Here is a 119,123-nt window from a genome sequence, read left to right on the forward strand (position 1 = left end):
ATTAAATTAAATTAATTCATAAGTCATCAAATTCCAAATGACTACTAACTCTAATAGTCCGACATATTTCCCATCTCAATCAGATAACACAAAAAACCACAAAAATATCCCAAAGCAATACGTAACCACATTACAAAAATAACAAATGCATGCTGAATTCCCTTACATCACCTTATCAAAATAAATTTTTGCAGTATCACACATCAACACACCTAGACAAAATTTTTCCTAAACATGCACGAAAATTGGATCATTTCAATTACAAAAGTCACAAGAAGCTCGCTTAATCTCTTGCTGTTAGGTGTGTTTTTGTCATTGTTATCTCGTTCAATCAATGATAATCCACATAACAAATGAGCAAAATGGAAACAAATCGCTGCTATGGTGAGTAAGTATGGCAATAATCCCGAGCTGTGTATTATTGCTGTTTCGATGGGAATTATGGAGCATCTCCTAGGTATTGTTGATTTAGGATTTGGAACGGGAAGACTTAATTGTTGTTGTTTTGATGGATCTTGATGAAAACAATGTTGTGTAACTTCCTTTAAGTGTTTTAGACAGAATTGGCATCAATTTTGTTTGGATTAGGCTATAAAGTGTTGTTCTAGGTGGATCTGTACCTAATTGGTCAAGCTTTCAGTCAATTCCAAGCTTCAGGTTGCAGTAAGTCGACTCAATCCTGTCAAAATGACCAAAACCCGTCATCAAGTTGCCTTGATGTGTTGCTTACGTTTTATGTTTACGTCGCAGTGTCAATGCTGCGCAACAGAGGTGTCTTAGTGACTAATTGTTTCGCTTCAGATAACACTTATCTAATTAAAGGTATTTTCATACAAACATTCCAAAAATTAACTTAATTCCTTCATTTACCCCCCGGAATCACAACATAATAATTATAAATCCATTCCAATTCATTATCTTATCGCTCGCATGTCAGCATATTACTCGATTGTCTATTAATTTTCACCAAGCACTAAATCATAACACTGATATGAAATACTTGATCACAGTTCCTTATCAAGTCATAGATTTATATCCAAAAAAAAAGTGACTTTTTTTCCACCTACTTACCTGGACTTTTGTTGTGATAACAAACATAATTAAACAGCGATTTTCATCTGCGCAAATCACACAAAATGACTGTGTTTCTTTCCTTTCCTGATTGTAACTTTCCAAACAGACTTTTCAGTTGGCTTTTAAGTGTCGTGTTGTTAACAATGCAATGGTCATGGCTAAAAGTCCTCATTGTGAGCTTTTTATTTTGTGAAGGAACCGCAATTGATGCAGTCAAAAATTTTGAATTCTTTTTCTTGACACTCGACAAGGATTTAACTGATTATAATCATCGTGTAGCGGAATTGGCATGGGATTCATTGTGCGTTATGTCTTTGTGGACGTAAATTAATCACTTAATCGTTTCCTTTTTAACTCAACAGAATGAATCCATCAAATATTAACAAGCAGGTTGAGCTTGAGGATGTTGCTGGTGAAAGGCTGCGATTTATAAACCGGAAATGTAAGCAGATGGCAGTTATGAATGATGAATTGCTTGATACACAACGAAGGCTTTATGAGTTGATGTGCAGTGGAGTAAAGTTTGATGATCCTCTGGAGCAAAGGTTGGGATTTAATTTTTTCATGCCTGAAGCTTTATTAAAGCTTTTGGTGATGAAAGTGATCATGCTGAAGATCTTTGTTCCTTATTGTATATCCACAGAGAACTCCTAGAAACTTCAAGTCAAATCCAATACATCTACACAAACACAAAAATCTGCATTCCGAACATCATGGATATCTGTTCAAATGCAATGGATTTGTGGAACTTTACATATGTTGAAAGTGGTAATGTCTTAAAGAAGCTTTCATTCAATCGAGCTGGACAAATTGTATTTTTGGATGCAAAAGTTAGTCAAATGGAACTAAAATGCTATTCAGGAGAGCCACAGTTGGAAAAACTTATGGAAAATGGTGAGCTATAGCAGTGTTGTCCAAATTGTTGTCCGCGACACATCAGTGTGCTGTCGAAATTTGGAAATGTCATGAACTGCATGTCGTGGCATACCACCAAGGTGTGGCGTGACACAAAAAGCTTTGGACAAGGCTGACCTAAACTAGGAACTTATGGAGAAATTATTTGAGTGAAGGTTTAAAGTTGATTAATTTGTTTGGCTTCTGAATTTACCCGAGCAGCACAATGGGACGAAATCTTCTGTCACGGTGCAGTTATGGCAGCTTCAAGACTATCCTTTTACTTTTCTGCTTTGTCACGATGTCCTGTTCGGATAACTAGCTGTTGTTTAACAGGATCTACTTAACATATTGCAAGATCATCTGCTTAAGTAGGTGATACAATCCATATGGAATCCTTACATTGTCCGACTTACAATGTATCTGTTTCCAATTAACTCAAGTCAAATTGCAGCTTTGATCCAAACTAAACCATGATTCATAGAACATCAAAAACTTCAATTTTAAAATACAAATTAATTGAATGACGTCCATTGTGTATTCAACAAGCTTGACATTGAAATTCTATTCCAAAAATTTCCATTTCCACGTCATAGACACAGGCATATGGAAAAACTCACATTAAAAACAAATTAATTATTTTTAAACCTTTTTCCCCGAGCATCTATATCAAGTCTCTTGCCATAAAACTCATCACTGTCCAATTGTTTACTTTAAAACCTTTTTATTTCACAGATTATTCAGCAGTTACCCCAAAGAATACACTCGATTGTAAGCAAAATGTTGAATTGATAAATTATTGGATTTGGGAGGTATGGAGACAGTCCATTGGACCAAACATTCGAGAGCTCTATTCAAAATTGATTAAAACAATGAACAATGGTGCACAAAAGTCTGACATCTCCAATATCGGTATGATGTGGCAACATGAAATGGAGATTGATGAAGTTGAAGATTTAATGTATGATATATGGACTGAAATACAACCATTCTACAACATGTTGCATGCCTTTGTCAAATCAATACTGGAGAAAAGTTTCAAATCAATTGACAAACGTAATCAAAACATTCCAGCACATTTTCTCGGATGGAATGCAAATTGGTATCATTTATTAAAGGATTACATAGAGCCGACAATATTCAGTGACAAATGGAACATCGATGAATCATTGAGGGATCGGAAGTGGACGTCAAGTGATGCTGTTAAAAAAATTGAAGATTTTTATACCTCACTCGGACTTAGTCGAATGTCGAGGGATTTTTGGGACAAAAGTTATATATCTAGTGACATCAACATGAGTTGTCATGGAACGGCTGCAAATATGTTTAAGGATGATGATTATCGTGTTGTTGTTTGCGGCTATGAACGTCTTTATGATTTATACGTAATAACGCATGAAATGGGACATGTTGAACAATACATGATGTCACAAAATAAACTAGCACCATTCCGGACAGGTAATACAGTCATTCAAGAGACAATTGGTGATTCCGTATTTCTCGGATTCATGACGCCCATGCATTTGAATCGACTCAAGCTGATTGATGACTCAATGCTTTTTCCAACAAATCAAATTCCATCTACCTATGACCTTCATCAATTGTTGATTATGGCACTAATGAAAGTCCCAGAAATACCATTCGGATATGTTTTCGAATCATTTCGTTATGACTTATTTGCTGAACGTATTGATATGGAAAATTCAAACGATTACTTTTGGGAATTGACGAGGAAAATTCAACGTATTGAACCGCCAAATGTTGACATTAATCGTCATCAGTTGTTTGATGTTGCTGCAAAATTTCACTTTGCTGCCAATGTGCCATATGCGAGGTATTTCTTCGCTAATATTTTGCAATATCAGATTTTCAGGGGATTGTGTGAAGTTACGGTTTACGGAAAGGTGAAGGGAAACGAGACGTTGAGCATGCCACTTCATAAATGTGATATTTATGGATCACGAAGAGCTGGAAAATTGTTAAAGTAAGTTATACAAAAGCTTTTTGATGTTAATGATGTTATATTGACAGTTCCATTAGTATTGTTTTTGTATCAGCTTAGAACGGGATCATGTCTGTTTAATGTGGTTATAGACAAGTGTAGGTCAGTCATGCTACGAACAGCACATGCACTTAAAGCTACTTTACAACACTTGATGTTGATCCGCGTCCTAGTTGTGGCTCTCAGTCACTCCTTTCTTGATATGTCTTAGTTTCTAAAGTAGGCAGACCAGTGCTGTCCATATTGTGTGCCGAGGTTCTATGGTGTATCGCAGATTTGTTTTGGAATTATCATGTACCACATGTCGTGCGGTTTCGATCGTGGCCTACCACCGAGGTGTGCCGTTGCACTGACAAGACTGAACTAGTCATTAGATTGGACATGCAACCATAACTTTAGAGAGTACGTGGGTTCGATTCCCATCAGAGCTTTTCAATCATTATTCCTTAGAGAGTTGTAGATATTAAAAGGATTCGCAACGTTTCAAGCCATTTGATGACGATAAAATAAGAACTGTCGCAGCGTATCGCTATAATTAGACCGAATATCCAATAATTTTTTAAAATTGATTTCGAGAATATTTTACGTCTATAGTCCTGGAGTAATGAAATCATGTGTGGACCAACAGTTGTTCTCGCAAATGAGAATTTAATTTAGCAACTTTGTTTTCATAACTTCCATTTTTATATGATTCAGCCGCATGGATGCATCAATTTTAATTTACAAACTCAATTGATGACCTTTATAATTTTTTACGCGAAACATCCATTTAACGTAAACGATTTAATTAATTTATTCTTTTCAACTTTTACTTTTTTTCTAGGAAAGCATTGAAAAACGGAAGTGAAGCGACATTTAAAACAATTTTAAAGGATTTAACGGGAATGGAGAAAATATCAGCAGCTGCTCTGCTTGAATTTTATGAGCCATTAATTGAGTGGCTGAAAAATTATTTGAGTGTGTATAATATCGTATATTAATTTATGAAACCTATTAAATGGTTGTGTATTTAATGAAAAATATAAAAAAATTTAATAAAATATTCTTTTACCAGCCTGAAAGGAATCGATGGTTGTTTGATATGGAATGCATCAAATTTTGTAAAAATCATAAAATCCCATTCTGATCGGCACATTGCAGCAAATTTCATTATTCTTCGTTAAAACAGTCGTCATCTTGTCTTCAAGGCCTTTGTCCTAGGTAAAACACAAATTTGACTCAAAATTCGTGAATCTGTGATTCATCAATCGCTGAATCTGTAACAGAATCTGCGATGATCAAGATTATTGCAACAAATGCGATAAAGATATATTTCTGGTTGATCCTATCAGTAATGTTCTGCAATTTTTTATCAGATTTTGACTAAGCTACATTAAAATCCTAGAAACTATAGTTAAGAATATTTTATTTTTCACTTCTTCTCAATTTTTGATACAACATTAAATTCACAGGAATTCTTCTGTTCTTTACTGTGTTTTCTGTTAAAATAGGCATTTATTTTGTCAGATAAAACAAAAGCTATTTAGAATATTTTTTTTTTTTATCAATATCCTTTGCTTCTCATAATTTGATAATGAATGAAAATTTGTTATTTTTTAGGCAAAAAAGAAATAATTATTTTTTATGTATTTTTTTTTTAATTTAAATTATGTAAATGAACTCATTGATTAACGCAGTAAAAATCTGTATTTTTTAAAAATCAGAAATTAAAAAAAATTAATGTTTTTTGTTGTAACTCCACATGTCCTAGAAAATATTCACTGTCTCATTCTCGCTCACTGCTATAATTATTATTATTTTTTTTCGTTAAAATTTAATTTATCAATTTTCATCATTTTTTATATATAAAACTTTATGGATGAATGAGCTTTAAGTTCCTTTCTCATCTTCATACTGAATACTTTTAACTGACTTTGCAAAGATGATTGACGGTAATTTTAAGCTTTATTGTAATTCATTCCAGCATTTTCGGGGTTTAAGATAATATAATCAGTCAAATCGACAGGAAATTGACAGAATCAAGTTAGTTCTATGAAGCCAGAAAGGCCAACTGAATAGGATCAACTTAAATGCTAGATTATCAATAAAAATGTGCTTTAATGACGTAGGAAATAGTTCGAAATTTTTGAAATTTCATGAACTATTTTAGGGAAGCCTTGTTGATTGGAAAAAATGAACTTTTCTGGTTGATCCTATCAGTAATGAATATTTAGTAAGACTATAAATTCAATTTAACAGCTGTGATTTCTTAGATCACATTTTAGGTGCTTGAACGATCCTGACTTGAAGATGTTTATTTTGTTTCAAAGTTGTAACTGCACTGGACTTAATATTTGGATAGTTAAGTCTTATCAGCTTAATATAGGGTCACAAAAACAGACAGTCAGAACATTAAGCCTTAAGATTATCTTTACAATAGCCACAACATTAATGATCTTCAGAATGAATCCTTATTACACTAAATATTAAAATTAATCAATCACCTTCACATCACACTTATCCTTTTCAAGCACTTCTTCGTGCCTTATCTAAACTTTTAAAGACAAAAATCTTAAATCTCACCCTTCCCTTAATAAAATTATAACAATAATCTTCATAATTCTGTGTGTGTGTTTTGTTTCTTCTCGCATTATTTAACGATGTCTAATTACTCATTTATTTCACAATTCATCATTTATTCCCCGTCAAAGTTGTCACTTCATAATCATTTTCAAAAAAAAAAAAAAAATATTAAATTGAAAACAATTTTTTATCGATTTTTTTTTTCACATATTTCTTTTTTTAAAAAAAATTCTCTACAAATCCCTAATTTGATTTCTGTTCATAATAAAAAAAAGTATAAAAAAATAATAAATTGAATAATTGATTTCATTAATAACGACGAAAAGGTAGTTAATTAGAAAAAAAGGAACCGAAATTTTGGAGGGAAGTGCATGCAAATTTTTAATTTTTTCACACGCATTAAGCAGTATTCACCATGGATAATTTACGAAATGTGAAATAATAAAAATAACGAAATTAATTTAAAAAAAAAAGATTTTTTTATAATAATATAAGAAGATGCTGCTTTTTTTTTTCATTTCGGATGGTGCTTGAATGTAAAATAATTAATCATCTCCAATCGTATCCGTTTCCTTTTTTTGTGTTTAGTTGTAAATCTTGATCGACTTTTCAAAGATATTTAATTTAGTTGTTGGATAAGCGCTCTTATTTGCATGATCTAGTCCTAAAAAGCAACGTTGACCCTCTTCAGGTCCTTGGAACTTCTCCAGTACTACCTTATCGTTATCATCAACTGGATTAGCTGATTTATTTTGAATAATTGCCAATTTATATTTCTCCCACTCGTACTGTGATATACTTAATTTCTTTTGAATTCGATTTTTTACATCTTTATATGTCTCTTGATCGCATATTTTAATCAATAACGGTACACCATATGTTGTGAAGAGGTTCTTATGGAAATGAATTACCGGAACTAATGCCTCAACTTGATCATCAAGATTCATCTCATCCATTGGAATTTCTTCAATGCGCAAAAACTTTTGCGTTGATGTTTGACTTGCTGACTCGCTATAAATTTGTAATTTATCTAACGATGTCGTATCGGGTGGACTTGGCCATAGAAGCTTTGAATTGTGTTGCTCACAAATGCGCAATTGTCGGGTACTGTTCTCACTAAATTTAACAACCTTTGCTGCTTCTTCTAATAACGTCTTTACAGTTCCATTCTTGTGTGGATATAATGTCACTTCCTTCATGTCTTTCATATTCGGCAATACAAACATGCATTTAAATGGTTTCTTATCTTCCAAATCGTTGATGTTCATTGATAGTCTTTGATAGTATAAGATTCTTTTGCTATTTTTCGATTTACCTTGATGGAATAATTCCTTAAGTTGTCCATCAAATGATCCTGGAATTGCTGGACCTGGTGTATCTTTGTAGTTAATGCTCTTGAAGAATTGAATCTCATATGGATCTACATTAATTCGCTGTCCAACGGCCTACAAAAAAGATAGAGAAAATTCTTTAATAAATCAAATTATAATATGAAGTCACAAGTCAAAATTAGATCACTGAATCCACAATTAGCACTAAAATGAGCTGAGTCCAGATGCATTTTTATCAGATCAGACTTGAACGATCGAAGAAAATTTATTTTAAGAGGATATGGTTTGGCAATGATTCAGCAATTTTTTTTTTGTTGCAGCCTCTGTGTCTGATTTGTGCATCTTATTTTGAAGACACAATGTATCAAGACAAAGAAAGGATTAAAATAAATCCTGGATTAAAGTTTTAATCTTGCTGGATTAAATATCAATCCGAGTCATTTTGCGTATGATAAAATTGAGTCATAATCAAAATTAGTGATAAATTTAGAGTACTACGTCATATATCCAACAATATTAAGAATCTCAGTACATACCTTAGCCATTTGATCATAAGTAGAATTACATGATAATTCAATAGTAAATCCATTATCATTTTGAATATTTTTATCGACGAATGTAACATCAACACGATATTGTAGATCGTTATAGTAGTCAGCATATGTCGGTAGTTCCAGATTAGGTAATTTCTCACTACGTTCAAAAATTAATATTTCACCATTTTTAGCAATTGAGGATATTTGCATGTTTTGATCAACTTTTGCTTTAATTTTATAAAAATCAAGTGACGTATCTGATGGAGTTCCAATTAACTTATTTAATTCCGGTGCCAAATCTGTCAATTTTTCATCATGTACGACAATACGTGAGCCAACATATGTTAAATTTTTATTAACTGGATCATAATATTTGAAGAATACAAGAATGTGAACATTTGGTGCATATGGTGGCAATGATACACATTCATTATCGGGCGGTGGCATTTCTAAATAAACAGTCCATGGATTATGATCACGCGACAAATATGTAATTGGATTATTTAATGCATCAGGATCAGTGATGTCAACATGGAACAATCCATTGGACAATAAATTTCCAGATGCTGAATTATGATGATACATTTGTCCACCGCCATGTCCTAAATAGGAGAATGACCATAATCGCATTTTTTGTGGTGGCACCTTAAATGTATTTTGTATCAATGAGACCAAATCGTGTAATGTTGAATTCTGTTTGACTTTAAAACATCTATAATGTGCAATTTCGGGATTAAATAAGTCATTTGCATGATGACCATCAAAATAATCTTCAAGGATCACATTAACGTTAACATAATTTGATGCTTCATTACGCTCCTTTCTCTTTGCTAATTCTAAACGCTTCTCCTCATTCAACTTTTCATTCAGTTCCGATGGTATATCCTCTTCTGTGATATCCTGAAGAATTGTCTTCATACCTGACTCGCGCACATAGACTAACATATAAGCATTTGTACAGTTTCGTACATTAAGCATAAAATCGTCTTCAGTACCACCATAATTTTGATCGATTGATGCTGTTTTTGGTACGGCCGATACAACGTCATCATCAAATTTACACCAACTACCGTCACCTCGTGGATTAATAAAGACTACATAATGACCTCCATGATTATCTCCTGAATGAACAAGTACAGCATGAAGGATATAATTTGCTGGTGTCTCTTCAGGCTTCTCAAGATACTTATCCAAATTGATTTTCTCTTGAAATTCAAAACGATCGTTAAACTTGACTGAATTATTAGTCATTGGATCGTATTGAAATCTAAGCAAGTGTAAATGCAAAACGGGAGGAAATGATGCAAAAATCACACCCTTTTCGGCTTTCTGTAATCCATATTCGCCTGCATCATATTTATTCTCATCATCAAGTATTTCCGTCGATACGTAATCTTCAAAAGACTCGTATACGTTCTTCTTTCCTTTAATATTTAATTGAATATCATAAAATGTTTCTGTTTTAGTGCTCTTATAGCTGACGTGCTTGCACTTTATATACGATATCATTTTGCCAGCAAACAACTTCGGTATTGTTCCTTCAATGGAAGTTCCTGTGAACATATTAAAAAATAAATGTTATATTGCATAATAACATAAAGTTATAAATTTTACCTTTCATTTTGATCTCAAGCTTATCAAGCAGGACACGAAGAAATTCCTGAACATCATGCTGCATAAACGAATCTAATGTCTCCCAACCGAAACTCTTTGTGAGTTTTTTAGTTCCAACTGGTTTATTGGAAAATTGAAGGTCATGAAATACCCTCTGCAGAGCAAGTGCAACAGATTTACTGCTATCATCAGCCTCTGTCGGCATTTTATAGACGGCTTTTCTGAGTTCATTTGTGAAGTAGAGTGTCTGTAACAGAGAATTCATATAACACGTTGCTCCCTGATTCTTAAGGCCAACATATCCTGTTAATTTCTTTGAGTCCCAATATGCATTGTGCGGTGCCTCAGCCTGTACATGTACCTCGAGAATGATTGTATCATTCTGTATATATCCCTTCTCTGCATCCAGAATGTCGGTAAATGATTGAAATGTTGAAAATCCCCAATCATTTTCTTTATTGTAAAATACATGTTTAATTTTACGTGAAACCGGTTGTATATCCTTCTTAAAACTCAATAGACGAAGATCAGCTGTAGCTGAACAGTTCCAGTTTGAATCACACTCAGCATTACATTGAAGAAAAAATCCTAAACTTTTGTCCTTATCATTTGATGATCTTGGCATTGCCATTATTTTCCATGGCAATCCTCTCACATAATGTGCTTCCGATAGGATAGTCTCAGACATTTTACTGAAATTTTCAATTCTTAATTGAAACGTTGCTTCGCTTCGCAATTCATCCTCCATATTTTGGTCAGAGGGAGTAATATCTAGTTAATAAATGTGTAACAAAGAAAACTTTACTTTATTTCTGTTTAATAAAGGCTTATTAACGATATTATACAGTCGTTATACATTTTGCGACAGTATTTCACGTAAAATAATTAAAAATTTTCCTACCTGGAGTTTCATTTTCTTCAGTCTCCATTTTTTCAATCATTTTTTCGAGCTTTTTCCTTCTAATTCTATAAAAATTGTATGTCTCACACTACTAATTACAAGTTAATCGGTTCCGCCGTGCACAATATAGTGAAATTTGACTGGTTAATTAATTGATTTTTGCAATGTTTAATAAATTCTTTTGTCAAAAAGAAGAGAAAAATAAAAGTTGATTTTGTATTTTACTCTGACAAAAAAGCGCTTTTTAGACGCGAAGAAAGTGATGCGAAAACTTTTAACAGCTGCTAACTTCACGTGAGATGCAAAAAATCGGTATTTATTTACTCTTTATTTACGGAATTTCTATGCTTTCCTCCTGATTAATTACACTAAGTATTGTTTATTTTAGTGTCTTTTTTGTCAGCATACACAGAATTAACGGAAATCAGGAGAAAATTTTAAATTTAGTGACTTTACAAGAAAAATTTTGAATTTTTTATGACCGTTTTCTTACGCCGGCTTACTTTGATCGAAAATTTTCACTTTAATTAATTTTTAAGTGATTTTAGTCATGTATAATAACTTTTTTTAAACTTAAATTGATGATTGAATGAATTTAACATGAATGCTGAAAAATAAATTGAAATAACGTCCAATATCACTAAGCCAACATCCAGTAGCACATCAGAAATCACATGCTGAAACATTAAGGCACAACACAAAAGATTTTAAACTAACGTATGGATTTTTTATTTACAAATAAACCGTTACAACATAAAATAATAATATATTTAGACATGAAATTTTAGAATTTCCATTAATTAAAATAGACTTGAACAAAAAAACATAGCTTTAATTATAGTATGGAATAGCATTGAATCTGATAGATTATTTAAAACTTGGATTATACATATATTTATTAAAAATGTGAGTGGTACAATTGTTTTGATTATTCTCTGTCTCTAATAACGAACATGACTCCATAAGCCTGAATTTTCATCTCTTCTGTAATACAGTGGTCGATTTTCTCTAAATACCGTGATTGCTGTGGATAAGAGAAAATGATAAGATTAAAAATATTCAGCATGTGTCAATTGTATCAAATACTTACCAGGAAACTGATTCTCTTGAATAAATTTTAATGTAGCACGAACTTGCATAACAAAATGTGGTGGTTCAACTTCAGGCGTTGTTGAGAGATGCTGTAAAATGAACTCATCTGTTTGTGAAAGCCACAAGTCAACACCTCGTAATGGCTCATAATTGAATGGCCCAATTCGAAGCATTCCTAATTGCGAGTCATAAACATCAAGAACTGTATGACCTCCTGTGAAGTGTCTTGCGGATCTGTAAGATAAGATTTAATGGATTATTAAATGGTGTGAGAACTGGCTTTCAATCTTGATGGACAAGCTCGAATTAAGTCTAATTTAATCCAGGATTTAAAATAAATCCAGGTGGATTTAAGATCGGATTAAAACTCAAAAGTCATGAAAATTACCTCAAACATAAATCTGGTCCTTTGTCTGGGAATGTAGCTGTAATTAAATTAAAGATTCAATTAAAATTTATTTAAATTACACAGTAATAAACTACATACCAGGGAAAATTTCTCCAGTTCTTGTATTCACCCCAATTCCATAAATTATAGGCCAATTAATTTCTCCACGAACTATTGTATTAACTTCACCGATGCATGCTTGTGTTAAATCAATTTCCATTGGATGTTTATGGAAGGATTCTGTAATAATATCAGATAAAAATCAATGAAAAATTGAGAATTAAATCTTTTCAAATAAATTTTCTCAATCATAGTCATCATGTCACCCTTATATGCATTGACTATAAAATTAGAAAGGGGGTAAAATATCTATAAAGGAAGCACCCTCAATTCTCTTTCCAATTTGAGAAGAAAATTTGAATTTAAAACAAATGTGCAATGATTAAACTTTTCAATGTTGGACATAACTCTTATTCCAGGTAATTTGTGGGATGTGGAACCGAGATGTGAATGGTTTATGTGGTCTGTTTGTGGAACATCTTAATATTGAGTTGCAGATTGTCTACCCGTGGAAGCACAGTGTTTGAAACCAGTCATCAGACCTAAAGATCACTAACCCGAAAACGGCAAGTCAGTTAATTGGACAAAAACCCGGCAAAAGGCCGACCTGATTCTGCTACAGTGTCTCTATCCGGATAACGGAATTCCAATGAACAATCCACAACTCAACAACCCAACTTCCCACTCAGCAAGACATCTGTTCCAACAAAGTATGACATCCAACTCAAAAGATCCACAACTCAATATACACAACTCGGTCCCAAAAGTTCAATACTTAAAGGATATACATCCATAACATCCATCTCTATTCAACTTTTGGACATTTGATTAATTTTTCAAATATCGAATTTTTTAGACAAATTACTTCCCATTCATCCCATCCAAATATCTTACGTATCCATTTGTTTTAAACTAACAAGAATGACACGATATGCAGCATGAATGAATGGAAAGATATTTTATCTCAATGAAGAAATCATTCATCAAAAGAAATCTAACGAGAATGAAATTAATTCAGTATAAAAAAATGGCAATTAATATCACTTAAAAAGATATTCTTTATTAGATTCTCAATTTTCTTGCTTTCTCTCTCCCATTGTCTCTCGTATTTATGTCCACAGTCACAATTGTTTCTTTTACAAATTGAATTAAAAATGAAGTAATTTTATTACTTCGTCATTTATATGGGGTCAATTAAATATTTTTTTTTTATTCTTCGTCTTTCTCGTCATCACATTAACTTGTGTCTTTCTTGTTCTTATTATTGCTCGTGGACTAATAGACGAGTTGAAAGGAATGATCATAAATGATGTGTTTATTGACATTTTTGGATGTACAATACGATTTGTTTATGAATACTTATGCATGACATGCAATCCTACAACAGTGATGAAGGAATGTCAGCTGAACGTGCAGACAGAATCAGATGGAAAGCATTTTGCTGTAGCCTATCATAGCCTATAAATGTAAAGTTCACGAGAATAAATTGCACTTCCCATAAGCACATGGCCCAGGTGGGAATCGAACCGAAGTTCATCGATTCAATTCAATTCATGTTCAAGTCGCATGCTCCTACCACTGAGCTACTGTAGATTCTTAAGAGAGTGTATCTCAAAGCACACTTAAACCTTCTTTGTCTAGCCAGTACTCATTGCACAGCTCTTATCGTTGTAGTTGATCACAGCGCAAATCCAACACAATAAGCTATATAAGTCGCAAGATTCAAACCCTAGTAGGCAAAGAGGCCCCGTTTAGGTATCACAGTGCTCTGTCTGAAGCATGAATGCATATTCCTTGTCAGTTAGGAAATACTTTCTTTTGTTCCAATAGGATTGAAGGCTGGATCGAAGTCAAATCTCATTTTGTATCAAAAGTCAGCTCGACTTCAAACCCAGCATTTGAGTCTTAAATTAAATACTCATGTCTCTTACATCACATCACAACCTAATAAACCCCAAAACAAACAAAATATTTATTTCATTCACAGAATCACTAATAAATCGTATGATCTATCAGCCTCACACCCAAAAAGAAAAATTTCATTTCTAATTGACCAAAATTGAATCAACACCCATTCATCCATAAGATTTTACGCGAAAATGACGGCACTTAAATTGATTTAATAATAAGTTTATGTGTTTTCGTGTTTAATGCTCATTTATTTTTATTTATTTGGTCTACTATGAAGCAGCACAACTCAACCGAATAATGTTGTTGTAAATGCTTTATGCATATTAAGTATGTGCTAATTGAAATTCAATGTTTTAATTCTCGTACCAATAAATTGGTATTTAAATGTTAAAATGAGGAGGAATTTAGGGGTTGTGAATAGAATAATGTTGAATTGTTAGGTATGGGAAGAGGGTTTGAGGATTATGATGCTCCATGGGAATAGGTATTTGGTGAGAATATCTTTTCTAAAGAAGAGAATGGACATCATTTGTGAACAAACCCATTGGGACTTAGGTACTGATAATTTTGACTGTTTGGTTAATGTGTCGAGCATGTTTATCCTCGTACGAAGTAGGTCCTTGGGTAGGATAGGCTGAAGGACATTGAACACGTGTGTTGGTGTGCCACTACCTTTTTCGAACCCGCAAGTCTATCCAAGCATCGCAATATTGTGACAAAATCGCTTGGTTAGGTTCCTTGTAATTCCTGAATAGGACGTGTTGGAAATGAAAAAGATTTCTGGATTTAAGAGCGAACTAAAGGAAGGTTTCTAAGAATGGTGACGAGTTCAGACGTTTCCTGTACCCGTCAATAGATCCACGTGTGTCAAGTAGATAGTGTCTTGATTAAAGGAATTCAAATGTATCCAAGTGGACAGGAATTCGTTATAAAGGCAAGTCTTTGTCTAGTTAATGTCTAGTAACCGCTAGTTTCAGATTATTCGGGAATAGTTCACTTCTAAATATCCTATACCATACAACACTTTTCTAAAAGATGTCATCAACCTTCAATCCTATCCAAATATTTATCCAGAACCACAAAATCCCCCAATAATCAATTTAAATTCCATTTATCCACAATTGTTATGTTCGAAATTCCAAATGCATTAATTTATTAAGATCGTAAATTGAGAGAATAGGAACCGATTCCCGATTGCATTGATTTCTTGACCCATTCTACATATATTTTCAATTTCCGCTCATCTCTCTGTGTACGAGATGAAAATTTCAATTTAATTAGAAATAGAAAGGAACTGGAAGGATATAAGGTTTCTTTCGACAATATCCGTATGTATATTTTTGTGTGTGCATTTTAATTGAACTCAACTCGGACAATGATTATATTTTTTATAGCCAGAAAGAATGGCATGAAGCTAAAGAATAGAATGAACACAAAAAAGACCATCCAGGAATTAAAGTTCATACGAGAACATGAGATTTGTTAGAAGGATGATCAATTTATATAAAAAACATACAGCAGTATGAAAAAAATAGCTTTTTGCTGTTTATAATGAAGCTAATAAGACCTTGATAATATAATACTGGACATCATTAATTTCATCTATGCACATCCTTTCCTTTCTTGTAGACCCCCCCAATATTGTACATGATTCTCTTTTATTTCTGTCTCTTTAACAACCTCATAAAATACACTCACGTTAAAATTTATATTTTTTTAAGTCTCGTACGGATAATGCAGGAATAAATTATCGACATTCATCTACGGATGGCTATTATGGATATAATTTTCGAGTGTGTAATTGGAAGACTTTGCTGATAATGATTATTTTTTAAATTTGTAATGATAATGTAGATATGACATAATTATGATAACGGGTGTCAGGCAGAGCTTGAAGTCGACATAAATTTTTGAGTGAAGTCGTAGCAGGTAAAGAATATGCTTTCATGGTACATAACCTAGAATTCACAATAACCTAAACTAGTAGAAGTTATCGAAAGATAGAGCTGCTTACAGACGTTCTCTAAACGCGGTAATGAACTCCCGTGTGACCAAGACAAGAAAGAAAGAAGTAAGTAAGGTATTTAAAAGCAGTATATTTGCCTGATAGACACTTCAGTGCTCTTATGCTAATAATATGCAATTTTAATCAAATTTATCGAGTGCCATGAAGTGTTGATGCTTTTTTGATAGACTTTATAGATTTTTGCCTTATTACCAGATGTCGAAGCTAAATTGAGTTTGCTATAGTTCACCAAGAACTGATAGAAATTCGTAGGAAATGTTATACTTCACAAGTGACAGCAGAAATAAATTCCATTCCAATTTTAATCTATTTTTAGCGAATCGAAACCAATTCAATTGGATTTCAACCTCTGAATGTAACCAGCATGTTAATTGACATAATCCAAGAACTTATTCAAGATACTCACGCATTATATTACTAAATAAATCCTCTGCATAGCCTGTTGGATCTCGAAATCCACCAATCAATTGCAATTCAATTCTACCCTCTGGATATCCTAATGCAAGCTCTTGTACACGTGATACCATTGTTGATACAGCTTCATCTGTTCCACTGCCATCTAAATGAGCTAATGCAATTGCTCCTGAACCTGTTTTTGTGAAGTAAATTGAAAAGTCTTGTTAAATGTCAAATAATTGAGTGACAAATACTAACCAGAATGTCTAACAACAACAATTATACAACTGGTAGCATCATCCGAGCCGATAATATGAACATTTTTATCATGCGGTGCAACAGCAGCCAATTCACGTTGTGCAACGTAAAGCAATCCAACAGGCCCAACCTATTTGAAATTGAGAAAATTATTAACATTTCAATTGGAACTAATCCTTTTGTCATGCATACTTACAGTTTTTGATGGAATTGACAATAATTGATTAGCCGTATCTCTATAAATCGGATGTTGCATGAATAATGAATGTGTATCGAGTGGTATGCACTCATCTTGTAAGACTCCATTTAGTACTAACACCATGTCTGTAAATAATTAAATGTTATGCAATGATTTGAGCCTTTTTATACTCAGTTCAAGTCTTGAAAGACAATGTGATTGACATATTCCGCCCAAATTAAATTCTAAAATTTAATAATATTATATGTCATGTTATCCTTTATGTATAACTAAAACAAAATTGTAGTAGTCAATGAAACAGCACGATTCAATATTGAAAAAAAGAAGAAAATAATGCAAAAAGCATAAAATGCAAAACAAATATAATGTTTAACACGCCAAAAAGAGAGAAATGAGATGAAGAAGGAGAAATAATGTGAGTAGAACTTGCAATTTGGGCTGATTTAGTGGATGATTATGACGCATTTTGGCGTTTTATTTGGGAAATTTGATTCAATGTTTGGAAATTGTGATTCAAAAAGAAGTGTTAGAGTTATTGGAATTTGTCATAATTCAGACCTGAGCTAGGTTTCTTGGGTTTGAAACTTTCTACATAAAGATATCGCGTATTCTGAAGGTATATACTTTGATCAGGCCACTGCAAATCTCATGTTTCTTTATCGTCATAAATACAATAAATCAGTGTACTAAATACAGCTATGAATTAATCCAATTCTGCAAATTAATGTGTGGCCAAAACTCGAAGGTTTTGAAGCTCTAAGAAATATTCTAAGTATTATTATGATTCTTACGATATTGTTCGACCCTTGGAAATAGCAGAAGGATGTCATTAGAACAAAATCACAAGTTTGTAACATCCCATTTGGTTCAAATCCACAAGGAAAACGGCGGCCAGGAGCTCAAAAAGCTACTTAGCTTAGAACAGTGATGAAAGAATGTCAGCCCACATTAGAGCATGTTTACAGCAAGTAAGTGCGTCGTGTATAAAGAATTGAAGAGTCTATACTTAATGACAAACAGCATGCCATTTAATCGTTTAATTTTAGCACCTACAATATTAAAAACCAATTATATATGCCGAATAATAGCATTGAGAAACTGGTTTTTTCAAGCATGAGTCATTAAATTTGGTCATAAATTCTATAGATTCCATAAAAATATAAACGCAATATAATACAATTCACAATAAGCAGTCAGTCTACATGGGAAAATACGTTGACGAAGAAGACCAAACTGATCTTGCAAGCAATTTCTATCCGAAATATGCTAAAAGTAAACCACACACTTGCTATATTGTATGTACAATATTTTGATTTATTATTTTAACACAGTATGAATCTGACGTATAGCATTGATGATCAGTGTTCTTTTTGCTCTTCTTTCATTTCTCCTTCTCTCCGGCATCCTATCTCTCAAATCAATTTGTACATAAGGCAAATAATCATTATTCCAACGAAAAGAAAATCACATCATAAATCTTTCAGAACAACATTTCAATTGGTATATGCCTGGATTACTTACCTAACAGAAAGTTTTAATGCCTTATCGTTTCCAAAAAATAGTCGATAGATTAGTTTTAAGATTTAAATGACAATTTGAACGACTAGTAAACTCTTTATGTGTCTCTTTTATGATGCGACATAAATTTTTTATATGTTGGACTTTCTTTTCAATCAATTCAGCTATTCATTCAATCACCATGTTATCTGTAAAGAGAAGTGACGAAAGAAATATTCATCAGTAACTAACAAAAATATGTAAAGAATCTTCGTTTATCAGTTAAAGCTTATTCAATACTTTTTTTCTTTTGTGTTCACAAAAAGAGAGCCTTCAATACTTCATATTTAAATAATACTTGTTATCTATATCGCTCGAAAACAAAAATAATTTTTGTATTGGTTATCATGAAAAAAAAAAAATATTAAAAAGCCGCGTCGCTGTCGTCGTCGACTATAGATGTAAATTTTATTGTGCGGTCGTTTATAAATGATGTCTTTTATGTTTTTGAATGATTTTGTGGTTTATTTGGAGTTTATAGGGTATTTTGGAATTGAGCACGAATGTTAGCAAGAGCTTAAGGTTGACTTCTATTCTAGAGACACAATAGTGAATTCTGGTGAATTCTAGTTAATTCTAGTCACTGAATATGAAGTTGAGTCTAATTTAGTAACTTAACTGTATAAAATCTAAGTCAAGTTCCAACAGAGTGAACGAGACAATATGTAGGCGCCTTTTTGGACTTTTGAAGTTTCGTGAGGTGTCTATTTAGGCATTTATCCTTGTTGATGTTCATTAGAACATTATTAGAAACATCAATATGTGGAACATTATGTTAACATGGATGAAGTCCGGTCTAACGATGTCCTACCAACTCTGACTTCGAGCTCTGATGTTAGCACCTTAGGTTCATACAAAATTAAGATATTCAGAACCAAACTTTCTTCCTCTCACTTATTGAGATAACATGTTATAGAGTGCAAATTTCAGAATCTTGTGCATTAGGTTTACAAGACTAAGAACTTAAAACCAAGAACTTAGGATGATCCACACCTGAAAGGGCAGACGACGATCAGTCGACCCTATTTCTAGCTATAGTCTTGATATTTGTGTAATTTGCCATGAAATTTCAAATCAATTCAAAATTTGGCATTTCTTGGCAAATTACACAAATGTTAAGTTAGTAGCGTCACATATCATCGATTAATCTCAGTCTATTCCATCCGGGCACAACCAATACCCCCAACCCTAGTAGACCTCAAACATCATAAACAAACAATCCCCCCCGACAATCGGCAGACAGAACTTTTTACGTAAAAACCAATTCTAGTGAATTCTGAATTATAAATTTAAATTAATTTCATTTTTTTGTAATTTTAAAAAGGAAATAGAATTTTTTTGTTTTTTGTCAGTCAAATATCGACAAAGTAAACACATATATGCATAAGCAAGGCAGTCATAAATGAAAAATGAATATATTGACAGCAGAGCAAACAAAAATTTCTATGGAACTTTCTCATTGAACATCAATAATTAACTTTTCCGTACACAAAATATAAAATAAATCATAAATATTGTGATTTATTGTAGTAGATCAACCACTGTAAAAATCCATTATAGTCGTATGACTCATAAATAACAACTTTTATAGCATTTTATGCATTTAAAGGAATGTAAATAAAGATGTGCGAACTTAAATAAAAATTAAATTCATTTCTTCTTTTTTGCAAAGATAAGAAAAAAGCCAGTAATGGTATTGTACACACTAGGCTGGGATAGTGAAGAAATTTAATTGTATACTGTTCGTTTTATACCTTTATAAAAGTGCATCATTACAAAATTATAAGCTTTAGAAAAGTAAGAGATGAAAATAAAAGAATAAAAAAAAGAGATTCAAGGTTTTGAGTTGAGGAGAAATTTTTATGAGGGTTCCAAACTATCGAGTTGAGCTTCTTTTGAGAGCATTTTATGTTTGACAGGTAGAACAGATGTTTACTCGAGTGTGACAGTGCGGTGAACAGCCCAAACCCAATCGACTTATAATGGAATGTTGCCATCACGGCGACGAGGTGACAGTAAACTTAGAATTATGTGGCAGCTTTTTGAAAAATCCGGTTGTTTTGGCCAAGTGACTGCCACTTGGTTCTATGTTCCGTCGCCTTGTCGTCATGGTAGCAACATTTCAATATGTGCCGTTCTGGAACATGTTCGCAAAAGCTCCATTGTGTCGTCGTATGAGCTATAAGATGACAAGTTGCATTGACGGCACCATGACGGCTGATTTCGACTCATTTGACGTCAGACCATTGGGTATTTGGCCATTGGCAGGCAGAAGCCGGCGATAGAATTAGTTTTAGGCGGTATATGAGGAAGGCCATGGATCACAGTTAATTTGTACAGCCATCGAAGTAAGTAAGTAAGTGACGACGGCTAACCGTATTGTGCCGCTCAGACTTACTTCCTCAAAACTATCCAACTTTCCCTATCAAAACAATCTCAAATCTCATTCCTAAATCGATTTTCTCATAATATAACATGACACAGCTTCCCTGATAGCTACCCGAGTGGCCAAAGACTTGCCATTTACTTGCCTATCAATGGCTGGTTACTTTCCAATAAACTAGCCTATGTAACTAACCGTATCTGAGACTAATGACATTTTTGGAACGTTCCATTTAACTAGACATATGTACAGTACTTATGTATAGTTAATGTCTAGTTAACCATAACCATTTAACGTACATGAAAAAATCAAAATTTGCTTAATAATTTTATATGTGGATATGAAGACATTTGTTAATTTAATTATTTTGGAAAAATCAGAATTACACGTTCGTAGCTGCCATAAAAACATTTTAGCAAGTCACTTAGTAACTAACTATTGCACTTTAGCAAAAGTCGTTAAGTGTACACCATTCATTGTATATAAATGTATTAAAAAAATTTCAGAAAAAAATTGCCTTTATAAAAGTGATTTCTGATTGCACTTGTGAAGTATATGGTTTCACACAAATTTCTATTTGTAATTTCTGCTTGCACTTGTGAAGTATATGGTTTCACAAAAATTTCTTTAGAAATCAACTTTCCACGTGTCAAGTTAAAGTCTCGTTAATGTCTTGTTACGTTGTCGTGTATATTTTTGGCAAAATAAATGGCTAGTTGAATGGTGTCTAATAGTAGACATTAACTAGCTGTGTCCACTCGGGCTACTAATGTCATGCAATTCAATGCTGCATCACAGTAGGGAATCCCTACCAGAACACACAAATCAAAACTATTCATTTTTTTTCCAACCGAAACAAAGTCGTGAAGACCAAAGTTGTGAGATAGAATGAAGCTAAAGAGTCGACTTCATGATCAATATGATCCAAAAAAGCACGTACAAAGAGTCAGATAGATATAGATGAACAATAATGCATTCGCGCGAATAAAGAAGAAAAGGAAAAATCTTTATTTTTTTTCTAATGAATTGAATTTACGTGAAAAAAGCTCAAATGTTATGGTTTAAATCTACATTCTTTTTCTCGACTTCTTCTTCATCATCTTAATTTAACATGGCATAAAACTGCATGTTTTTTTTTCTTTACATTTCTCATTTCATTGCCATTGTGGAACAACAGCAACACAACAAAAAAAGTGTAGAGAGAAAAGATCACTTCGAGTCATATCGTTCCTTTTTCATCCGCTCATAGTTACAGTTGGGTGCTGTCTATCTGCCTTTACATTTTATTCATATAGTCATAGGCACAGCCTCTGTGTTGATTTGCAGAGTTGGGATGGAGATTGATGTATCTTGTTGAGTTAATCTAGATGTTACAGCAATCGAATACTCTCTAGATGTATTCACATGAATTGCCTAAATCGGTCAATCAATCAAAAATCCAGGACTTTGCGAGTCACACCAGCCTAGTACTTAATTTTAACCGAATATGGCACCAAGTCTGAGCTAACCTGGTGCCGGATTTGGAACGAATAACCGACTTGAGCTATTTAGGACATATCATTTGGTAAAAATCAAGTCTCAGGCACTCATGAATGTTTTACAACTTTGTTCTTTCAGAAGGACGCATGCTGAGTCTTCTGACAGTATGCATGATTATTCGACAGAATATTTTGTGACATAGACAATTCACAAACTGTTTGTGTGAAGTTCATATCGATGTAGAATCAAGAATAAGAGCTCGCGATGTCGATACCGAGAATTTGGGCAACCTTAGTCAAGAATATATGCCAGATCAAGATTTCGTTTGGGATTTCAATTAGGGTTTTCAGAAGAGTAGTGTTTGACACGGAGACCGAAACTGAATCTCGAAATATCTCAATACAAGTCTTAGTCTCGGTCTCCAGAAACATTAGTTCCTATGAACATAAAGTGGTACTTTCAGGTCTGTTCTATCAATAATCAGTAAAACTTCAACTGATTTACATTCTGTATATGCTATCATCTGCAGATGACACCATTAAACACTAAAAACATATCTTTACCAACCCTGCCTGATCGTATACGGACAGACAAAAAAAAATTGTGTATTGACGTTTCTTAAACGTTCATTACCAGCATTTATCTTCTTTCTTATTCTATTTTTATTGCTATTGTTATTTATTGCTTCTTTGTTAGTCGCAATCATTCAGCACTTATGGTGATTTTTATTTGTATAATCTTCACATGTCTAATTACGGCATCTTGAAATAATTTTTTTTTCCTATCAAAAAGTTAATAAAAAAAAATTTTTTTTATTGAACATTTTTAAACATTAACCTCGTCATTACAATCAATAATCCAGCAGTTTCTACTCATATTAAGTAACTTTTATTCATTTTTAAGGAGAGAAATTCTTTATGTGTTTCATACAAATGTAATGTTGCAGCACTTGTGGCGTATGGGTCTGATTTAAAACCACAAGAAACACTTAATGTGGTAAAAAAAAAGAGAAATGATTAAAGTTACAAGCAATTTGCAACTATTTTGTTTAGCAATCAATGTTGTTCCTTTGTTATGTAGCAGATAAAATGGTAATCTTGTTGCCTCGCACGATACTTGTTTCAATTTTTTTTACTTCAGAAAATATTCTAGAAGTTGCTCAATTGAGTGCAGTTAAATTATACTGCTTGGCTATCTATCCATCAATTTCTAAAATAATTAGGCTAACAAATTTTGCAATATTGTGAAAACAGACTGTAATTGTATGTGGTTTTGAGTGATTACATTGTGAAATTGTAGACTTTGTTTCTAGTTTTTTACAGGGAAATTGTAAGATGTTCTAGGAATAAAACCAATATTTGAATTGTTTGCTAATGTATAGTTTGTTTTGTGATTTATTCTTTAGTTTTTCGATTTTCTGGTTTCTTTGGGTGCAAAAAACGATCTGTAGGATTGAGCAGGATAGATAACGATGAGAACTATTCAGACCAGAGCGCGAAGTCAAAACATTTGAAGTCGATTAGACTCGATTCTAACTAAGTCGACTTCGAACTCTGATTCAGACAATCTTTAAATTGATCTGTGTACATTAATAGTTTGAATAGACATTCTATTAAGCCTTAATTCAATGTCTCAAATTTTGAATTTTGGAAACAATTACCTCAGTACTGGTATGATCTGGTATAATAACACATACTGGAAGAGTGTAGTATCAAATAAATCAATTTCTGGATAGAAATTATTTAGGCTTTATACAAAAATGTAAGAATTTGAGACCAAATTACGATCAAAAATCCCAAATAGTTTGAAATAATTGATCAGTAAGTTGCTTAACTTATTTACTCGAAGTTGCTAAATGCACAGAGTGATTAGAAAACAAATTGTTCTCTTTTTGGGATCTTAAATGAAAATTGTATCATTTCTTTGCAAATCTTAGCTTTAATCCTGTTTGCAACACTTTGCATCACTAAGTGAAGCTGATAAAAGCTTTCTCATTAAAATCTGCGTCAGAAATTTACACAAATTAAATATTTTTTGGCTTAATTAATTAAAATTACTTTGTAATTTATGTAAATATCCCATTCTTACTCATTATTCAGAAAACATTCATAAGTTAAGTATGTAAAGTGATTTCAAATGATTTGTTAATTAATTGAGTATTAGTGACCGTTATAAGAAATGCTGTGATTAAGAATTTACATGACTTTAGCGAAATTTCCTCACATTCTAATGTTGCGGTTGAGAAAGTCTAAATAGCCTTATCATGAATCAGTCTCGTCTGTGAGTTGATTTCGCTACCTTTATCAATGTGCCGCAAACATAATTAAATACTATTACAACGGTATTTCCTAGTTCAAAATTACCAGTATATCACGGATAATTTAAGCTAGATGAACCCTCTATAATCAACAATAAACATCGTCCATCTTCATTGTTCTTACAAAAAAAAAATTTATTTTTTAGCCATAACATATTCTTCACGTAAAAGCGATAAAGTCATGCCAGTTAAAATCTCGTATATGTGTAATTTCAATCCTGTTGCATTGCACAAAAATAATAATAATAATAAGAAATGAAAAAATAAGAAGAGGAATGCTAAAAGCCACACAATTTTATTAATGCTCTCTCTCTGTGTTTTCTTTTGGGCATAATTTTAAACGCGCGAGCTCACTTATAAAACACATCTTTTCGCTCATATCTCATATGTGAATTTATCATCGATATTCAATTCTGTTATGTTGAGTTATGAACATCATCATATTGAGTTATATTTTTGCGACTAACCATTCATTTCGTTCAATACGTCCAAATAGAAGTGGGGTAGTTTGGAGATTACGTCTATTGGAATATTGACCGAGAAGCAGGATCTACTGAAGTATCTGGTGACACACAGTTTGCCCAACACTTACGAATCGTTACTTTAAGGAAACGTTACATCCTTGGTCTGATGGCAAGAGACGTGTAAGTGCCCTGGTGGAGAAAGATGGTTTGTCCCGAAAAACAAAGATAAATTGAAGTATGTTGATTAAAAAGCGCAGATTTTAACACCAAACAACCCCCTAACCCACTCCTCACCCCTCCAATTACAATATGATAGCTTTTGTAGGATTCATTTTGTGCTGTTTTAACCAAAATTAAATTTCCTGCACCGAGCGGTTCAGATTAAATCTCAGAAGATGGTTTTAACGGACACCTTAGCAATTATGACTTAAATATGCCCCAGAAGCTCTAAAAGAAAGGAGTTAAACCCTTATAATCCAAAATTTTCATACAATTAGACATCATGCAGCTGTAACCACCATAACCTCAAAAATCAGACATCATAAGTGCACATCCCCACTTAAAGAAGGCATTTTTATTGTTATCTGTCTATTATTTTCTCGCAATATGCTGATGAGAGTATAGATGACTTTGAAATAAACAAATAGTTAAAAATTAACGTGTAGCTTATGATGTACATTCCACTAGCATTATTATTATTACTATATTTCTAGTCGTATACATAATATTTATATTTATTTGATTCTTTTTTTATGATAGAAAGTTTTTTTTTGTTGTTCAAAAAATAATGAATTTTTGTGCCAACACATATTTCACTATGAAGCTCGCGCGAGCATTAAAAAAAACTACCTGCCTTCAGGGCTGAACTATCATCATTTATCATAATATGGCAAGATGATAGAAGGTAGTAAGGAAGTAATGATGTGGTATTTATGAATATATAGAACGCATCTATCTTTCCGGTTAACTGATTAATGCAAGAATTTTGATGATTCATCTATGAAACTGTATATAGTCGTTCCGATTAGTGATTACTGAATGATCTTGTTTTAATTTGCATATTCCAAATTTTTTTTGTGTATAAATTAATTTTATTAATAACAATGTACTGAATAATCTGTGTTTATTATAATCAGGTTTGCAGTAGATTATCTGCATTGAGAATAGAAACGGATGACATTTTGTTAAAGATTGTTTAATTATTTATTAGGTGAGATAGTTAAAAGATTGATGTTTGGTTTTCAACTCTAGCAGAACAACGTGTTTTTTAACGGCACCGCTATGTCGCCGTATCGACATAGCCGACTGTAAGAGTAAAAAGTGCCTTGATAGCTCACATCGCATGGTGCTGGTCATGAAAATTGGAACTCACAGGTTCAAATCCCTCATCAACCTAGTGACTTTTCGGAAGTTTAGATACTTAGAGGTTTCCTAAGTGTAGCATTTTAATGACCAAAGAAACCAAGAATTGGGCAACTTGAGATGTAACAATGAGTTATGAATGATGTGGTCTCACACCAGTGTAATTACACGATCGACACCATTATATGACTGTGAAATAGACACGAGCTTCCGATTACTGTTAGTAATGAAGCTTTGGCAGAGCCTATCAGTGATAGGGTCGGGCATCTGCTATATTTTCAACGTTACGCAACTGTACTTTTCGCCCTTGCTGCTGTGTCTAAGACAGAGCCTCAAAATATCACAATTTTTCAAAATTCCATGCAAATTTTGGTTTTTTTTTTTGAATAATGGCAAGCAACAATGAGAAATGCCATTATTTCATGTGTGGTTGCCGTGAATAACGATAAAATATAGTTCTGAATAATGTTTAGAATTTATTTAGAATTGCAAATCAAGTAAAATTCCTAATCTGAACTAGAAACCACAGATCTCCAAAGCCACAAAGGAAATAAACTAAAACATTTTTCAGCCTAAATCTAAAAACCTCCAAACAAAGGATTAGCAACAATAGAAGTGTGCAGCAAGTCAAAAAAAAATCACCCAAACTGCCAGCACATTACCACTAAAACTGAGTCACAGCTGGAAAATACATATATTTACACAGAAGACTTATGATTATTCTTAGAAATAAAATGAAATTAAACAAAACAAAATTATTGAAATCTGTTGCCTGCCAAAAAAAAAAAAGTTCGATTATTGGAGTTTCATTCACAATTCATAAAGAACCTGAAAGCTAACGATGAAGTTTGACAACGTGATGTCTTGTCTCGTTAAAAATATAATAGATATTATTTAAGTAATGTTAATGAAAGAAAACCCATCATCATATTATTTATAGTTTGTACATTATATTCCTGTACATACACATGATTTTTTTTTTTTCTATTTCTTTCGTCTTCTCTTTTTCTCAATTTTTAATAATATAATAACAATAATAAAGTAGTGCTTATCAACTTCATGACTAAATACATACACGATTTTTATTCACATTTTGTTGATGAAATGTATGATTTTAGCTCACTTCATCTCATAACGCTTAATCAGCACTTTTTTTTCCTTCTATCTAAATTATTTTCTTTCAATTACATCAATCACTTATTCAAATAGGCAATTCTTATATGCATGTGTTCGATATTAATTCTATTTCTTATAAATAAACGCTATTCTTATTAATAGAATATTTTAATTTTAAATGAAGTTCTGCGGACACAGAGTTGGAATTATTGTTGAATGCAATTGTGAAAAAGCAAAACAGGTACTGAGCAGCACACTTTATTTGCTAGAGCACCGCTATGTCGCGGCAAGTGGCAAGCAATTCATGTGTCAACGACAAGGCGTGAAGTTAGCCTGAAGGCAACATAACTATTGACTTCAAAAACGAAAAATGATATTCGATGCATCATGGCATTCGAAGATAAGTTATGCTTAGACTGTGACCAAAAAGAACTCAGCAAGAAAGTTGTTTTGTACTTTAGAACCTAATTTTTGAACAGAAAACGAGGAAATGAAGGTAGCAGCCTTATTTTTTCAAGCTACAGGCAGAAATGTCTCAACAAGATTGATTCCGATCCTGTCAAAAATTTGTAAATTTTGATCAATTGTGAACGATCTCTTATCAGTATGACACAAAAGTATTATTTTATTCAATGCTCTTCAAACTTTATATGCCAATTTAGTCAATTATGTTAGCCTTAATCTTCAAACCTTTGTAATTTCGTAAGCTTAGTGTGAATCGTTGTCATATCAACAACGCTCTATGTTATAATTGAGATATACTGACTTCTGATGGGAATTGAACCCACTTATTGATAAAGATAGAGATACAGTTATCCGTTTTGTAGCCTAACAACTTGGACAAATTCTCAGACTTACTCAAAATTTGGCAAAATTCCCAAAATATGGTTCGATACTCCCAGATTCCTCTCTACTCAGACACCACAACCATCTAATTTTCTTAGAATCAGATTTCAAAAGAATTGACATAAAACTTGAGATATTTCTAAATCTATTTTTATATTATTGACTGTTATAGACAAGATCGCTTATCAGAAATTGTGAATCATCTTTAAATAACTATGTTGAATTATTATCAGCACTTCTCACGTTTCTAACGACTGTATCTATATAAAATAATATTGATAAGGAAGGATCCTACATAGAAAAAAATGTGAAAAATTCTCAGGAATGTTTTTCTAATCTCAATAATATCATTGAGACAGTACCTGACAACCCTGCTTAACTGTCAATACTTAAATCACAACATATCATTAGCCTTATTGCATATATCGTCGCATGTATAATTCTATGTATTTATGTTCTTGTTTTATCACATTACCTGCTCTTAATGCTTAGTTCCCTAACAATAGTAATTGTATCATATCTGATAATTCAATGCAAATTGCTTATGACATCCGCCGACACTATACGAAAAATAATAAAGTAATCAATCTTATATTACATTCCGCTCCGGATGTTTTCCGCTCTTCCCTCTTTTTTTCCATCATCATACATGAACACTTTTAACTTGTAATGAAATAAAGTATGTAACTCTTTTGGACATAAATATAAAATAAAACTTTTATTTTTTTTGGCACAAGAAACAGGCAAAGAGAAATGAAAAGAGAATTCTCATCAAGTTCTCAACCATACGAAGCATTTTTTTTGTACATTATTCTTTCCTTTACGGTCATACGACTTCTTCCTTTTTTCCATAAAAAAACAGATCGCGCAAAATAAAAAAAAATAAAAACAGGCAACGAAAGGAATCTCTTTACATTACAATTCGCGTTATATGTGATATAATCTCATGTGCATCTTATGTATGTGCCGAGCATATAGTAGAAAATTTCACCAATGTCTTCTGATGACTTTACAGAAAATAATAATAATAATGCAACAATGCAAAGATGTGAAGAAAGAGGTGACTGAGATAGAGAGATGGACAGAAAAATTCCACAATTCATTATTCATTATGTGCACCGCAGCGGCGTAAGGGAAGGAAAATAAAATAAAAAAAAAAAATAACAAAATGCATTTAGTTCTTTTTTTACGAGCTATAAAAATCTCAATATTTTCTTTTGTGGTTACATTTTCCGACTGGTGGAATGTGGATGATTAAGCGGTTTGGTTGGCCGGATCGGTGATTTTGTAAAGGCTGCTTTGTGGGTTTATTTTTATCAATTATTTGGAGGATGCAAATAAGATGTGTGAATTTATTGGTTGACGTACGTATGGAATTGAGAATTAAGTATTGTAGAGTTGCGGCAATTATATGAAATTTCACACTCATTAAAATATGCAATCGGTGCATATTAAAATTTTGCCAATACAGTGACGAGGCAACAGTATACTTGGAGCCAAGTGGCGGACACTTGGTGTTTAAAACCAATTTTTGAATGAACCAATTATTTTTAATATTTTTAAAATTCAAAATGACTAAGAACCAGAGCTCAAAGTCGAATCGAATTTTTATAGAAATAGCCAGTTTATAGTCAGTGATAGAGCAGTTCGCTCAGTTTCAGGGGACCTCTGAGGGAACCATGGATCGCAATTGATCTGTTTGGTCAGCAAAGTATGTAAGTTCGAGTCAAACTTGGGATAATTTATTCTGAATTATATTTTTTCTGTAAAATCAACAAAATATTGTGAAATTTTGACTATTCCTTTGAAATTTGTTGAACAAACAAAAAGCCCACCAATCTAGGGTATATCAAATAGACAAACCGAGTTAACTAGAGACGATAGAACCAGTTATAGGCGACATATGCGAGAGGCCATGGATCACAGTTGATCTGTACGGCCAGCGAAGTAAGAGTTGACCAGAACAGCGTTTAAGCACCCAAATTAAGCCTGGGACATTAGGATCAATTTATCGACACTCTAACTAAACGCAAATGCAGCTTTTTCGCTGTTTAACAAATAAACAAGATTTGTGCTACAAATTAGAGCAATAATCAATCTTTGATTTAGTTATAATTCCTTGAAGTCGATTTAGATTTTGTATGGAAAGGTCGACTTGATTCAAGTTCTAGAATTTCGTCAATAATTTTTAAAATTTACATTTAAATGCTCAGTTTCAGAGATTTTTCAGAAAATGTCATAAGAATAATTCTCAACAAGGAACTGATCAAACTCCTTTGTAAAAATTGCGCTTAATTCACTCGATCGCATTTGCAAAAGAAATTTTCAAACTAATATATTTTTCCTCTCAAGACGACTCAAAACATCAACACACAATTTCTTTCCCCGACGAAAAGATGTAAATTCATCATCATCATACACATTTCATCCGCTTTGTCTTATCATTTAAATATTATTTCCAATATTTAAAATAATGTACAAAAAAAAAATCAAATTATAGTCATGAAGCGAAATACGTAGATTTTAAAATAATTCATTCGTCTCGATAATGTCATGTTAAACCAAAGTGAATATAAATATAAAATTTTAATTTAATTATTTCTTTTTTTTGTTCTGATTACTGAATATTTTTTGTGTTTTTTTGACGTACCTAGTTCGTTAATGCGAATTAAAAACCTTCACTCAAAAAAATTTGATTCTTTTTTTTTATATTTTTTTTGTATAAATTTTATATATTTTTTTCTATATTTTATTCAAATTCACCAAATCAAGTCAACAAAACTGAACACGAGGAAAGACGGCAAACAACTGACATAAAGTCATTTGACTAGACTTTTTATTTTTTATTTTTCTTCACTCACTTCTACTCAAATGTTGATGCGATTCACAAATACCCATATACATCGGTGTACGATGTGAGAACTTATTCTTGTGCTGGAGACGACTATGCATGTATATATAAATGAGCAAGGAAAGAACAAGAATAATAATTGAGATTGGTCATTTTAAAGTAGGGGATTTTTATGTAGGAATTAAAATAACCTTTTTTTTTCAGTATGCGAATCTTCTCTCAAAAATCTGCTTTTCCTCTCTCGAGATTCTTCTGACTGCTTACTTTTTTTTTGTTGCTGATGAAGAATATACACAGAACCACGCATTTGTGAATTCAACTCGGTCAATTTGTTAAATAAGAAGTACAAGAACAAGAGAAAAAAGAGAAGAGAAGAGCAAAAATTACACAATAAAGCACCAGCCAGTCAGCATGTATATCTTATAAGATCACACAAAAAAAAAAATTCATGAAAACCAGTTTGCAGGACGAATTGCTTCTCACAAAAAGTTAAATGAAGAAAATTGTGTGGATTATCTCTCTTTATGCCACAATATTTTGCCTTAAAACTTCAAGCTACAGAACGATAAGACCCGTAAGAAGAACAGAACTGTTAATTATATATGTTTCACTTTCGTGACTGATTTATGTTATCAGTTTTCAGATAATTTCAATTTTCTCTGCGCATCGTGTTACATATATTGGATTTACTTCGCAAGAACTTCGATCCCGAGCGACACAATTGAAGAAGAATCCGGTAAACCTAGTTATTGGTTCTAAATGGAAGCCGACTTCTTTGACGTCCATATGACTGCTTGATAATTTTCGGCAGTCATATGAATCCTAAGCCGTCAATTTATGGCAGCCTTTTGGATACCGAACCGCCTATTATTGGCAGCCTTGTGAATGTTGATCCGCCTATTGTTTGACAGCCATGTGGATGCCAATTTGCCAATTTTTGGCAGCCTTATGGACGTTAACTCGTTTATTTTTGGTTATGGTTGCCCTTCTGTTTATTTTCAGTAGCCATATTGATGCCAAGCCACCTATTCTTGGAAGCCATGTGGATACCAAGCCTCCTATTTTTGGTAGCCATGTGGATGGCATATGGCGCTTATGGACGCAAAACGGAGTCGGCTTCGATTTGGTATCAATAGGAGGTTTAGCAGAGTCTTCAAAGCTCCATGGCAGTCCCTTCTTTTTTTGTGTCACTCGGGATTCCTTTTATGGCCGAAAAAAATAAATTCTTACTGTCGATAAATTCTCATATTCTGTTCTCAACTGATCGTTTTTATTTCATCATTTGCTGCTTTCTTCTGGTGATGAATTATTGCTGTCACATACAGCATGTAATTATTATTAATATCGCTTTATTGCTGTTATTTTCGTGGGGGGAAGCTTTTAAACGAGAATATTAAATGATTAAGATTATAAAAATGATTAGTGTGATCATGTATAGATATTAATCGAAATGATCAACAAATTTACGACAGTTGAAGTGGACTTTACGCTGCTGTTGAGAAAAATTGATGTTTAAAATTATAATTTACACTCAAGTTGTCATCTGAACTATCTATCAAGTTAATACTGAAACTCATCTTAATTGCATAAATTCATTAGAGTTAATTAAAGCACCACTATGTGACAAAATGTTAAGTGAATTATTAAATAATTTTAATGCAAATCATAATTGTGGATTTAATTAACTGGAAAACCCCAAACAGCAGTGTTCTAACTTAATTTTAGCTTGATTTATGTGCTTTACTAGGTATTGTGGAGAAATTGTTGTTTTTAACAGAAAAGGTCAATTCGGGTGAAGAAGCACAAGTTGGTTTTTCCAGTCCTAGGATGGAATCTACAAGGGAAACACGTCCTGGAGCTCCAAAAGCAACATGACGTCCGACAATTCTATAAGAATTTCAGTTAGATCAGTTGTGATAAGATCTGCAACGTAGTCAGATGGAAGGCCTTTTGTAGAAACCTAGGCACCACATGGAAAAATGGTTCCCGATGGTAAGTACTACGTATCTTGTGTAGATGAAGTGTTTATATATTTGTACTAGGGTATCGCTAAGTTTCCGGAATTAACGATAAGACACCGTGCATGACATCGTCAAGGCCGTGACGGCGTGTAGTTCGCCAGATTGTGTCGATAGGACTTACTTCATTGCTAGTTGCACACGTGAGATATGAGTTCTACCTTTATCTCCTGATTTAAATACACTGCGTCACTTCCTTTGAGGCACTGATCTTTATTCGGTATTCGGACCCTTCCCAAAGAGTTTCAATCTACGCCCTTGGTATTTTGAACATAAGCAATCACCATTTTCTTGAAATTTACTGCTTTAAATCACCATTTGAAGCAATAAATCCATTCCTCAGATGACTTTGTATCAAAGTCATTTCCATCTCCTGCATTAATAACATGTTATACATTTTCCAACAAGATTCTTACAATTCATAAGCAAATAGAGCAACAAAACATAATAAGTATGTATAATACTAGATGTTTATAGCACACTTATGACTTTATTTGCATTAGCACGAACAATCATAATCGTAAAATATTACAATTACATTTAATATCATAGAATAAACTTAGAGGTGATTTGAATAAAGATTAAAGGTGAAATTTCACATATATTGCGTGTGTCTTTGTTTAATACTTTATATCAAATGACATTATTTCCCTCACAGCTTATGACTATAAAATGCAATTAAATGTAAAGCTCATGATCTAGTCGAGGTTCACCTTAAAGTCAGTTAAAGAAATCTCAGCTTTCTATGTTGTGCAATATTTTTCGCAACTATTTCATTCTTCCTCTCTTTTTTTTCATGCTTCTTATTCTTAGAATTTAGCGACAATCGTGCACAAGCACCACAAGCAAAAAAAGGCGAACAGAAGAATGAAAATTGATCTGATAAGATACAAAAGTTCTGCTGAAATGCAATCGTCGAAATGAGTAACGAAAAACTCCAATCCACAAAGAGAAGCATAGAGTGAAAAAAGAAAGAAAACTAGAAAATTCACGACTATAAAGCCATGTTAATCGGCAACAAAGGAATTTGTAATGAGTCGAGTTACAGTGAAGGGAATAGAGGGAATGGAAGCAAAATAAATAAATCATAGAGGAAGTTCTTATAGAGCACAATAAATGCTCAAAGCACAGATTTTTTTTTACTGCAAATCTTTCGTTGAAATCTCCAATTTTTTTTTTATAAAGTCATTCGTAATAATAATGTGCAGTATTATGGTCGGATATTTTTATTTTATTTGAAGCATGAACTTTTACTGTCCACATTAGCCACGGTATTAAAATTGAATCATATTATTCAGTCTATGGGATAGATGAGAATATATAAAGGCATTTCTGCATAGAATATTAATAATATTCGTCTTATTTATTAAAACGTCATGACTCTCATTGAGCTAAAATGGTAATAATACTAATAAATTGTAGTTGAGATCTTAATTTGCATTATTACAATCGTCATTTATCAGTATATTGGCACGGCATCGTACGATCTTTGGGTTGATCGCAAATTTATAAGAAAATTGTAATCCGTGAAAAATTGATAGGTTAAATAGTTCTTATGCTGTATCGAACTGGAAGAGATTCTCGTTTGCGAGAATTGGATAGGGCGCATTTTGAAATTTTGATCTCAATCCAAACCAATTAAGCTTTAATTATCTACTTACATCAAAAGAATGTCCCCATTTATAATTTTGGATGTTCGCAGATCAGTGTCAATATACTATCCTAATGATCTGATTGTTCATTGTTGATCTAATTGCAATTTTGAATCAATGAATCACCATTCATGACATTCGAAAGCTTGATTCTTGGTATAGACAATATACGTGCTTCATCACAACATCCAAGATATCAAAATTATGCAAATGGATAAACCGCATAATATTCTGTATCTTTCGTTGTGAAAATTGAGAATAATTTCATAAATATCCACTGTATCATGTTTTCTACATATCCATGATTTGATTGATATTGTTAGAAAATGCTAAATCGTGATAAACTCACCAAAGAGCATAGTGTTAACCCGTTCTTTACTAGCGTAACTTACATGTTACGCAAATATTTTCTTAGAATTCTTTTTATACATTGACTTAACTGATGATCTGGTTAATAATTAACATTTGTCACTGTTTAAACTAATAAAGTTTCTAACTTACATCTTTTAGTTATGTAAATTAGTGAAGTTAATTAAGTTTAACTTTTGAGTCGAAAAATTTGTGATTTTTAAACTCAATTTTTTCTGTTTTAGGCCACATTTTTAACCGAAAATCGAAAGATATTAAAAGTTTAACTTCAAATGTAATCAAATTTAACATAATAAGATACAAAAAGCTTAATTAAATACATTAATTGTTCGCTGATAAAAAATGTAACATATATGTTACGCTAGTATTTTGCAAGTCTTTTTTAGTTCAGACGAAAATTATTTAATTAATAATTTAAAGTGGTTCTGTGTTGATTTGAAGAGTGATACTTTGTGTATGACAAAACTATAACAAAACCAATAGCTCTGATAGCTAATATGAATGAATCAGCTTGATTTAGTGGTTTTTTTAACATCAGAATTGTGTTGTATTCAAAGTGATTTTTAGAGGATATAGATAGATTTTCATGGATTTTGTGATGGCTAAGTAGTAAAATAGAGTAAAAAAAGCTACTTAAATATATTTAAGAAGCTGTGAAGTGCTCAGTTTTTGAGTTATAGCTTGCAATGTGACCGTGTAAAAAAATATGTTTTTCATGTTTCTATGATTTTTTGAGCATATACATTATATTTTACTAATTCTAAACGACAAATAGTTAATATTTAAGATCTCCATTAGTCATTTTCTATAAAGGAATGAATTAAATATTTCAATTGAAATTTTCAAAGGGGAAAAAAAAATTGTTTGTAAAATACTAGCGTAACATATATGTTACGCATAATTTTTGTTAATTATACTAAAACTAAGCGATATTTTGAGCTGATCTCTTCGTGAAACCTATTTTTATATTGTATTTAATGAAATAAAAGTACTCTGATGTCCTAAAAAACTCCGTAATTAACGGGTTAAAGATTAGATAATACAGCGGTTCAGCGATCATTTAGTTAATACAGTTTTATGCATATGAATAATAAGGCAATGATAGGATATGTTCATTTATGGACTTTTTCTGTAAATTGATTTTTGTGGTTTATAGGCTGATTTCCTCTTGTATTTTCATTATAAATTCTCTTCTGATGTTAATTTCTTACCTTTTTTATTAAAATTATATATGCTAATATTATGCAGCCTTTATGTCCTTCGATTTTTTGATTCAATAAATTCTTTCACTTCCGGTTGGTCTTAATAAATTGATTTTAGTACGTTTCCTTTCTATACAACTCTTGTTTACAAGCTATCACACTTTATGATCACTGAATAAATTTATAAATTCTTCTAGATTACTCTATAATGCACAATAAATATCACTTTTAGTTTAATAGTACAAATCAGCTGTATTTACATGCTAACATCCAGTGGTGTAGAAATGTCAATAAGCTCCATTCAAATTTTCGCGCCTTTTTTACTTCCAACGGTTATAATATTTATTTTCGTTCTGTACAAGCATAATCCAGCATATAATAATCATTAAAATGGCTTTATGCTTTGAAAAATTCTTATCTGATAAAGCAACAAAGAGAAGAACGCGTAACTCTATCAACAAGCACAACATAGTCATTAAAGACATCAAGGAAGAAGAGATTATCTGCAATTTCAATGAAAAATCTGAAGTTGTCGTGAAAATAATAGAAAGTGAAGTATTGACAGCATCATGTAGTTCCTGTGACAAGTTTTGTGAGCATCAAGAAATAACAGTAAGATTCCTGGCCAGTCAGCCAGGATTAAAAAGGAAAATTGACGACGACGGTAATTTTGGTGACGAAGTTGACAATGTTAAAAGAATTAAATTATCAGAAAATGACGAAAACAGTCTATCTGTGGCTAATATAGTAACAAGTGAGGTCAAATACCCTGAAATTAAAATATCCAAAAAGAAGACGAAAACAAACTTGACTGAAAAGCAACTGGAAGAGATCAATAAAGTCGGTGACAAGCTGAGAATTGACAATTTGATAAAATCCTTTGGCAAAAAAGGCAGCTATGATGAGTTCTACAAATACTGTACCAAAGTCATGTCTGAAAACATGGATCTAATCAAACTAGCTAACAAGTTGACGATAGAGCAGGCTGATACAGACTTATGGCATCAATTGAGAGTTGGTCGAGTTACAGCAAGTCGACTTTACGAGACAACAAGATGTACTGTCAAGAATGGAAGTTTAGTTGATAAATATCTTGGAAAGTCATCTGGATGGTCATTTATGATGATGAGAGGAACAGTCCTGGAAGAATATGTCTTTAAGGAAGTCCAAAAGGAATATCCAACACTAAAAAGATGTGGACTGATTATGTGTCATAAAGTACATCCATTATTTGCAGCATCACCTGACGGCCTACATGATGACTTCGTGCTTGAAATAAAATGTCCAGGAACAGCAAATACATTCCAGCAGTACACAAATCTTGACAAATTGAATAAAAAGTACTTCGCGCAGATCCAGCTTCAAATGTTTGTGACCGGTAAGAGGAAGGCGCTGTTGGCTGTAGCATCACTTGATTTCGAGACAACGAGGAAGATAACAAAGCTGTGGATTGAATATGATGAAGAATATACAACACAAATGATTACGGATGCATCTGAATTTTATGAGCATGCTGTTTATCCTGCCTTAAAACGTAAATTTTTATAATAAAATTTTTTTTATACCTCAATTTGACAATTTTTGGAACTACCTAAATAAATTAATGTTTTTTATGCAAATAAACTTAATCATCCATTGATACTTCCAAAACAGCACCCGAATAGGCAAGATCCCAAAGATGCTCACAATGATGTTTCTGGAACAGTTCCCGTACTGACTTCTCCATTGGAAATTGTCTGAACTTAATCTCACCAAAGCATCGTTTTGGTGCCTTTCCTTCCCAAACTAGTTTACAGGAATTTGGTTCCTCCTTGTTATCAACTGTATCGTCATATGTTCTGACAATATCCTCTTCCCATTTTATTCTGTGCATCATTAATCGACGATACTTTTTCTGTTGCTTTGGTCCACCTTCAACGACCACGACACAGCAGTCACGAAATATGATAACAATTCCCGTCATGAATAGCTGCTTTGCATTTGTTTCAATTTTAAACTTCTTAGATTGGTTACTAAGGTCTTTAATTCTATAGACAGAGACATTAACTCCCATTGACGTGTCTTCCTTTAATTTCTTAATTTTCTTTTCACGTCGCTGCTCGTCTGTTAACTTTCGTGACTGATTGTCCTCCTCGTGGGCTTTTTGTCGTTTAAGCATTTGTTCACGGACATGAGCTTCAATTTTTGTTGGATCTTGTACAGCTTCCGTTCCTAAAACACGCATGAGATTGGAAATTTTAAGTTTTGGCTCTGGTGGATCGATAAGACCGAGACGAATTTTCTCTTGTTCCTCTTTCCATGCTTCACGTCTATTTTGTCGTCTCAACTTTTTGCGTTCTTTTGGTGTCAGGAATACTGGCAAATAAGCTGATCTTAGTGGCTCATTCATTGGTCTTATTTGTACTGGATGTTCAATAAGATTCGTGATTGCTTTTGTTCTAATCTGGATCTTATTATCAATAATCTTATTATAGTCATCAGTAATGACTGAATCCCACCATTCAATTTGAGGAACTTCATCGCTATGGACATCCGTTTTTGGTGCAATTAAAGCAAGTTTGGTGGCACTGCTTATTCCTGTTTTTCGAGCAATTTGTGAGATTTCATTTTGTAGCTTTTCCATTTGAGCTTTCATTCTCATTTGTTCAGCCATTAATTCAAACTTTCCAGGCTCGTGGAATCGAAGTGCTCGTTTTCCTCTAATTGCTGGCTTTATAGCTAGACGTTCATCAAAATATGACAATTCTGCTGTTCTGGCTTCATCTGCTACCTTTTCAGCTTGTTGATGCTTAAAATTTTCCTTCTTTTTAGCACGAATGTTGGCTTTAAGTGTTGGTGTTAATGTCTGGATGTTAATTTCTCGTCCACTTGTGTCTACTGTTCTTCCTTCAGAATCTAAAATCAATGGTCGTGGCTTATCTGATGGTTTTATAGGAATGGCACTTGGAGTTGCAATTCCACTCAGTGTTCCTGCAAGTTTGGCCTGAATCTGCTTCTGTAACTCAGCAATCCTTCGTTGTCTTTCGTCGGAATTCATGTCCAGGACATTTGATGTGTCTGTACTTTCTGATGTAATGTCACTGTTAAGTTTCATAGCTTCAAGCTTTCTTTTACGCTCCTCAATCTGCCGCTGTGCATTTTCCATCATTTGTTTGATCTGAACTGATGTCAAGTTTGCACTGATTTCACTGCCATTACTGGGCGCAGAACTTTGATGATCAGTTTTTTGTTTTTTATTATCTCTACCTTCATCATTCTCATTTGTTCTCTTTTTGGACTTGGATGAATCCCTTCCGAAATCGAAAATTGTGTCAAGTTTGTCTACAAGCTTCATTGCCTTCTTTTCCTCAGTAATCGATGCTAATTTCTTAAAGAATTTATCTTTATCATAGCCGTGATTTAGGCCTCTTTCAAATATTGCCATAATTTTGTCATCAGTTGTTCCAACTACTCGTACGACCATCTTCTCCAAACTTGGACGCAGTTCCTCAATTTCACTTTTTGATAAATTCATTTTTGCAAGGTTAAAATTTTCGTATATAAACGTTTACTAAAAAATACATAAAAATCATAGTTTAATTAAGTATTCAATATTGGATAACAGAATTTTAGTATGAAAAGAGATCAAGTAGCCATGTATTATTATTAAATAGACCGCAAATAGATAATTTGAGGAAATTTTGCTTTAAAAAATTACAATTAAACACTTGGCCTGTTTTAGGTGCTATTTCTGCTTACCTTTTATCTAAAACTATCCAACTCTGTTATATGCTTCCTTCTAGTCCAATTAATTAATTAAATTACCAGCCTTTTTGTGAAAAAATTAGAAATTACCAAATTTTGTTTTGAATGTTTACATGGATTAATCCATCGGATTTAAAATTTGATTTAAATAAATCCAACGGTTTAAATTTGAATTTCTAACGACCGTTATGAACAGTTTGGAAAATTAGACTGCTGAAGCTTAAATATGCATTGTGTATTGCTGTGTATATAATAATATTTATACAAATGTGTACCTAAATGCAATATTGTGTTTATAAATTCTCAGACATGTGATGATTGGTTCCTATTGATCCACTGTGAATCGTAGGGCCAAGGTTCCGGGCTATAACGGCTACTTCTGCTAACTTCTATTGTTGTTGTTCTGCCTCCTTCTCTACTGTTGTACGCCAAGTAATTTTCCTTCTGCCAACACTCCTTTTGCCTTTAACGTTCCAAAACAGTGCTTGTCTCGCAATATCTGTTTCGTGCTTCCTTAAAGTGTGACCGATCCATCCCCACTTTCTTCTTCCAATCTCGACAGCGATGACTTGTTGGTTTGTCATCTTATACAGTTCAGAGTTACTAATGACTTTTCATATTCAAGTTTTCGTCAACAGATGCCTTAGGAAGATTTGTGGCATTTACTATCCAAAAGTCATTAGTAACTCAGACATGTGATTATGAATAATCCATGAAGTTAATAAAGTTCAATATTAGGTAAGATAAATTTCCCTCTTAATTATCTGACTCTAATCATTAAACATTGTCAATCATCTAATTAATTATTCTCAAATGTAATTTAACACCAACAGATTTAGATAAGATGCTGTTTTCATGATATCCTTGTGAAATATCGTACTATGAGGTGTCAATATACAGTTAATCTTGAATCACAATAATTTACCTTGACTATGCGTGACATGTTACCGCCGAACAGGAAATATATTTATCCTGATTGATGAGTTTAATGTGCAACTTCACTTTCATCACCTCTTCAAAAGTCACGGAGGCAGAAATCTGTTATTGTGAGGATATATTTGTCATCTTACAATGTTGATTTGTCACGTATGGATAGAAAGATACAAACTGCTGTAATCTGATTCAGTTGGATGATGAGACAGCATTAGAACCTACCGAAAGGATATTGTAAGTGATCTATAAGATAAAGGAATGAAAAGTTTTAAGAACTAAATTGTTATCTGATGTTAATCAACAAAACTTCCAGAAACAATAACATCAATTAGTTAATTATTCCACAATCCAACCCAATCAGAACATCTATGTTCATATGCATGTAAATCAGGTAAGTGTGAACAAGTTTTAAATCAAATTAAAAATCCATTACAGAAATATTTAAATTTTACATCGGACATCCATCAAATAAACGGTAAATCTACCCGAAAATGGATTCCAAAAAGACTGATTATATCTGTCGAAAGCAATCATGTGCAATTTTACCCAAAACTTGCATCATATAAAGACACCACAAAAAAAGTCAATATATATTCATATTGTCACATAATTTCCGATCAATTGATAGCGATCGATCGTATTCTTGTAACACAATTTTTTATAAGAGAAACTTTTAATCGAGTCGACATCCAATCAACATCAAAAATATATCCCAAAAAGACATCTTTGTAGCATATCAGACCCAGCAATCGGAAAGAAAGTGAAAATAAGATGATGAAATTATGTTAATTTGCATGTCTGATGTTAATCATTAATGCTAGAGAGTTGTTCATTAATGATGTCTAATATTGAGGGATGTTTGGATGGAAGATGTAGAGATGAAGATGTTGTCTATGATTTACAATTGATGAAATGGATAAGAATGAGGTTGATCAGAATTGTCCCCCAGAACTATCAGATCTTGAAGAGGATCCGAGCAGCAGGGTTAGTCACCTCAGTGTAAGGACGTTCTTCGACCGCTTACTCGAGAAGAGATGACTATGACTATATAACTATGTGACCAAAGTTACAAAACAGCCATCTATGACAGGCAAAAACCGTACAATTTTTTGATAATTTGTATGGTTTTGTAAGAATTTGTACGTCTTTTGTCTGTCACAGGTGCCTGTTTTGCAACTCTGTATATGACAATTCTTTGAACTGAGTAAATGAATGCCAAAAGATTAAGAAATTAAGTTTATTTTTTTTATTTTTAAATAAAAAAATTATTAATAATTAAATGCCACCATTTATCAAGCTTCCAATTCCAAGAAGCACAGTCACATGATCGATAATGAACCATCGAGAGGAAAAGCAGGAAAGAGAGTAAAACAAAGTAAAAATTCTGGTTCACCGGTGATGAAATTGCGAGTAATGTAGAACCTGCAATCGTTATGAATGGATAGTAGAGTACACAAGTATTATGGTAATAAAAAGTTGCATTTTGTCTCCGACTGGAATGAAAAGAAAAGAAAAATTCCTGAAATGAGTAGCACGATCTATATATTCAATAATATGTTTTGCATAATTTTGTATCTTCCATCGAATCAGTCTCACTTTCTCAGATAGCCATGCCTCGATCGTAAGTGGTTAATGACTGTTATTTTTATTTTTATTCCTCATGGATTTTTCAATAAATATCGGGAAATATTCAGAAAACCATTTCAGTTTTTGTTCAACTGTTGAAGTGATATAAAGTGTTGACAGCTCGTGTTTAGTGAAAAATTGTGGATTAAAAGAAGAAGACTTTGAAGAAAATTGTAATTTTATTATAGAAATTCCAATAAGTGATTGAAAATTTGTGTGCTAATGCGAGAATTAGTTTAGAAAATAAAAGACATTAAGAATGGATGTAAATGAGTTTCGTGAATTTGGACATGCTGCCATAGAATTTTTGGTGGAATATTTGGAAACGATTCGTGATCGGTTAGTGAAATTTGAAATTAATTAAGATTTGTCGATTTCTTGAGATTTAGACCAAATTTAAAGTTTTGATGTCTTGAATCAATCCGAATCTATTTATGGTTGCGCTACATTACACTGACATGACAGGATTTGACGAGATCGTGAAATTGGGAATACTTATTGATAATGTTGACAATTTATGTTATCTATCCAAAATATTGGATAAGACTAGCAGATATTAAAGTGCTAAATTATTTCCTTGTGGATTCATATTTGAAATCCGAGGCATATTCTGTCTCAAATACTTAATACAGCCAATAACCTTAGAACATCTCCTAAAAGTGACTCAAATAAACCCAAATAATTTTATATCTCATTATCTAGGCCAGTGCTATCAGATGTGGAACCAGGTTATCTACAAGAACATATGCCAACAGAAATGCCAGAACAGCCCGAAAGCTGGCAACAGATTATGGAAGATTTGAAGAACTACATAATTCCAGGTCTTACACACTGGCAATCGCCACGTTTTCATGCCTTTTATCCCTCACAAACATCATTTCCTGCTATCATCGGAGAAATGCTCTCCGCAGGCATTGGTAGGTCACGAGTTTTTTTATTATGCTGTTTTTTATTGACTTTCATTCATCTTCTTTATCTTTATCTTCATTAGGTGTTGTCGGATTTAATTGGGTATGTATAATCACAAGTCGTTTAATATGTAAATTTTTATCGTCGCATTTTCTCAATGGAAAGATCATTTTGATGTCTTTATTTTACCGATCTGCTGATTTTATAAACGAACGCTTATCATAAAAGTGACATCCGAAACGGCTAATAGAGAAATTGAGCTAGATTTTTGGATTTATATTCATCCTAATGGCTTTTTAACATAATTTATTTTAATTTCCTCAGATGTGCAGTCCCGCTGCTACTGAGCTCGAAGTGATCGTCATGGATTGGCTTGGAAAGTTTTTAAATCTTCCAGAGCATTTCCTGCCAAGCGGTAAAGGAAATGGCGGTGGAATCATTCAAGGAAGTGCCAGTGAATCGATCCTTGTTGCTGTTCTTGCTGCACGCGAAGAAAAAGTCCGCGAATTAAAGATTACACGTCCCGATCTCTCAGAAGGAGAAGTGCGTTCTAAGCTTGTTGGATATGGTTCAATACACTCAAATAGTGCCATTGAAAAATCAGGATTGCTTTCAGCAACAAAGATCAGATTACTAGATGCAGATGATACGTCTATTTTACGAGGAGAAACCGTTGAAAAAGCAATTGTAGATGACATTGATAATGGTTTGATTCCATTTGTTTGCATTACAACGATTGGAACGACAGGAACGTGTGCATTTGATAACATGGAAGAAATCGGTCCCATACTTAAGAAATATAACGTTTGGATGCATATCGGTGTGTACTTTGCATAATTAAGCAATTAATTCCGCAATAATTTCATTCATTTTAATTAATTTATTTTATTTCTTCTTCTTTTTCTCCAGATGCGGCATACGCTGGAGCAGCATTTTGTTTGCCCGAGTATGCACACATAAAAAAAGGTGCAGAATATGGTGATTCAATTAATTTTAATTTACATAAATGGATGCTCGTAAATTTCGATTGTGCCGCTATGTGGATTAAAGATGCTGGTAAATTGACAAAATCATTCAATGTCGAGCGCATCTACTTGGATCATAAATATCAAGGTGAATCAAAAGCACCAGATTATCGTCATTGGCAATTGGCACTTGGTCGTCGATTCCGTTCATTGAGAGTTTGGATAACATTCAGAACATATGGTCAAGAATATATCAGAAATTATCTCCGAAAGCATATTAGCCTAGCAGGTATGCTTTTGGATTATGTGAATAAGGATGATCGTTTTGAGGAAACTGGTCAATCACTTGCTTTAGCTTACTTCCGTCTTAAAGGAGATGATAATCTTACACGTCAATTATTAGAAAGAATTGTAGCTCGTAGAAATATTTACTTGGTTCCAGCATTTTATCACAATAAAGTCATTATCAGATTTGTCATTTGTGGTTTAGATCCACAAGAAAAAGATATCGATTATGCATGGAATGAAATTAAAACTGTTACGGATGAGATGTTTGCTGAAATAGAAGCAGAAAAAAGTAAAACTCCTGCAATTGATGAAGTTGATGCTGTAATTGAGAATCTCGAAATCATCGATAAAGTCAATGTAATTACAGACAATTTTGCCAAGAGCATTACACTTTGTGAAGAGAAGACAGTGCATTAAGTGTCATAGTTTCTATAAGATATATCATGTTAAGAGCTTTTTTTTCGTACGCTTTCTTATAATATGGGGTGTAAAAGCTTCTGGTAAGCTTAAAAGCTTATGAAAGCTTCGAGAAAAAAGCTTACTTTAATTTAAATTATTTTTTGTACCGTATTTCAATAAATTTACAAGTTCTCTTTTTTTGTCGATGCTGTAAAATTTTATTATCCATTTTCTTTATAAATTCGTTTGTAAATTAATTAAAAATAAAGAATAACATCTTTAACATAAGAGATGTAATTTCTCTTAAACAAATTGGTCCCCATTATTCACATTTTAAAAAATTTTTATTTTTGTTCATTTAAAACTTCTGTTGCAGCTTCACTGACCTCATTCCATGAGATATCCATATCTTCGGGACGGGTGAATCGTGAACAAACAGCCATACGCAAAAAGTATGTGTCATTAACTTTAGAAGGAACAAGATGAATTTTACCACGTCCATTGATTCTCTTAAGGAGGGCTTCGCTAATTTCATTAGCACCTTTGAGACGGAAGCATACTAAGCCCATTTGAACTTTTGAGAAGATTTCGAAACGTTCATCCTTTCGGCAGCTTTCTTCGAATTGCTGAGCAAATCCAATGTGACGACGAATGTGTGCCTGTAAGTTTTCAACACCATAAAGTCTAAGGACGAACCACAATTTCAATGCTCTGAATCTTCTTCCCAATGGAATTTGCCAATGTCTGTAATCAGGTGCAGATCCTTGTTGGTCGTGTTTGAGATATAATGGATCAACATTGAAGGCATTAACAACCCAGTTTGGATCCTTCAACCACATAGCACTGCAGTCAAAGTTAACCAACATCCATTTATGTGGATTGAAGTTGAATGAGTCAGCGGTTTCAATTCCTTTCATGAGTGGTCTGTACTCTGGGCAGATGAATGCACTTCCGGCATAAGCAGCATCAACATGAATCCAAACATTATAACGATTTCCGACTGGTCCAATTTCATCTAAACGATCAAATGCACAGGTGTTTGTTGTTCCTAATGTAGCGACGGCATAGAATGGAATCAGACCTTCAGCCAAATCTTGCTTGATTGCTTCTTCCAATGTTTCTCCTCTCAACTGCAAATTTTCATCAGCCTTCAAACTTCTCATACGAACACCACCCAAAAGTCCGGCGCGTTCGACTGAGGAATGTGCTTGGTCTAAAATTTAAGCATGATCATTAGATAACTAGTCAAGCATTAATCAAGTTCAGAATACTCACTTGAGCTATAAGCAATCAATTTAGAAACAATTGTGTTGTCATCCCAATCAGGATGTTCTGCCTTTACTCTTTGAATTGTTTTTGCCTTAGCACCAAGTAAAGCAACAAGTGTTGCCTCAGATGCAGTTCCTTGAATTAAATAATCAAAATAAAGAATTATAGATACAATTTTAGAAAGGAATGTAGAAGTTTACCTTGAATGACTCCACCAGCTTTACCTCCTGAACATGCAAGAAATTCTTCTGGTAATCCAATCATTTTACCTAACCAATCAAGCATAACAACTTCAAGTTCTGTACATGCGGGGCTAGCAATCCATGTAAAACCAATACATGCAATTGCGCCACTCAACATATCGGCCACAATTGCTGGATAAGAATTTGCTGTTGGAAAGTAGGCGTGGAACTGGATTTGGAAAGAAAAAACAAGGCAGAAAGAATGTTAAAGAAAGAAGATATACAGGATATATTAGGTAAGAGTAATTAAAGAATATGACATACTCGGGGTGAATGCCAGTGAGTTACTCCAGGCATAATGACACGTTCAATGTCTGCCATAACATCAGTCCAATTTTCTGGTTTATCTGGTGCATTTTCTGGTATGAGTGGACGAAGATATCCAGGTGTAACTGATGGAAGTACTGGTCTGCAATAAATATGAATCATTAAAATTAAAGCTGCTTACATTATGCAGTCTTAGAGGTTGTCGACGATGTTATTTATAGTTGATTGAATTTTGAGTTCATTGAACATATGATTGTTGTAGAGGATTTGATGTAATATTGCAAGTAGTCGGAGATTTATTTAAAATTTATTCAGTCATGTTAGCATGGTTTTTACTTGCAAAACAAATTGTTTTGACCACAAAACTCAACAATGCTGTCATAACGTTCATTTGAGATTTGAATAATATTTATTGTGCATAGTTGAAAACCCCTTTTTGAACAAAAGTTCAATCTGTCATTGAACTCCAAAGAATAAACATCATTGTGAATAAATAAAATTCGTAAAAAGGCAAAAAGTTTCAATTACATTTACACTCTATTGCTGTATCTTAAGGCAGGCCTTTCTTCATAACTGTTCTTATGATCAAAGAATATGATTGAATAAGAGAATTCCAAAAAATCTAAAATCTGACATTTCTGTTCATTAAAAATAGCCTAATTTCCATACTCAACTGCAAGATTCAAGATTTGCTCATAATTCTATAGAAGGTCATTTGACCATAGATTGATCCTCGTATATTACGTAGTCGACGATACAGGTTTAATAGCCATAATTTCTAGATTCTTATTATGAATCCACACATCATTCTGTGTATAAATAATAATAGCAATTTTCTGTTTCATATAAAGACAATACTGTAGGGTACAAAAACAAATTGGAGTCATTATACTCAGTTTATTAAAATTTCAAACACTTGTTTGGTATGTATAGTTAGAGAAACGTAATGCAAACTCACAAAAAAACTAAATAAACTGGTTTATATCTGTTATTCTCTTTTAAACAGTTAAAAAAAGTTTCTTATTGCAAGAATTCATGGTGAAGGACAAGTCAGCAATAGTTGTAAAAGAAGTAAATGTATATTGAACTTAATATTGCTATAGCGAAACTATATAGCTTATGACCTTCGAGTGAATATAGAGAGCAGAACTTGTTGTGTCTAAATTTGAGTTTCTAATAAAAATCATTGAACATAAGCTGAGTTGTTCCGGTTCCGTTTTACTAAGTACATTAATTAATTTACAGTTCAATTTACACAAAATTAATTCAATGCATTTTTCATTAAGTTATTAGCAGTATTTTGCGATCATTAAAATGTCATACATTTAATAAACCGGCACATGGTTGAAAATGCAGTACCAAGGTTAAAAGCATTATTGCCTGTGCAGGCATTATTAAAGCTAAAGAAACTGCAATATATGTTGGCATAGTTCCAGTTGGACGATATTACAAGAATCATTTTTGCTTTAAATATTAATTAAGTCTCATTTTCACTTTTTAAGCAGATATGATTAAACAATCAATGATCAAAAGCTGATGACGTTTGGTAAATCCAATCGCATGAGAGACACGAGAAACTTGTTTATACGGTTTATTATCATTTCCAATAAAATCAATTCTCATATTCTTCTCAATTTTGTCGCTTGCAGGGAATAATTAATATGATGATTCAGTCTGTATTCGACTGGGATTTTTTTGTATTTTATTTCAACGAATAAGAAATTCTTTGAGGAGACTGACTCACAGAGTTGGCATGAGATTGATTTAAATGCGTTCAATTGGGGATATACCCAGTAGAAAGCTATTATGAATTAAAATGAGATTGATTATTGAAATATTTTATAGTTATGGCTTATTTAATTCTAGTATTTTGAAACTTTATGCAATAATTAATCAACCCATGCAGTTTCACCATTTTTATTGATTATTTTGTGAAGAAATTATAGCTTGTAATTAGAAAAATAAGTAGACAGATTAAAATGGAACAGTCTAACGGTAATTCTCCGTACGTCTAATTTATAGGAGGACGTTTGTACGAAATATCTCAATTTAATAGACAAAAATTAATATTATGGATACCTGAACAGCAAAATATTAACGATTAGACTCAAAGTTGCCCTTAAACTGTGTCTTTCAGAGTAATTACTTGAGAATGTGACAATTCTAACTTTTAATGCAGTATTTTAGGTTTAAATTCCTTAATTTAGAGCTAGTCTAATGTTTTTGTCGTTATTGCTTTGTATTTTATAGAGATAAATATAATACTCAGTCATATACGTAGTCTACTGTCCATTTCTAATTAAAAACATCGTCTAATGATTGTTTAACGACTGAGAGTGCGCGCCAGACCACTTAGTAGACCTACAATCTATAGTGAAATCAGAACTACTCCTTTAATGACATTCCTTCATAAATTCGTCTACAAATAAAGGGCTGTCGAGTCTCGAACCCTTGGATTCCATGGGTTGGTATTGCAATGATTAGATACCAAATTACTTAATCATTCTGCCGCGACGCACTTCGAATCACTATTTGTTTTCCCAACTATAATATTCTATATAACAATCCAGAGCGGGAGGTCTTTACCTAGCCAACCAGCTCTGTTTCATTCACAAAAAATCACAAAACCATTAAATTTCGAATTTATCGAGAGCAAGCATTATTCGGCAATCTAACTCACGACTGAATACATTTAATTTGAGATATTTTTTGCTAATTTCACAATCAATCATAAGCGCAGATAAGAACAAATAAATCACTGATTACACCTCTGATTGCTATAATATAACTTAACTGCATTACCAAAAAAAAACTTGATTCACTTCTTACCTATCACGTATATTTTCCAAATAATTTGCAATGTAATCGACCATTGACTTGGCAAAATCTTTAAATTCAGGTGCTTCCATGTCGATCTAAAAATGTTTAATTGTTAATTTTTGGGCAATTAATATGATTGTACTTGAGATTAAGATTAAAGAAATCATAAAAAAGGTTTTGCATGCAAAGTTAAACGAATACCTACTTAACAAAAAAAAGTTATATTGAATGTTAATTACTCACAGATTCTAGTGGTTTTGTGTTTTTACAATCCATGTTTAACAATCTTTTTATGTTAGTAGTGCAAGAAACAAAAATATATATTTTTAATTTTGTGAGAAAATTGCCGTCACCTTGAAATTTTTTATTTTTTAATACTGATTCTCTCGATTTTTTAAGCTGAGAACAACTCAACTGCGACACTTGATTTATTCTGTATCGAGTTTGTTAGACGAAAATTATTAAGAGTCACTTATCACATCAGTATGATCTTAATTACTGTCAGCAATTTATCTTATCGAACAATTACTTTCATTCACGTGAAAATTTGTTATACTTACTTAATTCCTTCAAAAACTAATAGGTATAATCAACAACTTAAACTAATATTTTATTAATTCAATTAATCAGCACACAATAGATGCTTATTGTTATCTAATAAATTAGGTATTAAATGATGAGTTAGCCCTTTATTGCCGTAATATAGATGATAATACTTCCACTACACAACCTTCACCAAATTTACACTAAAAAAGAATAGAACAAACTAAAATTATTGATACTAACGAAGTGAAGTATACAACATAAATGTTGAAAAGTAACTAAAGCTTTATGCTGACTGTGACTGTGTTTTTATATCAAGCACAGATTCATATTGAGTGGGAAAAGAAAATGTATATAAATGTAGCAACCAGGGGTGCTATACAAAGCTCTTCTAACTCCGTTTTCTCTGAGAGTTTGTGATTGTTCTCTTCAATAGAGTTTTTGTGGATTTTTTTTGTTTTATTTTGTGAGTAAATTTGTTATGGTATGGGCGATTTTTTGCTTATGATAAAGAATGTTTGCAGTGATGAGAATCGCAAAAGATTGGGTCTTGTTTTGAATATGAAACATTTTGATTTTAACAATCCAAATGAATTTGAATTTTTTATAACAATTTTCAAACAAATCGAAAAATTCTGGAATGCTATCGTGACTGTACTGATCTTTATCATTTCAACAACACACAGTGTTGTCAACAAATGACCGAAACCATACGAAAGATTGATACAGATTTACGGTTTGGTTCCTAACCACTCGTACACAGAGGCCTTTCTCTTGCACTGGCAGATTTGTCTCGATTAGACACTCCAAGTTCCATTCTGCTTAGATATCATATGTCTCAGTGACCAGTTCACCCTAGATCAATGGTGGGCAACCTATGTGTCGCCAAAATTTTTCAGAAATGTCATGAGCCGTGTGCGGTTCGGTGTAAGCTTATCATAATGGTGTAAAGCGAAAGAGAAAAGGTTGCCCACCACTGCCCTAGATCTTTTTTGATAAAAACTATGTGGCAAGCAAGCAAACAATAAAATTCATAAAATATCAGGTAGTGTAAATAAACCGTATCTGCATACATTGAAACGTCACATTGAATTCACCTCTTGACTCTAAGTATAGTTCAGTTTTGGCGCCGGAGTGGCAGAACATAATTATGATTAGTCTATTAAGCATTTGAGCATATTATTTGTAAAGTGACCATGGACATCCAGATATCCCGATCGGCACAAATTGAAATGTTGCCACCACGGCGACGACTCGGTCGTATACTTAAAGCCAAGTGGCTGCCACTTGGCGAAAACAACCGAATTTGCCAAGTGGCAGCCACTTGGCTTTAAGTATACGACCGAGTCGTCGCCGTGGTGGCAACATTTCAATTTGTGCCGATCGGGTATGTATTCTCTAGAGCAATGATGGAATTGCCCTGAACCATCTGTCTTGTATAGCTTTGGTAGATGCTTACAACAAAGGCTTGCCGCAAAAAAGGAGAACCAAGGTATGCCACAAAATAGTAAAGGTTGTGCACCACTAATCTAGAGCAATTAACGGATAGTCCATTTCCTATTAATATTCCAAAATGTTATCCAAAACTGCATCTCATCCACTCCAAAATCCCTTAAATACTCTTCAAAGTTCTACGCACATTCACTAACACACATCCAAACAATTACAAGTACTTCAAAGTTGAAATCTCTTGAATCTCAAACCAGCATAATGTTATGGACATATGAGGAAATGAAAAAAAGCCTCACACCACCACTGGATGTGAGTATACTTGGGATACACATCGCATATATATACGAGAACAATTCTACAAGTGGCATTATATGTCTCTCCCATATTCTCCATTCCACTATGTACTTATGTACACTAAATATGTTACTATAGAGAATAAATCAGATTTGTGATTCAAGGAGGAGAAAAAAAGCATGAATGAGAATAGAGATTTATTTATTCAGTGCGAGAGTCAATCCATTAAAAGATGGAAATTTCTTATTTTTATTAGTTCCATTTCTTGTTCTTCTTGCCTTCTTTTCTTGAGTGAATTGAAAAAAAGAAAAAAATGCTTTGTGGGGGATGAGAAGGAAAATAGAAAAACACGCTTTTAAAAAAGACTAAAAAACTTAAAAAAAATGTTCTAAAAAGTAGGAAATAAAAAAATAAAATCACGCTTCTTAAATAAAACATAAAAAATAATAAAAAAAATTTGAAATTAAGAAAAGAAGCTAAAATATTTTTCCAAAATATTCTTGTGTAGTACAAGAACAATATGACTTAAAAGCGTGGGGCGAAATTCCTATGCATTTAACACTAACTTCTTCTTTCGAACGCCCCACGCTTTTAAGTCATATTGTTCTTGTACTACACAAGAATATTTTGGAAAAATATTTTAGCTTCTTTCTTAATTTCAAATTTTTTTATTATTTTTTATGTTTTATTTAAGAAGCGTGATTTTATTTTTTATTTCCTACTTTTTAGAACATTTTTTTTAAGTTTTTAGTCTTTTTTAAAAGCGTGTTTTTTAAAAGTTTTTTTTAACGTTTTTTTTTATTTACTACTTTTTAGGACATTTTTCTTTTAAGTTTTTTAGTCTTTTTTAAAAGCGTGTTTTTTAAAAAGTTTTTTTTTAACGTTTTTTTTTAGTCTTCTTTAAAAGCGTGTTTTTTAAAAAGTTTTTTTTAACGTTTTTTTTTTATTTACTACTTTTTAGGATATTTTTTAGTCTTTTTTAAAAGCGTGTTTTTTAAAAGTTTTTTTTAACGTTTTTTTTTATTTACTACTTTTTAGTCTTGTTAATCCAAGGAAAATATTTATTAAACTATTTTTCTACAATCAACAGAAATGTACAGTTTTCTTAGATGCCTTCACTCGCTTCGCTCCGTTCAGGTCGCAAAAATTTGTGAGCTTCGCTCAACCAAGTCCGAACTGCGTTCGAACTGATTAAGTTCGAGCTTCGCTCGAACTATTTTTTTACTTACGATAATCCATGTAGTTTTCTTACGTGTTGGAAAATTTTCACGCCTTCACTCGCTTCGCTCCGTTCAGGTCGCAAAAATTTGTGAGCTTCGCTCAACCAAGTCCGAACTGCGTTCGGACTGCTTAAGTTCGAGCTTCGCTCGAACTATACGATAATCCATGTAGTTTTCTTACGTGTTGGAAAATTTTCACGATTCAAGGAGGAGAACTATTTTACTAAAAAAGCTTACGTGTTGGAAAATTTTCACGCCTTCACTCGCTTCGCTCCGTTCAGGTCGCAATAATTTGTGAGCTTCGACGTTTGAACTGATTAAGTTCGAGCTTCGCTCGAACTTTTTTTACTTACGATAATCCATGTAGTTTTCTTACGTGTTGGAAAATTTTCACGCCTTCACTCGCTTCGCTCCGTTCAGGTCGCAAAAATTTGTGAGCTTCGCTCAACCAAGTCCGAACTTCGTTCGAACTACCTAAGTCCGAGCTTCGCTCGAACTATTTTTTACTAGCGATACTACATGTAGTTTTCTTACGTGTTGGAAAATTTTTACGCCTTTACTCGCTTCGCTTCATTCGTCCGACTGTTATTAAGTCACAGTAGTGTCGGACTGCACTCAACTTCGCTTCGCTTCGTTCGTCCGACTGTTATTAGGTCACAGTAGTGTCGGACTTCACTTCGCTTCGCTTCGTTCGTCCGACTGTTATTAGGTTAGTTCGTCCGACTGTTATTAGGTCACAGTAGTGTCGGACTCCACTTCGCTTCGCTTTTCTTAGTTCTTCTTCGTCCGACTTTTAGGTTGAGTGAATTGAAGTAGTGTCGGACTCCACTTCGCTTCGCTTCGTTTCGTTCGCCCGACTATTATAAGATCATAGTTGTATACTTTTACAGTAACGACAACATATTTTCATATGTGCGCAATTCTCGAGTTTTTCATGATGTATATAATGTTAGGATCGGACTGGAATTCCGCTCGAAAGCAATATATAAAACTAAACAACTTACTGCTTTGTCTTGTGAAGTATAATTAAATTTGTATTGAAACCATACAACAGCCTATAATATTTCCATACAATTTTAAATTAACGATCAAATTGTTAGTTTTCTAATTGAGAACTGATATTTTACAGTACACTGATATTTTACAGTACAGCATGATTGTGTATTATCCATGATCATAATTATACAGAATAGTAAGATCCAGTAAGATCCAGGACCATATTTATACAGTATATCAAGATCCAGTAAGATCCAGGACCATATTTATACAGTATATCAAGATCCAGTAAGATCCAGGACCATATTTATACAGTATATCAAGATCCAGTAAGATCCAGGACCATATTTATACAGTATATCAAGATCCAGTAAGATCCAGGACCATATTTATACAGAATAGTAAGATCCAGTAAGATCCAGGACCATATTTATACAGTATATCAAGATCCAGTAAGATCCAGGACCATATTTATACAGTATATCAAGATCCAGTAAGATCCAGGACCATATTTATACAGAATAGTAAGATCCAGTAAGATCCAGGACCATATTTATACAGTATATCAAGATCCAGTAAGATCCTGGACCATATTTATACAGTATAACAAGATCCAGTAAGATCCAGGACCATATTTATACAGTATATCAAGATCCAGTAAGATCCAGGACCATATTTATACAGTATATCAAGATCCAGTAAGATCCAGGACCATATTTATACAGTATAAAAAGATCCAGTAAGATCCAGGACCATATTTATACAGTATAACAAGATCCAGTAAGATCCAGGACCATATTTATACAGTATAAAAAGATCCAGTAAGATCCAGGACCATATTTATATACAGTATAACAAGATCCAGTAACATACAGGTTATTGAAATTCAACAAAATTAACGAATTTTTGAAGATTTGAATGTAACGGTTTTTTTGGAATTCAAATTTTTGCTAAGAATATCCGCGAGAAAATCACTAGTTAAATTTTTTGGCTTACTTAAATATCCTGAACAGATTGATATTATAATTTAATTAATAATTTATATTATTAATTGATGTTTAGTTAATCATATGAATTAGATTCCAGTTCGATAAATAGTCTGGTTAATGTAAATAAAAAATATACATAATTGACAATGGATTTTTTTCAAGTTTTTTCCCATATAAAAATTTAAAATAATTAATTAAAATATAAGGAAGCGAGTTAGCGATTTAATGATGGCAAAATATCAAATTGCCCTCCAGAACACTCATGTATAAAAAAAATCAGCATGATTGGACCAGTAGAAGTGGTCGAAAAAAGGGTCACAAATTTTGAACGTGACAGACAGAAAGACAGAAAGACAGAAAGACAGAAAGACAGACAGAGCAAGTCAAATAAAAGCGTGTAAAAAAAGAAATGGAAGTAAACGATGTGTGAAAAACGAGGAAATTTTTCAAGTGCCATACAAACCATGTATCAGAATTGTTTAATGCTGTAAAAAAAATGCTATGTAATCGGAGACGAAAATCACGATTTCTATGTCAGTAGAATCTTTTTTTTTAGATACATAATGTACAGTTCGTGTAGAGAACAGAATAAATATTCAACAGTTTCTCATTCCTTTTTTTGTTATAAAAAATAGACATTTGTTCTCCTATAATGAACGTAATAAGGAAGGGAGGGAAATGGTTATTGTAGTTGCAGAATAGACACAAAAGCCCGTGACCCAATTTGATTATTTTATGATTCTTTTATGTTTAGCTACATAAAAGATAGAAGTTGATTTTTTTTTTAAATTTATGGAGTTGAAAACTTAAATTTCTTTAAATTTTAGAAACTGACCGATACTTAAGCCTTGATAAAGTTTTTAAATTGCATTCAAGATATTAGAGAACTTTAAGTCTCGGCTATTTGTCTAATCTGCTTTTCTATGAGCTTATCTATGGGGGACTCGGGTTGACCATGCGGTCGTTCACTTATTGCATATTGCTCTTAGAATTGGAATAGGTGGTGGGGTATTGAGATTATGTTACGGGATAGGAATATTTTTTTTCAATCTTATGTAGACGTGTCGTGGATACTTTCATGTACGTTCTGAATTATATTCCAATTGAAAGGCAATCTTGTAGCTCTCGTCCTTATTTCTCACCCTCCAATTCAAACTCTTGATCTGTTCCTTAACCCGACGTTACGCAGAATCCTAAATCATGACTTGTTCTTGTGCATAAACCAGACGAAATATCTAAACTTCCGAAAAAGGTCAAATTTGGATATGGCAGGATTTAACTACACAACTTCCAGATAACCATAACAAATTTGAGTCAAGCACCTTCCCTATTTGACCAGCAAGGCACTCAATTACTTCATTAGCAAATGATTCATTTAGTCGCTTACACTTTAGTTGAAGATCATTAAATTATTACGTAACACGAAAAATCGACTCCCGCTACCTCTCTAAAACAAAAAATTTGCGTTAAGCAATAAGTGAACGACCTCTTAGTAATTAGGTTTTTCCAATTTTCCAATGTTTTCACTCAATGTTTCAATGATTGTCAGCAATATCTTTTATCAGTTTTTAATAACAGAACTACTAAGTTTTTATTCATTCAGTTTTTCAAAGTCAACCAAACAGATAAGATGGAAACAATAGTTTTAGTTCTCATTTCTTTCATTGCCTTTTCAGAAGCTATTAATCCAGGTATGAACTACATCACATATGGGAAATTTAGAAATAATTGAAATAAGTTTAATAAAATCCTTTAAACTCAAATCAATAAATACAGAAGTATTAGTGGCAAGGAATGATCCATCACCAATAGGAAAAGATCCCTGCCCAGTCCGCATGAACTGTGCAGTCATCAAAATTGCTTGTGCAAATGGTACAGTGTTCGATATGAACCAAAAAGGCTGCTGTTGTAAACGTAAGATTTTATAGACATTTTATTAGGTTGTAAATTCATGTTATGTCCAATATTTAGCTATATGTACCGGACGAAACGAAATCTACACCTGTGGATGTGCTGATAAAGTTTGTAATGAGCCAGAAATTGTGTGCAAACAATGCTTGAACGGATGTTTCTGTAAACCTGGTTATATTCGTCATCGGTTCTTGAATAAGTGTATTCCTGAAAATTTATGTCCAGAATTGATTTAATATGATTGATATTGAGATTAAGATTTTTGTGGCTATAATCTAAAAACTAATTGCTAGTTAACTGAATAATGTTTTAGATAGTGATATTAATCAAATAATAAAAATAAGCTTCAGTTATAAGGTACAGAAAATATTTACTCAGTTGTTTATTTGGAATGGAACGCAATATTTCAAGAGAGAAAGAGAGGCTGTAAACGTGTTTATTACTTCTTATTTATTACTTTAACATCCATTTTGTCACCATCAAGGAAAAATTAACAATTTCATAGAAATGGGCTTTAATATATCTAGGACAGTGGTGGTCAACCCTCTATTGTTCAAGGCACACATTGGCGGTAAGCCTCGACCGAAGGCGTACACGGCATGACGGTTCATGACATTTTCATGAACACGCAGGTTTCCCACTCCTGACCTAGACCCACACATAACAGTAAGGACCATCAGTCGAATGCAAATTTATTGATTTACTTCGATAGCTGAACAGATCATTTGTGATCCACGATCCCATGGATGACATCTCAAAGTGGATCAATGTAGTTAGTTACACTTCATTGAATATGAAGATCATTTGCAATCCATGATGCACGACCACATAAATGACACTCAAATGTAGATCTACATCGCTAGTTCCCCCTTGCCATTAGCCAATAATGTCTTGGAAGAATTCAAACATGATCTTCCGAATGAAGTTTAATCAATCCTTATCAAAATTAACTATTATAACAACTAATGGAGTATAAGGAGATCATAATTGATCTCTTTTTGAGATAACCAACTTAATTGTCATACCTATTGTTTCAATGTTTTATTCCATTGTTTTAGTGATCGTCTTCTCTTATCAGCTTTTAATAAAAACAGAACTTGTCAGATGTTCACTCAGTTTTATTTGGTCAATTAAACAGACAGCATGAAAACAATAATTTTGTCATTTTTTTTGTTCGTCGCATTTTCGGAAGCGGTGATTCCAGGTAAACTTTTTAGCTGATATAAAAATATGAATCATTTTCTTGAAAAACAAACAGGAAAGCGATGTGGTGCATTAGTTGAGTCAAAATGTCCAACTCGTCAAGCATGTCCATTAAAGAATCCAATTTGTCCAGCTAAGACCGTGTTGGACACAAACGATGATGGATGCTGTTGCAAACGTAATTTTTAATTGATTTAAAGCTATAAAATTGGAATTAACAACCTTAATAATTTTACAGCATCATGCAAAGGTCAAAATGAAGAGTTCGGTTGTGGATGTGCTGACAAAGTCTGCAATGAGCCACAAATTATGTGCATTCGATGCATGGATGGATGCTTCTGTAAACCTGGATTTGTACGTGATCGTCAAAATGGAAAATGCATTCCTGAAAAGCAATGTCCAGCTGTAAATTAATATTTTGAAGCTTTTAATAAATTGATCCATAAATTTTTTATCCGTGATTTTTAAGGATCTGAATCCTTAGCTTTGTTGAAAATTTTACTTCTGTTCGATGAAAAATTACAGTTTTGATTATTTGTTCAGCTGAACGATTGTATCTTATTTGTTTATTGAAAAATGTCTCATATCTTAATGTACACGGTGTAGCAAATGGTACACATTATTTTTTAGTGAAGTTCAATGTAAATTTTTTCAAGTTCAAAATCTGAACTTTAAATTTAAATTTTATTTTTCCGTTGAAAATTTGAAAACTGAAAAACTGTTTAAGAGTATAAGGAACAAATTAAATTAATTAATAATAGACGGAACTAGATGATTTGATTATAAAATAAATTATAATTTTATTAAGCTACAGAATAATAATTAATACTTTCACTTTTTTAATGGCAGTTTTTGTTGCTTTTTCTTCTTCCTTTTTCCATCCGCCGTAAGCCACTCTTTTGGAACTTCAGCAGTTATATCAGAATTAATAGGTCGTATTGGAACTGTCGAGATGACATTCTTTGGAGTCGTATTGACTATAAATTTCTCCAGCTCATCATAACTTGAATGCTCTGAATATTGGCACTGAATAATTGAAATGCGGCCACTCGTGTATTTATTGTCACCCCATCCAGTTGCTGTTATACCTAAGAGTGTATTAAATGAATCCTGATTCTCACTGAGAAAGTCTCTGAGATTAATATAAGAAATTTGCAGCATGTTAACAACACGAATTTCAGCTTCCTGTTCATTTAACGTGACATACTTTTTATAGAACTTAAAATGTGATACTGATGCTGTACATATTTCCTTAAATGCTTTAAATCTTTCCTTTTCGAGATATACTTTAAAATTGAATTTTTCAGCTATAGCCATCCATACCTTTTCTTTGCCAATAAGGTAGGCACCAACTAGAATGATAAACTTCTCACCAATAAAATCTTCGAGATATTTTTGTACATTATCCAGGACAAAGTCAATAGACTCTTTTTGTGATGGCATTCGTCGCTTACTATGCAAATAAGTTGTGTCTAAATAAATAAGATCCAGCTGTGGACATTCAAATTTATGTAATTTTTCAATCATTTCGTCATTAGCTCTAAAATCACCAGTATGTAGCACACTACGACCATCCGGGAATTTAAACAGGAATAAAAGTCCACCTGGACAGTGATTGGCATCCAATGGAATTATACAGACATTATCAACATAAAACGGCACATCCACATAAACTATATTGAGGTATTCTTCAGCAACGCCTATAAACTGTCTGACAAGCTTTGCTGTGATTTCTGAGAGGTAAATGTTGTGGCAAAACTTCTTCCTGAGTCCAATATAGTGATCAGCATGAAAATGAGTAAGAAAATAATGCTCAACACCTGAGATCTCACCGTACCTGAAAGTCAGAATTAAGCGTTAATAATGCATTGACGTAAAGTATCGTTTAGCCATACCTGAAAGCATCTACAGCAAATAATGATCCTTCAATTATTTTATAATTTGGACATATAGGCTTCTTTCTTTTTTTGGACTTTTTGTTTTCTGTATTTTCATCCTCATCGTCACTCTCATCACTCATGACAGCCACAAGTGATTTATCCATATTAATATCCTGCTTGGCATAATCTTGATTTGCAAAGATTTTATTGACTATTTCATCAAATATTCTGCTCGGATCTACTTGATTCTGCAAATTGTCAGTTATACATTCTAATTTGATATTTGGTCCTGGCTGGATCTGTGAATCTGACAATATTCTATCCTCTTCCTCTAACTTGACTTCAAGAAGTTGTGTCATCGATAAATTTGCTTCCTTTTGAATCGGAAGTGATGATTTTTGGAAAGTCTTAAAATAAGTTTGTGCATTTGTTCGTTGGAAGTAATTTTTAATTGTGGCTTGCTTCCTGTCCTTCCTTAATGTTTGTAATTTCTTCTTCTTTTCCTTCACCTGGATCTTTTCCTCATCTGATGATATCTCTATTACTAGCTCCTCCATTTAATTTTGATCATAATAAAATAATTTGTTTTTGCAGCAACTTGACAAGTGTTTACATGTTTTGGGGATGATTCATAAGTGACGTTCACTTTTTAGCGGGAAAATGAGTTTGATGTTTTAAACAGTTTTAAACTACTTTAAATACAGAAATGTGTAGTTATTATATTACGTATTGAAAAGAAAAAGATTCTAAAATACACACAAAGTATTGAATATGTCCCCAAAAGCCTCTAAAAGCAAAAAAGAAAAGCCTTCTTATTTTAACAGTTTTCAAAAATTCAAATTTTTTGAACCGTAAAAAACTCTACGGTTTTAATTGTAAAGTTTTACTAGTTGTAAGGTTTTTATTGTTCTTTGATTTTGGACTCTAATATTTTTTTGTGAATTAAACCAGTTTAACGTTAAAATAATTGTGTCAAAACATGATATCGTCATAATTTGAGATATCTGTTATCAGAATAATATAAATTAATCAAGGAAAAGTGTAAGTAAGTGATTGAAAAATTATGTGAAAAAAACTTCAAATGTGGCTTCACTTTTTATTTTTTTGTGAAAAGTTTTGCAAATTTATGCATATTGTTAATTTAAATGCAGTCATTGTATGTGGCTTAATGTCGTGCATATTTTAAGATAAAAAAGTTGGTATGGATAATAGAGGATTTATGGATTACCGCGAGATTTTTTTTTTCTTTGGGCTAGTTCCGACTGTTCTAAAATCAGATGTTCGATATATTCACATCAATATTCAACAATTTAATTATACTTAATTTAAACTATAATATTTTTTATGTAGCAAACTATACATGCTCAGGTAGTTTAAATTAATTCTATTATTAAAAAATAATTGAAAATGTTTTGACACGAAAAATTCGGTTAATTAAATTAAGTAAATCACAGGACACATCGATAATAAAATATCTAATTAATTAATGAAAGTGTTTACGTGATAAATAATAACATCCAGTTCCAATATAAGCAATTAATCGTGTAATAAAATATTTGTCAGTAAGAAGAAAATCAAGCCACAGCTGTGAATATAAAGAGCCAATTTTTAGTTCCCCATTTTCTAAATATTTTCTTTTTCCTTCACATTATTTTTAGTACAGAAAAAAAAATCACAAGCAAAAATGCCGAATGAAAATGAGAAAAGTCCCATACAGCAAAATAAGCCGACAATCCATGCAACACAGTTGCCGATTGATTTAGCAAGTAAAGTGATTGTAAAGCCTGCAAATGACTCCAAAATGATTCAACAGCCGACATTTCGAACGATCCAACAGCCGGCACAAATGAGAGTTGTCAGAATGCCAACTCCAAGTGGAACGCAAATTATCCAGACACAGTTAGTTCCACAAACAATTTTAAAGACGCCAATGCAACAAACTGGACGTTCGACAATTACGGTATCGAAATCACCAGCAGCAACTTATTTGCCACGAGTTACGGCAACATTAAGTACAATTCCACAAAATAAAGCTGGTCAGCAAATAAGAACTCCAACGCCACCAGTTAGTGCTACAACAATGTCGCCAGCATTTGTTAGATCCATTACGCCAAGAACATCATCACCAACAGCTGTTTTATCACAAGGTGGAACTGCATGGGTTGCTGGCGGTAATGCTATGCAAGTACAAGTCCCAACACAATTAATAAGATCTACAATAACTCAAAATCGTACACACATTTTACAGCCTAGTGCCGTTACAGTCACAAATAATGCTGGAAATGCTCAAACAATAACAAATATTTTTGGTCAACAAAATCAACAGCAAAATCTTGGTGGAAATACAACAATAAGTGTTACAACAAGTGGTGGTTCTGGACAGACACAGCAGCCAACATATGTAGCAACAGTTCTTCCACAGCGTCCACAATCAGCCACAATTGTCTATACATCACAACAGCAACAGCCATTTACCGCAATTCAAGGTCAAGTCCAAAGAATGGGTATTGCCAATTCAGTAACAAATACACGTCAAGTTCGTCCAATTCAAAGAATACCAACGACTGGAATCAGAGTAAATACATCGTCATTAAGTATCAGACCAAATGTTCCTGGACTAACTCCAACGACTGTTTTAACGACACAAAATCGTGGTACATCTGGTTTAGTCGCTGGAACCAGTACAACTATATCTAATACAATTCCAGCAAGAATCTTTCAAGTCCAAACGTCACAAAATCAATCAGTTACTGGATCACAGCAAGTCATTGGACAACAAAATCAAAAGATCTTACAGGCAAATGTTATGACATTGCCAATTATTGTAAATAATCGAATTAATCCACAAGTTAAAAATACATTACAGCCTGGCATTATAGCACATGTTAGTAAATTACAGCCAGGCTCCGTATCCAGCGATGGAACCATAATAAGTAATTCAATTACGACAACAATTCCATCAAATACAATGGTCGCATCAATTCAAGCTGGACAACAGAATCAGTCCCATACAAGTCAGTTGCAAGTATCTCAAGGTGGCAGTCAAGGATCTTATTCAACGCAATCATCCCAACAAATTGGAAATTTATCAAATCAAAGTGGAAGTCAAATAATAACAGTTTCACAGCAACAAACTCCACAAATCATTCAAGGTCAAAGTAATCTTCATCAACAAGGCAGTAATGTGTCAACAGTTGTGCCATTACAAATATCAGCACGAGGTGGAAATATTCCAATTAAAACGATAACAGTGTCAACAGCAAATACAGGCGGACTAGATGCAAGTAGTCTTCATCGTAATTTATCATCAAATGCTGGCAGTATGCAAGCCACAACAATTATGCCAATAGCAAAACTTGTACAATCACAACAACAAAATCTCGGTTCTGGACAGAACTCAAATCAGCCAACATCTGTTTTTATACAAACTCGAATTCCGTCGACAATGTCAACAACAAATTCAAATCAAGTTGTTAATGTCTCGACGCCATCATCGACAATATTTTCGAGTTCTGGAACTACTGTATTTTATGAGCCAGCATCTGTATCTATTGCACCATCATCATCATCGTCTCATGGAAATATTGAGGCTAAATCTACATCAATATCCACTCCAACAAATGAATCATCGTCATTTACAGTCGTGTCAGCACCAAATATCCGTTATACAGATAAAATGATTCAATCAATTATTGCTAATAGCTACTCACAGGCTAATTCAGCGAGTAATATACAGCAACAATCATCAGTATCTCAGTCACATCCACAAACTGTAAGATATAGTCCATTAGTTGTTGAGAGTCAAAATTCATCATCACAAAATCAACAACATCAAATTATAACGATGACATCTGGAAATATTATTCAACAAGCAGCATCTCAGCAACAACAACAAAATCAACAGATTCAGAGTACTAGTATTGAAAGTAGTGTCATTACTGCTCTTCCTGCATCGCCGAGATCAACTGTTAGTGCAATTCGTAAACAGAATGAAACGACACCAATTAAAATACCTAAAAAGGCAACTAAGGTGAGCAGTCCTTGATCAAGAATAGCTTAAATTCCAACAATATGTAACGGTTTTTAAAAATTTCAAATTTTAACGGTTTTTGAGAATTTAAAATTCATCAATAATTTTTGAACTCTGCAAATTTTGAAATTTTGAAAGCCGTTATTTTGAATTTTTAAAAATATATCCATAAAAACTGTTATAAGTTAACATATCTGAAATCCGTAAAAACTTTAATAATTCTAGAAAGCCGCAAACTTAAAATCAATACTAACAAAATCTACAATTTTGCAGCCAACAACATCAACAAAACAGGAATCAAAACCGATTCCAGTAGCAGCAGCTTCGTCATCACCAAAAGGCTTAGTAATTTCGGAACGTGAAAGTAGTCCTGCTCATATTGAGGGCGATTGGTCCGATGACGGATCGACGACAGTTAGTATTCCAAACAGTCCAAGTCCCGAGGAAGATGATTTAGATGCGATGATTATGAGCAATCAATTCAATAGAAAATCACAAGATGAAACTGATTTGAGTAAATTTATTAAAACGGTCGCAAAACTTGGAAGTGCTGTGAAGCGTGAATTAAGTGATCAAGCAGTAACGCCGAAAAAGAAGCAAAAAATTTCACAGTATGTTGTTATTGAATATTCACAAAAATACAGTATGAGTAAAAATTTGTTTATTTACAGTGAACGACCATCAACAGATGTTGTCGATAAAGCAGGTCCACCGGAACCAGCTGAGAGTACTGAAAATATTGTGGTAAAGAAGCGCGATGTAATATTAAAGAAGCCAACTGTTATGCTGCTTAATGCATACAATCAAAATTGGAAGCCAGCACCAAATCATTTTATGAGATATGCAGACGTAAGAGTACGTGGTGATGATCGACGTGCAAATGTTATGGATTTAGCAAATCAACCGAAAGTATCACAACGCATCAATGGCTGGAAAACTCACTTGATAAATGCTGAAATCGATGAAGTGGTAAGTTTCGGATTTTGTTGAGTAATTTTTTTGAATCGTTACTAATTCTTTGTGCATTTTGATCAGATAAATGACGAAACGTGTGAAATGGAAACTTTAACAAGCGTACTGAAGCGTTTAGAAGCAAAAGAATCTGGTCCAGAAGCTGAAAAGATTAATGAACTTATAAAGGTAATTTATGATGTAATTTTTTATCGTTGGGTGCTGTTGATTCATATAAATTAGATACAGATATATTGCATTACAATTAACAATTGTTGTTGCCAAAAAAAGAAAAGCTTAACGAAGTGTTAAGTGCAGATTGTGGAAAATTTGCAAGTAATAGAGATAATTTTGTAACGGATTTATGTAATTTGAATTCAAAATTTCTCAAAGACTTTCTGTTGCTCAGTTTTTTGAGTTCAAAATTTGAAATTTTCAGTTAAGTTCAAAATTTGAACTAATTTAACGGACTTTTGAATTTTAAATTTTTTGTATTGACTTTCAAAATTCAAATTAATTTTGACGGTTTTTTAAACAAATTTGTAAATTTTACTGGAATTAAGAATCTCAGTACCAAATTAGTACTTTTAATCACACATAAATTTTATTAATTAACATTATCTCATTTCTCTTCCTTTTTTTCTAAATATCCAGGGCAATATGCAACGTAGTCGTTTAATCGTTGATTCATTTAATGATTCAAAAGCTCAATTAATGAAAATATTTGAGCATAAGGAGCATGCATTAGACATTGTAAATCGGTGTGTATCAAAAAGGAATTTTAAAAAAAGGTAAAAACGTTAAATTAGCAAGGTAGATGTAAACTTCATGAAAGTTGTATTGTACATCATTGTACAGAAAATATAATTAACAAAAAAAAAAAAACTTTAAACTAGAACTTCATAAATATTAAATTATTAACTATAAGTCATGATTAAATATGAAAAAAAATGAACTTTTTTCGATGAAATATCATTTTTTTTAAAAAAAAATATTTCAAATTCATTTTCTACTTTAAATGTAATTTTTAAACAAATCAAACAAGAAATGTTGAAAAAAAAATAAGTTTTTTTTTTCTAGAATTTTAAGACTTTGATTGAGATATAAGTTAAGGACTATTGATGATAATTAAAAAAAAAGAATGAAAAAAAAAAGTTTAGGGTAAAAAATATAATTTCTTGCGTTATATAATTTCTTGCGCGAACAAATTCTCCAAAAAATAATTTTTTTTCTGACGTGATTTTTTGAAATCCTTATATCTTCTAAACGATAAACTCTGCTGACACCAAAGTCGATTAAAAAAATACGAATTCAGTGAATTTTCAGATTCCGGTGGAAAAAATTTTTTAGGATGCTCCATTGCTTCAAAAATCGATCATTTATACTGAATATAATTTCTTGCGCAAAAAAATATAATTTCTTGCGCAATTTTGGACAAGTAGGCGATTAATTTTGACGGCACAAAACATCAATTTTCTGATGATTTACCCTCTTTTAATACACTGTCTTCCTTTCAAACGGTTTGAGGATTCTTCTTGATCATTTTAAAATATTTCTGAGGTTGAAAATGCGAAAAAATTATCACAACAAAATTTTTTTGTGTTAGCCTACTTGTCCAAAATTGCACACGAAAATTTGAAAATTTTGTTTTGGTAATTTTTTCGCGTTTTCAACCTCTGAAATATTTTTAAAATATTCAAAAAGCGTCCTCAAACCATTTGGAAGCAAAACAACTTCAGAAAAAAGGGTAAATCGTCCAAAAATTGAAGATTTGTGTCGCCAAAATCAATCGCCTACTTGTCCAAAATTGCGCAAGAAATTATATTTTTTTGCGCAAGAAATTATATTTTTTGCGCAAGAAATTATATACAGTATAAATGATCGATTTTTGAAGCAATGGAGAGTCCAAAAAATATTTTTCTTGCGGAATCTGAAAATTCACTGAATTCGTATTTTTTTTAAACATTGTTTGGTAAAATTCATGCTTCCGTTCAAAAGTTATGAGCATTTAAAAATTTCAACTGCATTTTGCGCAAGAAATTATATTTTTTACCCTAATTAAAATTTAAAAAAAATATATTTTATTTTCTAATAATTAATATAATAAATTAAAATATTACAGAAGTTTAAATCGGTAAGTGGATTTACCATTTGAATGTACTATTTGTGGTGGCTGTTGATGTGGATAGAATGTTGTAATGTGCTTCGTTGGATGTGTAAATGTATTTGGTGATATAAATCGACGATATTTTGGATTTTTGTTATTTTTGGGTGACTGAACGTTTATCAGTGTGGATACTAATTTAGGTGGTGTCTCAAGTTGATTGAGCTGTATGCTTGCTTTGTGCTTCTTATTGCTATTATTTCGCTTGACTTTGGGTTTTTCTACTGGTTTTATTGGTGGATCCAGCTGTTGATCTTCAAGTGATAGATTATTGTGGTTATTCCTGACTGTTGTTGCTTCCTGTTCCTTACTGCTGTCGTCTTCTTCAGAAAATTTACTAAAAGTTCCTCGAAATTTCGGTAAAAATGTGTTGATGTCGAATATTGGTAGATTAGAGATTCCAGCAACTGAGCTATAATTTGGGATCTGTGCTTGCTTAGCTCTGACTGAGACTTGCTGTGTCGATGTCGCCTCAGCTTCTCGCTTCTGTTTATAATCATTCAATATTCCCGATCGAATATTATTAATGACATCATCATAGACTGTTATTAATGGATTTGCCTGATGTGCGATGTGATTAACAGGAATTGGAATTGCTGCCTCGACATATTCATCCTCTTTAAACAGTGGATTATCGAATGGATCTTTTCCGAAATATTTTTCTCTATAGCACTGAATCTTATCGCCAAGATTGTTCAGTCTTTTTGGGGATTTATTATATTTTGTTGGCGTGTCTTCATCCTCGATGTCACTCGGAACTGGATTTATGTCATCCTCGATCTCATCGCATTCTTTGACATTCTTGGAAGCGTAAAGAGAATTTCTAAGTCTTGGATAACTTTCTGAGTACCGATCTGCTGTTAAATGAGGTCTAATTGTGCCTGGAAAAATGCTATAATTTGGATACTTAATGGACGGTCTAATAGGTCCAAATTTAATAGGTCTAACATCATCCTCGTCCGGCAAATAAATTGATGAATTTTTAATCAACTCATCTAAATGTTTGAACAGTTTCTCGCCAGTTAATTGCGGTATTTCTGATTTCTTAAAGTATGCAAGTGCAACGGGTAATTGCGAGACATCATAATCATCATTATCATCCGTTGATCGCTTACCACGTTTCTTATGCTGTTTATTTCTTTTATCATAATCAATTTTTTCCGATCCATGATCATAATTTTTATCTTCATATCCTTCCTCCTTGTAATAGACATTCTTTTTGGCCAGTGTGACTTTCTCTTTAATATTGGACTTAGTTGGCTTTTCGTGATGATCTGCCTCAACATGACGAACTTGTGCATATAATCTAAATGGTACAAAATTTTCATTGTTTCTAGACTCATCGACTTCACTCTCATCATCCTCCACAGTCTCATCGGCATAATCAGCGTAATGGCTGTCATTATAGTCGTCACTATTAGCTGCATAATCGTCATTATCAACACGATGAATATTGGAATTTTCATTATTATTTGTCATTGTTTCACTTTCATTACTACTTGACTCGACTGTATATGGAAGTTCCTCTGTATCTTCGGTTGATTGGACATTGTTGATGTAATTGACGGGAGAAAATTGAGCTTCATGTGCCAACTCTTGTTCACGTTCTTTAAAATAATCAATTTCACCTTCGTACGGTGATGATATTTGTTGTGATGACTTTAATTCCACCGGTGGTTCCTTGTCATTGTCAAAATCTGAGAAAAATTTCTGTTGTCTCATCTTAAGATATTGTACGTAATTGCGTACGGCATCAAATGATGGCGGTTGTGTTGGCATTACATTAATCGGTGATGGTTTCATGAGTGGATAAAAAGGTGAATTGTCTGGCACGTAAGGCGGTATATCCTCAACGTTGTTTGACTTTGATAAGTTGTGGGATTTCTTTTCGGGTTTGTATTTGCGTGATGGCTTTGAATAGAAGTCATTTCGTTGAGATACTTTGATTGGATTACGTTTGTGTTGGTCGGATGATGATTTTTGGGGATTTTGGGATTCTGAACTGTAGTCTGAGGATTGTGGTGGATTTTTAGGGAATTCTAGAGGATTTTGAGGATATTCTGAAGACTCTTGGCTATATTCTGATGATTTTGAACTGAATTCTGATGATTTTGGGCTGAATTCTGATGATTTGGATCCCAATTCAGTTGAATTCTGTCCGATCAAAACTTCAGCATTTGGTCGATCCCTTCCATGGAATTTTGGATGCTGAATATTAAAGATATCCTTTCTAGATTGAGCAATCAACTCTCCCTTAACATTATCTGAATTTGCACGCTTAAATTTTCGATTATTTTGATCACTGACACTTTTCACTTTCAATTTTCCATATTGATGCTGTTGCTGTCCACTAATGTATGCAACTTTCATTGGATATCTTTCAAAACTTTTCATTAACTTAGCATCTCTTTCATTTTCATAACTAAACGATATGTGACATGATAACAGCATCAACATTATGCACTTTTCATACATTTTCTTATGCTGCATCTTTTTGCTTTTTGCTTTAGTCAATCAATTCAATTTGTAATTATAATATAAAACTTGCTTTTATTTTTTTTTCATTAAGACCCGATCGCACTTACATCTTAAATAAAACTATCACTTTCGTTTGAGATCGTTACTGTATTTATAGATTTTTTGCTGCTTTCTTCTCCATCTGACTTGGCTTGCAGACAAACATTTTTCTCACTATTACTCTTATTTTTTTTCGGTGGTCGGTAAAGTGGGTAGATTATAAGGTTAGTAGAGGGGAACGATTTTTGCATTAAATAATACCTTTTTTTTTGGTCGGAAATATATTTTTGGCATGGTAGCATTTTCAGCAGGTGAAATGAACATCGAGACTGATCAATTTTTAAATGAGCCGTTAATCACAATCATAATCATAAAAGTTTAATGTTTAAACAGTATGCAGTGATGGATTGTTGTTGCTGTTGTTTGTCATGTGATGGCTATTGGTGTGGCATTTAATTATGCCAATAATTTTTGATGTTTATTAATACATTTTTCGCAACAACAAAAATGTTGAAACATTTGAGGGTTCATTTTGGTTGTTGTTGTGTTATTTTCAGATGGGAAATTGGATTTGATGTTGGAATAAGGTAAGTTGTTGAACAGATATTGGCAATATGAGGGTAAGTTAATAACATATTCATTTTTTTGGTGATACTCACCACTATACTACCGAGGAAAAGCTTATTACATTAAGTTTTATATTAATTTGTAGCCATAAGGCTATACTCACCACTATACTACCGAGGAAAAGCTTATTACATTAAGTTTTATATTAATTTGTAGCCATAAGGCTATACTCACCATTATACTACCGAGGATATATGAAATTTAACGCTATGCCACTTTTATAGTGATTTGAGGTAGGGTTTCCAGAATTCCCGTTCCCGTGAAATTTCGGGAATCGGGAACGAGAACGGGAATGGCCTTCGGGAACGGGAATATTCCCGGGTAATATTTACTCCAAATTTTTGAACATTTTGTTGGCAAAAATTGATAAAACTTGAATAAATATTCAATAAATAAGGTATATAAACACATTAGTTTTAAACAAGTTTTAAATTATTAATTAAAAGACATTTTTTCAGAAAAAAATTTAAGAATTGAAAATTTTAAGTCCAAAAAAGTTTGGTTAAAATGTTTTTTAAATGAAACGGGAATTCGGGAATATTCCCGTCAGATTTCGGGAATCGGGTACGGGAATTCCCGTTCCCGTTACCGGAATTCCCGGGAAAATTCCCGTTTTTGGAAACCCTAATTTGAGGTGAACTGGTTGTGTTAAATAAGAGGAACTGCTCAATAATAAAGGCATCACAGCGTCCTTTCTTTATTTGTGCAAATGTGTGTAAAGGGACATGGAAATGACGAGAGACAAAATAGAACTGAAATCCTTAGATTTTCACAACTTCTGGTCTAAGCTTAGAGTACCAAATGCGTCCAACACCTCCGCTCAATTATTGACAATATCTCTTACCTTATTAATTCCATCAAACCGGAAATTAATTTTTCAGTTGTAATAAAAAAGAAGCAATTACGTCTACCATCAGTCAATCGCGTGTTAATCACTTATTCATTAATATTGTCATGATTATGCTTTAATATTGTTCATGTTATTGAGAGCATGAATATTCCCATCAATATTCAATTGGGTGATAATAGGTTGGTGCACTTAACTTTATCTGTAGCCACAATTGTGTCTCAAGTCTTTAAACAAACACGAAATTATTACGCAATTGCTTAAAGCCGCAAAATGAGGAAACTTCTTTCTCTCCATTAACAAATTTTATCGATCGAATCATTAAATTGCAAATAAAATTTTTTAATTGAGTCATAAGAAATTTTTAATATAATTCTCACATAGAAGTTCCAAAATAATCAACCAATAATTTTTCGAGTAATGTAATTAAGCGGAAGCCAAGGTGAAAATTTCATAACTTTTTTTCTACATTATTTTAAAAACAAAAAATTCGATTTTCAATAAAAAGAAAAATAAATGTGAAAAATTTTGGTGATGGTTTGTTATGGGGACGTACATTGATTACGTAACGCTCTTAGGTAGGGGAGAGGGGATGTTAATGGGTCGAGGTCTCTAAAGAAGTTCCAGTTTTTCAATTAGATAAAGTAATTCAAGGAAAAAAATAACAAAAATGCCAGATCATACTGTAATATAGGAGATTCCATCATGACATCATTTATGTCCAACTCCAATTGTTATTAATATTGAGTAATTGCTACAAAAAAAACCAACTTTATTGACGATATGAGAAAAAGTGCAGTAAACTTGAAAAATTCCAATTTTTTTTCTTTATTTTCTTTTTATTTGCGATTTAATTTTTTGATTGTTTTTCTTCTGTGAAATGTAAATTAACTGAATGTTGTGAATGGTTTTATTACCGGTAATTTTTCAAACGTTTTGGAGCTTTTTCTTCGTATGCTGGCAAGTGTAAAGGTGTATAGATTTTTACTACATTTAGTTCAATATCTTTATTGTTTATCGATCACTTTATTTAATTATTTTCTTACATAATGCTTTAATTCATAAATTTGATGTAATCAACAGAACTGATCATTTTCAGCTGTTAATTCAGCAAATGTTGAAATCTATGCAAAATTGAAATAATCAAACCAATATTAGGATAGGTTAGAGGCTTAGGATTGCTCTCCCGAATAGAACAAATCGGTTAATCGATTCAAAGTCCGACACAGCAGGCCGACATGACTGACATGGTGCTAGATTTAAACCGAATCCGACACCAAGCCAGTCCAATTGAATGATTTCAAAATGGATAATTACCTAAATCCGACTTGATAGTTTCCAAGATTCAGTCCGAGATTGATAACTCGAGAAACAAATACATCTACCACTCTGATTTGCTCCTCGTTCACTACTTAAATCAAGTTTTCGAATCGCATCATAATTCTCAATAACCAAGATATTTAAAACATTAAAAGGAATGCAACCTCAAATCACGATTCTGTAAAATCCCCAATCTGGGAATTTCAAACATAGTGACGGCATTTATTCGTCAAAATAAAATGTTTACTATTTTTCAGACATGCTCAAAACACGTTAAACAGTTTCCAGACACTGTGTCGTCAATACATTACACCATAATATGAATCAAAGCCTAATAAACAATAACATTTAGATAATTTATCATTTTCTGTCTAGATAACAATCGAATTTCATAATTCTGAACAGCATAACACCATTTTTAATAATGAAGCTTGTAAGCCTGCTTGTAACAAACATCAAATTCATTATGCTGATAGTGAAATAGAAATCATTTTATCGGAATCATTGGTTCCATAAGCAAATATTGCATAATTCACAGCTAAAATTTGACATAATTCTCTATCAATATCATGATTATTACACTAGGTGCGCGCATTATTCACGCAAAAAAATGTAAACACTTGCTTTCTAATGCCAATAAATTGTTGGAAATAATATCAATAGCTTTAAAGATCAATATCGTTTTTTGGAGCTTTTTAAATAATTTATTTCCGGATTAAATTATGTTTTTATGTGAATTTAAATGGCTATTTTTCGGAAGTGCAATAATTGATTTGTAAATGTTATGAAGCAATTATTTATTTTTGTATAAGAAGTTAGCTAATTGTTGAAATGGATGTGAACTGAAGTGCAGTCTGGTCATCTGCTAAAGTTCTCAATGATATGTTTTCTATTTTCAAACAATAACAAGTCTAAAATCTGGATTTTCAAGTGTATTGATGAATACAATCGGTATTGAAGCAATTGAATTGTATCAAATATAGCTAAAATGAGTGATTTTCAATTCCTGAGCGTTAAGGGACAACATGATGCGATTTGCATCCATAAAACTAATCTTTCAAATAGTTCAGAGTTGCCCAAACAATGTGCCGTGGCGCACCAGTGTGTGATGAACCGTCTGCCGTGTGTACTTTCGGTCAAGACTTACCACCAAGGTGTGCCGTGGCACATAGAATTCGAGAGGAATGTAGATCAATGTCTTTATAAAGTAATCGCCAAAGCGCTTGGTTTAAATTATGTGTGGTAGTTCAAAAATCAACGATTCGAGTCTTGTCATCTAAGACGGTGATGTGCAACCGTTCCTTTTCTGCGGTAAACTTTAATAGTAAGCCATTACCGAAATTACGCTTCGGTATGATACGACATCCGTCTCATGACATTAGATCCAATGTCTTTATAAAGTAATCGCCAAAAAATATTGTCTGCACAAAATTGCACATGTCACTCATCACTGTCATGAGCTATGCTTTTCCAAAAGTGTACATGTTCAATTGAATAATCTACAAGATAAAGACGAAATTGAAGCTCGAGTCCTATAGAAGATCGAAACTAGATTAGATGTAGATTGATAAACAATTGTAAATTGAAAGGATTCTATTACTCCTACAGACAGTTTGATCGAATAAGCATATTAACAACATGATAGTGTCTAGGGAATGTTCCTATAAGCCATTTTGTCAATAGGACATTGATCATCAGCTTTTACACTAGAACTTCACAAAAAAGTAAATGTATACTTAAATTACACTCATAAAGCAGCTAGTTTACACCTTTTGGGACATACATATTGAGATTAGTAGAACTACTGACCTTAATGTATAGAACAAAATGTCCATAAAACTTAAAATAGAATTCAATTGTACTAAAAGAACTAAGCTCACAACTATTAACAATTTACACTTACTTTTCACTAGAAATCCATACAATTTTGAAGGAATTCGTCATAAACAACTTGAATGGAAATCAATCAAGACGTCATTAGCCTTCAGTAAAATACAGTATTAATACATTGTGAAAATTAGTCAATGAGCAATGCTAACGGAAAGTTTTGTTGACAGCTCATTCCATTATGCTATTAATCTTTTGTTGTGGTTTCTATTCTAGTTGACAAAATTTAAAGAATATCTGGATAAGAATCATGTCTTTTAATCATAATTCTGAATTTTATACATTCTTAAAAAAGTCCGATGATAAGTTTGTATTAAGTTAGCATCTCAAACAAATTATTCTCTGGGGAATACCCAATAATTCTCTTTTTAAAACTTTTCATGCTTCTCTCTCTGTCTTTCTCTTTAGACTTGTTTGTTTATTAATGTGTCTTTAAGTTGGTTTTCGCATTGAATTTTAAAATCAGTGTGTAGTGTGACTTCTCACTGGAGAGTAGTGAGGAAAGAGAAGAGAAGCCTAAAAAAATAATCATTTTTTTTCATCAATTTAAGAGAATTTTAGTAGTTTTTATCAATTAGTGGACTTTATAAGCTTAATTAACGCATTTAGCCATGAATATTTTAGTGATATTAGGTAAGTTAATCAACATTTCAAGATTTTAAGCATCATTGACTTAGAAATGGTTCAAAGAGTAGAAATGACACTTGTGACTTTTTGAATAATAATCAAATTTATGATAACGAGGCTATAGAAATACCCAGCGATGCTTAATCACAATTTCATTTCCATATTTTTTACTTATCAAAAATTATTAAAAAAAAAAAGTTTACAAAAAAACAAATATTGTAGTCACTTTATGTAAACTGAGACTTTACTCTACTCTATGTTTCATCATCAGACAGTAAAACCGGCTTTAAATGTCTTTTAACACATAGTTGTACCTATACATGTGTACATTTAAGTTCAAGGTTGACTCAACTAAAGATAAATGCAACAAAATTTGTTTAGAACTTTAAACTTAATGGACAAATATTTTTTTCATTTTTTGAAGGTCTTGCGGCATTAGTTGCCATTGTTAGTGCACAAAACGATGCCTCACATGGAGGTTTATTCTCGACACCAAAGCCTTATGTTGATCCTGATGAATATGTACAACCAGAAAATAAACAAGATCAGTTTGACTGGAAATTAACAAAGGTAAGTTGTCATTTAGTTGCAGATTCATGATTGTTGCTGTCGGATTCATATTCTGAAGTAATGGTTAGCTTGGAAGAAGCTATTGTCAGTATTTTGGATATAATTTGTAAATACGGTAGAATTAGTCATTAACTGGACATTGACTTCATATAACCAGTTATAACGTAATTTCGTCAACTCGGGAAAACTGTGACACTAATCAGACTACATACCCGAACATCATAAGTTGATTAATCAATCCAAAACCCAACGTCACACCAGAATCACGTCGGTCTGATGCTGGATTTTGAACCCATTGCCAGGCTTGTGCTACTTGGTACAAATCACTTCAAAATGATCATAAACACAGTTATAAGATTCTAAACTCTCAGAACCAAGATCTTATCAATCGACTTCTACATAAACTGGATATATTCTTCTTTGTAGTCTATTATGCAAATCAGCATTGCATTATCGACCACTAAGAAGGTCATTTACCTCAACACTAAGACACAGAATCATAATAACAAGATTTTGTTATACTTATAAAGTGTAATACATTTATTCAACCTTATCATCGAGAATATTTAAATATATTCTCGGCAGAACCGACTACTAAACGAGAATATGTCGGGGAATTCCCAATATATACTTTAATACCTAACTTGAAAACAATATTTTAAGTTCATAATTAAATTAGTTTAAAAATTGATGATTGGGGGCATGAAATGTATGGAAATTCCAAGCAGATGAGAGAATATTTATCATTCGATGTGATACTTAAGTGCTGCATATCGTAATATGTGCACAAAAGAAAGTTTGTTATTGTCAATTTTTAGGAATAAATACAAGAAACTTCACTTTTATGACCGTACTCAATTGTATTAGCAATGCTAACTCATGACTAATTCATTATAATGCATGGTCTGTGTTTATTAAGATGCATTAAAGTGGTTAAATGTCATCACAGTGCATTCGTCGTCACAAGGGAAGTAAAAATATCCTTTAGCTATTCAGATCATAGAGACCCAGAATTGTACTTGGTTGTTTCGCGGCTAATGATTGTTTAACGAGTGTCGGTGCGCCACTTAGGTTTAATTCAGTACACTCAGTAGATATACAGCTTATAGCGGGATCAGACCCACTCGAAGGGATGTAAACTTATGACTCTAATCCTGACCTAGCCGCCTGAGCGACACAACTCTGCGAACCGCAATTTTCTCCATAAAAACGGATCTAAATCCAACTCCAAGGTGCAATGAGCACAACTTTAGGCCCAGATCTTCTATCAAATACCAACTTAGAAGACTCAAAAATTCAATTAATTGATTAAGGCCATTCTCTAATTAATTAGTCATATTTATTAGCAACAGTAAGCTGATACGCGACCAAATCTACACGAGCAGCTACTCATTAGTTTGTCTTCTAAGAAAAACATATTATTGACAAATTTAAATTTTAAAAACTCGAGATTCAAAATTCCCCAAAGAGTTGCACTCTCATTTTAGTGACCAATCACTTACTTGCCTCTCTGAGAGGACAAAGAGAAACTCCGCAAAATTGTCAATACATTCATACAGGCAACCGCTAATAAGGAACAACAATAAACTTAATTTTTCCTTCTTTTATATTTTCTAGGAAGTACTAAAAGCACAACCAGGCAATGTCTTAATTTCACCGTTATCTGCAAAAATTCTCCTTACATTGCTTGCTGAAGCAGCAGGACAGACAGTTGATTCCAAAACAAGAAGGGTGAGTGACACGAATAATGTTTACGTTTTGTAGCGATGAGGATTGAGGACAGGTTGAGCTTAAAAGAGATATAACTATAAATAAATTAATTTATATTTATGAGGTGTGTATATGAATGACTATTCAATGATGATGTGCTGCATGCTAGGTACACTCCTTTTTAGAAAAAATTATAATGAACATTAGAGAAAGACATTAATGAAGATTGTGAATTTGCATGCATGAGTGCAGTATGTGGACTTTAATGTGTCTGAAGAATTGCTTATGGATATGATGCTTAATGGAATGTTCTTTGTTGGAAGTTCTGTCTTTAATAGTTGATGGATTCTATTGAATATAAAGACATTAGATTTAGATTTGTAGAATAATGATGGGAAGCTCCTTGGATTGAAGTAGGCACTGAAATGGAAGATATTTTGTGATTTGTCCTGGATGTAAACAATTTGTGGATATATCTAAAGACTACTTCCTATGTGTTTACTTCCAGAAAGCACACGATACAGAAATAACCAAGAATCCAACACCAAATCGACTTGACTCTGGTCTGAGGATGAATTTGATCGATTATGCCTTGAGTCAGGGTCACGAGGACTTGCGTCCCAATTTACGGTTACTTCAATCACGCATGCTTTCCGAGTCACAGCCACAATAACGACATTATTGGATTTAACTCAACTCTTGTATGATTTATACATTCCATTAATTTATGATAAGCAGATCTTCCCACGATAAATCTACATCGCATTTATTTCTGCAGGAATTAATGCTCAAATTTCATTTTTACTTGTCAGACAAAACCTGAACACCTGCACAATTCTCAGAAGCTACGAAAACATGAACAGAAAAAATTCTTTCATTTTATCATGTAAAAAATCCATTAGCATTAAACTCTTTTTCCTTTACATTTCAGGAACTTGAACAAGTTTTGCCATACAATAAGAATCTTTATGATGCTAAGGAATACTTTAAGAAGGTTTTGGCATCAATTGGCGTAAGTTTGATCTCTTTTGGTACTTTACAGCTCAATATTTACATATTACTATTACAGACCATCGATGAAGCCTACCGCGTCAACTTCGCTACAAGAATCTTCGTCGACGGAATTGTCAACATCAATCAAAGATTCAGTTCCATTGCTGAACATAATTATAATGCTGATGTGATTAATTTGGAATTCAATGATGCTCGCAATTCAGCTAAAACAATTAATGACTGGGTTAAGGATGTAACAAGAGGAAACATTAAGGATTTAGTGTCAGAAGATGCCATCCAAAAGTCAATTCTCGTCCTCATCAATGCTCTCTACTTTGAAGGAACATGGAGATTCCCATTCAATAAGACAATCTCAAGAGATTTCTTTACAGCACCAGGAAGAAAGACAGCAAAGAAATTCATGGAACAAACATCAAATTTCTATTACTTCTACTCACGTCACTTGAATGCCAAGATCCTCAGATTACCATATGAAGGACGTAGATTCTCAATGTTCATCGTTTTGCCATCAGAAATCAATGGAATTGATTCCGTTGTAGAGAAACTTGAATCAAATGCTCTTAAGAATGAAGTCTGGCATATGGATGAGCTTGAAACCCATGTTGTTATTCCTAAATTTAAGTTCGACACATCAGTTAATTTGAATGACATCACGAAAGCTGTAAGTTGATTGAAAATGGCTTGTGCCTTAAAGACTTGTTGATTTTTTGAGTCGCAACAGTAAGAATTTTGGCAATTTTCACTAAAAATCTATTTATTTCAGCTTGGAATCTCAGAAATCTTTGAAAATACAGCAACATTCCCATTATTGGCCAGAGGTAAGATTCAAGTTAACACTTAAACGTTCAATGTTCTAAATGTTCATTTTATTAAATTACAGGAGGTAATTCAGAAGGAAAATTGAAGGTTTCAAACATTATTCAAAAATCAGGAATATCTGTTGATGAAAAAGGCACAATTGCATACGCAGCAACAGGTATGATGACAATTTTGGATTCCTTTAACTTTATTTGACATCAATTTTACATCCACAGAAATCGAACTCGTCAACAAATTCGGCGGTGATCCAAAAGAATTCATTGCTGATCATCCATTCGTATTCTACATTGAAGATGACATTACAGGTGCAAAATTGTTCTCCGGTCGTGTATCAAACCCAGACTACTAAAATAAGTTTAATAAGAGAAGTCGTTCCATCATAAAAGTAAAAGTTTCTTTATCATAATGACTAAAGTTCCTTTTTAATTGCATTTCCTAATTGAAATAGAAGCACTTGTCTTTATTTTATGACTTTAAATTGAAATAAAAAGGTTTTTTTATAACAGATAAAACATTTGGTCTTTTATTATTTGATTAATTGATGGGACATGTTGAAGCAAAAGGATTGAGGAAGCTGAAGTTGAGTTCTGAATCTGACTGATTTTCAAGAGTTGTTTACTGTATCTAGTATCTCTTTATAATGCTGGAAATCCATCCATTCGCCGGGATACAAACTATAAAAGACATTTTAATAGTCTATTTAAATTAGCTCGTTTGAAGGATGGCAGTCCTACAATGTGGCTATAAAATCTAACCCAAAAGAAATTCGACGTGAAAAAAATGACCCCAGAGTAGCGTGGGCCAGGGGACAATCAACCCGAGTGGACAAAATCACGTTATAACTAGTCATCAATTGGACATTAGCTTGGCATCAACTAGTTAAGACGTATTTTTTTCTACTCGGACAGGTTGTGAACCCAAATGGCAAAAAATCGGCTAATTGATCCAAAATTCATCCTCATGCCAGCGTGATTCTGACTTGTTGCTATGTTAGAGTGCCATGCTAGAATCCCATGCTAGAGTCCCAGAAGCCAGTTTAATCACGCTACGGTCCCACCGGCTTGGTGTTTGATTTTGGATCGATTAATCCTCTTTTGCAATTCGGAGATTTAGTTAATTAAGGCAAACGTTGTGAAAAAGTTGACAAATAATCTCGTCATGTCAGCATAACTCTAACGTGGGACAGGATTTTGACAAATTCTCCTCGAAGCCAAAGTCACTCTGACCTGGCCATACTATTTTCCAGCTTTTCATGATGTATGCTTTTCGGGGAAGGTTGACAATACAAATGCATTTAGATTGCAACCTGTAGTCACAGAATGCAGCACATATTACAATGTAAACATATATTGCAGTGTATTCAACTCTCTAAAGTAGCAAAATTAAGCCGGTTTACTCAACACAGATTGTTTGTAGTCTCTCTTCTCTCAAAATAATCAAAATAAAGCAAAATCAGTCTTTAGTGTGACTTCTGACTGAAAAGATTAAAAATTTCAACCTGCGTAAGAATTATCAATTTTTTAACAGAATTCCTTAGAAAATTATAATCAAAGGCATTAAACTAACTAGTTCTTTTCAGTAATAATGAAACTTTTGGCAGTTTTCTGTAAGTTTACTTAAAATTCGCTAATTCTTTAAATCCACAATCTTATTAATTATTTTGCATACAACCTGAGGTTGTTTATTTAAAAATGTTCAAGCTATTATAGCTGATAATTAAATTAGATTCATAGTATGCGACTGATAATCAAAATAACCGGCTTAAAGCATAATACAATTTTAAGTAATTCCCCGAAAAGCATTAAAATTCAAGACTCTAGGATTTTCCATCAATTTATTAAAGTTGAGGACTTCTTCTTTTTTATTTGTTAATTTTCAAGGCATTTTGTCACTATTTGCGGCATCAAATTCTCAAGCAAATAGCAATTCCGATGATTATGTTCAGGTTGAAAATAAGCATGATCAGTTTGACTGGAAGCTGATTAAGGTGAGTAGATGAATCCTAACAGACAAAGATACCGATTCTGTACCATGAAAGGATGTTTGTTGGCAATTAGGGGAAGTGCCCGAGTAGACAAAAATACTTGACGACAAGTTAATGTCAAGTCAATGTCAAGTTCCAACATGTTTTTGTCCACTTGGATGATAATCCTTAACAGGCAATAAGCATGAGCCTGCTTTGTTTACATATACTAAATAGGCATGCTTGCAAGCGTGCTGTAAGCTTAGTCTAGATAGCATCCTCTTTGCCTGCTGGGATGATTTAAATAAAATTTAACAAATCCTCATTTATCTTTTGTAGCAAGCTTTAAAATCTCATCAAAGCAATGTTCTAATTTCACCATTGTCGGCTAAATTCCTGCTAACATTGCTTGCTGAAGCAGCTGGACAAACATTTAACTCAGAAACAAGAATGGTAAGGACTAACTTCTAAGTGGACAAAAATACGCTAGAACTAGTCATCACCAAGTTGCCCATAACTAGTTATAATGAATTTTTGTCCAGTCGGGACTGAAACAATCAGCTCAATACTCCACAGTAAAAAATGATTCAAATCAGTAGTCAAGGTACCGTCGATGTCACTTAAAATTTTACCGTTAATACTGCGACGTAGCAATGTTCTAGCGTACATTAGCGTACATTAGCGACACTAGATTTGCAGGTATAAAAAATAAGCAGAGCTCGAAGGTTGACAGACTTGACTCGACTCGAAGTCGATTGAGTCGACTCGACTTGACTTCGAGCTCTTGTATTAAGACAGAAATTAGCATTCTACTCCCGTCCCATGTCTCATTCCAAATACTTCGATTAATTGATCCAAATCCGGCGTATGATTCTAGTCAAATTCAAGTTGTAACAAATATCAATGATGAGTCATTCCAACTTAGATCCAGATTTTTGGCCGAATAATCGATTGGTGCTACTCATGCATCCTAGAGCTTGAAGTCGACTCGAATTTTGTATGGAAAATTCAACTCGACTTCGAACAAATCCTAGTCGACTTCAAGCTCTTATGCATCCATCAAGCTGTACCTGAAAATTGTGAAAACCAATGAAAACCTAATTACTTTATTATTTACTCTTTCCAGCAATTAGATCAAGTTTTACCAGAAAGTAAAAATCTCAATTCTGCTAAAGAATATTTCACAGCAATCTTAGAGTCAATTCAGGTTCGAAGACACCAATTATCACGTCGTCCATTAATCTAAAATTTAAATTTCATTTATAGAGCTTCAACGATGCATATCATGTTAATTTTGCCAATAGACTTTACGTCGATAAAATTGTTAGCATTAATCAAAGATTTGGTGCCACTATTGAGCATTTTTATAACTCAAAAATAGTCAGCTCTGACTTTAGTGATGTTGCTGGTTCTGCACAGTTGATCAATAATTGGATTAAAGAGTCAACAAATGGAAAGATTGGAGATGTAGTCCTAAATAGTGATATTCAAAGATCAATTTTAATCCTTATTAGTGCTTTATATTTTGAAGGAACATGGACGGTTCCATTCAACACAACAGCATCAAGAGATTTCTTTACAGCACCAGACACGAAAGTTTCTAAGACATTTATGGAAGAGACCGGAAGTTTTCATTACTGTAATTCACAAGATTTAAATGCACAGATTCTCAGAATGCCATATGAAGGCAAGAAATTCTCAATGTTTATTATCCTACCAAATGCGATTAATGGTGCTGATGCTGTGACTGAGAAACTTGATTCTAATATTCTAAGGAATGACATTTGTCGATTGGAAAAATCTGAAGTCCATGTTGTAATTCCTAAATTTAAATTTGATGCCTCAATAAGCTTGAATGATGACATAAAATCAGTAAGATTGTATTTTGATTGATTTATTTTGAGATTTTGTTGGAATTTACCAATTTTAGATCGGAATCAATGAAATCTTTGAAAGTTCAGCAACATTCCCACTATTTGCTAGAGGTAAGCAAGTAGCTGAGACTGAGACTTCGGGAAACCTTAACTGAAAGTGTCTGATTAAGAATAATTTGAACCTTAATACTTACAGGAGGAGGTTCGCAAGGCAAGCTTAAAGTATCAAACATCATTCAAAGATTAGGAATTGCTGTCGATGAGAAAGGAGTTACTGTAAAATCAACCACAGGTATGATCAATTATTACAAAATAATGAAAAATACTTACGCAAGTTCTAATTTAGATATTGAGCAAGTTAGCAAATTTGGAGCCGAATCAATTGAATTTATTGCTGATCATCCGTTTATATTCTTTATTGAAGACGACACAACAGGTGCAAAATTATTTGCTGGACGAGTATCAAACCCAGAATATTAAATAGGATGAAATATGATGAACTGTTCGTTAAATAAAAATAGCTTATTGTGCCTTAATGGATTTGTAAATAAAAGAAAATAAAGCTTACATTTTGAATTTTATTGCGAAATGTTTATGCTCGTATAGTGTCGGGAATCCCGACGGAATCTTATCTATAAAATTATATTTAGAGTTATTAATCTTAATTGTTATCATAGCATAACCTTTTTTGTGCTCCGAGTCGTTCGTGGAAATGAAAGAATAAATTTTAAATCATTTTCAGAGTAAAAGCAACACATATTTTTTAAATCTTCGTTGCATAATTTCCAAAATTATTAAAATGAACAGTTCAAAAGAGATCTTTTTAATTTTATTATTAGTTTCTAATGTAAAAAGTGAAAATTTATCTATTGGATCGCAATGTGAGACAAATGATGGTACTGAAGGAACTTGTGTTACTATTGATAATTGCAATATACTTCGAGATAAGCTTAGAAATCGTATAATTCGGATGAATCAAGTCGTTGTGTGTAATAAGTTTATGAGATATGTTTGTTGTCCAGCTGAACCTTCACTTCTTAATTCGAGAGTCAATGTCGACAAATGTAAGAATTTTTGGTAAAGATTTTAGTGGATTTAATCAATTTTATTCCTTTAATAGCATCGTCATGGAACTTAATTGAGGTAAATGATGCAATTTATTCCTTATCAAATTTTAAGACATTTCCTTTCAGGACGGTCCAAGTTCCTGTGGAAAACCTATAATTAGATTTGGTACTGTGTTTTTTGGAACCCAAATCAAGCGTGGAGCATATCCATGGTAACGTACGGGGTTTCGAGTCCTTTAAGACTTCAAATGGACCTTTGTCATTAAAATAATTGACTTAATTTGCAGGGTTGCTGCTCTCAAAACAACCACAGGCGGAAATTTTTTCTGTGGAGGAACATTAATATCTAAAAACCTTGTCATTACTGGTAGCATCATTTTTTTAATGTTATTTCCTTATCATCAAATCATTTTCAAAACTTACAGCTGCCCATTGTATTGAAGAAAAACAAAAAAATTACGTTTTAGCCCCGAAAGATATTTTCGTCATTCTTGGTGCTCATAATTTGGAAGCTCGTGATGAGCCTGGTAGGATAACATCAAGTGTACGTGATATTCATATTCATTATGAGTGGAATCCATTTGTAGCATCATATGATGCTGACATTGCGATACTAAAATTAGGATCTAATTTTTATTTTAATGAGTATATACAACCGATCTGCATAGCTGCACCTAATTCACAAGCAGCTTTAAAGACTGATGGCATAGTTGTTGGCTATGGACGAAGTGAGAATAAGAAAGTCGAAAATATTGCAAGAATTATAACTTCACCAATTGTTCCTTATCAATTTTGTGCCAATAATTCTTATCATGAGAGTTTATTGACTCACAGGACTTTCTGTGGAGGTTTTGCAAATGGAACAAGCGTATGCGTTGGTGACAGTGGAAGTGGACTGATTGTCAAACATGGTGCAGTTTATTATCTTCGAGGAATTGTTTCTTCATCTCTTTATGATCTGAATAATGGATGTGATATCAATTCGTATTCAGTCTTTACGGATACTTTGGAATTTTATAGCTGGATAACAACTGGATCGGATGATAAAATTCTGCTCCAAACCACACTTGATGAAAATAGAAAACTAAAACTCGAGAATGCCAAGTAATTGGATAAAAAAATTTTAATTGCTATAAAAAGGCTTATTATAATTGTTTTTCATAGATATATTTCTGAAAATCTGGAATTAATGAAAGAAATCAAAATGCTAAGATTGCATACTACAACAACAACTAGGAAGACAATGTAAGATTTTCACAAATGCTGTTACATATAAAATTTTTGAAAACATTTTATTTAATTCATAGTACAACTGATTTTGATCCATCATATGGAGGTTTGTTCTCAACACAAAAGCCTTATGTTGATCCTGATGAATATGTTCAACCAGAAAATAAACAAGATCAATTTGATTGGAAATTAACAAAGGTAATGAACAAAAGAAATTCAAAATAAATTTAAATTTATATGAATATATTCCAGGAACTGCTAAAGTCACAACCAGGCAATGTCTTAATTTCACCATTAGGAGCAAAAATATTACTTACATTGCTGGCGGAAGCGGCAGGACAGACGTTTGATTCCAAAACAAGAAGGGTAAGCTTAAACAACACTGAACTTTCCTTTTCGATCGACTAAAGTCTCTTTTTGGAGTTAACTCCGTAAGGATTCCATCTTAATTACTACTTTCTATCTCTCTGACTCTACATAATATTTTTAAGGAACTCGAACAAGTTTTGCCACACAACAAGAATCTTTATGATGCAAGGGAATACTTTAAGAAGGTTTTGGCATCAATTGGCGTAAGTTTGATCACTTCTGATAATTTGCAGCTCAATATTTACAAATTACTATTACAGACCATCGATGAAGCCTACCGCGTCAACTTCGCTACAAGAATTTTCGTCGATGGAGCTGCAAACATAAGCCAAAATTTCAGTTCTTTTGTGGAACATAATTACAATGCTGATGTGATTAATTTGGAATCCAATTTAGCCAAAAAAATTAATGACTGGGTTAAGGATGTAACAAGAGGAAACATTAAGGATTTAGTGTCAGAAGATGCCATCCAAAAGTCAATTCTCGTCCTCATCAATGCTCTCTACTTTGAAGGAACTTGGAGATTCCCATTCAATAAGACAATCTCAAGAGATTTCTTTACAGCACCAGGAAGAAAGACGGCAAAGAAATTCATGGAACAAACATCAATTTTCTATTACTTCTATTCACGTCACTTGAATGCTAAGATCCTCAGATTACCATATGAAGGACGTAGATTCTCAATGTTCATCGTCTTGCCATCAGAAATCAATGGAATCGATTCCGTTGTAGAGAAACTTGAATCAAATGCTCTTAAGAATGAAGTTTGGCATATGGATGAGCTTGAAACCCATGTTGTTATTCCTAAATTTAAGTTTGACACATCAGTTAATTTGAATGACATCACGAAAGCTGTAAGTTGATTGAAAATGGCTTGTGCCTTAAAGACTTGTTGATTCACAACAATAAGAATTTGGGCAATTTTCATTAAAAATTAATTCTTCCAGCTTGGAATCTCAGAAATCTTTGAAAATACAGCAACATTCCCATTGTTGGCCAGAGGTAAGATTCTAGCTTAAATCTAAAGGTTCAATGATCTAAATGATCAATTTTTCCTTAATTACAGGTGGCAATTCAGAAGGAAAATTGAAGGTTTCTAACATTATTCAAAAATCAGGAATATCTGTCGATGAAAAAGGCACAATTGAATACTCAGCAACTGGTATGATGACAAATTAGATTCTTCTAACTTTATTTGACATAATTTTAAATTCTACAGAAATCGAACTCGTCAACAAATTTGGCGACGGTCCAAAAGAATTCATTGCTGATCATTCATTCGTATTTTACATTGAAGATGACATTACAGGTGCAAAACTATTTGCTGGTCGAGTATCAAACCCAGAATATTAAATAGGACGAAATATGATGAACTGTTCATTAAATAAAAATAGCTTATTGTGCCTTAATTGATTTGTAAATAAAAGAAATTAAAGCTTACATTTGGAATTTTATTGCGAAATGTTAGTGTCGGAATTCCTGATAATCCTGGTCATTTTGAAAAAAAAAAAAAAAACTCTAAAGTGATGATATACAACCTTTTCTTTTGCAGCATAACTTGATGGTAACCTTCAATCAAAACCACTTACGGTTCATAGTATTTCCAAGAATTTTTGGCAGCACACTAGTATGCCGCGGCACATAGGTTGCCAACCAATACTCTGTATATAATTTTTGTGAGATCCGGTCTCTGGTGGGAATCGAACACACGTACTCACAAAAGTGATACAGATCCAATTCGTTGCTTAGCCACTCAGCCATAAAGGCCTTACTATAGCATTTGCAGATTTGCTTTTATTTTGTTGAATACCCAGAGTGAAAGATCAGCATATTGATCATTAAAGCAAAGAAAAAAAACAAAAAAATTAATGAAAATGATCAGAATCGATCATCTTCTGTCCTTTAAATGTTTAAATGCATGTATGAGTTCATTTGAATTTTCATTTCTTTCTTATGTCTGTCCATTCGAACCTTTAATTCTTTTTTATCATAAACTCGTTTGTTTCGAGTTGTTCTTGGTATTTCCAGAATAATTTTTAAAACATATTCGGCCTGTTTTACTAAAGTGGATTAATATCCAATAAATTGGTAATATCTATAACATTTTGAGAGTTGTCAAAGATTTGCTATGTGATGCTAGTAAAGTACACTTAAACCTATATTTTTGTATATTTGGAATTTTGGGTACTCAATGACTGAAAAATTGAATAATTAATACATCTTTAGGACCAACAAAATTTAAAATATATAGAATTGTCACGGCTGGGTCTTATTACTATAAACTAAAATCCAAAATAATGCAGCTCTTAAATTGTTTGAGATGTTTCCAAAAAACTGAAGTGAATAATCCGAAATTGAGAATAATCCACTTCAGTGAAACAGGCCGACTCAGATTAAACAAGAACAAGCATTTTTTTTCTAATCTTTGTTGCAGAATTTCTGAAACTGTTGAGATGAGCAGTTCTAAGGAGATCATTTTTGTTTTAATTTTAATAGTTTTTAATGTAAAAAGTGAAAATTTGCCAATTGGAACGCAATGTAAGACCAATGATGGTTCTAAAGGAACTTGTGTTAGTATTGATTTTAGTGGATTTAATCAATTTTATTCCTTTTTTATTATTTATTCTTAGCATCTTCATGGAACTTAATTGAGGTAAATGATTGAAATTTTTCTTAATATAATTTTAAGACATTTTCTTTCAGGACGGTCCAAGTTCTTGTGGAAGACCTGTAATTAGTTTTGGTACCGTATATTTTGGAACCCAAACTAATCGTGGAGCATATCCATGGTAATTTAACTTCCGAAAAACTGAAGTGAATAATCTAAAAATGAGGATAATTCACTTTATTGAAACAGACCGATAAATTTTGATATACTTTACAGGATTGTTGCTCTCAAAAGAACTGAAAATGGGAAGTTTTTCTGTGGAGGAACATTAATATCCAAGCATCTTGTCATTACTGGTAATATTAGTTCAATTTTATGCCTGACTAGTCTAATCATTTTAAAAACTTACAGCTGCCCATTGTATTGAAGGAAAATATAGATATTATGTTTTACTCGAAAAAGATATTTTGGTTATTCTTGGTGCTCATAATTTGGAAACTCGTGATGAGCCTGGTAGGATCACATCAATTGTACGTGACATTCATATTCATCATGAGTGGAATCCATTTGTAGCATCATATGATGCTGACATTGCGATTCTAGAATTAGGAACTAATTTTTATTTTAATGAGTATATACAACCGATCTGCATAGCTGCACCTAATTCACAAGCAGCTTTAAAGACTGATGGCATAGTTGTTGGCTATGGACGAAGTGAGCATAAAGATGTCGAAAATATTGCAAGAATTATAACTTCACCAATTGTTCCTTATTAAACTTGTGCCAATAGTTCTGATCATCAAAATTTGTTGACTCACAGAACATTTTGTGGAGGTTATGCAAATGGAACAAATGTATGCGTGGGTGACAGTGGAAGTGGACTGATGGTCAACCATGATGGAGTTTATTATCTTCGAGGAATTGTTTCTTCATCACTCACTGATCTGATTAATGAATGTAAAATAAGCTCTTACTCAATTTTTACGGATACTTTGGAATTTTATAGCTGGATAACAACTGGATCGGACGAAAAAATTTTACTACAAGTCACACTAGACGAAAATAAAAAATTGAAACAAGAAATTGCTAAGTGAGTTGATTATGAATTTTCATAAAATTTTAACTGTAAATATTGTTTTTCATAGATTGAATCAGAAAACAATTGCAAATTATACAATAGCATCTCAAAATTTTGTGATTGACGGTGCAACATTCTTCCTCCCCTCACAAGTAGGTTTAATAACAGCACCAAAGTCTGTTCAATCAGAAAATAAACAAGATCAATTTGATTGGAAATTAATAAAGGTAATGAACAAAAGAAATTCAAAATAAATTTAAATTTTTATGTATATTTTCCAGGAACTGCTAAAGTCACAACCAGGCAATGTCTTATTTTCACCATTAGGAGCAAAATTATTACTTATATTGTTGGCGGAAGCGGCAGGACAGACAGTTGATACCAAAACAAGAAGGGTAAGCTTAAACAACACTGAACTTAACTTTTTGATCGACGAAAGTCTCTATTTGGAGATAGAAATTCAAATTCATACTTTATTTTTTAAGGAACTAGAACAAGTTTTACCATACAACAAAAATATTGATGATGCAAGGGAATACTTTAAGAAGGTTTTAGCATCAATTGGTGTAAGTTTGATCACTTCTGATAATTTGCAGCTCAATATTTACAAATTACTATCACAGACCATCGATGAAGCCTACCGCGTCAACTTCGCTACAAGAATCTTCGTCGACGAAATCGTCAATATCAATAAAAGATTCAGTTCCATTGCTGAACTTAATTATAATGCAGATGCGACTAATTTGGATTTCAGTGATACTCGCATTTCAGCTAAAACAATCAATGACTGGGTTAAGGATGTAACAAGAGGATATATTAAGGATTTAGTGTCAGAAGATGCCATCCAAAACTCAGTTCTCGTCCTTATTAATGCTTTCTACTTTGAAGGAACTTGGAGATTCCCATTTATTAAGACAATCTTTAGAGATTTCTTTACAGCACCAGGAAGAAAGACAGCAAAGAAATTCATGGAACAAACATCAAATTTCTATTACTTCTATTCACGTCATTTGAATGCTAAGATCCTCAGATTGCCATATGAAGGAAGTAGATTCTCAATGTTCATCATTTTGCCATCAGAAATCAATGGAATTGATTCCGTTGTAGAGAAACTTGAATCAAATGCTCTTAAGAATGAAGTCTGGCATATGGATGAGCTTGAAACTCATGTTGTAATTCCTAAATTTAAGTTTGACACATCAGTTAATTTGAATGACATCACTAAAGCTGTAAGTTGATTGAGAATGCTTGTACCTTAACTGAATGATCGAATTTTGTAAGATTTTGGCAATTTTCACTAAAAATCTATTTATTTCAGCTTGGAATCTCAGAAATCTTTGAAAACTCAGCAACATTCCCATTTTTGAAGAAAAGTAAGATTTAAACATGGATTTAAATGTTCAATATACTGAAGGATCAATTTTATCAAAATTAAAGGTTATTCCGAAGGAAATTTTAAAGTTTCAAACATTATTCAAAAATCAGGAATATCTGTCGATGCAAAAGGCACTGGATACCCAGAAACAGGTATAACCACAATTTAGGATTCTTCTGACTTTATTTTTGACATTAAATTTATTTCCACAGAAAATGTCGATATATTCGGCGCAGATCAAAAAGAATTCATTGCTGATCATCCATTCATATTTTACATTGAAGATGATATAACAGGAGCAAAGTTATTTACTGGTCGGGTATCAAATCCAGAATATTAGACGTAAGACATTTTCAAAAAAGGGTTCAATACTAATAAAAATTGTTTTTCATCATCATTGTAATATTCAGATCTAGAAGTTGACTCGACTTTTTTCTGTAGTCAAGCCAACTCAAGTTAACTTTTCAACACAAAATCCGAGTCGACTTCGAGCTCTGATAAAATGGAAATAAAGAAATATTTTATGTCAAGGCATGCCATCGAGTATCCTTCAAAATGGTGATCTGTAGCTCTGAATTAAACCATTTCTCTAAGCCATACCATTGGAAATTTAGATTGAATCAGGTTTATGTAGCTTAACTTAGTTTAGAAGAACTAGCTTAGAGCAAGCTTAAAACTTTTTACCGGTATAATTACAATAGTTTTGTACTAAGTCCAAGTCGTTTTGGTTACATTTGTTTATATGTTATTGCTAATTACATGAAAAGACAAGAATTAAATCAATATAAAGAAACATGCACAATTTTGAGACGTTCATTAGGTTGAGTATGATCATTGTCTGCTAAAGAATTGACCTTCAAAACACATTCATTTGAACAGAACAAAAAGGTCATATGTTAAGTCATAACTCAATCTCAAATTCCACAATTCTCAATTCAATGCACTCAAAACTCCACGAGGGACTTTAGAGCACAAAATAAATGTTAGGGGTCCGTTCAATTGTTACATACTTACTTCTTACTTACTTCCTTGGATGGTGTGTACGAGGGTCCATTGCCGTACGGGAACTTATCACATAATGCGAAAAATAGACTTTTTGCCTCTCCCCTCCACTCCGTACCAAAATATTATTTGTTTCAAATCGACCCCCTTCCCTAATAGCGTTACGTAATAACTAAATGGCCCCTAAGTAGATCTACCCGAAAAAAGCAACAATAAAAAACCATAAATGAGCACCAAAAAAAAAAATTCACAGAATATTTTTTTGTCCATTCAATGTGTTCACATTGGTGCAAAATAGAGACGAAAACTCGTTAATGGAATAAAAGTTTCATCGTGATATACATTATTCTTCTTATTTGCTGGTTATGTCTACACGCTTCCTCAAGAGAGCATTTGCTGGTTATTATTATAAAATAATGATGTCGAAGATGGTGGCAAATGCATTTAGCAATGTCGCTGGTGTCGGTCTATAATGAATAATGTTTATTTGTTAGTGCTAAAGGGGGAAGTATACAAAGAATGTAAATCAAAATACAGTATAGTAAGAGGGTAGAAACAGAAATTATCAAAAATCATTTTCCACTCTGCATTGATAATTTAATATTCCAATTATTCGCATTAAAGGAACATTCAATTTTTCTCTTCTCGTTCTGTATACAAAAATGGCAAGCAAACGATCCATTAATGCAGTATAGAGTCATTTACAGACTACATGAAGAAAATATGTTACATTCAATTTACAGTGTCTAGTAATAATAATATTTTGATTTTGACATCGTTGATCATTGAATTTTTTTGTACTGTGGCTCAGTCTATTCAGTCATACATATAGAATATACTTTTCATTATACTCAAGGGTGAATTTTTATCTCTTTTTAATATTAATATTCCTTCTCTTTTTTTGAGAGAAGTTTTTGGGGATTTTTTTGATGTAAAGGTGCCGAATTATGGTGATTTTTCCATGTGTCCGTTGACTACGTACGTATTGTGTCCGTACGTAGCTGTTGAGTCGTGTATTATCTAAAAATGCATTGCAATAGATATTGTACTTGGAATCTGAATTTGGTAAGCAGTAGCTAAAGAGCTAGTTTCAGACGTCCTCTTTGGGAGGCCATCGACTTCAATTATTCTGTACGGCCAGCAAAGTAAGTAAAGTAACCCCAACAAGCAAAGATCATGCTTTCATGGTACAAAAATACCAAAACGGGACTTAAAAGCGGTCTCTTTGCTAGGTTTGGGTAAGTAAGAACTATTAATAGGATTCCACATGAAGCATTGGTGACTCTAGAAAAGGCTTGGGAATGACATGTAAATCGACATTGCTAGATTTGAAAGAGTGAATCATTTATCATGGATGTCACAATATAAACCAATTTTTAGCCGCTTTTACAAATAAAATGGCCTTTCGAAAGGCGTGTAAATGGGTAAAACATGAAGTCTAATGCTACACTTAGCCTAACACCATTATTTACCAACCCTTCCTTTTTGTGGTGATATACCACTAGTCCAAGTCACATAGTATGACGGGCACAAACGGGGCACTGGTTTTACAGGCAGCCTTGGCCTAACAAGCCGCTATCTTAACTACAAAGCTAGGAAACTCTGAATAAAGCAATCAGGAATCTGAAAAGTATCACTAGAATTACCGAAATATATATTGATATAATAAGAATTGGATTTATCCTTTTCATTCTAAATTGCTTAAATCATTTAAAATTTTATTTATAGCTGACGGGCAAAAACCAGTTTAAGAGCATATTTAAAAACGCATTAAAGATTTTCTGTCCCTAAATTACGTTGAAATTTAAGATGAGTTCATCTAGTTCACAAAGAGGGTTTGCTTATGTCTAAACGCTGACCGCTTCAGGCAGTTTCTTGGTTTATGACTTCATCTGGGGTGTTTCATGAAAATATTATGAAATATTTAAAATTTATGTAAAATGGGGTGAAAAGTTGAAGTTTTTAACATTGATTAAGAACATCCAAATCTAAACTGAATCCTAAATTTCTAATGTCGAGTCTTGAACTCATGAAAGTAGGGTCGGTATTGCAATATTTAGGTACCAAAGTACTAAACCATTCCACCACCGAGCCACTTCATTCCTAGTCATTTTTCCTACATTTCTTCTAATCCAGCTATTAGATTCCAACATCAAATCACGACCCGGTCCAAGAAAACTGCGTCTCATGTCCTCATTAACCGTCAATTCCATCATAAACTCCTTTTCGCCTCTTTATTTGTGCAAATTCACTTTATGTCTATTTATTATTCCACCCTATCTTCATTTACACATAACAGCGACGATGAGGAATAAAAGAGATAGGAAGAATGAATGCAAAAAAAAAAGTTTTTGTGGGATACAGATAATGAATACCGGAATAAATTAATATATATCATGAACCAGGAGGAGACAAGAATGGAAATAAAAATAAAAGTAAAGGCTATTAAAGATGTTTCAACCCCTACGGAGTAATAGGTATGACATTAAAGACTCATAAGAGTACGGTCGTTGATATCTACATTTGATGAAACATGACATTTTATGTGTTCCATAAAAAAAAGTAAGGAATTTCTTTCATTTCCTTGTGATTTTATTGATTCTTGATTCGCATTTCTGCTATTTATAATCATCAAGGCAGGAAGGCAGAAATTTTTGGCACTCCCGTAATTTAGTGAATGTTGAAAATTTGATGAGAAATGGAGAAATAAAATGATTTTATGCTGTAATGCATGCATGATTTAACACATAAATAATATAAGAATCAATTGACAGATCAAAATATGGGAAGGAATTATTCGGCAATGTTGTAGCTGGGGTTTTGAGTTGGTTGGATGTGTAGCATAGTAGCACATACAGAGAAATCGACTAAAGTCTACTTTCCCATCCAAAATCTGAGACAATTTTGAGTTTTGATTGTACATTTAGGAAAAGATCTTAATTGAGTAGAGTCTTGAATAGCACAAATTAGTTAATCCATAAAAATTCTGGCCTCAGGTCGTCTTGACTCTGACTTGGTGTCTAATTCGCAATAAATTCATTGATTTAGTCCGAATCAGAAACAACGCCAGAGATTTTTAATTTGGAAATTCAGTTTAAATCTGACATCAAGTCAGAGAATTTGAATCTAGCAATTCGGTTTAATTCGATACCACATCAGAGTCACGCGTGACCAGTTCTGGATTTTTGGTCGATTAACCGTTTTCTGCCATTCGCGATTCTACTTATTTAATGCTAAGCGAGTTTATAGAGAGTTTCTCATAATAATCTGTCAAAAAATGCAATTTCAAACTTTCATTAATGAAGAACAGTCTTGACCAAATTTATATGAGACACGGCACACCTTGGTGGTATGTCTCGAGCAAAATCGAACACTGGATATGGGTCATGGCATTTCACTGGCGTAGGACATTGCAAATTTACGGAATTTAATCAATTTAAACCAAAGAGTTCCTGGAAAGAGGCTGTCGATAGATACAGTTTTGCATTTGGTATTAACAATTGGCAGGCGGAAGTCGGCGATAGAACCAACATCTGAGGACGTCACAGTTGATCTGTATCCATCGAAGAAAGTAAGTAAGATCAATTTAAAGCCCCAAAATCTTCAACGTCCACGACAGTTGAACCTCTAGCTACATCACTGTCAATCCACTCAATATCGATCAATATGTTGACAAAAAAATAAAAAATTTCCATCACGATTTTTAATGAATCAGCTTAAAAAATAACGCTCTTATCACCCTCTAAAAAATATCAAAATAACCCTCTTACTCACTCATTTTGATTCTACATGCTTGCCTCGCACATGTAAGAAAGACACAATGAGTGTACACACGCGTTCATGTTATTAAAAGCTTGTCAACTGTGACCGAATAAAAAAAAAATATTATTTTTTGTTGTTGGAATGAAAGGAAGAAGCAAAGGATTATGAGAAATTGCTACACGCATTTGCACTTAACGAGTGTAAATTAAATTCATATAAGTTATGTACACACAAAAAATGTTCTTTTTTGCCTCGTATTATGTTAAGTTCCTTAATAGGAACTTTTAATACCCATTCGTGTAACAGAAGTTTTGGAAACTCTATTATATTGGTAAATTATGTTCAATACTTCATAATAAAAGCCATTCGTTATTTTTTTGTGACTTCCTTAGGGCGATTTTGTGATGGATCTCAAGTGGAGAGGATAGTGAGCTATATGATGTGACCAAAGGCACTGTCATGAAATGCTCAATTGCAATTCATAGACATGGACATAGAATTCATGAAAGGAAGCTGTTGACATAAACGATACTGTAAATAGTATTGGAAATTGGCAAGCAGTAGTCAGCGATAGGTTCAGTTTCATGTGACATCTGAGGAAGTATCTATCCTGCTTCAGGTGCTATTTAAAGGACGTTATGAATCACAATTTTTGATCAGCATGTAGGTTAGTAATTGTTATTGCATCTTTCGTTAGACTTTAAGTTCATTACAGAAAAGGTTCTCCGAGTGGATCACTTGACATAATGTCTACTTAATAGTAAAACCTACGATAGACTAATGACAAATTTTATTGAACGTTCTGGAGAAAATGGCTTCAGTTGACCATAGGTCTAGTTATTAACTAGATATTGTGTCAAGCTGTCTCCTCGGGTTGGAAGGTTCCAGTAAATAAAATATCAATTTTCTCATATTTTTTAAATCATTAGAATTGAGGAACCCGAATTTTTCCTTAATTACTACCTAATTCTTTGACGAGTACTTGTGTGAGCCTATTGTCGTTTATAGCTAGGGCGGCCATCTACTGTATTTTTGCCGGGACGATGCTGTACTTTTCACCCTTGTTGCTGTGTCCCGACAGAGCCCTAAAATGTCCCGATTTTTTGCTAAAATCCTCTGGCCACCCAATATATACCTGACATCAACAACTGTCTTTATCTCTAATTCTGAATATTAATACAAAAATGAAGCTTAATCAGCAACCTTGAATGACACAAAGGTTACAATTATCACCATGGAGCCACTATAGTCCAAATTTGCCTCAATAATGTTACACAGTCATGAACATTTCAAATGCCCATCATTACTTCCTTAAAATTCCCTTCCAAAATCACACCAAGGGGCCAAAAAATTTCTTCGAATCCATAATGACGATGAATTGAAAAGAAAACTTTTTCTCAAATATAAAAAAAAAGAAGTCAGGATATATACACAATTTTGAAAAGCAATTTAAGGAATGGAATATGATTAATGGTAATAAATTTTGACTTTTTTTCTCTCCTTTCACAGAATTTTGCCCTTTTTATTCGGCAAATAGAAATACTTATTATATATAGTCACCGTACACACACATTTGAAGCATATCGTCTGTGAACAAAATTGAGAGAAAATAAAAAAACGGAAACTGAAGCTGAAAATCATAAATTACAAAATTTTTTATAACATTGGCTTTGACATCTTGAGGGTACAACAAAGTTTCCTGCTAATATTATGCTCTAATAACTTGTAAAATGTTTATGAAAGGGATGAATTGGCAGTGAAAATTTAGATGTTGTGTAATTGACTATCTCAAATTGTGTTGCATTAACATTGTCACGTGTACGCATTGAATTTTTATTGTCAACATGCTGTTAATGACGATAAATGTTTAAAAGTAGCAAATTTGGGCATGCTGACTCGGATGGAAGGTTATTGATTTTTTTTTGTGTGTGCTAGACAATATAGGAACTGTTCACTTATTACAGTGTTGTCTTATTACACATTTTGGACAGTGTTGAGGAGAAAGGTTGAGATTTCGGTACGGAGAGACGGAGACACTTAACATCAAAGCTCAGACACTCCAAAGAGTTTGGATCCAGACACATTGGAGTGCCTGATCATTGTTTAGGGTTTTTTAACGACTTAAGGCTTCAAGTCAGCCGTATGGCTCTCTATTGATTCTACATGGATTGTTATGTCTATTTTGTGTCGCTTAGGAGCTATTGCATGATTTTCATGAGCTATTGACCATATTTCCCAATTTATTAAGAACAAAAACCATTATAAATAGTTGAGTGCAAGTTAATGTCCAGTTGATGACTAGTTTTGACATATTTTTTCTCATTCCGGATAGCATACTCAAGAAGACGACCCCAGACATACCCAAAACATATCCAAAACATCCAAACGACTCCCCAAGCTCCAACAACTGACTTACTTATTAAAAGTATCAAATAGTCTCTACATCAGCAAGTAATTTCGTCAAAAGTGCGAGGAAATAATGTTATTGACTTACGAATTTTTCTTCCTATTACTTCGATGTCGATGTGTGAAGATTACATTCTCTCCATCTCCTGTGCAACATTTTTTTCCGTGCCTTCTTCGTCTTCGCTTATTTTTCTCCTTCTGACAACAAATTAAGTTGGACACATTTTTCCATCCTCTCAACAGTCTTTTTGGTGCTTCTTCTTGTTGGTTTATTTTCCTCTTTAATTTTTTTTACTCTCGTTCTTGTCGTGTGTGTGTTTTTAAGCTTAAGGACATTCGATTGAGAAGGGAAATGGTGAAAAACACGAGGAAAAATATTCTTTTTTTGGCAAGTTTGGGTGAGGTTAGCGGTAAGGCTTTGAATAGATTGAATATTTTGAAGGCATGTTGCGTTGCTATGTTGTGTGACTTGTTTGACACCTGTGTTGCGTAGCTATGTGATGTGACTTGAGTGAGACATGTGTTGTGTAGTTATGTGATGTAACTTGGTTGAAACATATGTTGCGAAACCATGTGAAACTTAGATGACACCTGTGTTTCGTAGCTATATGGTGCAACTTGAGTGAGACCTGTGTTTGATTAGCATTGTAGTGTGACTTGGGTGAGACCTGAATTGCGTAGCTATGTTGTGTGACTTGAGTGAGATCTTTGTTGTGTTGATGTGTGATGTGACCTAGATTTTGTAGCTATGTGGCATGGTTGCGCAACTATGTGGTGTGATTTACAAGATATTTGTGTTGAGTAGCTATGTGGTGTGACTTGGATTAAATTTGTACCTGCCAATGCTTCCAGAGAAACCGCGCTCATCAAAAAAAGAACTTTCTTCATTCCATAATTTTATCCTTTCTTTAGCTGATCTATCCAAGATATAGCAAAGCGTAAAAACATTAAGGGAGTAAAATTAAGAAAAAAGGGAAAGGAAGTGTAGACTAGAACATGACAAAAACAGCAACAGTAATGAATGAATGAAGAAAATTGGAAACGACCGATATGAAATAAGAAAATCTTTAACTTAATTCAATCGAAATAATAAAAAGTTTCCGGACATCGCATATTCTCATGAGTCAAATAGACATAAAACGAAGAACATACAAACTTTTGGACTACGAAGTGGATGTGATATGTGTAGGGGAGAAGAAAATTGCATTACAACAGATTATAATGGACGGAAGAGCAAGAAGAAGTAAAAAAAATAAACATTGGTAATCTACGGAGATTCATACATGTATGGACAAAATTATCTTGAGTCAGCTGTTAAAATTCGCAATAAGACATGTTGGGGGAGAGAGAGGAAGGCAGGCAGGCAACACACATAAAAATTATTGTGTTGTAAAGGAAAGAATGTTCCCCATTATCATTATTCATTCATTTATACTATACTTTGGGGGTTCATTCGTATGCGACGTCAGATGGTGATTGTTAATCCTTTGTACAGCGCTGTAAGGTACTTTATTGAAGGATCTGTCTAGGAACTCAAGTAGAAAATTCCTGGTCACGCTATTTATTGCCCAAAGGAGCTTTGACTGAATCGTGACAGTCATAATAGTCATAATTATATATACAACGCTTTAAGGACCCAGATTTATGAGCTAGATGCACTGCGATTGACAAGCTGTTGCACCATACCCTATAGACCTACAGTTTATAGTAGGATCCGGAACCACTTTCAAGATCTGCACATTATAAGGACATGGGTGCATCTTATGACTTATGGCGCAAAATTTCGTAGAAAAATTCATCCAAATACTGGTATATCCTTGCATATGTACCTAGCCATGGAGACACATTATGTGCCAAATACCTCGAAATTGCCTCCAACACTAACCAAGATTCGGAAGTAGAAATGGAAAATGTTCTTCGAAAATTAGACACTACCTGGGATTGAACCCAGAACCTTCGACACGTAATGCCATCGCTCTACCATTTAGGCCACTGATTCCATTCCATCACTATTAGGTCTCTCACTTTATTGCGTCTTTATTAAGTCTAAATCCGGACATACATCATCCACGAACACCTCCAAACTCATATTTGCGTGACTACCACGTTCAACGGTAAAAACTTTGTAATCCTATCGCAAAACAGCAAAATGTTCCTTCAAACAGCACAGAAAAAGAGGGAAAGGTGCACGACGAGAGGTATTATCGTGTAGTAAAGAAGTAAATCTTCTTACAGTTGACGATGACGATGAGGAACGAGAATTAATTGAAAAAAATGTTTATTTTTTGAGGGTGGAAAGGAAGCATGGCTTTGCAGAAAATAGAAAAACATAATTTGTGTTCAAATATAAACAACTAATTATATTATTAAATTAAGAAACGTTGAGCCTTCAGCATTTTGGCAGTGGGTAGAGCCCTGAAGTGGAATATAAAAAGTCAGACATCATTAGCTATTAATTATGTATGAATTTTTGGCGTAGACAGTCTGTGCTGCTGCGACAATTTTTTTTTGCGTACTACTTCCTTCCCTACCTGGATGGGGGAAGTGAAATTCCTTCCGGTTGAAAATTTTAGTACGCGATGCGGTCGGTAATTACTGAGTGTCGTGTATTTGTGTGTGCAATGCAAAAAAAGAATAATTTTTTTGATGGTTGAATGAATTTTTCAGCAGGCAATTCCGTCTCGTAAATGTTTTACTGGAGAATTGTCTTTGGTTGGGGATTAAATTGTAGATAAACAGAGCATTAATAATGTATCAAGTGTTTTTGACGCAAAAATTGTCAGTCTTTAATTAGGGAAATTTCTTTCTGGTATAATAGCTTTTGAGGACATACAGCTTCGGTCTATTTATTTTACTTCCTTAATAATGCCCTCAGGTTTGCAGCTAATTTATTGTTATTTTTGGGGATGGCAATTAATGTTATCAGTGTAGAATGATATTAAGCATCTTAATTGCATTAATGGGAGAGCATTTGAAGAAATTGCTTAGATTTGATGGTTCATAGCTGGTTTTTTGGAACGTTAGGGAAATTAAAGCTTAGGGGATGGAACTGAGATGGGTTAATATTCATCTATTAGTTACTTTATCACTGAAACCTGTGCGGAACTAAGGTTACAATAGGGTTTGCCAGGATACGCAAACCTGCAGATATTTTTGCATCTATGCAGGCCTGCGCATCTAAATTTGGCAAGCCATAGGTAACAATCTATAAAATGCTTTTTTTCTGGTTCTGTCTTCTAGTTTGAACCAGTTTGAACAAATTCTCTGTCCGCATGTTGATTGATCATGTGCCTTTTGATCAAATCTTCTCAAAGAAGTTCAGCATTATTTGATAGATTCTTAGCCTTACTCCATGACTGAGACTTTGTTAGGGACATGACAAGGAAGGTTTGAAGAGCCTTGATTTGAGCAAAATTGACGTGGTTTTGTGCTAAGCAATCTCTTCGATTTTTAAGCTTATTCTACAGTTTTAAGGCAAAGTTTGAAATAGTCTCGATTTTATAAAAAATTCAAGTTGAATAGGACCTCAAAGAATAATGACTCCGTAGGTTCCTCATGTCCATAAATTCATGCTTGTATACTTATATAAATAGCAAACATTTTAGGGAGTTTTGAGAATTTTATCATGAAGAACCCGAGAAAATTTAAGAATTTTTTTCAAAAAGAAGGAGAGCAGGAAGGATGGGTAGAGGATTTAACTACCATCCTTCCCATTCTCTGAAAACGCACCTGCTTCTAACTACCTTAATGCTAATTAAAATTTAAATCTAAAAAGTAATCGATTTAATAATTAAAGCTATTAAAGCGATAATGCAACAGTACACAATTCCCAAAGGAGGTGGAGTAGTCACAGAAAACTTTAAAAATAGACGACAATAACCATAAAAATAATATCCAAATAAGCAGGAGTAAAGAATGTCATTCAACGAACCAACAAGCTCAAGTTACAGTTCAAATAGTCATTAAGCTAAAGAAAAACTGAATGAAATTTGAGACTTGACTGAGGTTTAACTGCTCTCGTTTCTTCCAAAATTAACTTTACCGTTGTTATTAAGGACATTTTTCTTTATCGCAACGTAGAAATCACAAGCATAATAAGAATTCCTTTTTTTCCTATCCGAAACACAGTTATACAATTTTTTTTCACTGCTGTGCTGCTATAATTGCTCAGGATATAAAAAAAAAAGAGAAAAAAACTTGGAAGTTGGCAATAAAAATTTATATTTGGACATCTTTCAATGATTTTCCTTTTTTTTTGGTTCCTTTTTCTATTTTCTTAGCTGTGACTTTTTATTTTTATTCGTTTTTTTTTTGCTGTTAAATTATTTCCAAAAGAATTGACTTTAAAGTCAAGCAGCAGCAGCAGGAAAAAGAATTTTTGCAATAAAAAGTTTTTTCTTTCGTTTTAAAATTTATAAACTTTTTAATCGTAGTTTGGGTGCAGAGTTGAGAGTTTTGGAGGTAAATCAAATTTGACTTTAATTATTTTAATGATTCTTTAACTCTACTTGTGCTTAATAACGAATCTAAAGGAAATTTTAGAACTTTTTGGGTTTAAAGTGCTCGTTCCAAACAGCAAGCATCCTTAACAGGCAAAAAGTATGTTTTTATGCTACAGAAAAACCACTGCCGTCATTAAAAGCGTTTTCTTTGTTTGTAGTGGCATGCAGCCTTGGGAAACCTATGAAAAAGGTTCAGCCGAAATGCACAAAAAGCAATCCTACGGTTCTTGACCGAACCCAAGTTTAAAGTAAGTTCTTATTGATAGTTCCTAACCTCAAAAAGCCATTATCACTCCATACGGAAACATAATGAGTTTGTGAACTGAACCTTGTTGTCAAACGAGGCTGATGCGCACATTTGGCTTTTAGGGAATAGCTGTACATATAAAGCTATATTTTATGAAATCTTCGACTAGTTTGGTGTATGATTCCGGAAAGCAAATGGTGATAAACTGGACTAAAATATAGTACCAAGCCAGTGTTGACTATAGCGACAGACAATATTCGATGGAATTCACTCTCAGGCCAGAGTCAAGACAACCTGAGGCCAGATTATCTGGTTTCTTATTTACTTCGCTGGCCGTACAGATCAATTGTGATCCATGATCTCGCACAAGAGTCGCCTGAAGCTGGTTTCCACTAGCCAATTTGCAATACCAAGCGCAATACTGTCTCTTTCTACTGTATAGCTTCATTCCAAGATTTTCAGTTATTGCGACGTATTGTGCCTTCCAAGAAAGGATTCAAGTAACCATTCTGTACATTCAATCCTAGTGTTAAATAAATCACGGATATTGATTATTCAGAAAATGAATCCTAGCCTGCCAATATAACAGACAAAGGACAATTCTGAATAACGAATTCCGAGTGGGACTCGAACATACACTCGACGACTTTTGGTTGCATGCTGCAACCACTGAGCTATCAAGAGCTGTTCAACTATATGACAATTTGCCGTGTATGACTATTTTAGACTATTATACTATCTCTCTAACTACTTCAATCCCAATGAAGTTGAACTGTTATTACAGGATTCCAATTATAAACAAATTCATCACAATCCACCTCTGGTTTCTATAAGCAACCTTTTTTTTATTGGGGGTTAGGAGTTGAGGTATGAGTGGCAAAAAAATATTTTCAAATTTCAATCCACAACTCCAATAATTTTATTTTTTTTGGAATGGGAAGATCAGGAAGCAAAAAAAAAAACTGAGGTAATAAAATAAAAATAGAAGTTCAAGGGGAAAGCGAGAAAATGGAAAATAAAAAAAAAGTATATATCTATCACCCCTTGTTTCAATTCTTCGAATAAACACAGAAAATGTGCAAAGAATTTTATTATTCTGAACATTTATTTCACCTCAACGAAGTTGTGTTGTTGTAGCTCAAAAGGAAGGAAATTTCCTCATTTTCCGGGTAAATGCTATCAGTAACGCACATGCGTCGTTTGACGGCAACAGTTCCCTTTTTGCTTGTTTTTTTGTTTCAACAGTATGAAAATATATTCCCGATTCATTATACCCCTGGTTGCCTAAACTACCAGAAAAAAATCGAGAATATTAACAACAGCAGCAGTATCAACTAAATGCCAGGGCATAATAAATGATTTCATTTTTTTGTTCCCGCATCCCCAAAAACAGTCTCATTTACATAACAAAAGCAAAAAAAGTAAAGTGATATCATATCACACTCTATCTTCTGTCTGTACTGGCTGTTATGTACTGTAAAAACATTTCATTATATTTGTATTAACAATGCAACTTTGAAGATGCTTGAATGGATATACACACCTCCCCAACACAAGATTTAATTTTTTATGGATTAAGCCAAAAGGCAGCATTCAATTTTAGATTAAAACTTACTGGTTTTGTTGATGTTTTGCTAGTTTGATAGGGCGAATATTGAGTAGTTTTGCGATGCTGTTTGTCTTCCTATTTATGTAAATTTGTGAACTTTTTATTTTGTGCTGGGTGAATTTCATTACTGAAATTTGTTTTTGTTGAATTTTCATGGTTTTCTATGATTAGAATATCAATTTTGTAAAGCTGAAACATTTATTCATAATCAGATGAATTGGTTTAAATTTGGGGTGGTCGTTGAACTCTTTGATTCAATAATCTGGTGCAGAATTTACATTCCCAGCAGATCCCGAAGTCCACTTGAGTCAATTTTAAGTCAACTTGAAATCGACTTGCAAACATGAATTAGACTTGAATTTGATTTGAATCAACTTCAAGACATGAATTTGGCTTGAGTCAACTTGAAACTGACTTGAGTCAACTTGAAGTAGATTTGAGTCAACTTGCAGATATTAATTTGACTTGAGTAAAGTCGGAGTAGAAATTGAGTCAACTAGAAGTCAACTTGCAGACTTGAATTCAACTTGAGTCAACATGAAATCGATTTGCATACATTAATTCAACTTGAAGTCAACTTGCAGACATGAATTCAACTTGAGTCAACTATAAATCGACTTGCAGACATTAATTCAACTTGAAGTCAACTTGCAGACTTGAATTCAACTTGAGTCAACATGAAATCGATTTGCATACATTAATTCAACTTGAAGTCAACTTGCAGACATGAATTCAACTTGAGTCAACTATAAATCGACTTGCAGACATTAATTCAACTTGAAGTCAACTTGCAGACTTGAATTCAACTTGAGTCAACATGAAATCGATTTGCATACATTAATTCAACTTGAAGTCAACTTGCAGACATGAATTCAACTTGGCAGACATGAATTCCACTTGAGGCAACTTCAACTCGACTTGAAATCGACTTGCAGATTTGAGTCACTTTTGAACTTAGCATAAAATACAAGGATTAAATTTTCCTTGTAAGTCTATTCCATGGAACCATAACGACAAAAATCCCAACTTAATCACCAAAACTTCCAAAAATGCGCCTCAAGTTCACCCAACGTCCAATGTTTAAAAGGCGACAAAAATTTTCATTTCCCTTTGTAATTCTAATGAACATATCTACAAATCCAACTGCTCTATTATTATTTGTAACAAATGAACTAACAGCGATAAGCAACTGCTGTTTTTATGCAATCGATTTCAATAGAGAGTTAGGTATTTATATAGGTAGGCAGGAATGAAAAGACTTTTTTCCAATTTTCACAATGTCACTATAAAAACAGACACGGTATGAGGGGGTCATGAAGTGGATGTGGGATATTCCAACCCACACTCAATGCACAATATTCAGTGCTGTGCTGTTTTGTGTCTCTATTCATTCGAAAAAAATTTGTTTTACGTTGTCAAAACAACCCAAAAATAATAAATTCTTGAAAATCCTTTCAGTAAATAAAATGAGGGGTTGCTTGTTACTTTATTTCCTCCTATGTTGCAATATTGTATAGGATGAAGTGTGTCTCTAGCCACCCCTACTACTGTATTGGCATTGTAAAACATAAGCAAAGGAAAACTAGCATCAGCAGCAGCAGTCGAGTCGATACAGAATCAGATAGAGATGATTAAGTATATGGCAAAGAAATAATCCTAAAAAATTGAGACGTAATGCGTTTCATTCGCACCCTCTGTTATGAATTGTTTACAAAGACCGCAAGGCATATAGCAATTATAGGATTTACGTTAATTATTCACCACACGATGAGATATAGCTTTAATAAGGCAAAGAAGTAAATTAGAGATTGAATATTGGCACAATAAATTGATAAATAATTGTTTAACATCTATGATTGATCGGCATAGCTTACTTACCCCTTTCTATTTTAAAGGATATGGCTTATGTACATTAACTATAAAGACATGCTCGTTTAACTTTAATGAATTATTCATTTGATGTTTCTGTTTGTTTTTATTTGCGGGGAAATATAAAGACACAAAAAAATTTCAATTTTATTTCTCTATTCTTGCGGCACTCATCAGTCTGTATAAAATGATTCAAGTTTTTAGTATTCGTCAATATATTTAGGGGAAGTTAGGCGAGGAATTTCATTTTTGATGATATACACAAAATATGTTGAATAGCCTTGTTGTCCTTGTTTAAGGGACTTAAACGCATTTTTCCAGATCGATCAGTTCTTGAATGAATTGAAAAGTGGATGAATAATTAACGGTCAATTTTTTTTTGAAATTAACGGTCAAAAAAAATTTAAATCTTTTGACGAGGGGAAATTTCCAAGGAATTTTGTAAATGAATTGAAAAATTTGTATAAAAAACATTAATTAAAGGATTTAGAGATAGTTTTAGGCGACAATATCATGTAATAAGCCAGTAACTTAAAGAGACAGAGCTAATGCTTCAAATGCCAGTTCTTTGGGATGTCAGGTTGATGAGATCTTACGCATCACCCAGCCAGCCGATTAGAAAGTCAGCCAATCAGACAATCATCTAGTTAACCAGTCAGCCAGTTAGCTAGGCAGCCATTCATTCAGCCATCCAATTAGCCAGTCAGTCAATCATCCAGTTAGCCAATTAGTCTGTCAGCCAGTAAGCTAGTCAGCCATTTAGCCAGTGAGCAAATCAGACATTCACCCAGTCAGACAGTCAGACAGTCAATCAGCTATTCTTCAAAAAATACGCTAAAAATGAAATGAAATTTTAAACCTCCTCAAAATGGAACTAGAAGTTATTGAATTTATATTATAAAAGGATATAAAATTTGGGGTTCATTGAACCTCAGTCACAATTTTATAGTCTCTCCCCCTTTCTAGCTATCAATATACCATAACATTCAGGAACAAAGAATAAAATAGAGAAATTTAATTCAAATATTCAATGCTATTTTTTATTTATTTACGTTCAGCATAAAATCCTCATAATCATTAAATTAAATGATTTAATTTATTCATGGATAATTTTCGTATGCGGTTATGACTGACTTTTGTTTTGATTATGATTTTGGTGAAATGGGATTAAATTTGAGAATGTTTTTTTTGGTGATTTTTGAGAGAGACTTTAACATACATTTGATTTTGTATTGTGTATGAATTTAGTTGGAATGTTAATGATAAGCAGACTTACTCTTTAAAGCATTGAAAAGAGATTTTTTAAGGAATTTTTGGAATTTTTAGAAAAGTAAGCATTGAGTTTGATTTTGAACGTTTTAGAAGTGAATTTTAATGAATTTTGATTTTAATAATCAGTATAATAAGGAGATAGATAACAATTCTCGGAATCCAGCACTAAAATTGGCTAGATACTGCAATTCTTAGCGGTAAACTATAGCAATTATAGTCAAATAGATAGCAAATGGGTAATTTATGATTGATTCAGGGAAAAAATGTATCACGGGGTTGGGATGAAGCTGCTCGATGTCGACTCAGACCTTGTAAAACAAATCTGACTCGAATGAACTAGAGAATCCATGAAATACTCTACCAGACATCTAATCTCTGCATTTAAAGTAATCAAATTTAAACTCCATCCATTATCACAGTCAAACATCATCGCAGGTTACAACCCAATTAATTAAAATCAGCAAGACTCTCCAAAAAATAAATTAAATATCATTTAATGAATAATTCAAAAATGTTCATCAACGATTCCTCTCGAATTTCATATCATATAATTAATTTACATTCATAATTGCCATAATCATTATTGTTGTTATTTGACATTGTTAAATGGCATAGTTCAGTTTAAATTGCCAAAAAATTTTAATGTTCCACAACATAATGATGCTCAATTTACTATAATTGCATGATTTTATATTATATTATATATTTTTTGAGCATATAATAATAATGTCCGTAAAAATATTGTATTTTATTACAAAGTCATTAATTGATAAGCATTAACGAGAGTTATTGTTGCTTGTTGGATGTTCAACATGCTCTGTCGTGTATTAGTTTTTTTTTTGTGTTGTTGACTTTTTTTCGCTCTCAATTTTTTGAGTGTTTTTTACTCTAAAATAAAATTTTAAATGGCATGGTAATTATCTTGGTAAGGTTGATACTCAAATTTGAATTTGTGTTGAATTTTTTTTAGCACATGTTTTACAATGTGTTGTTTGTTTTTTGTAGATTGACTGAATATTTGGAGAAATTAGGTTTGGAATTTTAGAAATTGAGTTTGTGTTTGTGTCTTTATATCAGAACTCGAAGTCGACTTGAATTTTAAGTAGTGATGTCCATACATTTTGTGTCTCAGTACAAATTGGACAATACTGCTACTATTGTGCTATTTGGCCTTGGTGGTAAGCCACGTCCCAAATCGCCCAATACAAACGACCATCCATGACAATTCAAGTATCAAACAAACTAGAAAATTAGAATAACTGGAACACGGAACTCTGTGGTCAATCGTTGAGATTCAAGCCTTTATTAAAAACGAAGTTCAATTCCCAACAATCATAAATTGTAGACTGATGGATAACCATTAGATATTAGTACAAAATAATCCGATAAGCTCAAATCGACTAAACGATCAAAAACCTGTCATCGTCATGACTCAGACTTGATGCCAGATTCGGTTTAAATCCAGCGCCAGTTCTGCGTGACTCTGGTATTGTGACGGCATGATTCTGGTGCTGGATTCAAACCGTGTCTGACATGAAGTCCGAGTGTCAGATTTATCATCAATTAACCAACTTCCCTAACAGCCAAAGAGCATGCTTTCATGGTACAGAAATTTCACTACGGCAAGTAAAAGCGTTAAGGCTTGTGTTTTGTTAGAGCTTTGTTTGTTAGGATGCCATACTTTGCTTTAGTGACATCCTTGAAAAAGTTAAAATTGACTAAGATGATCCCAAACTCGAGTCTAGTTTAGCCTACTTTAGCCAAAAACATCGACAAAATGCGCTCTTTCCACTCAACATACACTATCATCTCCACTACCTTATTCTTAAAACAACAACATACAGTCTTCAATACTCAACAAAATAACATTTATATATGTGAGAGAGATTCCACTCAGTGATTTACCTTATGTTTACAAACCAGTTGTTGCTGTGTTTTGCTGATGGTCAGACGATGTTCAAAGACCTCTCACAACAGTTTTGACATTTACAACTTATTGCAAAATCGAGATTATTACGAAATTTCGATTAAATTAACTAGATAATTAATTATTTGAATTTTAAGCAAGTGGATTTACTTAGTAGTGTATAAAAAGACTCAAGTGCTGTGATTTTATCAATTTTATTCTTCAAAGGTGCCAACGACTGACTTATTAAACAATTCCCTGCTGTTAAGTGCTTCAATTCTTGATAATTCTAAAGAATTCAACAGCCATAAATAAGTGTACATTAAGGAAATTCATTTAAACTTTATATTAGGACGCCACAAGCATTGCACACACGTCAACAACCTACGAGAATCGAGAGAACTAAAAGAGAAGAGAGAATAAAGTGAAAAAACAGCCATGAAAAGCATCATAATAATTTTCTGTATCTATATTTCAATCGTACAAGCATTGGATAATGGCTTGGCAAAAACACCGGTAAGTAATTCAATTGTTGATGCGCGTTCCTACCTTAATTGCTCGCCGCCATTATTTGGGTTGTAATCAATTAAGTAATTTCACAGACAACATAAAGGAGATAGAGTAAATAAATTGATTCAATTGAAAAATTTCGCTCTTCTTGATTACGACAACGATGCGGTGATAAGGCCTTGAGGATGAATTTTGTCAGAATTTTTTGTAATCTGTTGATAAATTTGTGATGGAATTTGAATTATTGCTGATTTAGGGGTTCAAATTGAGATTATACTCGAACAGCACAAATTGAATCTGGCACCGAATTTGGCAAGTCAGAGTCACCTCGGCCAGGTGCCATTTTTGATTCGGTAAGCTAACTTGTGCTATTCGGGATACATATAATGTCAATTTTAAGGGTAACTACAACTAGTCAACGCTGTTGAGTTTTCAAGCTTTATCTTTGAAAAGTAACAATCTTGTTGTACGTTGTCCGAGGAGCACAACGAGGGTTCTGAAGATTGTCGCTACAATGGCACTGTGGCACTGCTACTATAGGTTCTCGCTACCAAGATCTTACAGTCTTGATTTTGATCCCAGTCTCAGTCTCAGTCTCAGTCTCAGTCTCAGTCTCAGTCTCAGTCTCAGTCTCAGTCTCAGTCTCAGTCTCAGTCTCAGTCTCAGTCTCAGTCTCAGTCTCAGTCTCAGTCTCAGTCTCAGTCTCAGTCTCAGTCTCAGTCTCAGTCTCAGTCTCAGTCTCAGTCTCAGTCTCAGTCTCAGTCTCGGTCTCAGTCTCAGTCTCAGTCTCAGTCTCAGTCTCAGTCTCAGTCTCAGTCTCAGTCTCAGTCTCAGTCTCAGTCTCAGTCTCAGTCTCAGTCTCAGTCTCAGTCTCAGTCTCAGTCTCAGTCTCAGTCTCAGTCTCAGTCTCAGTCTCAGTCTCAGTCTCAGTCTCAGTCTCAGTCTCAGTCTCAGTCTCAGTCTCAGTCTCAGTCTCAGTCTCAGTCTCAGTCTCAGTCTCAGTCTCAGTCTCAGTCTCAGTCTCAGTCTCAGTCTCAGTCTCAGTCTCAGTCTCAGTCTCAGTCTCAGTCTCAGTCTCAGTCTCAGTCTCAGTCTCAGTCTCAGTCTCAGTCTCAGTCTCAGTCTCAGTCTCAGTCTCAGTCTCAGTCTCAGTCCCTGTCTCAGTCTCAGTCTAGGTATTGACCTTGAAAATTCTTCGAAACCACTAGATTGCAATGTTAACGTCAAGACGTATAGGAGCTTCGATGGTACCATAACGGCTACATTTGCTTCATTTTAGGGCACACTCAAATTGACGGCATCTTGTTGTTCGGGGCAACATAGCTATACCGTGTAACTTTGTTGTGCTGTTCCGGAGTTGGTTTTACTTTAGGACAAATTTGGCAGGACTTCATTGTGGACATCCCTCTATTATGAAGTCGTCCGGACTTCAGTCCTTCAGGCTTCAGTTTAGTCATCTTTTTGGAATTTTAGTGCCCGAACTCTCAAAGCTCTGCTTTAGTACACCTAAAATTATTAGACTAGTTCATATAAAATAATCAAAAACCTTGAGGAAGTAAACTTCTCCTTTTAGAACAACTTAATAATATCCAGAAGCCATTAAGCTTCAATAATAAAGCACATTCCTAGCCAAAAAAACATAAACTTAATCTATCAAGCCCATTTCCTCCAAAAACCTTGAAAACAATCAAAGACTCTGACAAAATAATACCAAAGAATCACGCCAGCATGTAAGAACATTGAAAATAAATTTTCTCCTCATTTTTTTTATAGCCAATGGGCTGGATGAGTTGGGAACGTTTTCGTTGTATAACAGATTGTGATAAATATCCTGATGAATGCATTAGCGAGCGACTAATTATGGAAATGGCCGATATAATGGTGAAGGATGGGTGAGTACAAATATTCAATTAGCAATCCTTACGGTAAATATATGCATGATGTGAGTCTCTTAATGTATCAGGAAATTGCTGGATAATATATATATTTTTACAGTTATCTCGATGCTGGTTACGAATATGTAAATATCGATGATTGTTGGTCGGAATTAGAGAGAGAAGACGGCAAAATTGTTGCCGATAAGCAGCGATTCCCAAGAGGAATTAAATTTTTATCAGATTATGTAGGTTGAGTCAGGCACAGGTTGAATATTTTAATCAAAACTTCTTTTCCATCCTCAAGGTTCACTCAAAAGGTCTCAAATTTGGCACATATCTCGATTATGGAACCAAAACATGTGCCGGCTATCCAGGATCACTTGACTTTTTAGAAACAGATGCACAATCATTAGCTGATTGGAATATTGACTTCATTAAGATGGATGGATGTAATGTCGATACGGAAAAAATGGTTGATGGATATATTGAGTTTGGAAGACTGATGAATGCCACTGGCAGACCTATTGTGTAATATTTATTGATGATAAATTTCATTAAAAATTATGTCTATAAAATATATTTTATTTCCAATGCAGATATTCATGCTCATGGCCAGCATATTTTGAATATTATCGAAAGCCCACAATGATACCCGACTATGAAGTTCTGAAAAAGACATGCAATTTATGGCGCAATTGGAAGGACATTGAAGATTCGTATGAGTCAATGCTGTTTATTGCTGATTATTTTGCCGAACATGCTGATCGCGTTTCACCACATGCTGGTCCAGGTCATTGGAATGACCCTGACACTCTATTACTCGGCAATTTTGGACTTACTTATGAGCAGAGTAAAGCACAACTTGCTATTTGGGCTGTTATTGCTGCACCATTCCTTCTATCAACAGATTTACGGACTATTAAGCCGGAAATTAAAGAGCTTTTATTAAATCGTGAGATAATCGCAATAGACCAAGATCCACTCGGCATACAAGGCAAACAAGTAAAGCAAGGCTACGGAATTGAAGTTTGGATACGTCCCGTATTACCAAGAATCGGAAATGAGTATTCTTATGCTGTTGCTTTCGTATCAAGACGAACAGATGGTCATGGATATGCCTTTCCATATACATTGGAAGATCTTGGATTTAAAAATAAGAATGGATATATTGTTAAAGACTTGTTCAATTCAAAGCGTAGCACATTTGAAATAATTGAAAATGATACAATTGAGGAACGAGTTAATCCAACTGGTGCCAATTTCTATAAATTTACTCCAATTGAGAATAATCGAGAGTTGTAATTTCCATATAGATTGAAAATTGAAAAATGCCTCCCGGTACTAAAATCATTTAAATATAATTTTATATATAGAAAAAAAGTAAGGTCTTTGCAGATATATATAAGAAGTAAATTAGAACATAATAGCCATTGGCATGAATTGCAGATGTTGTTTTTCATATTCTGTTTCAGATGTTGGACGATTTTGTATGCTTATTTTGTTATTGTATGAGGTAATGTGGACAGACTTTTAAGATTGTGAGTGCTGGAGGGGGTTATAATGATTGGATTGTCGGATGTGATTGACATTGAGGTGTTTTGTGGGAATGCTCTTAACTTGTGGTTGTCTTTTTGCCGACTGGCACAAGATTTTTATGGCAGTCATGTGGCGGCTTAGTGGTAGCCAGGTTGCGGACACATGACATCTAAGTGACAATTAGTATGACAGTTTCATTAATATTTCCACTAGGACGCCATATGACAGCCACTAGGACACCATATGACAGTCACTTAGACGTCATTTAGGAGCCAGTAGGATATAGCCAAGAATACATGAGATACCCAAGCTGCTCATTACGGCAATGGTAGTCATTTATGAGCCATATGACTGCCATGCCATGAACATAGTATGCCAATTTTAGACGGCTGCTACTTATGTGTTCCTTTGTCATTTTGTTCCTGTGTCCTATGTGTCTCTGTGTCCTTCGTGTTTCTGTGTCCTTGTGTCTCTGTGTCCTTTGTGTCTCTGTGTCCTTTGTGTCTCTGTGTCATTTGCGTCTCTGTGTCTCTGTGTCCTTTGTGTCTCTGTGTTCTTTGTGTCTCTGTGCTCTTTGTGTCTCTGTGTCCTTTGTGTCTCTAAGTCCTTGTGTCTCTGTGTCCTTGTGTCTCTGTATCCTATGTGTCTATGTGTCCTATTTGTCCTATGAGTTTCTGTATTCTTTGTGTCTTTATGTCGTTGTGTCTCTGTATCCTTGTGTCCCTGTGTCTTTGTATGTCCATGGTGCCGCCCGATATAGATTCAAAAATTTCAATTTTTCTCAATTTTAAGGCTAGTTTCTTGATCCACAACCCCGTTCGTCAAATCTTATACCAATCCCTACCATAACACTCAAGGAAAGCTATTTACAAATTTATACCAAGAAAACATCCTTTGAACACAAGAATCATCTGCAATTGCATATTAACCTCATTTTACCTTCATAACCCCATTATATCCACCTCAAAAATCTCAACATACCTCCCAAAAAAATCATGAATTCCTCAACAAACTTCCTCAATAAGACCTAGATTCTCAAAAAGTCTTCATGAAATTTTAATTGAAATAAAGTTATTGAATTATTAAACAACTTTCATACGTGTCTATCCAGGCCTCATTGTTTATACTTCATCATAAATAAGTGAAGAGATGATTTTTTTTTGCAGCAGCAGACAATTGAGGTTTTGTTTATGAAATATGTGGCATAATTTTCATGTCCCGTGGGAATGAATGATGACAAAGTTTTGTTGGATTCAGTTTTTTCTTAGATTTAAAGGAGGATGGTGCTGCTATAGTCTATTAAATATTATAGTCTGTGGATGGAAAATTTAACTTTGATTATTTTATTTCTAGGTACCTAAATCAATATTTGTTTGGAAATTACGTGATTTTTTGCAAGTTGAAAAGTTTGAAAATTTTTGTCAATTTATTGAAATTTATTTCAACAAGTTTGGATATGAATATCATTAAAAAATGAGTTTATTCAGATTATTATTGATGTTGTTATATTGAGAATATTAATTTATGCAATGAATATAAATCTGATGATATTGATTTTAATTATTTTTATTAAATTTCAACTATGGAAATTACTTTGTTTCGTTGTTAGAATTTGGATGATGTTACTATGGAGGCTAATTTAGGACACGGTACGCTCAATATAATATATCATTAGTCAACCCGTTGGTCTGGTAATTAACTGTACATTATGTCAGGTTGTCCACTAGGGTGCCCTTTTCTCCCTTCCAATCTAAGCGTGAGTGTCAAGTTATTTCCGAATGTTACCTATGGAATGATTCATAAATCAGCCTTTTGTGAGAATTGAACCCACGTCCTCACAAAATGAGTGACTCGTATGACTGTTCTGCGAAAGTCTTACTCTCAAAATAACTGATTCGCGTTCTTAAACAGCATTAAGTGTTCACTAGACCATCACAATGTTGCAGTATTAACGATAAGACGTGAAATTGTCTTGACGATGAATAATTAGGTTTGTCGCATTGTGCTGCAAAGGTTTCACATGGCTTGATACCTCAGATTCCTTCAATTCCAGACTTTGATACCACTAAGTGCATATCATTGGGAGTGCAGAAACTAGTTGGCTAGAGAAAAGGAATAATTTATGTATCCCACTTTGCCATGTACTCGAATAACTCCCGATAGCTCAGTGTTAGTAGCATTTTACCAAAATTCTTAAAAAGTGGGTTTGAATCCCAATCGGGATCCATTATTCAAAATCACACTTTATTTGATAGATCAACACACAGATCATCATCCATTCCCAAACTGTGCAATTGATTAAATGTTTTGTGGAAACTAAATTCATATCAAATGAGAAAATTCAAGAAAATTATCAAATTTTAGGTCATTTAAAATACAATTAGAATTTTTCACGATCACTTAACTGCTGTTAATTATCAAAAATGCCGTAATAATTAATTTCAATGAAATTTTCTGATAAATCTAGACTTTTAATGGATGCTAAAATTAATATTTTAGCTTTGAAACAGTTTAGTCATCTGATGTTGCTAATTTCAGTGCTATGATGAATTTTATGGGATGGTATTTTGGGTACAAGAGCTATAAGAACGTCAAGCATCATCAAATGGAGCAAAGGACATTATTCACATGTTGTCAATGCTGGACATAACATAAAAGGATCCAAATTTCATAAAATCAAACAAAAGTCCTCAACAACTTCATAACAAACATCCATAAAGTCAACATGGGGCCACTCTACAGCATCCATCTTACATCAGTCATCAAAAAATTGAATCATCATACTTCTAATCTGTTGCACTTGACGTAATCTCACATTGTAACAACACGTTTTACCAGTTAAATTAACGTCCATTACATGCACACGTACTTGCATGTCCATTTGTTAGTACAAAAAAACAGTTATCAAAGATTAATTTGCACAGAATAACGATGACTCTGGCTAAAAAATTAAATTCATGTTTTCAGAAAAGTTCTAATGATTTTTTTGTGTATGTGGGGATGAGATGCATGAGAGATGATTATTGCTGAAAAAAAAAGCACCGAAAAAAATAAAAAAAACTAGTAATGAAGCGGATCACGCTTCATGAGAATATTCACACAATACGAAGATCAGAAACTGTACAGAAAAGTAAAAAATAAAAATAAAACAACTTGAACAATATAAGATATTTATGAAATAAAAAATGATAATGTGCAAGTAATTAACTAAAATTATTTACATGGAGAATAACATGTACAGTTACTACTTTCGAACTTTTAAAGTTCGAGCTTCGCTCGAACTGTTTTTCTTCTCACGGCAACATATTTTCGTAGATATGCAGTTTTTAATGTTTGAGAAAATTTTCACGCCTTCACTCGCTTCGCTCCGTTCAGGTCGCAAAAATTTGTGAGCTTCGCTCAACCAAGTCCGAACTGCGTTCGAACTATTAATGTTCGAGCTTCGCTCGAACTGTTTTTCTTCTCACGGCAACATATTTTCATAGATATGCAGTTTCTAATGTTTGAGAAAATTTTCACGCCTTCACTCGCTTCGCTCCGTTCAGGTCGCAAAATTTGTGAGCTTCGCTCAACCAAGTCCGAACTGCGTTCGAACTATTAATGTTCGAGCTTCGCTCGAACTGTTTTTCTTCTCACGGCGACTTATTTTCATAGATATGCAGTTTTTAATGTTTGAGAAAATTTTCACGCCTTCACTCGCTTCGCTCCGTTCAGGTCGCAAAAATTTGTGAGCTTCGCTCAACCAAGTCCGAACTGCGTTCGAACTATTAATGTTCGAGCTTCGCTCGAACTGTTTTCTTCTCACGGCAACATATTTTCATAGATATGCAGTTTCTAATGTTTGAGAAAATTTTCACGCCTTCACTCGCTTCGCTCCGTTCAGGTCGCAAAAATTTGTGAGCTTCGCTCAACCAAGTCCGAACTGCGTACGAACTATTAATGTTCGAGCTTCGCTCGAACTGTTTTTCTTCTCACGGCGACTTATTTTCATAGATATGCAGTTTTTAATGTTTGAGAAAATTTTCACGCCTTCACTCGCTTCGCTCCGTTCAGGTCGCAAAAATTTGTGAGCTTCGCTCAACCAAGTCCGAACTGCGTTCGAACTATTAATGTTCGAGCTTCGCTCGAACTATTTTTCTTCTCACGGCAACATATTTTCATAGATATGCAGTTTCTAATGTTTGAGAAAATACAGTATTTATATAGATCACTATACGAGCCGGGCTGAGCTTCGCTCGCCCGACTTGGGTAGATTACAGTACTTATATAGATCACTATACGAGCCGGGCTGAGCTTCGCTCGCCCGACTTGGGTAGATTACAGTACTTATATAGATCACTATACGAGCCGGGCTGAGCTTCGCTCGCCCGACTTGGGTAGATTACATTTAATATTTACATTTTTTTTTGTATACTTCAAGTATTCAAAAAAAAAACTCAAAAAAAATGGAAAAAAAAATTTCAGAATTTCATAGGATTCGATCTAACGACCTGAAGATTTCAATTACTTGTAACCAAATGCATTCAGCCAAATCTCAATAAAAATTATTATTAATGATTTGGATAAAACATGTATATAAATTAATGAATTTTAGATCATGAAAAATATAGAAGAAATACTTTTAATTGTCTGCGGCCGAGCGAAGCGAGGCCGCAATTTTTTTAAAACACGTGTTTTGGAATAAGCGGCTAATATTTAGGGAAAAAATTTCAGTTTTTTGCATTTTGTGCCTCAGTGGATGCATCTCATGACCCCAAAAACTATACAGCTCGTGTGATAACCAATATCTATCGATAGAAAAAACCGGAAGTCTTAACTTTGTGTTAAAATTGAGTTTTCGCGGAAACTAACTAACTTGCTAAAGGACAGAACGTGATTTTTTGCGATTTCTCGGCACTGGAAGCACCAATCATGAAGGAGTTTTTACCATTTGATAGGTAATACGAAGCACAAACTTTGAATGACCGAACTTTTTTTATAATTCGGCAAGGCTGAGGCAGTAAATCGAAAAAAGTAGATTTCTGTAAAACAAAAAACAATATATTCACACAATTTTGTGTGAATATGATTCACACGAAATGTAAAGTAATTCATGACAATGAAATATTAGTGCAGGTGATGTATGCACTTGTGTGATTCTGTGTTGTTTGTTTAAGCTGCACAAAACT

At 33.3% G+C, this 119,123-nt stretch overlaps 16 protein-coding genes and 1 long non-coding RNA gene across 26 annotated transcripts; 12 read left to right on the plus strand and 5 right to left on the minus strand.

The window, feature by feature from the left end:
- The first annotated feature begins 1,208 nt into the window (after window positions 1-1,208).
- LOC139087483 (angiotensin-converting enzyme-like) lies at window positions 1,209-5,020 on the plus strand. The gene is made up of 5 exons (XM_070636306.1): window positions 1,209-1,375; window positions 1,437-1,619; window positions 1,718-1,968; window positions 2,704-3,952; window positions 4,794-5,020. The coding sequence occupies exons 1-5, from the start codon at window positions 1,218-1,220 to the stop codon at window positions 4,948-4,950; spliced, it is 1,998 nt and encodes a 665-aa protein (XP_070492407.1). The 5' UTR covers window positions 1,209-1,217; the 3' UTR covers window positions 4,951-5,020.
- Window positions 5,021-5,358: 338 nt separating this feature from the next.
- Usp7 (Ubiquitin-specific protease 7) lies at window positions 5,359-11,163 on the minus strand. Its single transcript, XM_070636235.1, has 4 exons — window positions 10,915-11,163; window positions 10,014-10,784; window positions 8,400-9,952; window positions 5,359-7,977 (listed from the first exon to the last, which is right to left on the minus strand). Exons 1-4 carry the CDS (start codon window positions 10,952-10,954, stop codon window positions 7,117-7,119), a joined length of 3,225 nt encoding a protein of 1,074 aa, XP_070492336.1. The 5' UTR covers window positions 10,955-11,163; the 3' UTR covers window positions 5,359-7,116.
- Window positions 11,164-11,619: 456 nt separating this feature from the next.
- Ntan1 (N-terminal amidohydrolase 1) lies at window positions 11,620-37,116 on the minus strand. 2 transcript variants are annotated; one of them, XM_070636275.1, is made up of 9 exons: window positions 36,870-37,116; window positions 18,766-18,950; window positions 17,242-17,369; window positions 17,046-17,175; window positions 16,798-16,980; window positions 12,494-12,634; window positions 12,395-12,431; window positions 12,005-12,240; window positions 11,620-11,938 (listed from the first exon to the last, which is right to left on the minus strand). In XM_070636275.1, the coding sequence occupies exons 3-9, from the start codon at window positions 17,365-17,367 to the stop codon at window positions 11,856-11,858; spliced, it is 936 nt and encodes a 311-aa protein (XP_070492376.1). In that variant the 5' UTR covers window positions 17,368-17,369; window positions 18,766-18,950; window positions 36,870-37,116; the 3' UTR covers window positions 11,620-11,855. The 2 variants fall into 2 exon arrangements, with proteins under 2 accessions (XP_070492376.1, XP_070492375.1); XM_070636274.1 differs by lacking the exon at window positions 36,870-37,116 and adding an exon at window positions 31,419-31,564.
- Window positions 37,117-37,205: 89 nt separating this feature from the next.
- Window positions 37,206-38,446, plus strand: LOC139087467 (uncharacterized). The gene has a single exon (XM_070636273.1). It carries the CDS (start codon window positions 37,251-37,253, stop codon window positions 38,406-38,408), a length of 1,158 nt encoding a protein of 385 aa, XP_070492374.1. The 5' UTR covers window positions 37,206-37,250; the 3' UTR covers window positions 38,409-38,446.
- On the minus strand, window positions 38,215-41,208 carry Prp3 (pre-mRNA processing factor 3). Of its 2 annotated transcripts, XM_070636272.1 has the most exons (3): window positions 40,599-41,208; window positions 38,452-40,410; window positions 38,215-38,386 (listed from the first exon to the last, which is right to left on the minus strand). In XM_070636272.1, the coding sequence occupies exon 2, from the start codon at window positions 40,372-40,374 to the stop codon at window positions 38,485-38,487; it is 1,890 nt and encodes a 629-aa protein (XP_070492373.1). In that variant the 5' UTR covers window positions 40,375-40,410; window positions 40,599-41,208; the 3' UTR covers window positions 38,215-38,386; window positions 38,452-38,484. The 2 variants fall into 2 exon arrangements, with proteins under 2 accessions (XP_070492373.1, XP_070492372.1); XM_070636271.1 differs by having other exon boundaries at window positions 38,216-40,410.
- Window positions 41,209-43,238: 2,030 nt separating this feature from the next.
- amd (alpha methyl dopa-resistant) lies at window positions 43,239-45,940 on the plus strand. The gene is made up of 5 exons (XM_070636218.1): window positions 43,239-43,502; window positions 43,866-44,080; window positions 44,155-44,174; window positions 44,397-44,892; window positions 44,982-45,940. Exons 1-5 carry the CDS (start codon window positions 43,423-43,425, stop codon window positions 45,740-45,742), a joined length of 1,572 nt encoding a protein of 523 aa, XP_070492319.1. The 5' UTR covers window positions 43,239-43,422; the 3' UTR covers window positions 45,743-45,940.
- Window positions 45,914-51,180, minus strand: Ddc (aromatic-L-amino-acid decarboxylase). Of its 2 annotated transcripts, XM_070636219.1 has the most exons (7): window positions 50,883-51,082; window positions 50,566-50,608; window positions 50,332-50,417; window positions 47,500-47,644; window positions 47,194-47,404; window positions 47,000-47,128; window positions 45,914-46,937 (listed from the first exon to the last, which is right to left on the minus strand). In XM_070636219.1, exons 2-7 carry the CDS (start codon window positions 50,596-50,598, stop codon window positions 46,069-46,071), a joined length of 1,473 nt encoding a protein of 490 aa, XP_070492320.1. In that variant the 5' UTR covers window positions 50,599-50,608; window positions 50,883-51,082; the 3' UTR covers window positions 45,914-46,068. The 2 variants fall into 2 exon arrangements, with proteins under 2 accessions (XP_070492320.1, XP_070492321.1); XM_070636220.1 differs by lacking the exons at window positions 50,566-50,608; window positions 50,883-51,082 and adding an exon at window positions 51,109-51,180.
- Window positions 51,181-57,426: 6,246 nt separating this feature from the next.
- LOC139087491 (uncharacterized) lies at window positions 57,427-58,094 on the plus strand. Its single transcript, XR_011544134.1, has 3 exons — window positions 57,427-57,507; window positions 57,593-57,730; window positions 57,788-58,094. It is a non-coding gene; the product is annotated as an uncharacterized lncRNA (long non-coding RNA).
- A 699-nt stretch (window positions 58,095-58,793) lies between these two features.
- On the plus strand, window positions 58,794-59,391 carry LOC139087427 (mucin-5B-like). Its single transcript, XM_070636221.1, has 3 exons — window positions 58,794-58,931; window positions 58,986-59,108; window positions 59,169-59,391. Exons 1-3 carry the CDS (start codon window positions 58,871-58,873, stop codon window positions 59,342-59,344), a joined length of 360 nt encoding a protein of 119 aa, XP_070492322.1. The 5' UTR covers window positions 58,794-58,870; the 3' UTR covers window positions 59,345-59,391.
- Window positions 59,392-59,705: 314 nt separating this feature from the next.
- LOC139087455 (uncharacterized) lies at window positions 59,706-70,445 on the minus strand. Its single transcript, XM_070636259.1, has 4 exons — window positions 67,940-70,445; window positions 62,869-62,987; window positions 60,826-61,358; window positions 59,706-60,767 (listed from the first exon to the last, which is right to left on the minus strand). Exons 1-4 carry the CDS (start codon window positions 70,443-70,445, stop codon window positions 59,762-59,764), a joined length of 4,164 nt encoding a protein of 1,387 aa, XP_070492360.1. The 3' UTR covers window positions 59,706-59,761.
- Window positions 61,714-66,746, plus strand: Sap130 (Sin3A-associated protein 130). 5 transcript variants are annotated; one of them, XM_070636223.1, is made up of 6 exons: window positions 61,714-61,855; window positions 62,469-64,840; window positions 65,066-65,451; window positions 65,512-65,809; window positions 65,876-65,980; window positions 66,446-66,746. In XM_070636223.1, the coding sequence occupies exons 2-6, from the start codon at window positions 62,495-62,497 to the stop codon at window positions 66,584-66,586; spliced, it is 3,276 nt and encodes a 1,091-aa protein (XP_070492324.1). In that variant the 5' UTR covers window positions 61,714-61,855; window positions 62,469-62,494; the 3' UTR covers window positions 66,587-66,746. The 5 variants fall into 5 exon arrangements, with proteins under 5 accessions (XP_070492324.1, XP_070492326.1, XP_070492325.1 ...); XM_070636225.1 differs by having other exon boundaries at window positions 62,474-64,840; XM_070636224.1 differs by having other exon boundaries at window positions 61,714-61,851.
- Window positions 70,446-75,611: 5,166 nt separating the features above from the next.
- On the plus strand, window positions 75,612-80,405 carry LOC139087439 (serine protease inhibitor 2-like). Its single transcript, XM_070636242.1, has 8 exons — window positions 75,612-75,786; window positions 76,205-76,350; window positions 77,968-78,081; window positions 78,992-79,072; window positions 79,130-79,735; window positions 79,838-79,892; window positions 79,955-80,050; window positions 80,109-80,405. Exons 1-8 carry the CDS (start codon window positions 75,765-75,767, stop codon window positions 80,240-80,242), a joined length of 1,254 nt encoding a protein of 417 aa, XP_070492343.1. The 5' UTR covers window positions 75,612-75,764; the 3' UTR covers window positions 80,243-80,405.
- Window positions 80,406-81,356: 951 nt separating this feature from the next.
- LOC139087507 (serine protease inhibitor 2-like) lies at window positions 81,357-84,311 on the plus strand. Of its 3 annotated transcripts, none has more exons than XM_070636335.1 (9): window positions 81,357-81,395; window positions 81,463-81,499; window positions 81,774-81,880; window positions 82,196-82,309; window positions 82,983-83,063; window positions 83,123-83,728; window positions 83,787-83,841; window positions 83,927-84,022; window positions 84,077-84,311. In XM_070636335.1, exons 2-9 carry the CDS (start codon window positions 81,478-81,480, stop codon window positions 84,208-84,210), a joined length of 1,215 nt encoding a protein of 404 aa, XP_070492436.1. In that variant the 5' UTR covers window positions 81,357-81,395; window positions 81,463-81,477; the 3' UTR covers window positions 84,211-84,311. The 3 variants fall into 3 exon arrangements, with proteins under 3 accessions (XP_070492436.1, XP_070492437.1, XP_070492435.1); XM_070636336.1 differs by having other exon boundaries at window positions 81,363-81,395; window positions 81,473-81,499; XM_070636334.1 differs by having other exon boundaries at window positions 81,364-81,499.
- Window positions 84,312-84,478: 167 nt separating this feature from the next.
- On the plus strand, window positions 84,479-86,080 carry LOC139087457 (chymotrypsin-like protease CTRL-1). The gene is made up of 6 exons (XM_070636262.1): window positions 84,479-84,794; window positions 84,851-84,873; window positions 84,924-85,009; window positions 85,085-85,164; window positions 85,223-85,901; window positions 85,962-86,080. The coding sequence occupies exons 1-6, from the start codon at window positions 84,530-84,532 to the stop codon at window positions 86,044-86,046; spliced, it is 1,218 nt and encodes a 405-aa protein (XP_070492363.1). The 5' UTR covers window positions 84,479-84,529; the 3' UTR covers window positions 86,047-86,080.
- Window positions 86,058-91,991, plus strand: LOC139087456 (uncharacterized). The gene is made up of 15 exons (XM_070636261.1): window positions 86,058-86,225; window positions 86,280-86,393; window positions 86,519-86,599; window positions 86,657-87,250; window positions 87,344-87,398; window positions 87,463-87,558; window positions 87,616-87,739; window positions 89,795-90,094; window positions 90,150-90,309; window positions 90,364-90,477; window positions 90,568-90,648; window positions 90,706-91,311; window positions 91,401-91,455; window positions 91,520-91,609; window positions 91,670-91,991. The coding sequence occupies exons 1-15, from the start codon at window positions 86,058-86,060 to the stop codon at window positions 91,795-91,797; spliced, it is 2,766 nt and encodes a 921-aa protein (XP_070492362.1). The 3' UTR covers window positions 91,798-91,991.
- Window positions 88,836-89,892, plus strand: LOC139087458 (coagulation factor IX-like). Its single transcript, XM_070636263.1, has 5 exons — window positions 88,836-88,934; window positions 89,027-89,049; window positions 89,100-89,185; window positions 89,281-89,360; window positions 89,416-89,892. Exons 1-5 carry the CDS (start codon window positions 88,850-88,852, stop codon window positions 89,778-89,780), a joined length of 639 nt encoding a protein of 212 aa, XP_070492364.1. The 5' UTR covers window positions 88,836-88,849; the 3' UTR covers window positions 89,781-89,892.
- An 18,043-nt stretch (window positions 91,992-110,034) lies between the features above and the next one.
- Window positions 110,035-113,859, plus strand: LOC139087463 (alpha-N-acetylgalactosaminidase-like). The gene is made up of 5 exons (XM_070636268.1): window positions 110,035-110,548; window positions 112,316-112,434; window positions 112,538-112,664; window positions 112,724-112,947; window positions 113,016-113,859. Exons 1-5 carry the CDS (start codon window positions 110,471-110,473, stop codon window positions 113,719-113,721), a joined length of 1,254 nt encoding a protein of 417 aa, XP_070492369.1. The 5' UTR covers window positions 110,035-110,470; the 3' UTR covers window positions 113,722-113,859.
- Window positions 113,860-119,123: the final 5,264 nt, after the last annotated feature.

The sequence above is a fragment of the Chironomus tepperi genome, unplaced genomic scaffold (genome assembly GCF_022539635.2).
Source record: "Chironomus tepperi strain 1889 unplaced genomic scaffold, CSIRO-AGI_Ctep_v1 contig_123, whole genome shotgun sequence".
Taxonomy (NCBI): domain Eukaryota; kingdom Metazoa; phylum Arthropoda; class Insecta; order Diptera; family Chironomidae; genus Chironomus; species Chironomus tepperi.

Bases quoted from the DNA above. Each gene is read 5' to 3' on its own strand.
- Ntan1 (XM_070636275.1), bottom strand. From the start codon at position 17,367: ATGGTGTTAGTACTAAATGGAGTCTTACAAGATGAGTGCATACCACTC. The intron at 17,176-17,241 runs GTAAGTATGCAT...AATTTCAAATAG, and splicing joins TGTCAATTCCATCAAAAACT to GTTGGGCCTGTTGGATTGCT. The intron at 12,241-12,394 runs GTAATTTTCATG...CTTATCTTACAG, and splicing joins GGACCAGATTTATGTTTGAG to ATCCGCAAGACACTTCACAG.
- Sap130 (XM_070636223.1), top strand. From the start codon at position 62,495: ATGCCGAATGAAAATGAGAAAAGTCCCATACAGCAAAATAAGCCGACA. The intron at 64,841-65,065 runs GTGAGCAGTCCT...TAATAATTCTAG, and splicing joins TACCTAAAAAGGCAACTAAG to AAAGCCGCAAACTTAAAATC. The intron at 65,452-65,511 runs GTATGTTGTTAT...GTTTATTTACAG, and splicing joins AAGAAGCAAAAAATTTCACA to TGAACGACCATCAACAGATG.
- Usp7 (XM_070636235.1), bottom strand. From the start codon at position 10,954: ATGATTGAAAAAATGGAGACTGAAGAAAATGAAACTCCAG. The intron at 10,785-10,914 runs GTAGGAAAATTT...TTTATTAACTAG, and splicing joins TGAAGAAAATGAAACTCCAG to ATATTACTCCCTCTGACCAA. The intron at 7,978-8,399 runs GTATGTACTGAG...TCTTTTTTGTAG, and splicing joins CTTATGATCAAATGGCTAAG to GCCGTTGGACAGCGAATTAA.
- LOC139087507 (XM_070636335.1), top strand. From the start codon at position 81,478: ATGAAACTTTTGGCAGTTTTCT. The intron at 81,500-81,773 runs GTAAGTTTACTT...TTAATTTTCAAG, and splicing joins GAAACTTTTGGCAGTTTTCT to GCATTTTGTCACTATTTGCG. The intron at 83,729-83,786 runs GTAAGATTGTAT...TACCAATTTTAG, and splicing joins TGAATGATGACATAAAATCA to ATCGGAATCAATGAAATCTT.
- LOC139087456 (XM_070636261.1), top strand. From the start codon at position 86,058: ATGCTGTTACATATAAAATTTTTGAAAACATTTTATTTAATTCATAGT. The intron at 90,649-90,705 runs GTAAGTTTGATC...TTACTATCACAG, and splicing joins AGGTTTTAGCATCAATTGGT to ACCATCGATGAAGCCTACCG. The intron at 91,610-91,669 runs GTATAACCACAA...TTATTTCCACAG, and splicing joins CACTGGATACCCAGAAACAG to AAAATGTCGATATATTCGGC.
- Prp3 (XM_070636272.1), bottom strand. From the start codon at position 40,374: ATGAATTTATCAAAAAGTGAAATTGAGGAACTGCGTCCAAGTTTGGAG.
- amd (XM_070636218.1), top strand. From the start codon at position 43,423: ATGGATGTAAATGAGTTTCGTGAATTTGGACATGCTGCCATAGAATTT. The intron at 43,503-43,865 runs GTTAGTGAAATT...CTCATTATCTAG, and splicing joins TTGGAAACGATTCGTGATCG to GCCAGTGCTATCAGATGTGG. The intron at 44,081-44,154 runs GTAGGTCACGAG...TATCTTCATTAG, and splicing joins AATGCTCTCCGCAGGCATTG to GTGTTGTCGGATTTAATTGG.
- LOC139087439 (XM_070636242.1), top strand. From the start codon at position 75,765: ATGAATATTTTAGTGATATTAG. The intron at 79,073-79,129 runs GTAAGTTTGATC...TTACTATTACAG, and splicing joins AGGTTTTGGCATCAATTGGC to ACCATCGATGAAGCCTACCG. The intron at 79,736-79,837 runs GTAAGTTGATTG...TATTTATTTCAG, and splicing joins TGAATGACATCACGAAAGCT to CTTGGAATCTCAGAAATCTT.
- Ddc (XM_070636219.1), bottom strand. From the start codon at position 50,598: ATGGATTGTAAAAACACAAAACCACTAGAATCT. The intron at 47,129-47,193 runs GTAAACTTCTAC...ATTTAATTCAAG, and splicing joins AGCTGGTGGAGTCATTCAAG to GAACTGCATCTGAGGCAACA. The intron at 46,938-46,999 runs GTGAGTATTCTG...CTTAAATTTTAG, and splicing joins ATTGATTGCTTATAGCTCAA to ACCAAGCACATTCCTCAGTC.
- LOC139087463 (XM_070636268.1), top strand. From the start codon at position 110,471: ATGAAAAGCATCATAATAATTTTCTGTATCTATATTTCAATCGTACAA. The intron at 112,435-112,537 runs GTGAGTACAAAT...ATATTTTTACAG, and splicing joins GATATAATGGTGAAGGATGG to TTATCTCGATGCTGGTTACG. The intron at 112,948-113,015 runs GTAATATTTATT...TTTCCAATGCAG, and splicing joins GCCACTGGCAGACCTATTGT to ATATTCATGCTCATGGCCAG.
- LOC139087427 (XM_070636221.1), top strand. From the start codon at position 58,871: ATGAAAACAATAATTTTGTCATTTTTTTTGTTCGTCGCATTTTCGGAA. The intron at 58,932-58,985 runs GTAAACTTTTTA...AAAAACAAACAG, and splicing joins TTCGGAAGCGGTGATTCCAG to GAAAGCGATGTGGTGCATTA. The intron at 59,109-59,168 runs GTAATTTTTAAT...ATAATTTTACAG, and splicing joins TGATGGATGCTGTTGCAAAC to CATCATGCAAAGGTCAAAAT.
- LOC139087455 (XM_070636259.1), bottom strand. From the start codon at position 70,445: ATGCAGCATAAGAAAATGTATGAAAAGTGCATAATGTTGATGCTGTTA. The intron at 62,988-67,939 runs GTAAATCCACTT...GTACTTGCATAG, and splicing joins ACAAATAGTACATTCAAATG to CATTACCGCCAGCAACCCAT. The intron at 60,768-60,825 runs GTATGGCTAAAC...TCTGACTTTCAG, and splicing joins TTTGCTGTAGATGCTTTCAG to GTACGGTGAGATCTCAGGTG.
- LOC139087458 (XM_070636263.1), top strand. From the start codon at position 88,850: ATGAGCAGTTCTAAGGAGATCATTTTTGTTTTAATTTTAATAGTTTTT. The intron at 89,050-89,099 runs GTAAATGATTGA...ATTTTCTTTCAG, and splicing joins CTTCATGGAACTTAATTGAG to GACGGTCCAAGTTCTTGTGG. The intron at 89,361-89,415 runs GTAATATTAGTT...AAAAACTTACAG, and splicing joins CAAGCATCTTGTCATTACTG to CTGCCCATTGTATTGAAGGA.
- LOC139087483 (XM_070636306.1), top strand. From the start codon at position 1,218: ATGCAATGGTCATGGCTAAAAGTCCTCATTGTGAGCTTTTTATTTTGT. The intron at 1,620-1,717 runs GTTGGGATTTAA...GTATATCCACAG, and splicing joins GATGATCCTCTGGAGCAAAG to AGAACTCCTAGAAACTTCAA. The intron at 1,969-2,703 runs GTGAGCTATAGC...TTTATTTCACAG, and splicing joins GGAAAAACTTATGGAAAATG to ATTATTCAGCAGTTACCCCA.
- LOC139087467 (XM_070636273.1), top strand. From the start codon at position 37,251: ATGGCTTTATGCTTTGAAAAATTCTTATCTGATAAAGCAACAAAGAGA.
- LOC139087457 (XM_070636262.1), top strand. From the start codon at position 84,530: ATGAACAGTTCAAAAGAGATCTTTTTAATTTTATTATTAGTTTCTAAT. The intron at 85,010-85,084 runs GTAACGTACGGG...CTTAATTTGCAG, and splicing joins AAGCGTGGAGCATATCCATG to GGTTGCTGCTCTCAAAACAA. The intron at 85,165-85,222 runs GTAGCATCATTT...CAAAACTTACAG, and splicing joins TAAAAACCTTGTCATTACTG to CTGCCCATTGTATTGAAGAA.